The sequence below is a fragment of the Nerophis lumbriciformis genome, linkage group LG19, assembly GCF_033978685.3.
Source record: "Nerophis lumbriciformis linkage group LG19, RoL_Nlum_v2.1, whole genome shotgun sequence".
Classification (NCBI taxonomy): Eukaryota; Metazoa; Chordata; class Actinopteri; order Syngnathiformes; family Syngnathidae; genus Nerophis; species Nerophis lumbriciformis.
Genome location: NC_084566.2, coordinates 6691780 through 6831624, shown reverse-complemented (window position 1 = coordinate 6831624; position 139845 = coordinate 6691780). Strand labels below are relative to the sequence as shown.

Sequence of the window (139845 nt, the reverse complement as noted above, 5' to 3'; positions counted from 1 at the left end):
ACTCAGTGGCCGAGTGGTTAGAGTGTCCGTCCTGAGATCGGTAGGTTGGGAGTTCAAATCCCGGCCGAGTCATACCAAAGACTATAAAAATGGGACCCATTACCTCCCTGCTTGGCACTCAGCATCAAGGGTTGGAATTGAGGGTTGGAATTGGGGGTTAAATCACCAAAATGATTCCCGGGCGCAGCCACCGCTGCTGCCCACTGCTCCCCTCACCTCCCAGGGGGTGATCAAGGGTGATGGGTCAAATGCAGAGAATAATTTCGCCACACCTAGTGTGTGTGTGACAATCATTGGTACTTTAACTTTAACTTTAACTTAGTCAGGTCATCTTGTTGCTTTGACTGAGTTAAGTTGAGTCCACTTCCCTTGTGGATCAATAAAGTTTGTCGAAGTCGAAGACTAACTCATAGTGTCAAGTATTTTACACTTCAAAACATAAGTCGATTCATTTAGATGAACTTGAAAATATTAGTTGAGATACCTTTAAAACAATGGTTCTTAACCTTGTTGGAGGTACCGAACCCCATTAGTTTCATATGCGCATTCACCGAACCCTTCTTTAGTGAAAAATAAAATGTTGTTTTTTTTCAAATTCAAGACAAAGTTATATGTTTTTGGTAACACTTTAGTATGGGGAACATGTTCTAAGTCAGTGGTTCTCAACCTTTTTTCAGTGATGTACCCCCTGTGAATTTTTTTTTAATTCAAGTACCCCCTAATCAGAGCAAAGCATTTTTGGTTGAAAAAAAGAGATAAAGAAGTCAAATACAGCACTATGTCATCAGTTTCTGATTTATTAAATTGTATAACAGTGCAAAATATTGCTCATTTGTAGTGGTCTTTTTGAACTATTTGGAAAAAAAAGATATAAAAATAACTAAAAACTTGTTGAAAAATAAACAAATGATTCAATTATAAATAAAGATTTCTACACATAGAAGTAATCATCAACTTAAAGTGCCCTCTTTGGGGATTGTAATAGAGATCCATCTGGATTCATGAACTTAATTCTAAACATTTCTTCCCAAAAAAAAGAAATCTTTAACATCAATATTTATGGAACATGTCCACAAAAAATCTAGCTGTCAACACTGAATATTGCATTGCTGCATTGTAATGAATGGAATAGCCTACTTGATTTGATTTTCAGTTTATGAACTTACATTCATATTTTGTTGAAGTATTATTCAATAAATATATTTATAAAGGATTTTGGAATTGTTGCTATTTTTAGAATATTAAAAAAAAAATCTCACGTACCCCTTGGCATACCTTCAAGTACCCCCAGGGGTACGCATACCCTCATTTGAGAACCACTGTTCTAAGTAACAAAGACTTAATTTAGAGTTATTTGGACACTAGGGGAACATATAAGTAACAAAGACTTAATTTAGAGTTTGTCATGTCTGTGTGATCATGTTTTGTTTTAGTCATGTTCGGTTTTGTTTTTGGACTTTTTGTGCACTTTTGTTGTTTTGTCACCATAGCAACCATTAGTTTTCACCTGTCACGTCACGCACCTGTTTTACGTTTTGAGTCACGCACCTGCTTTCACTAATCATGTCTACAGTATTTAAGTTCATTGTTTTCAGTTCGTCGTGCTGGCGACATCCCCCATTCATACCCCTGTCACACTCTGTCTACCTCTGCGCACTTCATGCCATGTCCAAGTAAGTTTTTTCTATTAATGCCACAGTTAGTGTTTTTGTTTAATTGTTCACAGTTTTTTGCCCACGTGGAAGTTTTTTTTGTTTCGTTAGTCAAGTTTGTACATCCGCCTTGAGCGCGCTTTTTGTTCCTTTGAGTGTTATAAATAAATATGTATTTACCTTCACGCCATGACCAGTCCAGCTTTACTTGCATCTCGGGAAAACAAACACACCATAGTCCGTCTTGACAGAGTTATTTGGTTAGGGTTAGAGGGTTAGGGTCAGGGTTTGATGATTAGGGTTATAATAAGGCCATGCAGAATAAGGCATTAATAAGTACTTAATAATGACTAGTTAAGAGCCAAAATATGTTACTAATTTGCATGTTAATAAGCAACTAATTAATGGTGAATATGTTCCCCATACTAAAGTGTTACCATGTTTTTTTTACTGGTGCACATTATTATTAGCCTTTATTTAACCAGGTAAAATCCCATTGAGATCAAAGATCTCTTTTCCAAGGGAGACCTGGCCAAGAGGGCAGCAGCAAGGTTACATTAAAAACAGTAAACAAATACATAAAACATCACATTTACAACATTAAAACTTGCTCACATGACACATGTGCATACAGACAAGGTAGACTGCAGTCTTTTCACAGAAGCTTTAAACTCATTCAGCGTAACTAGGGTTTGAAGTTTAATGTTCGATTGTAGGTTATTCCAAGCCTTCGGTGCTGAAAACCTAAATGCTTTCTTGCCCAGTTCAGTTCTTACTTTGGGGACAACAAATTGCAGAACATCCATTGAACGAAGATTGTGACTTCCTTGTTTCTTTGTTAAAAGACAAGACAGATAAGATGGAGTGATACCCAGAATGGTTTTGTAGATGAAAACATACCAATGATTGAGGCGTCGAGCACATAAAGATGTCCAGTTAACCATTGAGTATAACAAACAATGGTGAGTAAGGGGAGCGCAGTTGGTGATTAATCTCAGTGCACCGTGGTACACACTATCCAGCTTGTGGAGACAACCAGCAGTAGCATTCATGTACAACACATCTCCATAGTCAATAACAGGTAAAAAGGTTGTTTCCACCAATTTCTGTTTCACAGTAAAAGAAAAGCAAGACTTGTTTCTATAATAAAATCCCAGTAAAAGTTTCAGTTTTTTTACAACATACTGAATGTGCTCCTTAAAACTCAAGTGGTCATCAATTAAAAATCCTAAATATTTAAAAGCAGATACTAACATAATTTGTTGCCCATTTCTTGTTAAAATGTTCTCACACAGTGATGATCTTACAGTTTTTGATGTGGTAAAGAGCATACACTTTGTTTTCTCTGCATTTAAAACCAGTTGAAGATAGCAAAGTTGTTCTTGTACTCTGTCAAATGCATGTTGTAGATATTTAAAAGCCTCAGCAAGAGTGGGTGCTGTGCAGTATATGACAGTATCATCAGCATAGAAATGGAAAGTTGAGTTCGGAATATTCTGTCCAAGATTATTTATGTAAATAGTGAATAATAAGGGGCCCAACACATAACCTTGAGGGACACCCTTTTTCACTTGCAGTACGTCCGAGGAGGAACCTTCTATCTGAACAGCCTGGGTTCTACTTGTGAGGTAATTTGCAAACCATCCAACTGCTTGCTGAGAAAAACCAATAGCTGAAAGACGTTTGATTAAAATGACATGATCAACAGTATCAAATGCCTTTGAAAAGTCAATAAAGAGGGACAGACAGCACTGCTTCTTGTCAAGAGCTTTAGTTACATCATTTATAAACTTCATAGCAGCAGTAACAGTACTGTGATTTCTACGAAAACCTGACTGAAATGGTGACAGAATAAAATTGGTGTCCAAAAAGTCTTTTATCTGTTCACTGATAAGGGATTCAAGCACTTTTGCCAGAACAGAGAGTTTAGAGATCGGTCTGTAATTATTTAGATTACTAGGGTCACCTCCTTTTAATAGGGGGATTACAAGGGCAAATTTCCAATCCAAAGGGATTTCATTTGAAATTAGAGTAAGGTTAAAAATGTGAGTCAGTGGTTCAGCTATAATTTCAGCTGCCAAATTTAAAAAGAGCGGCTCCAACTTATCAGAGCCAGCTGGCTTTCTAGGTTTAAGTTGTTTTAGAGCCCTCGTGACCTCTGTTGTGGTAAAGGGCGTAAAGTTAAAAACATGGGTATTTTCAACGGTTCTTTCCGGAGTTAGCAGAGCTTCAGTAGAGTTGTCAGAATTGTAGAGAAAACCAGAGGAAATAAAATGATTATTAAAATGACTACCCATTTCTCTTCTGTCACTTACTCTGACACCATCAACAAGTATACTAGGTGGGAGATTGACTGAATTACAGCAGCCGGACAAAGATTTGATGATTTTCCAAAACTTCTTTGGGTGTTTGAGATTTTCAGTTGTTGTGGAGAAATAAAATTCTGATTTGACTTTCCGAAGGAGAGAGGTAAATTGATTTCTTAATTGTCTAAAATTCAACCAATCTGCTTCTAACCCTGACTTGCGTGCCCTGGCCCAAGCAGCATTACGCTCATGCAATAAATCTGACAGGTCCGATGTAAACCACTGATTGTCACGTCCTTTAACCCTACATTTTCTAAAAGGGGCATGTTTGTTCACTATACTCAAGAAGTTTTCGTGAAAATATTTCCAAGCCAGTTCAACATTATCAAAAAGAGCAATTCTATCCCAATTAAAAATATGCAAGTCATGTAAAAAAGCTTGCGTCTCAAATAATTTCATATTACGTTTTTCAACAAGACGAGGCTTGCTTTTAGGAATCCTTGTGTCTCGCACTACTGCAATCACACAATGATCACTCACATCATTAGGGAAAACACCAGATGCAACAAATTTAAAGGGCATATTTGTTAGAATTAAGTCAATGAGTGTAGCTTTTTGAGGGCATTTAGGATTAGGTCTTGTAGCTGAGTTAATTAATTGTGTTAAATTTAGAGATTCACACTGTGCTTTCAAAGAGTCAGACACAGATGTGAGCCAGTCCCAGTTCAAATCACCAACCATCACTATTTCATTGTATTTCAGTTGAGACAGAAGCTTCACAAGAGTAGATAGGGAATTACTAGGGGCAGATGGAGGCCTATAACACCCCACTACCATTATGTGGTGATTTCTAGCTAATTCAATTTCAAGTGCTAACAGTTCAAGTTCTTTACTTACTGATTCAGAGAGCACTAATTTAACATCAAACCTCTGTTTAATATATATGGCCACTCCACCACCTTTTCTTTGTCGGTCAGTACGATAGACATTATAGCCATGAATGTAAATATCTTTATCAAGCACAGATTGTTTAAGCCAAGTTTCAGATAAGACTACAATATCAGCATTTGTTGAGTTTATCCAGATCTTTATCATATCCAGTTTAGGGAGTAAACTCCGAACATTGATATGAATAATCCCAAGACCAGATCTAGTTTTAAAATCCGCAGGTGTAAAACATTGTGTAGGTGTATCAGGGCCTGGATTAGTCTCAACATTTCCTGAGAGCAATAACAATAATATAACTAAACATTTGCGCTTAAAGTTATCATCTTTTGAGTCTGTCTTTAATCTGTGAAAGTAAGTGCTCATAATAGGGGAGGATGCAGTAATGTTGACGTGATCTCTCAAAACAAGGAAACAATAAGAATGAATGGACACTACCATAGTATGCAGCCATTTTGTTTTGTCCAAAGTCACAGAAATCTTCAACTGAGATAAGGCCGAGGTTATTTTGTAGCTGTCACTGTGATGAAATGTCAAATTATCAAAGTTGTCATCTTGAAGTAGCATAGCTTGTGAGGGGGGATTAACAGACCCATTTGGGACACCAGTAAAACCACACAAAAGTATAAAACACAATATAATGATTTGTGACATAGTGAGAGGAGAAGTTCCACTTGTTTTACCACTTTTGAAGATGTTAGCAGACAGGGCTGAAGGCTAGCAACCAAGGCCGATGGGTGGAAGCCCGTAGACGAAACCAATGGCTGGAGGCAAACAGCAGGCCGATTGTGGAGAGCCAGCAGCAGGCAGGCCGATGGTGGAATGGCTAGCAGCAAGCAGGCCGATGTTGGAATATGGCTAGCAGCAAACAGGCCGATGTTGAACAAAATGAACCGTGCATGAACATCACCTTGTTCAAAGAACAAAACCAACACAGTGCATAAACTCACAACAAATGACACACTTGCAAATCAGTTTGACTTCTGCTGTTGCCGTATCCGTAATACGCCGATAGGGAGAAGTTTTTATTTACACGATGAGTCGGGTGTGTTTTGACCTCCGCCGAACCCCTGAGCCCGACTCACCAAACCCCTAGGGTTCGATCGAACCCAGGTTAAGAACCACTGCTTTAAAATATGTTGGTGTAATGTATTTTTTATCAACTTTCTACAAGTGTAAGTCAAGTTGGCTCAACATGGTAAATGGTTTGTATATAGCTGTATTTATATAGAGCGCCACTATACCTGAGTATATGCACACATAAGCCCATTTACCAAATTTCACACACACAGCTCTAACCACCAGCTATCAGGAGCGGGGAACCTCGACATGAGCTTGACCAAGCTGGGATCGAACTAGCAACCCTCCGTTTGCAGCCTGCCCTTCTACGAGACAGCCTTTCTACTAAAATAACTTTTTAGGCACATGCAGTCCAAAAAAACAAAATACTATTCCACGTTTTACTAGACACTGAATGGACAAAGTATTAGGAGCCCAGACCTCAAAACCATCAAACACCATTGCAATGAGGCAGAATAGGCCCTCTGCTCCATCAATGTTGACCTCTGACCTTACAAATGGACTTCCATGACTGGTAGAGTTCCCACAAACACACTTGAACTTCAACTTCCTAGAAAAGTGGAGGGCAAGACATACTTTATTGTATTCTCACTTCCTGTTCTAATGTTCATGTGTCTGTCTATTTATTATGGTGTATATGATATATATCCTATTTAATTTATAACGTTTATATACGAGTGTAACATCTGGAATTGGCTTACATTCCACTGGCAAATGGAGTGGTAGAGAGAGAACTGCTAATGGCGCTTGAAGATCGCTCAACTTCAAACACATTTAAATACTGTCATGTGTTCAGACCGACAAACTAGCTTAGTCGCACTCAATTCAGAAGTCAACCTAATCGCTAAAGCGTATATGATTAGCCTGATGTGTCCCTAATGACATGTACTAAAACCATGATCCCAAATACACTCTTTGTGATGAAGTATCAATAAAAACTCATGATATCAACTGTTTGGCCAGGCATGCGCTCCGATCAATGGTAATACAGGTCGCTGACTATGAAATGATAAATGGAAAATTAAGATGATTTATTGAAGACGAGTCACGTTTTGAGTTTGAGTTTATTTCGAACATTCACGCATACAGCATGATACATCACAATTTCCAGATTCTCTATTCAACATGTTCGAAAAGGAGTAGGAAGAAGCAGAGCTTATTTAATCCTACCCCTTTTCTTTTACATAACAGTTGCTAAAAACTTCTGTTCACTTCCGGTTCTCAATTTATTCACAATATACTCCATAAATAATAACAATAAAAATCAATAAGTAAATAAATAATAATTGGTGAAGTTATATTTCATATGGTGAGATGAGTAAGATTATCTTGAAAATGAATGAATGAATGAAATAAATTCAGAATGTTTATCATGGTTCTTCTTCTTTGTACTTTGTAAATACTTTAAGTTTGAAGAGTTTCTTGAAGTGGATCATATTAGTACATTGTTTGATTGCTTTGCTTAATCCATTCCATCATTTAATTCCACATACTGATATACTGAAGGTCTTAAATGTTGTACGTGCGTACAAATGTTTTAAATCTCATTTTTCCATAAGGTTATATTTTTCCTCTTTTGTTGAGAATAATTGTTGTACATTCTTGGGTAGCAGGTTACAGTTTGCTTTGTGTATAATTTTAGCTGTTTGCAAATTCACTATGTCGTGAAATTTCAGTATTTTTGATTCAATAAATAAAGTGTTTGTATGTTCTTTATATCCAACATTATGTATTATTCTAACTGATCTTTTTTGTAACACCGTTAATGAATGAAGTGTACTTTTGTAGTTATTTCCCCATATTTCTGCACAATAACTCAGATATGGTAACACTAGCGAGCAGTAGAGAATATGAAGTGATTTTTGGTCTAGAACATGTTTTGCTTTATTCATTATTGATGTGTTTATTGCTACTTTATATTTTATATTTTTACATGAGATTTCCAGTTCAATTTATCATCAATCATTATACCTAGAAATTTGGTTTCATTTACCAAATAGCATTATTTTAGTTTTACTGAGATTCAAAGATAGTCTGTTTCTGTCAAACCATCTTTTTAATTTGTTCATTTCCTCTGTTATTATTTGTATTAGCTTCTGTGTGTTCTCTCCTGAACAAAACGCTGTTGTATCATCCGCAAATAACACTAACTTTAAATATTTTGTAACTTTACAAATGTCATTCATACAGAGATTGAACAATTGTGGTCCTAGTATTGATCCCTGAGGTACACCACAGGATATATTTAGCGTTGTAGACGTGTGTTCGCCTAGCTTCACTTATTGTTTATTTTTGTTTGTGAAACTCTCTAATCTGTTATTGAACGGTTTTTCAATGATAACGCTTTAGCCCGAATGAGTGATTTTGAGCATATGCAAAAAACCGGTGCTTTTTCAAAAAAATCAAACGGCATCTCAACTCTCACTTTCTGACCACCTTGAAGGAGATGTTCGGCAGCCTTTACGTGCTTTCCCAGAGGACATGATTAACTTTTCAATGTTTAAAGCATTATGTCCCGACCTCTTCCGGCTTTTAGCACGTGACGATGCACGTACGTAACCCCTTACCCCAGCTAATAATAGCGAGTGGATAGCTGACGCTAAATGTATATTCTATCATAACAACAACGTGACCGCAAATTGTTTGTTGCTTCTCTTGAACTATTTTTGTGTGTATGCACGCACTCCTTGCATGTATCCAAGCAGGCACAAGACATTAAAACAACGTTGAGAACTTGTTGGATTAAGTCTTGACTAGGGTTGTACAGTATACCAGCATTAGTATAGTACTGTGATACTAATGAATCATATACGACAGTGTTTTTCAACCTTTTTTGAGCCAAGGCACATTTTTTGCGTTGAAAAAATCCGGAGGCACACCACCAGCATAAATCGTTAAAAAACTAAACTCAGTTGACAATAATTGTTGGATATGACTTTAAACCATAACCAAGCATGCATCACTATAGCTCTTGTCTCAAAGTAGGTGTACTGTCACCACCTGTCACATCACGCCCTGACTTATTTGGAGTTTTTTGCTGTTTTCCTGTGTGTAGTGTTTTAGTTCTTGTCTTGTGCTCCTATTTTGGTGGCTTTTTCTCTTTTTTTGGTATTCTCCTGTAGCAGTTTCATGTCTTCCTTTGAGCGATATTTCCCGCATCTACTTTGTTTTAGCAATCAAGAATATTTCAGTTGTTTTTATTCTTCTTTGTGGGAACATTGTTGATTGTCATGTCATGTTCGGATGTACAATGTGGACACCGTCTTTGCTCCACAGTAAGTCTTTGCTGTCGTCCAGCATTCTGTTTTTGTTGACTTTGTAGCCAGTTCAGTTTTAGTTTCGTTCTGCATAGCCTTCCCTAAGCTTCAATACCTTTTCTTAGGGGCATTCACCTTTTGTTTATTTTTGGTTTAAGCATTAGACACCTTTTTACCTGCACACTGCCTCCCGCTGTTTCCGACATCTACAAAGCAATTAGCTACCGGCTGCCACCTACTAATATGGAAGAGTATTACACGGTTACTCTGCCGAACTCTAGACAGCACCGACACTCAACAACAACACATCATTTGCAGACTATAATTACTGGTTTGCAAAAAATGTTTTTAACCCAAATAGGTGAAATTAGATCATCTCCCACGGCACACCAGACTGTATCTCACCGCACATGTGCCGTGACACAGTGGTTGAAAAACACTGATATACGGTACTATACCGCCTCTGAAAGGTACTGGATGAATATGACCAATGTATGATCCTGTAACGACTTGGTATCGGATTGATACCCAAATTTGTGGTATCATCCAAAACTAATGTAAAGTATCAAACAACAGAAGAATAAGTGATTATTACATTTTAACATAATTGTAGATATAATATGTTAAAAGAGAAAGTAAGCAGATATTAACAGTAAATGAACAAGTAGATTAATAATTCATTTTCTACCAATTGTCCTTAATAATGTTGACGAAATAATAGAAGGGAAAATGACACAATATGTTACTGCATATGTCAGCAGCTAAATTAGGAGCCTTTGTTTGTTTACTAACTACTAAAAGACAAGTTGTCTAGTATGTTCACTATTTTATTTAAGGACAAACTTGCAATACGAAACATATGTTCAATGTACCCTAAGATTTTTGGTTAAAATAAAGCAATTAAGGCAATTTTTTGTGGTCCTCTTTATTTACAAAAGTACCGAAAAGTATCGAAATAATTTTGGTACCGGTACCAAAATATTGGTATCGGGACAACACAAGTCCTGACATTGAGCAACTCATACATAACGTTGAAACAACATGCTTTTTGACAACGTTTAATCAATGTTATGTCCTGAAGTTGATTAGACCATTGAATTTGGCCATTTTCCTACCAATATTCTACAACACAAATACAATGTTGGAACAACACGCTTTTTGACGACCTTTATCCAGTGTCAGGTTGTGACGTTGACTTGACCTTTACAATGTGGCCATTTTCCAACCAACGACGTGGATCCAACGTTGGACACCAACGCCGAATCAAATTCATCAGGACGACGAGCATGTTTTATTTTGAAAATTGCATTTCCGCTGCAATATAGAGCGTGCGTAGAGGCAGTGGCATCACAATACCACGACAACACAACAAGTGGTGTGTGTTTGGCAGTGAACCACGGAGAGGTTTTTAAAATGTTATTGCTAAAACACACCTGTCAAAAGAGCAATATAAAAAATCATAATGTGCATTTATTAGGGGGGAGTATGGCAAGCAGAAAAATAATTGTTTATTTGAACTATTTTATGTGTGTTCAATTACTCGATTAATCGAACAAACTAATAAATAAGTCACTTACTAAACGCATTGATTAGAGATGTCCGATAAATGCTTTAAAATGTAATATCGGAAATGATCGGTATCATGTTTTTTATTTTCGGCACCGTTTTTTTTTTTTTTTTTTTTTTTAATTAAATCAACATAAAAAACACAAGATACATTTACAATTAGTGCACCAAACCAAAAAAAACTCCCTCCCTCATTCACACTCATTCACACTCATTCGCACAAAAGGGTTGTTTCTTTCTGTTATTAATATTCGGGTTCCTACATTATATATCAATATATATCAACAAAGTCTGCAGGGATACAGTCCGTAAGCACACATGATTGTGCGTGCTGTTGGTCCACTAATAGTACTAACCTTTAACAGTTAATTTTACTCATTTTCATTAATTACTAGTTTCTATGTAACTGTTTTTATATTGTTTTACTTTCTTGTTTATTCAAGAAAATTTTATTAATTTATGTATCTTATTTTATAAATGTTTTAAAAAAGGACCTTATCTTCACCATACCTGCAGGTTGCCCAAATTAGGCATAATAATGTGTTAATTCCACGACTGTATATATCGGTATCGGTTGATATCGGTATCGATAATTAAGAGTTGGACAATATCGGAATATCAAATATCGGCAAAAAAAGGCCACTATTGGACATCCCTAGTATTGATAGATGCAGCCCTAGTACTGTACAGTGGGCGTGTCCTGGGATTGACAGGTCAGCAGTTCCGGGTGCCTCTCGTCCGATGTCACGTGGCTGAACAGCTTGCTCTGATTGGTTGGTCTCTTCTAGTGGCCAACACTGACGTACTATCGATATTTTTTGTACATATAGCCATTTTTATGCTTGCCAAAAAAATAGTAGAATATTCTTAAAAATCTGCAATGTGGTGTCGACTGTATAACTTTGTCACGGGAAGGTCTGCTCTTTCTTTCGACGGAAAGCCGAATGCGTATTTGTAGACATGAACCGCCGTGTTTTGGCCACCAGGTGGTGCGAGTTCAGTTCCAGACGCAGAGGTCCGCTGACTCAGCATTTTGTCAGCACGCACAGGCACGCGCCCGCAAGCACGCGCGTGCACAAACGCACACCCACACGTACAGAAACGCCTTCTTCCTCCCGGCGAATGACGTCATTCATTGACAGAACATGTTTTCAACCCACAAGAGCTCAAACTTGTAATATCTCGACTTAAATGTGTCCTGCTTGCTTGAACTCACTGGGTGCAACAGAGACACATGGGGAACATTTTGGAGTCTTTGTCACGTGACAAGTATGATGAACCTCTTGAACCTTTAAAAAATAGATAATGCTTATCAATGTATTTAATATTTGTTTACTTACTATGGTACATTATGTATTTATCATTTATTTATTCACTGTTCTGTTACAAACAAAGAACAATGAAAAGGGATAAAATTGCTATGGTATGAAAAGGGGTTGCCCTGCTTTTTCCTACTCCTTTTCAGATGTGCTCTAATGAATCAACTGGAAATATATGATGCATTACATTGTATCGTATGCGTGCTCGAAATAAACTGAAACTGAACTGAACCGGTAATGTTCATTACTGGTGTGGCACTGTTTGTCAAAACGTGGACCTTGGGGTGTTGTGTTTTCCCGGAATGCAAAGGAAAGTAGGCGCGGGCACGGCGTGAAGGTAAGTTTATTCAAACACTAACAAACTACAAAAAAAAGGAAGCAAACAAAAGGCGCGCACAATGGCGGAGAACAAACTTGAATAATGAAACAAAAGGCTAGCACAAAGGCAGTTAACTATGAACATGAAACAAAAACACTTACTGTGGCATGGCATGAAGCATGAACTATAAAACAGGAATCTCATGGGTAGCAGAGGTAGTAAGGATAATGTCACCAGGACGATCAACAGAAAAAGACATGTTTAAATAACAGTGGCATAATTAGTGACAGGTGTGTGAGTTCAAATAAATCAGGTGCATGACATGAGGACAGACAAACTAATGGTCGCTATGGTGACAAAACAAACAAGAGTGCACAAAGAGTCCAAAAACCAAACCTGAACATAACCAAAACAAAACATGATCACACAGACATGACAGTTTCCATGTCTTCTTTTTAAAACTTTACATCGTGTGATCTGATCAGTTATTTTTTTCTCTGTTGATGGCTGTACTGAATAGTTTTCAAAGATGTACTGAGACATTTGTATACACTAGCCTTTAAATAGACCCCCCTTTTAGACCAGTTGATCTGCCGTCTCTTTTCTGCTCTGCCCCCCTCTCCTGTGTGGAGAGGTTATTAAGTGACCACAGATGGCACGCTAGCTATTCAAAGTCGGGACCCGGGGTGGACCACTCAACTGTACATCAGTTGGGGACGTCTTTGCAGTGCTGACTTGACTCCCCTGCTGGCCCCACTCTGGACTGGACTCTTACACTATTAACTAGATCCACTCCACGTCCATTGCACCGGTCGCCCAGAGGGGTGGGTCTCACATCTGCGGTCCCCTCCAAGGTTTCTCATTGTCATCCCATTGGGTTGAGTTTTTTCTTGCCCTGATGTGGGATCTGAGTCGAGGATGTCGTTGTGGCTTGTGCAGCCCTTTGAGATAATTGTGATTAAGGGCTATATAAATAAACTTTGATTGATTGGTTCATTGATTGATTGATTGATTGAGACATATCCCCTTAAAACTGACTTTGAAACAACGTTGCAAAATAGTTATTTCTAAATTGAGACAACATTGATGTTGAATGTTGGATTCACGTTGTTGGTTGGGAAATGTTGATGGTCAAATCAACATCACAACAGTGTTGTTTCAACGTTGTGTTTGTGTTGTAAAACATCGGTTGGAAAATGACCAAAATTCAATGGTCAATTCAACGTCAGAACCCAACATTGATTAAACGTCATCAAAAAGCATGTTGTTCCAACGTTAGGTTTGAGTTGCTCAACTTCAGGACCTAATTCAACAAGTTCTCAACGTTGTTCTGATGTCTTGTGCCTGCTGGGATACTATCCATCCATCCATTTTCTACCGCATGCAAAATCAAATTATGTTGTGAACTGTTTCCAAGTGGTTTGTTGTGTCTGATTCAGGAAGTGGGTCAAACAATGGAGAAAACGGCAAACAAGAATAGCAAGAAAAAGCAGTAAGGTAAAAATGTTGTACACTGCTTGGTCCCGCTTTATTTTAATTACATGAAAACAATTGACGTTTATTGAAAAGAAGGCAACTTGACACTTTATTGTGTTTAGAACCATGACTGTTCTTTGAAATGAAGCAAATAACATGTACCATTAAAATTGTGACATTTGTTTATTTTATTTTTCTCTGTTGTGACAACATATGTGAAAGTCACGTCAGACTATCTACCGTGTAATACTCTTCCATATCAGTAGGTGGCAGCAGGGAGCTAATTGCTTTGTAGATGTCGGGAACATTGTTTGTCACAATCACAATATGCAGACGACAGCGGGAGGCAGCGTGCAGGTAAAAAGGTATCTCACGCTTAAACCAAAAATAAACGAAAGGCGAGTGCCGCTAAGAAAAGGCATTGAAGCTTAGGGATGGCCATGCAAAACGAAACTAAAAACTGAATTGGGTGCAAAGTAAACAAAAACAGAATGCTGGACGACAGCAAAGACTTTCAGCGTGTGGAGCAGCAGACGGGGTCCACAAAGTACGTCCGAACATGCCATGACAGTCAACAACAAAATAGGAGCGCAAGACAAGAACTAAAACACTACACACAGGAAAACACCAAAAAAGTCAAAATAAGTCACGGCGTGACGTGACAGGTCGTGACAGTACACCTACTTTGAGACGAGCTATAGTGATGCATGCTTGGTTATGGTTTGAATTTATATCCAACAATTGCGAGAACTACTTTTTACTGTCAATATCGGCTGCTGAGCTTCATTTATTTATGTTTTCCGCTAGTGGTGTGCCTCTGGATTTTTCCAGTGAAAAAAATGTGCCTTGGCTCGAAAAAGGTTGAAAAACACTGATCTATAGCAATAGTTTTGTAGCTTGTTTTTATGAATTCAATAAATAAATATTGTGAGAGAAAAAATGAATTGTAAAAATTGACACCCTATTATACATTACAATTGTTAAATGGCTATGAAATAAGCTTTAATAACAAAAAAGACACTTTTCGAAACTAGCTAGCTTCGAATGCCGTATTGGGGAAGCCATATTCTTGGGTCGCTTACATCTTTCTGCAACGAGATAAAATTATATGGTGGACAAGAACTTCATGCAAAACAATTCAAAAGGTGGCTGACTGACTTTTAAAACTAAAAGAGAATAAGGATGAATTTTATAATTCAATTTTAAATATGTGGGCTCTGTACCGAGGATGTCGTTGTGACTTGTGCAGCCCTTTGAGACACTTGTGATTTAGAGCTATATAAATAAACATTGATTGATTGATTGATTGATTGATAAACAAAGTGGAAGCTGTGTCCCAGATAATAGGCGGATCTACTGCTTATTCAAAAAAGGAATACAATTACTGTGTAATGTAAATATATGAAACATCAGACATATTTCACATCACTAAATCAATCACTAAATCACTAAATCAATCAATCAATGTTTATTTACATGGCCCTTAATCGCAAGTGTCTCAAAGGGCTTCACAAACCCAGCTGGGGTGAAAGAAAAAACCTTGAGAAGGTACTACATATATAGGGCCCCCCTCCAGGGGGATCGGCTGCAATGGATGTTGAGTGGGTATAATTATTGAATTGGTAAATAAATCGATAATGTGTGAGTCGTGTCCATGGGAAGGCCAACAGATAGTCATAGGAGGATCTCCTTCTGGTCTCAGCCAGGTCATCCCACAGCTCTGTGTGGAAGGGCGAGCCACCTCCGGCCACAACTCAGGTCGGCTAGCACGTCATCCAGACTGGTCACTCTCCAGAAATCATCCATGGCCACCTAGTATCCTTTCCATGCAGGAGAGGGGGAGAGAACCGAAAAGCGGCAGATCAGCTGGCCTAAAAAGGGATCTATCTAAAAGCTAGAGTATATAAATGAGTTTTAAAAGGGAAGTGCAATTTTTTTACTTTTTATTTTTACTTCATTCACAATCTTTATGTAAAAGAAGAACGTATATGTATTTCTTTTTTAGTGCATTTTAATTTGCAAAATACAGCAAGTACAAGGTGGCTAACAATGAAGATAATGTGAGTAATCTATTGGGCCCAAAAATCCCTTTTTAAAAACCTTTTAAAAAGTGCCAACAATACACCATTTACATCTCGTAACCTGAATATTAGTATTAGAGATATTGTTATTATAAGCGCTAATTAAGGAACCTTAGCCCTAACCTAAGTAATAAATACAAATCATTTGAGGTGCTCAATATGAGGTTTGTCACACCGCTAACTCTCTATCTGGCTGTGATCTATCTCCCCGCTAGGCCATTATCAGACGTTATAAGCAAATTCTCAGAGTTTGTTGCTGATCTAGTGACGCACACATATAATATCATTATAAAGGGGGATTTTAATACCATATGAATACCCCGTGTGTGGCGCTCCAGACTATAATTGATAGCTGTAGTCTTACACAAATAAGTGAACCCACACATCGCAACGGTAATACGATAGACCTAGTCCTCCAAAGTTATGGTACTCCCATACACTAAAGTAATGTCCGATCACTACCTTGTAACATTTGAAGTTCTGACTCATTGTCAACAATTTACTAATAACCAATGCTTTAGCAGTCGCGACATTAATGCTGTCACAACTACGACTCTTACTGGCCTACTGCCTACAGTAATGGCACCAGTCCCAAATTATGTGGGCTCTCTCGATAACCTCACTAACAACTTTAACGATGTCCTGCGCAACGCCATTGATAGTATAGCACCACTAAAATTAAAAAAATGCCCCTAAAAGGCGTACCTTCTGGTTCACAGAAGAAACCAGAGCTCTTAAACTATCATGTAGAAGGCTGGAACGCAAATGGTGTGTGACTAAACTTGAAGTTTTCCATCAAGCATGGAGTGATAGTTTAATAACTTATAAACATGCGCTTACCTTTGCTAAAACTAATTACTACTCCAATCTCATCCGCATCAATAAAAACGATCATAATATGTGTTTAATACAGTAGCATCGCTAACCCAACAAGGGTCTTCTCCCAGTAGCTCCACCCATTCGGCTGATGACTTTATGAATTTCTTTACTTAGAAAATTGAACTCATTAGAAAGGAGATTAAAGATAACGCATCACAGCTCCAACTTGGTTCTATTAACGCAGATACGAATGTATGTACGACGGATATGGCCCTCCAAAATAATCTCTCTCTCTTTGAAGAAATAACATTAGAGGAACTCCTGCGGCTCGTAAATGGGACAAAACAAACAACATGTTTACTTGACCCACTTCCTGGGAAATGTATCAACGGACGTTTAACAATTTAATCCGTTATCATTGAACTACGTGGCAATTTAATAGAACATACATATACATACATATGTGATGAGATGGCGACTTGTCCAGGGTGTACCCCGCCTTCCGCCCGATTGTAGCTGAGATAGGCTCCAGCGCCCCCCGCGACCCCAAAGGGAATAAGCGGTAGGAAATGGATGGATGGCATACATATACAAACCCCGTTTCCATATGAGTTGGGAAATTGTGTTAGGTGTAAATATAAACGGAATACAATGATTTCCAAATAATTTTCAACCCATATGCAGTTGAATATGCTACAAAGACAACATATTTGATGTTCAAACTGAATTTTTTTTTTTTTTTTTTTTCAAACAATCATTAACTTTAGAATTTGATGCCAGCAACACGTGACAAAGAAGTTGGGAAAGGTGGCAATAAATACTGATAAAGTTGAGGAATGCTCATCAAACACTTATTTGGAACATCCCACAGGTGAACAGGCAAATTGGGAACAGGTGGGTGCTATGATTGGTAAGAAAAGTATATTCCATGAAATGCTCAGTCATTCACAAACAAGGATGGGGCGAGGGTCACCACTTTGTCAACAAATGCGTGAGCAAATTGTTGAACAGTTTAAGAAAAACCTTTCTCAACCAGCTATTGCAAGGAATTTAGGGATTTTTTAGATTTCACCATCTACGGTCCGTAATATCATCAAAGGGTTCAGAGAATCTGGAGAAATCACTGCACATAAACAGCTAAGCCCGTGACCTTCGATCCCTCAGGCTGTACTGCATCAACAAGCGACATCAGTGTGTAAAGGATATCACCACATGGGCTCAGGAACACTTCAGAAACCCACTGTCAGTAACTACAGTTGGTCGCTACATCTGTAAGTGCAAGTTAAAACTCTCCTATGCGAGGCGAAAACCGTTTATCAACAACACTCAGAAACGCCGTCGGCTTCGCTGGGCCTGAGCTCATCTAAGATGGACTGATACAAAGTGGAAAAGTGTTCTATGGTCTGACGAGTCCACATTTCAAATTGTTTTTGGAAACTGTGGACGTAGAGTCCTCCGGACCAAAGAGGAAAAGAACCATCCGGATTGTTATAGGCGTTATACATCTAACACAATTTCCCAACTCATAAGGAAACGGAGTTTGTATGATGTATGCCTCTATCAGTTGATTATTGCTTGATCAGGCACACAAACAGCTGTGTGGCCTCTCTGACGCGTCACAGCTTTACAAACATTTGTACTAAAGACAACTTATCTCAAACAACATCAGGGTGGGTATAATAAGTAAACAACATTTTATCTACACATTATTAATCACATCCAGCCAGGAAGAAGACGCTGTTGTAGAATGCATACACACACGATATCACCATGGCATCACACGTACACGTCACAAGCACTGCCTGGATTGATACGGTCTTTTTCAATTTAAAGTGTTATCTTTTTCATGGATGTCAGTGACATGCACGTGTTAGTAAAACTTCATGTTCTATGATTTTCCACAAAGCCAAGGAAAAAAGTGTCACGCCCAAGTCTGCCCTGTTAGTATTGAGCCTGCCTTCATGCATGACTTAAGCACTTTTGCCTAATTGATGCGGGGTGGGTGTGTCCGCAGGCTGAATGGGAGCAAGCATGTAAAAAAAACAATTGAATGCAAAGGGGGGGAATAGGGCTCTTACTGCAATACGGTGCACAACAGTATACAAAAGCAAGTAACAGACATTCCTTCATATTTCATGTTATTAACTGTACCAGCACAATTGAGAGACACATGGAATGCACTTGACAAAGACTTGGCAGTCGAAGAACAAAGCGCTGATACTAGTTGATAAAAAGAGCGCATTCAGGCCTTATGAAGTGGCCTAAAGGCGTGTTCACTAATGTAGGATGTCCCTCCCCTGAGTCAACACAAAGACACATCACATGATAGTTGTTCACCAAAAAGGAGTGGCGGAGAAGCAATCTAAACATTGTCTGTTTAACGGGAGCACACCTTGCAGGGTGTGTCACCTGAACTTCACTGACTCACTACTCTGCTATGAAAGTGGTTAGTCTGCACTGTGTGTGATTACATGAATGCAGGGTTTAAAGTGGTAGGCTGTACACACTTTGGACGTTCTACTTGGGTCAATGTACGAAATGTGCTTTTTTGGGGGGCTGCAGGTATATTATATTAAAACATTTGCCAACATTGAAAAAACAAATGAAGCAACATGATTTGTCTGGCATAACCTTCCAGTCAGCAGATCTAGAATTTCTGTTGCAACATCACTTTGGAGTTTGCATGTTTCCACCGCGCTGGCGTGGGTGTGCTTTCTCCCACATTCCAGAAATATTCATGTTAGGCATTTGCATACTCTTAATTACCCTGAGGTGTTAATGTGAGTGTGAATGGTTGGTTGTGTATATGTCCTGTGTGCCTGTGAGATATAAGATGACTTTCAGGCGTTTCGCTTCAAAATGGCTATGGAGAGCCTGGAGTGACAATAAAATTTTTTATAAAAATACGCACAATTAGTTTCACTGTTTCAAAGATTTTCAATGCATACAAGTTCTTTGCTTACAGTATTTTTCAGACCATAGGGCGCACTTGATTATAAGGCGCACTGCCAATAAGTGGGTCTATTTTCATACAAAAGGTGCACTGTATTATTAGGTGCTTTAAAGGGGTCGTATGATTTTTTAAATATTTTTTTTTCATATTTAAAGCACTTTCTTTCCTTCATAGTTTTTATTGATTTCACATTCACATTAACAACAAATTCAAACCCTCTTCATCTCTTACCCCTGCTGTCACTCAAAACAAAAACAAAAAACAAAAGTAAGAGTACAAAAGTACCCAGAGTAAAAAATAAATAAATAAATAAATAAAGTTCAATACAAGGCACTTAAGACAAAGTAATTGAAAACTGAAACACAGTGTAGAAGCAGCATGACAAGGCCTGAAACGTCGGCAGTCATATTTAGGTACATATCCAGGGCTCTTCCTGCACTTGTGTAGAGGATTGGTCAAAAAAAGTCAAAAAAGGTCTCCACACTTTAAAAAACTTGTTTTCAGAGCTCCGTAATGTATATCTTATTTTCTCGAGCTTCAGGTTTGCTAGTACGTCCCTTATCCAGTGGGAGACTGAGGGTGGGACAGCCTCCTTCCACTTCAACAATATCAGGCGGCGTGCGAGGAGCGTGGTAAAGGCAACAGGTAGTTCCATCCCTTCAGGAATGATTCCAAATACAGAAATTAAAGGGTTTGGATCGATTTGAATTGTTAAGACCGTGGAGAGTGCTTCGAAGATGGACTTCCAGTACCCCTTTAGCTTCGGACAAAGCCAAAACATGTGTATTAATGTTGCGTTATCTAGTTTACATCTATCGCATAATAGTTAATTTGGGGAAATATTTTTGCTAATTTTGCTTTTGAGAAGTGCACCCGGTATATCACTTTAAATTGGACCAGTGAGTCCAATTTAAAGTTGGAGGTCTTGTTCCCATGCTGTTCTAATTCTTAGCATGGAAGTGCATTCTAATCCTAAAAGTAAATTAAGTATATGTGAGATTGCCATCTTCTTTCTTGGATTTAAAGACATAATTTCATCTGTGGTTGATTTAGAGGGTTTGTTAGGTAACTGCGGAAGAACTGTTTTAACATAATCCCTTATATGGAAATATCTAAATATATGAGAACTGGGTAGATTAAATTTCTTGGACAACTCCGTAAAAGAGGCAAATATATTGTCTATTTAAAGCACTTTCTTGTGGTCTACATAACATGTAATGCTGGTTCTTTGGTCAAAATGGTGCACACGTTTTACAGACCATCTTCAAGCCGCTTTCTGACCATCTCTTCAGGATGCGCCATTTTGTGGGTGCTCTTATTTACATAGCTCCACTTCGACAGCGTCATCTTTGTTGTACTGGTAGTTTTTAGCGCTTCCATAGCGAGTCTACGGACAGATTCAATTAGAATTGCACGCTACTTTGTATTAGAAATGGCAACAGCGGAGGATGAATGCCCCAAACAAGAGGATAGAGAAAAAGAAGGAGCTTATTGCCTACTGCGCGGACTACAATGGCGGACGCGCGTACATTTTCGGGACTTATGCAGAACCCAAATACACATCAGCAGGTAAAAAAAGTTGGTTTTGCATAATATATTGACACAAAATTCCAGATAATACGTCTCATAACAGGTGCTATTTTGGGGTCCTTATACACACACACCAAAATAATACCTGTATGTTGAAGCACAGTACGTCTGACTATGATAGCTGTAATGCGCCGACGATCCATCAAGCGGCGCTACTTTGTAGCTAACCAAAGTCGTTCTAAAATATTTTCACTACTTTTTGAGCGGCGTGTGTAATGTTCTGTATCCTCAATAAAAAACAACAAAGATTTAAGCTCGCTTGCTAACCTGCACTTGCTAGTGTCATTTATTGAACAGAGAGCGTCAACTTGCAGTCCACACGTATCTCATGTCTGACTGCCATCTACGGTTCACACTTATTATCACACCATGTACCAAATAAATAGCTTTGAGATCGCAACAAGTTAATACATACATTAGGCGCACCAGGTTATAAGCCGCACTGTTGACGTTTAAGAAAATTAAATGATTTTAAGTGCGCCTTATAGTCTGAAAAATACAGTACATTTATAGTACCGAAGAACAATATAAGTTATATATATAAGTTTGGTGTGACCCCAGGATGCAGAGATGGAAAGTGGTTGAATTCTTTAAGTAGAATGAAAAAAGGGGCTAGTGCAAGGCACGTAGCCGCAACAAATATGAAACATAACACACGATGGTATACAGGAAACAATGAAACGAGAGGTAGGTATGTAAATCTTCCCGATTGGCAATCAGGGACAGGTGAGGAGAATAGCGCTCAGAAGTAGGGGTAAAGACACTTCCGAACAAACCACAAAACAGAAGGTCAAACTTAAAGTAAACTCCCTAGATAGGAAGAAACACTAAACAAAACAAAAACAACAAAACCCAAAAACAAAAGTTATTCTTAATAATACCATTTAAAATATGTAACATCACACATCTTTGACATTACTTAGTATTTTAGAGAAACCATCAGAAGTGTTTTCTATGTCTTCAATTAGTTTTTTCCACCATTAGTTGATTTTAAGCAGGGATGGGTCTGGGTTCTTACGGGTTGTAAGAAACCTGAATGAACATCACTAAATCAGCATCATTGCCCAGGTATGTTTTCACTGCTGGACTCTAGAAAGAGGTTCCGCAGCCTCCGTAGCAGAACCTCCAGGTTCTGTTACAGCTTCTTCCCTCAGGCCATAAGACTCTTAAAGGCCTACTGAAACCCACTACTACCGACCACGCAGTCTGATAGTTTATATATCAATGATGAAATCTTAACATTGCAACACATGCCAATACGGACGGGTTAGCTTACTAAAGTGCAATTTTAAATTCCGCGCCAAAATATCCTGCTGAAAACGTCTCGGTATGATGACGCCTGCGCGTGACGTCACGGATTGTAGAGGACATTTTGGGACAGCATGGTGGCCAGCTATTAAGTCGTCTGTTTTCATCGCAAAATTCCACAGTATTCTGGACATCTGTGTTAGTGAATCTTTTGCAATTTGTTCAATTGGGGCGGTATAGCTCGGTTGGTAGAGCGGCCGTGCCAGCAACTTGAGGGTTGCAGGTTCGATCCCAGCTTCCGCCATTCTAGTCACTGCCGTTGTGTCCTTGGGCAAGACACTTTACCCACCTGCTCCCAGTGCCACTCACACTGGTCTAAATGTAACTTAGATATTGGGTTTCACAATGTAAAGCGCTTTGAGTCACTTGAGAAAAAGCGCTATATAAATGTAATTCACTTCACTTCACAATGAACAATGGAGACAGCAAAGAAGAAAGCTGTAGGTGGGAAGCGGTGTATTGCGGCTGGCTGCAGCAACACAAACACAGCCGGTGTTTCATTGTTGACATTCCCGAAAGATGACAGTCAAGCTTTACCATTGGCCTGTGGAGAACTGGGACAACAGAGATTCTTACCAGGAGGACTTTGAGTTGGATACGCAGATGCGGTACCGTGAGTACGCAGCTGCGGCTTCCAAACATTTGATCGCTTGCCCGTACGTGCGTGCCGCTATGTGCATGTCACGTACGTAACTTTGGGGACTTTGGGGAAATATATGTGCTGTATGAACTTTGGGGAGGTGAACGGTACTTTGGGATGTGGGATTGAGTGTGTTGTGCAGGTGTTTGAGTTGTATTGGCGGGTTATATGGATGGGAGGGGGGAGGTGTTTGTTATGCGGGATTAATTTGTGGCATATTAAATATAAGCCTGGTTGTGTTGTGGCTAATAGTGTATATATATGTCTTGTGTTTATTTACTGTTTTAGTCATTCCCAGCTGAATATCAGGTCCCACCCGCCTCTCACAGCATCTTCCCTATCTGAATCGCTCCCACTGCCCTCTAGTCCTTCACTCTCACTTTCCTCATCCACGAATCTTTCATCCTCGCTCAAATTAATGGGGAAATAGTCGCTTTCTCGGTCCGAATCGCTCTCGCTGCTGGTGGCCATGATTGTAAACAATGTGCAGATGTGAGGAGCTCCACAACCTGTGACGTCACGCGCATATCGTCTGCTACTTCCGGTACAGGCAAGGCTTTTTTATCAGCGACCAAAAGTTGCGAACTTTATCGTCGATGTTCTCTACTAAATCCTTTCAGCAAAAATATGGCAATATCGCGAAATGATCAAGTATGACACATAGAATGGACCTGCTATCCCCGTTTAAATAAGAAAATCGCATTTCAGTAGGCCTTTAAACGCATCATAATAATCCCCTCAATTCCCCCCCCAAAAACGGATAAACTCGCTGGAATATAAAGACAATATAACATACATCAATAAACGTGGATGCATATGCAAAAGTGCAATATATTTATCTGTACAGTAATCTATTTATTTATATCTGCACCTTATTGCTCTTTTATCCTGCACCACAACGAGCTAATGCAATGACATTTCGTTATTATATGTACTGTAAAGTTCAAATTTGAATGACAATAAAAGGAAGTCTAAGTCTAAGTTAACACACGAGGAATTTGACTTGCTCGACTGTGATCTTTATACAAGGTAAAGAATAAGTATCAACAAATAACTGACATGTGCAGGATAATAGTGCAGTGGTGGGGAATATAGCAAAAGGATGATAAAGTCAACATGAGCTCGGACATTTACAGTGACATGTTGCCAAAGATCACATGATCAACTAGGTCGACACCATCAGCAGAGACACGGGGATAAGCCTTTAATACGCCATCATCATAATGGTGCACTCCTTCATGAGCCAGTGAGCAGGAAGTGCGTTCTTACACCTCACACTGAGTCATCACATAGCATTTAGTAGTGCTCACTGTTGCTCTGTGGCGCTTACTTCCTTTCCCAGGGAGCAGCTTAGTTCTTTGCACAGCTGACTTGTCCCAAACTTTGCTTCCTTGGTTCACACACATGTAACCCTCTTTTATAGCCGGACAATGTTTAATAGCCTCGCCTGTGCAAAATGTGTTCCTTTACATTCAGTACAGATTGTAATTTGGTCAATTTTCATGATTTAGGTTAAAGTTAAAGTACCCATTATTGTCACACACACACTAGGTGTGGCGAAATTATTCTCTGCATTCGACCCATCACCCTTGATCACCCCCTGGGAGGTGAGGGGAGCAGTGAGCAGCAGCGGTGGCTGCGCCCGGGAATCATTTTTGGTGTTTTAACCGGGGAGCAGTGAGCAGCAGTGGTGGCTGCGCCCGGGAATCATTTTTGGTGTTTTAACCCCCAATTCCAACCCTTGACGCTGAGTGCCAAGCAGGGAGGTAATGGGTCCCATTTTTATAGTCTTTGGTATGATAGTTGTATCTCTGGGGTGTATTCCAGGCATGCAGATTAAGTGAGAACCTGCAAAAACCCTGAGATGAGGGAAATTCCTGGGTTTTCCATTCCAAAAAGAGGTAAGTCAAACTCAGAGTCAGTTGGTAACTTACTCCGTGAACCTAACCTGTTCGCTGGCAGGTTTTCTTGAACTGTTTGTTTTTTCACGTCTCCTCCCTCCTGATAAACCTGAAGCAAACTGCCAGACAAGGTCATGTTTATTTGTACACATTAGAAATGAAAAGTAAATTAATTCCAAAAGATTTATGCCGGCAGAGAATTTTGAGGTCATGGTTAGTTAAAATATACTATTATATAATACTGCTAAAATATATATATATTGTCAGTTAATTTAAAAAAAAAATCCTTGATTTTATATATTTAATATTAAATGGATTTGTTTGATTGTAGCTGAGATAGGCTTCAGCGCCCCCCCGCGACCCCGAAGGGAATAAGCGGTAGAAAATGGATGGATGGATGGATAAAAAAACAAAACATAAAGATGTCTCCGTTTGTTTGTTTTTTAATCCAAATAAACATTTAGTTTTTCATTATTGTAAGTAAAATTTAAATATGCGCTATTTCCCATAGTCGCCGATCCCGTGGGTGCTTCGGGGCCCGAGCACCCACGGACTATGCCGAGCACCCACGTGGGATTGATGGCAACGTTCAATCTTTAAAATAATTTTAGAAAAATCAACTTGTTGTAGTTAATTTTGTGGCGAGTTTGGCCCGTTTCACAAAATAATAAAGCCACAAATCATATGGGATATTAACTTCGGTGTAAGTCTATTTTTTTTTAATACACACACACAGAGCACCCACTGGCATAAATGTAGATCGGCGCTTAGTAATTCCTGTTCGCAAAAAATAAGAACTCTTTTTTTTTTTACTTAGATTTCAGATATTTAATCCATCTTGGTCACAATTCAACTTGACATTTTATTTTATTTAATTAAAAAGTAATTTTTGGGGGGGATTTGATCACCTATCCAACTTGTCCAGAGTGTACCCCGCCTGCAGCCCGATTGCAGCTGAGATAGGCTCCAGCGACCCCCTGTGACCCCGAAAGGGATTTGATCATTGTAAATATAATTAATTTGTGAGTAAATTGATCACAATAAGCAAAATTACCTTTCCATATGAGCTGAAATGTTTAATATATCTCAGATTTTAGTACGTGCTATCTATGATCTGCAAAAAAAAGAATGCCTAATTAGAAATATGAAAAATAACCATTCTATAAAAATTACTTTGCAAATGCATTGAATTTACATGTCAAATATAATTTCAACAAATATTTTCAGCTGTCTTCATGTGTTTTATACTGGTGGGATAACACCTAAATTAAAATGAGCTGTTATTCCATAGCAATTCTCCACTTTTTTACCTGTGGGATCATAATACAATGTGATTAACCATTGAACCAATCAATTACTGCATTCAAACTTATGGATTGATTTGGGCAGTAATTATATCTCACTTCAGACTAATAGTACATTACTGTATTCCTTTTCTTTCTAGTAAAAAATTTGTTCATACTCACTATAAATACACATTAACACTTTCACTTCTAGCTGTGTAAAAAAATAACAAAAAAGTGTTTGTTTTCTCAGTACCTGCATTATGATTTCCCTATCAAATGAATAAATAAATATTAAAAAAATAAAATAAATTCTGGACAGTTTTTTTTTTTTTACCGTAAAATCTGATTATTTTTTATTTTTTTACAGCGTACAGAAAAAAGATATGTAATAGTCAAAGGCATGGGCCACATAATTTCATGAAGCAAATACATTTTGGTTGGTAGGGGGATTAATACTTCACTCATTCAAATGCATGTTTAACATTTCTTTTTCCACATTCTCTAAAGCAGGGGTCCCCAAACTACGGCCCGCGGGCCGGATCCGGCCCCCCAGCATCCAAAATCTGGCCCACGGGAAGTCCCAAGTTAAAAAAAAAAGTGTTTTTATTTAGAAAATTTTTTTTGTTTGAATTTTTTTATTTTTTTTTCCTTTCTAATCCATTTTCTACCGCTTGTTACTCTGTGTCTCTTAGCCGCTCCGGCAAATAATATTGTCTAAAAATGAATTTTCCCGTCGATAACGTGACAATGTTAAATGTTGATGAACATCAATGTTAATTGATGTTCAATGACAAAACGGATTATCAAGACAATGTATATATATATATATATATATATATATATATATATATATATATATATACAGCCCAGCCCCCGGCCAAATGTTTTAACCCAATGCGGCCCCCAGAGTCAAAAAGTTTGGGGACCCCTGCTCTAAAGGGGACCTCGTATGGAAAACCAACTTTCCTTACCTATTGGTACCTGTTTTTATGTATTTGAGATCTGCAAAAGTGCAAACATTTTTTTTTATCAAACCATGGAGGCAGGGCGGAAAACACTGTTGCCTTCTATCACACTTCCTCCAAACGAGTCATTTGGAATTTGCCCCATTAGTGACGTTTTTCCCAATTGAGATGTCTGTTGATATCTCCATATATGGTAGAAATGTACCCAAAGTGCTTTGCGCAAGTCCGCCATTGTAGTTTGACTGTGTAGTCAATAAGCTCCATTTTTGCTATCCTCTTGTTGAGGGACAGACTGGCTCATACAAACCCCGTTTCCATATGAGTTGGGAAATTGTGTTAGATGTAAATATAAACAGAATACAATGATTTGCAAATCATTTTCAACCCATATTCAGTTGAATATGCTACAAAGACAACATATTTGATGTTCAAACTGATAAATGTTTTTTTTTTTTGCAAATAATCATTAACTTTAGAATTTGATGCCAGCACCACGTGACAAAGAAGTTGGGAAAGGTGGCAATAAATACTGATAAAGTTGAGGAATGCTCATCAAACACTTATTTGGAACATCCCACAGGTGTGCAGGCTAATTGGGAACAGGTGGGTGCCATGATTCGGTATAAAAACAGCTTCCCAAAAAATGCTCAGTCTTTCACAATAAAGGATGGGGCGAGGTACACCCCTTTGTCCACAACTGCGTGAGCAAATAGTCGACCAGTTTAAGAACAACGTTTCTCAAAGTGCAATTGCAAGAAATGTAGGGATTTCACCATCTACGGTCCATAATATCATCAAAAGGTTCGGAGAATCTGGAGAAATCACTCCACGTAAGCGGCATGGCCGGAAACCAACATTGAATGACCGTGACCAGGGCCGGCCCGTGGCATAGGCCGTATAGGCAAATGCTAAGGGCGCCGTCCATCAGGGGGCGCCACGCCAGTGCCACAAATGTTGGAGAAAAAAAAAAAAAAGAAAGAAAGTTGGTACTATTATTTCTAAATACAAAAAATAATCCCACGTTAATTAAAATGCAAAGTAAAGCCTATTTAATAGAAATATTATTTGTTACAACATTACGCCCCCCCCCCCCCTCTCCCTTACCATATCATGACTCTTTTTGGACGTCACCACATCAAAAAATCAACACAAGATGTCAAAACGGCCAAAACTGTCAGGTGCCCAAGGAAGAAAAAAGAGAAAAGAAGAGGAGTAAAAACGAGAAAAGACAGAGGTAGCAGGTAGGTAACGTTAGCCTACATGAAATTATTTGTCTGTTACAGAATGTGATAGTAACCTGGCTTGTTAGCATTAAGCTAATGTTACATGATTCGGCAATTGCTAATCAATAAATAGCTAGTTCTGTTTTAACGTCGGGTTAATATTGTGGAGGGGGCTGAATTGTTATGGAAAATAATAATGTAACGTTAGGTAATTACTGTACTCCCACCTTACATTCCTCAGGTATTAGATCTTTTAAGCAGGTGTTTTTTGTTTACATTGTTATTGCCTTCTGGTTAGCTAATGTTTGCCCTGCAGGTAATAATCACTTGTCCACCCCTTTATATATTAGGTATAGTTGTAAGTAAAAAAAAAAAAAAAAGGTCAAAGATAAAGCTATTCGGTTTCTTGTGAGGGGGGGGGGGGGGGGGGGGCGCCACCTAAAATCTTGCCTAGGGCGCCAGATTGGTTAGGGCCGGGCCTGACCGTGACCTTCGATCCCTCAGACGGCACTGTATCAAAAACCGACATCAATCTCTAAAGGATATCACCACATGGGCTCAGGAACACTTCAGAAAACCACTGTCACTAAATACAGTTTGTCGCTACATCTGTAAGTGCAAGTTAAAGCTCTACTATGCAAAGCGAAAGCCATTTATCAACAACATCCAGAAACGCCGCCGGCTTCTCTGGGCCCGAGATCATCTAAGATGGACTGATGTAAAGTGGATAAGTGATCTGTGGTCTGACGAGTCCACATTTCAAATTGTTTTTGGAAATATTTGACATCGTGTCATCCGGACCAAAGGGGAAGCGAACCATCCAGACTGTTATCGACGCAAAGTTCAAAAGCCATCAACTGTGATGGTATGGGGGTGCATTAGTAACCAAGGCATGGGTAACTTACACATGTGTAAAGGCACCATTAATGCTGAAAGGTACATACAGGTTTTGGAACAACATATGCTGCCATCTAAGCGCCGTCTTTTTCATGGACGCCCCTGCTTATTTCAGCAAGACAATGCCAAACCACATTCAGCACGTGTTACAAAGCGTGGCTTCGTAAAAAAAGAGTGCGGGTACTTTCCTGGCCTGCCTGCAGTCCAGACCTGTCTCCCATCGAAAATGTGTGGCACATTATGAAGCCTAAAATACGACAGCGGAGACTCCGGACTGAAGCTCTACATAAAACAAGAATGGGAAAGAATTCCACTTTCAAAGCTTCAACAATTAGTTTCCTCAGTTCCCAATCGTTTATTGAGTGTTGTTAAAAGAAAAGGTGATGTAACACAGTGGTGAACATGCCCTTTACCAACTACTTTGGCACGTGTTTATATTTCCCCAACTCATATGGAAACGGGGTTTGTACATGCACATGAATGCTCCGCTGTTGTAATGTCTAATACAAATTAGTGTATAATTCTAACTTATATCTGTCAGTAGGCTCCATAGGGAAGCGCTAAAAACTACAACATGGCTGACAGGGAGAAGACGCAGTCAAAGTAGAGCCATGTAAATAAAACCGCCCACAAATCTTGAAGAGACAGTCAGAAAGCAGCTTGAAGATGGTCTGTAAAACATCATCTATGCAACATTTTCATCAAAGAACCACCATTACATGTTATGTAGACCACAAAGAAGTGTTTTATATGTAAAAAAATAAATAAATCATAATATGACCCCTTTAAAACTTAACATAATTATCAATGGCTCTTTGTAGGGGTTAAAAATGGATCAGGGAATCAAATACTAAATGCTTTCAAGACAACAACAACAGGGCTGGACATGTCTCACACCTTGTCATACCACGAGTCACACCCATTCGTCTGATACTACCCTGAAGCTGAAATGCAGACGTTGGTGCGGTTCACATAGAAGAGTAAAACTAAAAAGAGAAAGAAAAAAACACTTCGAGAGGCACTTGATGAGCTAATATTTACTGCAAAGTAAATGTGTAGTTTATTTTTTCATATTTGTATTCAGGAAGATTTTTATTGCATTTTTATTTTTATTTAACTGCAGTAAAAAAAAATGTAAGTCAAAAGCTTGTGCACACGTTTAATGTGTCTAAATGTTTGATATATGATGCTATTTATACATCAATATAGTCACACAAATAAAGATTGCCTCCTAATAAATGCTCTAGTAGCTTGGTGCCCTCTACAATTAAGAAAACAGTCATTAGTGTTGGTTTAGTGTTGCTGTAAACATGTTCTTGCAGGCAGCAGAGAATAAACTATGCACGGCATGTCTCCATTTGGAAATTTGAGGACTGGCTTCGCAGGTTACACTGGTTTTCTTAGAGTTAGGACTATTTCCAGGAAGACTCTCAGCTGAGGTTTTCTACACCACTTAAGTTATTCCTGAATGGGTTTGACTGAACACTGGCCGAGAGTTGGTGGGCGGGCGAGGGTGTAGTCGGCTCTCTTGGTTGCTTTGTTGGGTCTGCTCCTGTCTCTGGCCATGCTCCCCCCACCCCAGCAGACGATGGCGTGGAACACCGCAGAAGCCACCACAGTGTATATGTTTTATTGGTGTTTTACTTTTGTGGCTCTGTGTACAAACCCCGTTTCCATATGAGTTGGGAAATTGTGTTAAACAGAATACAATGATTTGCAAATCATTTTCAACCCATATTCAGTTGAATATGCTACAAAGACAACATATTTGATGTTCAAACTGATAAACATTTTTTTTTGTGCAAATAATCATTAACTTTAGAATTTGATACCAGCAACACGTGACAAAGAAGTTGGGAAAGGTGGCAATAAATACTGATAAAGTTGAGGAATGCTCATCAAACACTTATTTGGAACATCCCACAGGTGAACAGGCAAATTGGGAACAGGTGGGTGCCATGATTGGGTATAAAAGTAGATTCCATGAAATGCTCAGTCATTCACAAACAAGGATGGGGCGAGGGTCACCACTTTGTCAACAAATGCGTGAGCAAATTGTTGAACAGTTTAAGAAAAACCTTTCTCAACCAGCTATTGCAAGGAATTTAGGGATTTCACCATCTACGGTTCGTAATATCATTAAAGGGTTCAGAGAATATGGAGAAATCACTGCACGTAAACAGCTAAGCCTGTGACCTTCGATCCCTCAGGTTGTACTGCATCAACAAGAGACATCAGTGTGTAAAGGATATCACCACATGGGCTAAGGAACACTTCAGAAACCCACTGTCAGTAACTACAGTTGGTCGCTACATCTGTAAGTGCAAGTTAAAACTCTCCTATGCAAGGCGAAAACTGTTTATCAACAACACCCAGAAACGCCGTCGGCTTTGCTGGGCCTGAGCTCATCTAAGATGGACTGATACAAAGTGGAAAAGTGTTCTGTGGTCTGACGAGTCCACATTTCAAATTGTTTTTGGAAACTGTGGACGTCGTGTCTTCCGGACCAAAAAGGAAAAGAACCATCCGGATTGTTATAGGCGCAAAGTTGAAAAGCCAGCATCTGTGATGGTATGGGGGTGTATTAGTGCCCAAGACATGGGTAACTTACACATCTGTGAAGGTGCCATTAATGCTGAAAGGTACATAAAGGTTTTGGAGCAACATATGTTGCCATCCAAGCAACGTCACCATGGACGCCCCTGCTTATTTCAGCAAGACAATGCCAAGCCACGTGTTACATCAACGTGGCTTCATAGTAAAAGAGTGCGGGTACTAGACTGGCCTGCCTGTAGTCCAGACCTGTCTCCCATTGAAAATGTGTGGCGCATTATGAAGCCTTAAATACCACAACGAAGACCCCCGGACTGTTGAACAACTTAAGCTGTACATCAAGCAAGAATGGGAAAGAATTCCACCTGAAAAGCTTCAAAAATGTGTCTCCTCAGTTCCCAAATGTTTAATGAGTGTTGTTAAAAGGAAAGGCCATGTAACCCAGTGGTGAACGTGCTCTTTCCCAACTACTTTGGCACGTGTTGCAGCCATGAAATTCTAATTATTTGTAAAAAAATAAATAAAGTTTATGAGTTTGAACATCAAATATGTTGTGCATTCAATTGAATATGCGTTGAAAAGGATTTGCAAATCATTGTATTCCGTTTATATTTACATCCAACACAATTTCCCAACTCATATGGAAACGGGGTTTGTAGAAGTGGCTGGTTGCATCAGCTCTGCTCTTTTAATGTCTTGATGTTTCCCCCTTACTCACATTTATGTGTGCTATGGAGGTTTTTTCCCTTGGCCTCAGTCTGGACCCCCTCTCCAGGGGCCCAGCGTTTACTTGTTTCTCACCTTTTTTGTAAGGTGCTCATCAATCACTTATTTGGAACATCCCACAGGTGAACAGGCTAATTGGGAACAGGTGGGTGCCATGATTGGGTATAAAAGCAGCTTCCATTAAATGCTCAGTCATTCACAAACAAGGATGGGGCGAGGGGCACCACTTTGTCAACAAATTTAAGAACATTTCTCAACGGGCTATTGCAAGGAATTTAGGGATTTCACCATCTACGGTCCGTAATATCATCAAAAGGGTCAGAGAATCTGGAGAAATCACTGCACGTAAGCGATGATATTATGGACCTTCAATCCCTCAAGTGGTGATGCATCAAAAAGCGACATCAGTGTGTAAAGGATATCACCACATGGGCTCAGGAAAACTTCAGAAAACCCCTGTCAGTAAATACGGTTTGTCGCTACATCTGTAAGTGCAAGTTAAAACTCTATGGAAAGCAAAAGCCATTTATCAACAACACCCAGAAACGCCGCCGGTTTCGCTGGGCCCGAGCTCATCTAAGAGGGACTGATGCAAAGTGGAAAAGTGTTCTGTGGTCTGACGAGTCCACATTTCAAATTGTTTTTGGAAATTTTGGATGTCGTGTCCTCCGGAACAAAGAGGAAAAGAACCATCCGGACTGTTATAGGCGCAAAGTTCAAAAGCCAGCATCTGTGATGGTATGGGGGTGTATTAGTGCCCAAGACATGGGTAACTTACACATCTGTGAAGGCACCATTAATGCTGAAAGGTACATACAGGTAAAAGCCAGTAAATTAGAATATTTTGAAAAACTTGATTTATTTCAGTAATTGCATTCAAAAGGTGTAACTTGTACATTATATTTATTCATTGCACACAGACTGATGCATTCAAATGTTTATTTCATTTAATTTTGATGATTTGAAGAAAATCCAAAATTCCGTGTGTCACAAAATTAGAATATTACTTAAGGCTAATACAAAAAAGGGATTTTTAGAAATGTTGACCAACTGAAAAGTATGAAAATGAAAAATATGAGCATGTACAATACTCAATACTTGGTTGGAGCTCCTTTTGCCTCAATTACTGCGTTAATGCGGTGTGGCATGGAGTCGATGAGTTTCTGGCACTGCTCAGGTGTTATGAGAGCCCAGGTTGCTCTGATAGTGGCCTTCAACTCTTCTGCGTTTTTGGGTCTGGCATTCTGCATCTTCCTTTTCACAATACCCCACAGATTTTCTATGGGGCTAAGGTCAGGGGAGTTGGCGGGCCAATTTAGAACAGAAATACCATGGTCCGTAAACCAGGCACGGGTAGATTTTGCGCTGTGTGCAGGCGCCAAGTCCTGTTGGAACTTGAAATCTCCATCTCCATAGAGCAGGTCAGCAGCAGGAAGCATGAAGTGCTCTAAAACTTGCTGGTAGACGGCTGCGTTGACCCTGGATCTCAGGAAACAGAGTGGACCGACACCAGCAGATGACATGGCACCCCAAACCATCACTGATGGTGGAAACTTTACACTAGACTTCAGGCAACGTGGATCCTGTGCCTCTCCTGTCTTCCTCCAGACTCTGGGACCTCGATTTCCAAAGGAAATGCAAAATTTGCTTTCGTCAGAAAACATGACTTTGGACCACTCAGCAGCAGTCCAGCTGGTGTCCTGAGATCCAGGGTCAACGCAGCCGTCTACCAGCAAGTTTTAGAGCACTTCATGCTTCCTGCTGCTGACCTGCTCTATGGAGATGGGAGATTTCAAGTTCCAACAGGACTTGGCGCCTGCACACAGCGCAAAATCTACCCGTGCCTGGTTTACGGACCATGGTATTTCTGTTCTGTGTGCAATGAATAAATATAATGTACAAGTTACACCTTTTGAATACAATTACTGAAATAAATCAAGTTTTTCAAAATATTCTAATTTGCTGGCTTTTACCTGTACAGGTCTTGAAGCAACATATGTTGCCATCAAAGTGTTAACATAATCATGGATGATCCTGCTTATTTCAGCAAGACGACAGCATAGCTTCATAGTAAAAGAGTGCGCGTACTAGACTGGCCTGCCTGTAGTCCAGACCTGTCTCCCATTGAAAATGTGTGGTGTAATATGAAGCCTAAAATACGACAACGGAGATCCCGGACTGTTGAACAACTTAAGCTGTACATCAAGCAAGAATGTGAAATAATTCCACCTGAAAAGCTTCATAAATGTGTCTCCTCAGTTCCCAAACGTTTACTGAGTGTTGTTAAAAGGAAAGGCCATGTAACACAGTGGTAAAAATACCCCCGTGCCAACTTTTTTGCAATGTGTTGCTGCCATTAAATTCAAAGTTAATGGTTATTTGCAAAAAATAAAAACATCTCTCAGTTTGAACATTAAATATCTTGTCTTTGCAGTCTATTCAATTGAATATAAGCTGAAAAGGATTTGCAAATCATTGTATTCTGTTTTTATTTATGAATTACACAACGTGCCAACTTCACTGGTTTTGGGTTTTGTAATTAAGATACATTGTGTGAATGCTGATCAGCATTCACAAATTCTAATATACCTGCCTTATGGGTCAGGTCCAAGGCTCTATTCTTGATATGCTTGTAGCTTCTTGAACTTCGAACATGACAGTTTTATTCTTGCACTTTTACATGAAAAACCATCTATTGATACAGCTCTTGTACCTGCTCTTATTACAGTGAGGATGTGTGCCAAATGAATTGGTGAGTGTTCATTCTTCACCCCTCTCAGACAAATCAGCCAACAAACATGTTCCCATCCCAACCTGTTCAACATGTTCCTGGTATGTCACCTACATACTGGCTCTACCACAACCAGCATCCATTTCAAGGAGCTGGGCGGGGTTCCTTCCAACTTTGCTGTCTGAGTACAATAAGTCTATTGTAACGTGCCCTTGGGGTCTAAAAGTCAAGCTTTTCCTGTCTGTCGAATGCCCATTTCTCTATTCCCTTTACACCTGTACATGAACACATTTCCCTTTTACCCTGAGGTCTTCAGTTGCCCCTTAAAGGGGAACTGCACTTTTTTCTAAATTTAAGAGAGACAAGACAATTTTTTTGTTTTTGCCTTTTAACTTGTACTCTGCTTGTTGTAGGTGGCTAGCAATGCAGCTAATGGGAGCAAGCCATTCTGCCTCTAAATCACTTTGAAAATGCATCTAAAAAATCGTCAACAATACTGGTTACGTTTCGTAACCCGTATAATTACCAACCTGTAGCAACATTGTTACTGTTTTGTAGAAACACATCGCTATGCTACAGCGTTAGCCGTAAGCTAGCTAACTATGGCAATTGATTGAAACTTTTATTAGTAGATTGCACAGTACAGTACATATTCCGTACAATTGACCACTAAATGGTAACACCCGAATAAGTTTTTTAACTTGTTTAAGTTGGGGTCCACGTAAATCAATTCATGGCAAGAGGTAAGCGAACAACAGTGTCAATGGCTTTTGAGTTTTTTTAATGCACAACACAATCAATTGGACACCTATCTGTACTGACTGAAAAACAAAATCATATTACAGTATAGTAAAGTGTTATTTCATGTTTTGTTTGTAAACAGCTAGCTCAACAGCATATGTACTGTGGTGTGCGGTTTGTGCTGCATGTATCATGAATAATATTGTGACTCACTGGATGGACAGCTGTCCATTTGGTCAAGCTGGCTGGGGACATTTCTAGTTTATTTGGGTAAGCAATCCATCTAGTTCCGCATAGCTTAGCTCCAAGTTCCACATTTGCAGCGTGACCAAGGCAAGCCGACCTCACTCTCTCGGTTTCCGTCTGCTTCAATGTTTCACCCTTTCTTCGTGCTCACTTCTATAACCAGTAGTTCATCCTCCATATGTTCAGCTTCAAAAAGACAAGGTTGTGAATCCTTATTTGTCCAAACATAGTCATCTTCATTGTCTGTAACCAAGTCTGCTTTGTATTTGTTTCCGGAAGTAGGAAGTGTGCTGCTATAGAAACGGAAATAAATACCCCGGAGAAAGAAGTTCAGTCCGGTATTGCTTCAAATGAGCAAAATCCGGTAAATATTATACATATTGTTATGAACGTGTTTGTTACTACGTTATATATACACACTAGTGTATATATATATAACATAGTAAACCTTCCAAATGTCGGAAGGTCTTCACATCATTTCCTAGGGCTTTGAAAGCTACAACGGTGACTCCTATTAGCTGCATCGTTTTATCTTTAAAAAAAAAAAAAAAAAGACAAATAAATGTGTTTGTCTCTCTAAGAACGGTTGTGAACAAAAGGCACAAGTCGCCTTTAAGAGTGAAAGCAAATTATTTATAGAGTTAATCATTTTATTATATATACATATACTAACTTTTTGCAAAACAATGTGTGGTTTTCTTTCGTACACAGAGCGCCATGGTTGAGCAAACCAAAGAACAAGACACTTCTTTTTAAATCCTTTTCACAACTTATTTTGGTCCGACTTCGCCATTGGTATGTTTCTACTATGAGATAAGCATGGTAAGGATAAGAACAGACATTTTTACACGTGTCATGTAATCATCAAATCTAAAATGTCAGTTACATGTGTGAACAGCTTAAACTTAGCTTGTTGAATTGCTCAGTGTGTCAATTACATTTTTCTGATTTATAAACATGTACAGTGCCTTAGCATGCAAAAACCTGCAATTAAAGTACTTTAGTTTTTAAAAGTCAACTATTCATAGTACTGTGGCAAAGAAATACATTTAGCAAAGGGAGCTTGTTACCGGTCAGACACATTTAGACTATTCATAGGGTTGTGCATTAGGTAGAAAATGATTTGTCCCCATAAGTCTGAGTTGTGTAATGTTTTTATTTGTATTTCTGGAGAAGACCATGGGTTTTACAACAGATTTAATTATAAGTCATAGCTCTAAAGAAAGGGATAGAGCCAGAGTGTCAATCTACTAGACTGTTGCCATCAGCTGCTTATAATGTCAGCAGGAAAACTCCTAACCACCATAGGAAAAACAAAAAAAATGATTCATCAAAAGTTCACCTTTCTGTAAATAACCAGCGTTTTCTCAATCAGCTCTTTAGAAACAAGGTAAGAGTTTTTAGGTTTACATGTTTAAACATTTGCTTGGTAAAGCGGAGTGAAATAAGTGAAGAAAGGGAAGTGATTCTTTGAGATATTCACACAGAGAGAAAAAAAGGCCAAAGCTGACTAGTTTTCAACAAAACTTGTACAAAAAGTCAACAATGAAAAGGAAGACAAGACAGGGATAGATGAAAAGGTATGTCAGGTCTGGGTTGGGGCAAGTGGGTTACAGCTTCCACATCCAAAAGGTCCTCCTATTCCATTCTTTCTTTCAGAGTGTAGAGTTTTATTATATACAATAACAAATATATAGATGTACACACGTGTCTGCTGTGTTATCTATATATTTCCATTACACAGATAGATAGAAGGGGGACACAAACGTTCTCTTTGTCGCTTGTCTAGGAAAGAGCCTTGTTGTTCCTGGTCGCCAACACTTCTGAAGCTATGATCTGGGAAGAGACTACTCAGAAACCTATGGGCACACAGACAAGTGTCATCGTTAGCACAATTCTCACAGAGCAATGGCTGTAGGTCAGAGCAAGATGCACATATTCAGCCAAGTTAGTAACAGAAAAGGAAAAGTGAACTGACAGGACTGGATTTACTCGAGCATTTACAAAAATGCTCTTAGAATTTATATTATCAGGCAATAATGTGTAAGTGTGAATGTGGACTGAATGAAGGAGGGGTTGTCAGTTTTGACTGTAAAGAGCTTTGAGTGTTAAGGAATGTTCCAAATAAATGTAATCCATTATTATTATTGTGTAAATGGTAAAACTACTGTTACCATGTTATTAGTCTGTATATATCACCCTAAATCAGTTTAATTTCTGTTATTAAAATGTCAACTGTTGCAATGCGTTACTGTTTTTCACTTGCACAGACGACGAAGACTTGGTAAAATAATGCATTTGATCGATTATGGCTCGATATCTTTTAAATTTTGCAATATCGATATATCAAGCGCACACTTCTGGCCCCACAAAATCGCTGGCAAAATCTTGTCTGCTTTCGCTAACAGAATAAGACTCCCAGAAGAATAGCTTTCAAATTTAAGGTTATTATTTTGCACTTGAAGAAACAATACCTTAACACAAAGTGCAGTAATAGAATAATACTCCTTTCTTATTCCAAAAAGTGCAATTTAAGACTTTTAAGACATTTAATATTTAGGTGCAGTTGGAATCAAATTTCTCGATTTAGAACCTTATAAATTGAAATTTAATGGATTTGGAAAAAGGGCCATGATACCGAGCTCTACCCATTACGGTGAGCCTGTAGCTAAAACAACAGCTATAAAATTGGTTATACTTCATAGGATGCCGACTCTGCAAACTGCAAGACGTGCTTGAAGGTGGTACTGTATGAAGTATCGTCTGTTAAGTAACTTGCTTATTAATACAGGACTCTTGCAAATAGAATGAACTAGCAAACACTGGTGTACCACTTGTCTAACATCGCAATTGTGCGGAATGTATGCACTTATGTACTCTAATGAAGCAGGATGACACAAGTCAGCCTTTTATTGGTATCCACGAAAAAAGATATATATTTTGAGGGGATAACTCACAAATTTCACCAGACCTCTAACTACTGCGGCTCTCCTCTTCAGCATGGCATTTCCATTCTAGTCAATGTGTCAGTTTCCGCCACCTGTGGACATGCTGCTTCATAACTCTGGAATGGCTGCAGTAGTCCGGAGCCCTCCACTACAGGTACGCAGGACTCGGATATTTGTTGGATGAGGATGAAAAGCCGCATCAATTTCGCAGAGATGAATTTATTCCATATACCAATTGTCGGGCCCAAATGAGCGCCATTTCACCACAATAACTTGTCGGTGATGTCACTCAGGTCCGGAGGAGCCAAAACAGTGTGCATTACAAACACAGCTGGTGAGTATTGGCAGATACATTCCGCAGTGAAGAATAAGACGCATCAGAAGGGTTCTGTGGTGCCAATTTAGCAACATTGTCGCTTTATTCAACAAGGAGAGGTATGCATTAAACACAAAAGAGAGGAGCGTGTCTTGGGTTGTGCATTTTTCTGGTAATACAAGTGGTCATGAAAGGTGAAGATTTCGCAGCGTGAGCAGCGAGCCCAGACAGCCTAGTGTGATATAATAAATCTACAAGTACCAACATACAGAAAGCCTCCAGAAGTAACCCAGCATTTACCACCTCGATTAATGGCAAGAACTTAAAGCTACAGCTTGGAGACATTTTTTACAACACTTTGTACTCTTAGTGAAATAGGTAAACCGGTGGTGTTCAAAGTTTGGCCCAGGGGCCATTTGTGGAACACCGTTTTTTTATGAATTCGCACATTGTAGAAATGAAATAAAACAATGAAAAACTGTAACAAAAAGGCATAATGTAATGAGAAAAAGCTGAAATGTTGATACATGAATAAAGACACACGTGTGTTTAAATATATGTACGTTTCTTTAGCCTTTTTATTAGCCTATTTCACTACATTTCATAACATGACGTAACCTGACAAAACATGTCCCACTCCTGTATTGTCTTCTGTAGTGCTTACCAAAAAAAATTGCGATACACCCTATGTGAAAGTGTGATTATGTTCTAGAGCTGTCCCATGAAAATATAAAATATTTGCAGAAATGTTGAGTGGTAATCAATACCAACACACTACTTGTTTGTCTTATTCAGTCTTATTTATCAGTTTACATATTTCACAGACAAAGCAAAGTCTTCTCACTAAACAGGGACTTAACAGAAAAAGGTCTGCAGGTTTTGGCTTCTTCTTGGCAGGATTACTAGCCTCTTGCTAATCAAATGCTGGGATGCACAGTCTTTGTTTACAAACTACTAACTAGTTACACTTCCTGCCCCCACTTAATGTGTTCCTGTAGGAACTTGGTATGCCTCTGTTCCAAACTGTGTGGTTGGCTTTGGAGCACTTGATAAATGCAATGTGAGAATGAGAGCGAAAGTTTGATGTAAATAAAAAATCTCAGCAAAGTAGCACAGTGTTTTTGTTTTAATTCGTTCTTGTATTTATTTTGTTTATCTTAAATGTCCTTTTTTTCTGTGCACATTGTGAGTGACTTAAGAGTAAATTTATGTATATTTTAGGTATAAGATCCGACTTACACTAGAACTTAACTTATATCACTGTTTAAGAATGGCAACACGTTCGTAACCCAAGGACCACCTGCATTGATGTGGACTTTTCATTCATATGAAGGTAACTCCACAAAGGGTTTTTGCAGTAACAAGTATTGGAAAACAAAATGTTTACCTGCAGTGCATTTTTCTCCTTTTTTCATCTTTTTAAATGGGCAACATGTATTAACATCAATTAAACCACACTCATTTCAGTGGTTCCCATACATTTACTAATTTGTAATGGCCCACCACAAAAAATTGGGGACGCCACACCCTTTTTGTGGGGGCAAAAAGTTTAAAATTTGGCTTACAGGAAGGTAACACTTGGGCTTAAAGTTAAAGTACCGGTACCAATGATTGTCACACACACACTAGGTGTGGCGAAAGTGCTGTCCTCTTCTGGCAATCATGTTCCACATAACACGGACTACTACATTTTAGTGTGTGGGGTTAGACGCAACAGGCTTTCATAGCTACTCAATATGGTTCTCAGCCTTGTTAGTGCATTTTCTGATCCGATGTACCAGTACTGTCAAGTCTATAAAAGCTGTGCCAGTCAAAGTAAAACCTAAAATACTTCATTGACTATAAGGTCCAGATCCATATAAGACGGCGCCTGTGTCCATATAGGATGATGTCTCAATGGGCATCAAAAATGTATTGATTGTGAATCAAAAAATCAGTTTGAATGGAAAAATGAGTTAAATTGAGAATGTATTTTAAATTAAATCACCACTCCAAGAATCTGAATCAAAATGTCTAAAACAATAGATTTTATCTACCTTAAAGATAAAATGTGTTGTCTGAAAGGGGAATTGTGTCATATACATACATATCTATATATGTTTGTATGCATGTATTACATATATTAAGTGCTGTCTAGCGCTACACTTTTTTATTAATTTTGCTCTGTAATTAATCTAATCGTTTTTTAATCTCACCCAAAGAAAAAATGATGAGAAAAGCCCTGGACTTGAGGTATTTTCATTTAAATTCATTACATCATTGTGACAGATAAAAATATTTGTATATAACAAAAAAGTGGCTCTGCAGTCATTTATTGTTTTAACAGGCTTCAGCAGTCTTAGCCTTTCACAAAAAATGCTTTTCTGATGAATGTAAAAATAGTCAAAGTTAACATAAAAAACCCCTGTAAAAACACTTTTTTAAACAATACCAAAACCAATACTGAATATTAAACTTTGTTTTCCTTTTACTGGATGTTGCCATCACTTAAGATTGCTAACTCTATCACCACTGCAGTCTTCTGTTGTTTATCCACCACCACTACGTCAGGCTTGTTCATCACCCTTTTGTCAGTTTGGTCTTTTTGGATTTTAGCAAATGGCTGCAATGAAACAAAGAGTGAAAATTTTAAAGGGGTCTGAATACTTTCCGTAGCCACCGTACATATACACACACATCCATACAAAATATATACATACACATACATATATACATGTGCATGCACTCTTTGATAATGTGATAATGCCTTATTAAAATCTACTTGCTAATTTCCTCTTCTTAGCTGGTTGGGCTCTGCTGTAACGGGGTTCTTATTAGCCTACTGTTGAAGTGTACAAAGCATTTATTCTCTTCTGGTTTCACTACTTCATTTTTAAGATCAACTAAAATCTCCCTTTTTTCCCTTCTTCTTAACCCTCCTCCAGGCTTTAGCATCTAGTGCTATTGCAAAGCGTTGAATATATGCTCCTAGGGATTTGGACGTCGCTCGAGTTTTGCTACGTCATCAACTAGAGATGGGAATTTGTAAGATTTTTCCAGTTCCGATTCAACTTTCGATTCTGCTTAACAATTCAGTTCCTTAACAGTTCTCTTATCTATTCTTGTTTGGGAAAAAAAAATGCATTCGATAGTTACGCCTTTACATGTTGGACTCACGTGTGTTTCTAGACACAAAGCAATAATAAAGGGTGAATGTAACGTACAGACTTCACAAAGATGTACCATGTTACATTACTGACGAGGCAGAAAACAAGAAACGCGGTGTTTAGAAGCAATAACCTACGGTAGCCTCAAACGCGCTGCTGGCTTGTTGTAACGAGCGGCAAAAACATAGAATAAACTATTGAAGACGTGGCTCATGTGGCTGAGCTGTTTATTCTTTCTCCATTGATAAAACAAAAGGTAGAGCTACTTTGGCAAAATATACTGGAACTCAATTGTTTTAAAAAGCGATAAAAAATAAAAAGTAAAAAAATAGGCAATATTTACTTGGAGCAGGAAGGGATGAGCATCTGAACAAAACCACCAGCGTCATTATTATGAAAGTCAATAATTAAGCATATTTGTAGGCTTCTCTTTATTTTCTGCCATTGTTTTTAACAGGCATAGTGTAATGTTGAACATTTCTCCTCTCCCTCAATATCCTAGGGGGGTCTCGGGGCACACTTTATTTAGAGGACTCTGAGGCTTGACCCTTGACACTTGACCCTTTCCCCTTACTTAACGGGGAATTCGGACATCACTTGATAGACCTGTACGTGCATAACCAAGGGGGAAGGGCTAAAACAAGGGGCGAGTGGGAGTATTTGGATTGAACCTTAAACTATTTTAGCGCCACAGAAAGCATTAGCTTGTCTTCACCTCCTCCCTCAGTGTGTGTCCGCACTAACCCAGTGAACGCATTACGTTATGAGAATGTTAGCTAATGGTTTACTCATGCTAAGTTATATAAGCAAACCTAGAACAAATGTTTAAACATTAGCATTAATGCCACATTTTAGAACTCTGTATTAGTTTAACATACGTAACTACCGGTAATCGCTATTTAGTGTCCATCAATTCATGAATTGTCCACGTTCTAATCGTGATGCATTGGAGAATCGATCATTTTCCCACCTCTAGTTCACGGACAAATGTCTTAAATGTTGGACTCATTAAAAAGCCTTTTGATTTTTTTTTTTAAGAGTTTTTAGAGTGATTCAAGTCTTTTGTGACCCATTTTGTCTGTGGAAAGAAAGTTGTTGGAAGACCACACCCTCCCTCATTCCACAAAAACATCATATATATTCTCAGGGCATTTAATCGATCGCAATTGGGCTGTTCAATTTGTTTTAAAATATGTTTTACCTCTCATTCAAGTAGGCTTAATCAGTTCAGCCTGCACCTGGGATCCTGTTTGATTTAGTAAATCTAGGTCTCACTAATCTAAGTCTATGAGCATAAACTTGGATGAGAGGCAAAATGTCTTCAAAGACAAACTGAACATTACAGTTGCCATTTATTGAAAGCCTTGAGAATACAATGACCTGGATGAATGAGAACATTCATAAAGATCACCATGTATGTTTAAATTCATTATATATTTAGGTATATGCAGTAATGAGTTGGAAAATATGCATAAAAACGGTATGCTCATATTACTTAATACTTATGTGTATAATGTACTTGTTTGTGACTCATGAAAAACTCAAGTACTGTTCATCAGTTTTCCTCTGTAAATGCTAATGAGACACCATCTTGTTGCAAGCGTTAATACTGTTGACAGCTAAGTTCAATGGGAAAACAATGTTAAAAAAAGAATAGATACAGGTAAGGACAGTCAAGAGTTAAGTCATCAGAATGAGTTAGTCAATAGTCGCAGAGAAAGAGAGCCCATTGTCCAGCCCCAACAAAGTAACATACTCTCAATGCAACAAAGTTAGTAGTCAAATTCCCCAAGGACGTCTTTGCTATAGCAAGACTGACCAATTGTATCACTATCTCATTCCTTTGACTTTTGGCTCTTTTGTGATTATTCCTTTCTGATTTGTCTAAGGCATAATTTCAAACAGCTTTGTCATTTTTGATTTTAATTTGGTTCTTTTAGAGTTTGTAAGGGCACTGGGGCGTCTTATGTAATAATAGAGGACTTTAGATTTTTCTACATTTCCCACAAGGCATTGCCGTTGGCCATATTAGAAGGCTTTGTTTGTATCACGCTCATTGCTGCTGATCATTCATCAAGTGATATTGATAATACTGACATGTGCGATTGTCAACTGCTACAAACGAGGTGTGAGCGATATTACTAGCTTTTTTAAAATCACATTCTGAAGTGTATTTCTGGACAAACGAAAGCGCTAAAAAATAGTTAACGGCATGGATTGCTGCACTCAACAGAGATGTGACGTGATATGATGACTTTGTGTTTGTTTGATTAATTCCATTTCAGGTAATTAAGAACATTTGGTAAGTAGAAATGAATCTAAAATAAACAATAGCCCCACTTGTCATTATCTGGATGTGCTTGGTCGAAAAAATTTGATAGTTGTATTGATAAAAATAGTACTCACTTCTCTCATCCGGATTGTAGCCTCCACATAAAACAAAAGTGAAGCAACATAAGAACAGCACTCTCCTGATCCTGCCTTATAGTCACCGTGTGCTGAGATGACATTTAATTGGTTATCCGTGACCATCCAGGGTGTCAAACTTGGGTCAGTTCATTTCTGCGGGTGCACGCCTAGCCTGGCTTCGCGACACGATGTACACTGGGTTTTTACAGATAAACAAAGATGTCATGAACCCATCCACAAACAAAGCGGTCATAGCTTTCTATACTCTTAAAATTTCAGAAGTCCTTCAAGGTGTAAAATGGGTTGGGTTGAAAGTAAGTAAATCACAAATTCCAGGTATTGGACATCAGGGAAGATGTTGTGGTCTCAACTCCACTCAGACTTGTCGATCTTGTACGGATCCTTGCATCCAATTACGGCTGTTTTCTCCTTATAACAGTGAAGGGACTTCTTATCCAATGACTCACAGTATTCTCCATCGTATCACAGCCGGTGCAACGTTACCTTTAACTGAATAGTTTGGAAATATTACGTGTACCGCTATCGTGAATGACGACGCGAGCCTTCTAATATGGCTTCTGGCAATGCATTGTGGGATACTTTAGCCAAAAATCTGAAGCCCTCTATAGCTAATGCCTGTTTACAGTACTGAGACTAAGCAATTGGTGTCTATAAAAAAACGTCGCTTGGCTGTTTGCTACTAACCTTTCATGTTAGGCTTGGGTTTGTCAGTTTGCTTGCCTGTGGGGGTTTGTGCCTGTTGGCCCTGGCCCCCGGTGGAAGCCCCCTGCTGCGCTGCTTTCTGTTTCAGCATGGTCCAGTCAAATGTATAGTCATATTGGTGGTTCAAAGTCCTAAAACACAGCAAAGACTTTAGTTAATAAAAAAATAGAAAAATGCCTAAGTTGGAGATAAAAAAAGAACCAAAGTTACACGTTGTTGCCTTTTGAGTAGTACTGGGAAACATTCATACTGTTCTAGAAACAGATTTAGACAGGTTTACCTGAAGAGGATGCGGAAGAGTTGGCGAAGATACATATAATCAGGAGCCTCCTCAAAGCGCAGACCACGGCAATAGTTCAAATACATGGAAAATTCTGCTGGATAACTCTGGAAACATGTTTATTATTATACAGCGAGTTGTTCTGATGTGGAGGAAAATCATGTTAAGAAGTTCCATGGTTGCTTGTCTTTACCTTACAGAGAATCTCCACAGGAGTGGACATCTTTTTCTCCGAGATTTTCTCATATTTCTGCTTCTTTGTGGCAGCCTGACAACATCAATATTCAGTGTCACAGAAGCTTTAAACATGTGCGAGACCGTTTTGTCTTAAAAACTGTACCAGAGCAAATATCTTTTTGGCAAAATTACCACATTAGAATTCAAAACTGTCTGCCATTAACAACAGTTAGCAATACTGTATATTCAGATGCTTACTTATACCGAAAGAACATAAAGAAACAGAAGGTATCAGCCCCATCTCATACCTTCAGTCCTTGCCATGGTAGACTGGTTCTGTTGAAGTACATCAGCACATAGCCTAGTGACTCCATGTCATCACGCCGACTGAAAACAACAATTTCAGTTTAGCATACAAATTATTGTGCCCCTTGGTTTATAGCTTTGGGGGGCTGGAGTGTAGTGATGAACACAGACACAAACAAGTGCACATGTATCTGTAGGTAGCTATATAATGACAAGTGTGTGTGTGTGTATGTGTGTGTAACTTAAGTTAAATCATGTAACTTAAGTTGCTTCACATCACTGACAAATGCAGACTCCTTAAATTGAAGCTACTCAGAAATTACATTGGGCTATGGTTTCAACAGACCTCTGTTCAATGCCCAGGTGTGCATTGATGGAGGCATAACGTGCTGTGCCGGTCAGGTTCTTGTCTTCTCTGTAGGGGATGTGCTGTCGTGTTCGGTTATCTCTGTACTTCTTCGCCAATCCAAAGTCAATAAGGAACAACTGTGTAGAGAGACAGATAATGCATCATTTGTATTTAGACCGTAGGGATAGGAAATGAGCATGAACAACTTTATGTCAACAGTTTTTCTGTTACAATTGTAATCCAAAAGTATACTCTGCTAAACTAATAAGATTAGGGCCTGCGACCAAAGGGATCAGGTTCAATTCCATTCACCGCATAGACAGCAGGGCCTTAAAAACTGCCCACTGTATCACTTAAGGTGAACAAATGCGGTGACCAATGTGATGACTATTACTCTCATGTTAATAATTTGTTGAGTATCCAAGGTTGTGGATGTGCCTGTAGTTTCGCCATGCAGCAGATTTGAACAAATCATATAATCTAGGAGGCAATATGGTTTTAAAAGTATGCCAACATTAATTATGTAATTGGAAGTGATATTGTCAAAAACAAGCAAATCAAATCTTAAAAGCTGTAATGTCTGTGTTGATCGAAACTACAATTTTCATTCATGCAGCCTCATTAAAGTTAAATTTCACAGCCACTAGCTATTGCTGCACAAAGTCCAAAAGACTGTACTTTTCTAGTCAGTCAGCTGCAACCCTAAGCCGGAAGTATAAAAATATTGCAAAAGTCATTTTTTTGCCAAATGACTTTTGCAATATTTTTTTTTACTAAGGTAAAATGACAAATCCCCATAATTCTGTTCTGCAGCAGCTGTCAAAAAAGAACAGTGGTACAGTATGTTCTACCCAGTTGTGAAATGCTAAATATGAATTATATGAATATACCGTTTCCAAATAGCCTTAGTGATAGAATGCTATTGTGACTGGCCCAAAAACTGCATAACAGTATATCCTTCAAATTCCTATTACTCAAACAAGCAGCTTTTAAATGCGTACAAAAAATTATAAAGCCATGCAATAAAACAGAACTGAAAATGATATTTTGTGCTGAACGACAAATTACAATATTATCTGAAACCAAACTACCACATAGAAATTAGAGTGTAGTGTACATTTAACTTTTTCCCAAGATCACGGGAAAAAAAACAGACAAACACATTGCACCTTTCCCCAAATATACTTAACATATCTACACATTGCTCATGCTTTCTGCATCAGTGTTTTTTCCCCCCTTTTGATGTTGCAGTTTTATAGCCCCAGTTGAATTTAAGTGTTTTACTTTGCAATTTAATGTCACCATAAAATATAATACATCTTACTATATTATTAATTTACTTTGCTATCTAAATTTTCAATTACACAATGCCGCCATCAGTGTAGAAAATATCAAATAAAATAAAAACAAAAATAAAAATAAAAATGAAAACATGAAAAACTTTTAAAAAAACCCCCCAAAGTAATAAAGATGCAACATCAAAGGCAAAACAATACTTTTTGGTGGAAGCAAAAGCAGACAGAAAAAGCAACATCCTTTGTACTTACAATATGATCATAACTTCTGATTAAAAATAGTGCTCGACACCTCTGTGAAGAGACTCTGCAGTTCTGTTAATACAGGAATTGTAACGTAAATCAGGCAAAGGTTGCAGTCTTTAGTAACTTGGCTAACCAACTACCTCATTAAAACATGGGATTTGCAAAATTATACTCATTCTATTTTGGGGGTAGGAAAATCGATCAAGTTTGTGATATACTGATTTATTTGTTAAAATACAGCATGGTACAATACTGATTGGTGGAGTTGATGATCAAAATAGCTACATTCAACTGGAAAGTTGTGCAGATGTGTGCGTTTGCCTCTTTCCTTTCCCTCTGCTCCTTACTTTCGTCCCTGCTTATACCGTCCCAATGTGTCTGCGAACAAACGCTCGCTCAGCCCCGGCTAACCACGGTTTTCCACTGGATGCTTAACGGTAGCAGAATGGCGCCGGACTATTTACGTTGTCATTCAAGTAAATGTGTTCAGTTTCCACATCTGCGGAATGGCACCAACATGGAGGTTCCGTATTCTTGAGCTAAATATACGCAGAGCTTCTATATTTGCAGGTCGGCGCAAAACATCCGTTCAATTTAGCTACAATCTGCTTGTGTTGGAAAAGAAGTCATGCACAAACAAAATACATTTTCTGGTTTACTTTCAAAATGAAATCCTCTTAAGGCAGATTGTATTTTACATTTTGAAACATCTCGATGGGCATGAAGTGGACCTTTCATAGGTTTTTAGACGTAATTAGACCTTGTTGACCCAAAAGCTGATTCTGAAAGTCCAAAATTAAAGAATCATATACAGATATATCCCGGGCAGCCATGTGTGTACATGGGGTCCTGTGTCAAATGCCTACTGATATGGGGGCTTGGAAAGTAGATTGTGGTTTGTGGGAGTTAAAAAAGATGTGTGTGTACAGTGCTCGCTAGCGATGAGCTTACTGTTGTTGTTGTTGTTGCTTGCTACAAAAACCCAATAAAGTGGTCAACCTGCAAGGCAAAAGTGTTGTCTTTTCCACTAGTCAATTCAAGTCAGTGCCATCATAGGCGCCCACCTGTGGGTATTGATGGACAGCAAAACATGAGACGTTCCGCAATGTTGCACTTCAGCAGCCATTTTGAATCTCGAATAGCAGGATGAGTATTTGCTTCTGCTCCTCTGGAAGAACAGAATAACCTGTGTTCGCTTTTTCTACAGCCACTTGTCACTCCCATTACACATCCAGTGGAAACTCGGGGTAAGGCTAAAAAAGAAATTTGGTGTGTAAAAAGAAAAAATTGGTTTTATTTTGAGATGATTAGAATGCTGCATTCGAAAGTAAATACAAATAAAAACTCCCCCACATCAGTGGGCAACTTTATTTAATGTTTAAGTATTGGAGAGTTTGCCTTGTTCTGTACTTGCACTTCATCACTCTATTGTTGGAAAGACTGAAAACTTGGCCCAGAGGTTACTTTATTGTTGTGAAGACTGAAAACTTGGCCCAGAGATTAACAGGTTGAATTTTCCTGAAATATCTTTTCCACTTTTTTTTTTAACCAAAAAATAGCTGATAGACAAAAAGGGTGTCTGGTGTGGGATTTCAAAATCACAATCTGCATATTTTTATTCGCTGCATTTAAATAGAAACAAGCAAACTCAAGCCTTAAAGATCAAGCTGGCTTAGCAGCAAACATGCATGTATGTATGCTTGTGTATGTACAGGATATTTTCACTCTCCATTTGTTTAGTCCAGCCTAGCATCACAGTGTGTACTGTGATTGGCCAACAGGTCAGGCACTGCTCATGCAATCATTAGTCATCTATCAACCATCACAGCCCCAACTTTGCTTAGTGAGATATTTCATGCGTATATGATGTTAGGATATATATTTATTTAAGTCTGTCAGGTAGGAAACATGACTATTAACTTTACCAAGAAAAGGTAGAATTGTGAGCAACTATGACATATGGGTGATATTGGCCTGCCCCAAATCAGTTTGATTAAAAACCCATTGCTCAAGGAAAAATGATATCTGGAAATTGTTCTTAAAACTTAAGTTATTTAAACTAGATAATGGTGTAAATTGAGGCATCCACTTTATTTTTTATAACCAGTGACAGTTTATATGTCTATTAGATTGGCTACCCTCCACCAACAATATTTTCTATCACAAGAACATGTAGCTCAAACTCCATCTTTAACATTCATTCCAAACTGTGCTTCTGTCTTTTAAAGGAGAGTTACACTCTCGCACCATGTTGTACATTGGTTTATTAAAAGCCAAGGCGGATTAATTTACTCACACGCCAAACATCACAAAAGAGACTGCCTTTAGGGTAGGTAAGAAGAGCAATCCTCCAACCAATGGGGATATTACTTTCTAGATCATGAACATTTTTACCCTACTCTCCCAATGGAATGAAGTGCACACTAGGTGGTTGGGTATAATAATTGCAAGATGAGCGCTAATGGTCCGATTTCCTCAAAGCCTGTATAGTTAATTATAATTGCAAAGCGACAACTGCTGTTGTGAGGCAGCTGGTGTTGCGGTAAAGGTCACACCTGGTTTAATCCTGAGAAAGATGGGTCCTGAGAAGAGCTAACCGCCAAGCTTCTTTTCCTCTTCCCCACTGATGAGTCTAAACACTAGGGCAGACAGTAGAGGGGCAGGGGTCAAAAATCACAGCCTCTATCGACCTTAATTCACAATTAGCATGAGTACAACAGGCAATTCTAGTTGCACCCACTTAGTTTAATACTAAATACTTCTGTACAACAAAAGTACAAGCACTTCCTTTACATTTAAAATTGGACCTACAAATGTCTTATTTGGGTCTTTTTGCTGTATGTACGTATGAGCAAACTGGCCATCAGTCTGGAAGAATAACAGGTGTGGGTTTCTTCTGTCAGGACAATCAAGAGAAGATCAATGTTGCACAAAAAGAGATATTGCTAGAAAAAAAATGAAACTTCCATATCTTCTCTGAGAGCAAATGAAATAGTCAGGGAAGAATGGCAATGAGATAATATATACTGGATCCAAAATTTGGGGGCATAAAAAAATAGGCCATGTTTACATTTACAGAAAAGAAACTATGCCTTCACATCTACATATAATTTTACTTTGCGTATTCAGCCAGCCAGTTTAAATTACCAAGCTCTATCTGAATATAAACGTTAAAGGGGAACCACACTTTTTTGGGAGAATTTTGCTTATCATTCAAAATCTTCATGTAGGACAAGCACACATTTTTATTTTGTTGATGCATTCTAACTAGTAAATACATGCAATCAAAAGTACGCTTACAATGGAGCCTATGGGAGTCGCTCTATTATTCCTACAAAGCGCTTAAAAAAAACATCCAATAACCTCTATCAAGGTTTTATATTCCCGCTGTAATTATATACAGTGGGGCAAAAAAGTATTTAGTCAGCCACCAATTGTGCAAATTCTCCCACTTAAATTGATGACAGAGGTCTGTAATTTTCATCATAGGTACACTTCAACTGTGAGAGACAGAATGTGAAAAAAAAATCCAGGAATTCACATTGTAGGATTTTTAAAGAATTTATTTGTAAATTATGGTGGAAAATAAGTATTTGGTCAATAACAAAAATTCTACTCAATACTTTGTTATTGCCAACAAAGGTTATATTACAGAGGTCAAACGATTACTATAGGTCTTTACCAGGTTTGCACACACAGTAGCTGGTATTTTGGCCCATTCCTCCATGCAGATCTTCTCGAGAGCAGTGATGTTTTGGGGCTGTCGCCGAGCAACACGGACTTTCAACTCCCTCCACAGATTTTCTATGGGGTTGAGGTCTGGAGACTGGCTAGGCCACTCCAGGACTTTCAAATGCTTCTTACGGAGCCACTCCTTCGTTGCTGGGATCATTGTCATGCTGGAAGACCCAGCCACGTTTCATCTTCAAAGCTCTCACTGATGGAAGGAGGTTTTGGCTCAAAATCTCACGATACACGGCCCCATTCATTCTTTCCTTAACACGGATCAGTCGGCCTGTCCCCTTAGCAGAAAAACAGCCCCAAAGCATGATGTTTCCACCCCCATGCTTCACAGTAGGTATGGTGCTCTTGGGATGCAACTCAGTATTCTTCTTCCTCCAAACACGACGAGTTGAGTTTATACCAAAAAGTTCTATTTTGGTTTCATCTGACCACATGACATTCTCCCAATCCTCTGCTGTATCATCCATGTGCTCTCTGGCAAACTTCAGACGGGCCTGGACATGCACTGGCTTAAGCAGGGGGACATGTCTGGCACTGCAGGATTTGATTCCCTGTCGGCGTAGTGTGTTACTGATGGTAACCTTTGTTACTTTGGTCCCAGCTCTCTGCAGGTCATTCACCAGGTCCCCTCGTGTGGTTCTGGGATTTTTGCTCACCGTTCTCATGATCATTTTGACCCCACGGGATGAGATCTTGCGTGGAGTCCCAGATCAAGGGAGATTATCAGTGGTCTTGTATGTCTTCCATTTTCTGATAATTGCTCCCACAGTTGATTTTTTCACACCAAACTGCTTGCCTATTGTAGATTCACTCTTCACAGTCTGGTGCAGGTCTACAATTCTTTTCCTAGTGTCCTTTGACAGCTCTTTGGTCTTGGCCATAGTGGAGTTTGGAGTCTGACTGTTTGAGGCTGTGGACAGGTGTCTTTTATACAGATAACAAGTTCAAACAGGTGCCTTTTATACAGATAACAAGTGGAGGACAGAAGAGCTTCTTAAAGAAGAAGTTACAGGTCTGTGAGAGCCAGAGATCTTCCTTGTTTGAAGTGACCAAATACTTATTTTCCACCATGATTTACAAATAAATTCTTTAAAATTCCTAAAATGTGAATTCCTGGATTTTTTTTTCACATTCTGTCTCTCACAGTTGAAGTGTACCTATGATGAAAATTACAGACCTCTGTCATCATTTTAAGTGGGAGAACTTGCACAATCGGTGGCTGACTAAATACTTTTTTGCCCCACTGTATGTATGTAGTAACAGGTACATTCATAACATGCAATATTTGCGTATTTTGATCATGTTAAGCATACAGCACATTATTTTCAAAAACGCATCACAACGTTCGCTTTTTCCTTTGACAACATTGCACTGATTAATACTCGCTGCAGACTTCATGAGAGCCAACAAACAAAGCATAACTTCAGGTCTGTACGCTTAGCTTTTTCACAAATAGCACCGTTGCTACCAGATGAAAAAAAAAAGCACAGACATTTTTTTGTAGCACAGAAAATTTTTTGGAGCAATATGAAATGTCTTAAAGATCACAATTTCATTATTTAACACTCAAACGTACACATGTGCACTCATACATATAAACACATCGCCATCATAGGCCTAGTGTAACGCCCAATTAAACACAAAACATCCCTGAACTGTGGAAGCACTGTCGCTTACACGACTGTAGGGCTGGGTAATATGGACCACAACTCATATCCCAATATAGTTTGACCCATAAACTAATCCATAAATGGAAATATCTGTTGATGTAACTAAATATCTCCACCATGCCTTCATTTAAAATTTTCTGGACTGATGGGGATCCAAAATAAACAGTTACCAACAAGTAAGAAAAGTAGGTTTTGCATAATAGGACTCCGACTTAAGAGGTGTTTTGAGATAAGAAAAAAGCCTTGAAAATAATAAGAAAAGTCAAACAATCTTCAATCTTCTATCATCTTTAAACAATGTTTTTTTAGCCAAATGCTATATTCTTCAGCAAACAAAATCAAAAGAAAATATGAAATGAAGTGCCCTGGTTTAAACATTAGCAGCAACATGAACATAATTTACCTTTAACAATAAACATAACTATAGGACATAACAAAGATTTTAGCCAGGAACACAAATCCGCCAACTGTTTCATGATGTGTGACAGGATGTGTTCTGAAAATTACTTCAAAAAAGTATTTCATTCTAGTTACTCGTTACTTTACCAAAAAGTAATTGAATTACTAACGGAATTACTCTTTAATAAATGTAATGAAGTACTAAGAAAAGTAATTAGTGCGTTACTTAAAAAAAGATATGCGTTTCATAAGAGCAGTGTGTGCGTCGGTGTGTGTGCCTCTAAAAGACTATGCCTGTTGCCTAGTGATGTGTAATGTCAGCAAATCCACGCTCAGTTTGAGTCTCACAGGCATTTTAGCTTGAGCTGTTTTTGTTAGCTTAGCAGGCTAGCAGCTGCAGTTTTTCGGCTCTGACAGGAGCTCTTTTGAATCTTTTACTGGTTTGTTACCTCTGCTTAATAATTTAAATGAATGTGCTTCCATGGCTGTATAACCTTGTCAACAAACGGGGTACTGTTTGGATGGCTAGTTTGTCACTTTAGTCATTGATTTATTGTTCAATATTCCCTCCGACCCATGTAATTCTTATCGCGCAGTGCAATTTATATCAAGTTTTCAGGTGGTGAAAAAAACATTTACTGACCAGTTCCTCCAACTAAGACATTGTTTATTCTGTGTTGGAAGACTGAGTGTGTGAGTTAAAAGAGCTTCAGCCCCGCTAACTGCACTGATCAGTGACGTTTACGCATTAATCACCTGTCTATTTTGGTTATGGTTTAAGTTTAGTTCCTACATGCTTGGGAAACAATTTTACTCCAGTTTGACCAAATTTGAATGGATTTATTTAAAGAGCAAAATGCTAAAAAAAGAAAAAAAAAGAAAAAAAAGAAAAAAAAAAGGTCAAAATCTGTATTTGCACATGTGCAATTCTGAAAGCATCCATCCATTTTCTACCGCTTGTCCCTTTCGGGGTCGCAAGGGGGCTGGAGCCTATTCCAGCTGAACTTGGGCGAGAGGCAAGGTACTATGAAAATAATAAAAACTGAAAAAAGCATTGCAACCATAACGGATAAAGGTTGGCTCTTATGCTGCTAGCTTAATGCCAACATATAATGGTCGGCCCCATTGACAGGTTAATGAAAATTAGCATTGTGATCATTTTAAAATTGTACAAACGTTTAACAAATTAGATTTTAACGTAACAAAATTGACACAAATCATTCAATTAATTTGTACTTACAGGCATATAGTCACTAAACTGTGGAAACGAAGGGTGACCATCGAGTTTGTACTTCTTGGCCAGTCTGCTGCTCAACACTGAGTGTGTGAATTAGCCATGTGAGCCTGTTGTTAAATGCTGCTCGAAATATGGCTGCAACTAACGGCTATTTTGATTAGTCAACAATTATCTTAACTATTAGTCTGACAATAAAGCGTACATATATTTAATGGCTCTAATTTTTCCATTGACTTCTAAATACAGTTTAAGTTATTTAGGCTTGTGCTTACTAACAAATATGACCAATTCATTCATAAATATGTATTTTTACTGTAACTGTGCTGCTCATTCAGCTGTTACAAAATTAAAATGACTATTGACCATCAAAGTGCTTAAAAAACAAAACCTTTTTAATGTATAAAAAAACTGCTAAAATAGCAGCAATGAAAACAAAACAAAATCTAACTTCCTCAACAAGAAAAAAGCATTTTGTGATGTTTAAAAAGTCGCACACTGGTATATTGACTATTGATTAACTCTAGGCAGTTTTAGCACTCTAATAGACCTAATGTGTAGAAATGTATATTTGATTAATTCTTAATATGTTGGCTATTTAATAGATTGTATGTTTAAACTTATGATACCTCCGCATTGGTGCCTGTCAGTGTCTGTGTGCCCCCGTTTTAAAAGGCATTGCAAATTGACGCTGCGTTCAAATGTACTCAAATTAATGTACACAAAGTTTAGCTGGCTGACTTTGGCCAAAATGGTAGTTACTTTTCCCACAACTTCGTCTCACACTTGTTAGCTAGCTAGCAAGGCATAAACTAACAGTCATACCGAGGCTGAAACCGCATCCTCCCTTCAGATGTCCAACATCATATCTCTGCTTTAAATGCTCACGTATAACAGGTGTATAGCCATAGAAACAAGGTCCACTTTGCAAAATGAGCAAGGTATTCATGTTTAACAAAAATAAGAGGAAATCTTCTTACACTTTACCTGTTAACACTGGCAATGTTTTTGCGAGTGGTGGTACTGACCCGCTTCCGCACGGAAAAACACGGGTGATGACTATTTTCGACCACAAATTATATTGTAAACGACAAATTATATTGTCGACATATTGTTGCAGCCCTACTCTAAAATTAGGCATTTGTATTACCCATACTCTAGGGCCACGTAGAAAAATAGTCAGCCAAATCAACCAATGATGTCAACATTTCTATATTATACAGTATAGTGTACATGAAAACAGGTGTAGTAGGGCTGGGTATTGACAAGCACTTGAGTCATGACAATACAGTATTGCGATGTATTACAATATTCTACATAGTTCATCAATACATTCAACATGCAGCTTAAAATACAAGTTGTATATATTACAATAGATGCCCATAAGAATTAACTGGACAAACTGAGTCAACAATGCTATTCAAATGATCCACTTCCATTATTGCAATTAAAAAAAAAACCCATAAAAAATATATTGCACTCATGTTTGTTTCAAAATGATTCAACTATTCAATGTCAAAATATAAACAGTACAAATAATGAACAAAATGTCAGCTACTGTAGTCTTCTTCTAAAACACCAATGAAAATAAAATTTAACATTAAGACCAGCTATACTGTAGCAAAAGTCATCACGTCTGCCACAATCGTTTGTTCTTAAATGTGTATTCCACGTCTTCCATGTCGAGAGCAGTTTTGATTTGGGCTTACATGGTAAAAAACTCGAATGTGTTGGGCATTATTTTATCCAGACGCATACATTTGTCCAAATGTGACCAAGTAGATGCATTGTGGGTTTTCTGGACGCCGTCTACATCGCTAAAAGAAAAATCTAAGGAAGAGAATCCCTCTGCAATCTTCCACTAGTTTTTTTAATGTATAAATTGCCCGCTTGAATATTCCCTCTTCTCTTCTTCAACTCTGTCGCCATGTGGGATGTGCGTGTCTGTTGTGATTTCCTTTCCTGGTTCGATGACCCGCCCTATCTTAGACTTAAGACTTCCCTTTATTGTCATTCAAATTTGAACTTTACAGTACAGATAAGAACGGAATTTCGTTGCATTAGCTCATGGTAGTGCAGGATAAAAGAGCAATAAAGTGCAGATATAAATAAATAGATTACTGTACAGATAAATATCTTGCACTTTTGCATACGCATCCACGTTTATGGATGTATGTTATATTGTCTTTATATTCCAGCGAGTTAATTTATTTTTGGGGGGAATTGAGGGGATTATTTTAATGCGTTCAAGAGTCTTACGGCCTGAGGGAAGAAGCTGTTACAGAACCTCGAGGTTCTGCTACGGAACCTCTTTCTAAAGTCCAGCAGTGAAAAGTGATAATCTTGCCTCTGAATGGCCTGTACGTAATGTTTTGCCCTAATCTTAACCAATCTTGACTCATCATAGTAAACCAACCAACCAATCATGGATTTTCTTATATGTAAACCAACCAATTATCATTGATGTTTCCCGTATATTTTGTCCTCTGCCCGTGGAGTTGCTTCGCTACGTAGCTTCAATTTTTAGGGTTAATAATTTTTAATGGAAAACCATAGTTTTTACCACGGGATTATCAAAAACCTTACTCATTACGGGAAAACCGTAGTTGTTGGCAGGTATGGCAAAGAGACAGATCAAGATTTTAACACTGATTGTTGGTCGGAAAAAACGAAGGAAAACGGAAAAAAAATTTTTTTTACATTTTTACAAAGATAAAGAAGGATTTTCGACTATAGACACATGCCTGGGTAGTAGTGCAGCAACAGTTTGTGGAGCAGAGCTGCGGAAGTTGGCCCAAAAAATTACTTATACAAAAAAAGTATATTAAGTGGTGATGTTGCTAGGTATGCATCCTACGTCCCTTACACATTCAAATTTGAAAGGACGCAGTATCTATGCGTCCTAGGGACGCACCTCATTTTCCACATGAACTACGATACATTGATAATGATAAAACAATCATTGTAGACGTTAATTCAATTAGGAATACAAACAATAGCTTGAGGTGTGGGATATAGCTGTTTAAAACATTTGGGAAGCCATTTGTAATTTGAGTTGGATCAGTTTAAAAAACACACAATTCAAATCTCATCACGGTTTTGTGACACGGTTTTGTGTTCAGTATACATTGTCCTTTTTACCACCCCAGAATATCCTAGATCCCAATTATCCACCATTACCATTTCAGTTGTGGTTCACACATAACACATTCCAAACTCATTAGTAACATAAATAAAGAAAAATATGATCTAAATCAGCTGGACAATTATTCAAATTTGAATCACAATTTTGCTGATCATAAAACTATAATCGGAAAAAACAATGGGCTGTGCAGCATGCATGCAAATTCCTAAGCTTGCAATGGTGAAACGGATGAGGATTAAATGGAAAGTGAGTGAAAAAAAAACATGTCTACTAGAAGTTTGGGATGTAACAATGGTAGCTTCTTTTTATTGGACACAGCGCTATTATATCTAACCATAATCAATAATCACCAAATAACAAAAAAAAGTGGAGCATATGATTTCACATTCACGTAACCAGTGGACAAATTCCGCTGTTAAAACGCAGAATATCATGGAAATTGACATAAGTGCGATTGAACTGCTGTCATTGTGAGGAAAAGGAACATTTGTTCGGGAAAATAGTGTCCGGGATCGCTCATTCATCCCAACTGCCCGGTCCTGAACTAAATGTCGAGACAGCCACTTGAAACGACTTAACTACGAAGCTAAAGCAATCCATACACCCACAACAAATCTCATCTGCTTGTGTTGTTGTGAATGACATCATCAATGAAATATCAATGTACAAGCAGGACAGCAATTGCAACTTGAGAGGCTCGCTCTTTTTTGTGGGGGGTCATAATTGTCCATAGATGTATAGCCCCAATACGTGTGAAGATTTTATAATGTAATTACCAATGTATATATGACACAAAAAGCACATACCCAATGATGGTAAAATAAGAATAAAAGAAAAAAAATGAAACAAAAAAATAGGAAAAGTTAATTTTATTTTTTATCTTGCTATTCAAAAGTATTATTGTTACTTTATTCTTACTTGTTTGTGACTAATTTATATGCAGTTGTGTGTGTTGTTGTGAATGACATCCACGTAATATTATTGTACAAACAGTATATCAATTGCACCTTGAGAGGCTAGGTCTTTTTTTTGTTACAGCCTCAAGTTGTTTTTAGACATCAAGCTCAGAACAGCAGCACACTTCCCCCTTTCAAAGTAAAAGCCCTGTGCGCAACATCCAGTCTGACTGCACTAACAAAAAAAGGACTTTAACCAAGCATAATGTACTTAACCTAAAGCATTTCATATATTTTCAATATTATTATGCATGAACTTAAAATACTGGTCAACATTGTCCATAGATTTTTTTTGCACCAATACATGTGATTTTTGCATTTAATTAACAAGCATTTAATATATGACACACAAAGCACATACACTTAATTCTCCCACACTGAGTAAAAGGTAAAAATGGAACAAAAAAAAAAACGTTTTATTTTTTCATATTGCTATTTACATTTATTGTTCCTTTTTTTTTTTTTAACTTGTTCATTTGATATTAATGTATATTCAGTTCTTTGGAAATATATATAAATTTGAATTTTGGGAGTACAATTAATACTCATGTTTTCAGATAATTAATCAGGTCACTAATCGTGATTTCAATATCAAAATAATCATGATTATTATTTTTGCCATAATTTGTAGTTAATTTTATAGTTTCTCATCCAAGTAGGTTCCTCAGTTAATGCTCAGACTTAGATTGGTTAGATGTAGTCTAGAAGTTGGTGGCAAAACCCCAACTATTTATCCTCCAAAACAAGAAAAAAAACAACTGTTGGGATGCAAAAGTGCAGCCTTTCTGTCATTTGCAACAACAAATAAAATGGCAATCACTGTTAGCATTGAAGTATTGTGTTGCAAAATGATTGTTGTGGACGACCAGCCCAAAATCAGTCAGACTGAAATCACCAACGTTAACATTCCATTCACTTTTAGAAATGGCACAAAAGGAGCATCTGGGACCGGAACGTTTCTAACGCTTGTTATTTGATGGAGGCTAAAATATATTGTCTTATAAGAATGGTTGAATAGATAGTGTTGTATGTCTAAATCTATAAGCCTGTTGCAATTGATGAAGCCTACTTGGATGAGAGGCGAAACGTCTAAGACCAACTGAACAGTCCAGTTGCGATTTATTGAATACCCCGAGAATAAATTGACCTGGATAAACCCCATGTCTTATCAAATCGTGTTTTATTTATACATTTTCGAAAGAAAAACTTAAGTGTAAACATAGTTACATAAATAAAAAGTTTGTATGCTGTACATGGAATGCACATTCTATATGACATAAGTAGCAGTAGTATGTAATAATGCAGAAGTAATTAGCTGTAGCTGTTAATGCCATTGAAAGATTGGCGGAGCATGCAAAAGACTACTCTCTACTTGCGTTGCAATGACGGGTTTCACAGACCACAGCACAGACCACATGTTAAAATAATTCAGGAGATGGTGATTACTACAGGTGACTAGATCTTGTGTCACTAGAGTAAAATGTGAGCGTATTTCTCTTTTAAAGAAAAGCTGTTCACGGGCAGAACGCAGTCAGAAGTTGTTGAGCTTTGTTTCCATAGTCAGAAGCATATTTGCCGCCGTTCTTATTTTTGAGTTTCACAGCCAAAGCGCCACGCCATGTTTATGTCCAAGCAGAAGCAAATTGTCAATCATGGACACAAAGACCTGACAAAAAGCACTCAGGACACACTGGATTGTTACCCCCAGCATCAAGATGCCACCACAGCAGCCTGGAGTTAAAATATATACAGCTGATTCATTGATACATTAGCAGGGTTTCCCCCAACTTGAAATCTACATGTGGCGGTGGGGGCGTGGTCAAAGTGACATCATATAATTTGCATATTTGTTGATGATGCAGATATATATTGTAATGCTAAAAATAATTCACATGTAAAAATAAGTGTTTTATTAGTAATACCATTTTTGTTATATCGTTGTGTTCTATTTTTATAATTGTTATTGTACAATGTAACATAGGATGCATACCAGTGGCAGCTGCTGGTCTTTCAAGTAGGGGAAGCTATCAGCTTCTCTTTAAACATATACAGTCTTCAATAACAAATACAATATATAAACATGCTAGATTTTAAATAAAACTTCACTTAAAAAAATAGAAATATCTCCATGACAGCAACAAACCGAATGGAAGTTTACAAAATGCTTTGGCAGTGTTTTATACTTCAAGATTGCTGATTTGCTCATTTTGATGTCAATCAAAAAAGGATATAGCCCAGACAGGTCAATCAATCAATCATGCGGAAGCCCGTCTACCCACTTTAGATCACTCTTATTTATTCGCTCATTGTCTGTGGGCGGGACAAAGTCAAGTATTTATCCAATGATTGTCTCATTTGGCTCCAGCACTGAGACGTTATCACATCAATGAAAAAAGTTGCACCAATTGTCGCCAAAGTAGCTGATTCTAAACAAAAGTTAAACACATTAGTCAATGAAATGCAAACAAAATAATATTTACCACTTTTTTTTCTTTTCTTTTTTTTTTTTTTTACATTTTAGGAAAAGCTGAACTTCCCTAATAGCAATTGCCAGTGCTGTATGTATATCTGGCATATCATGTTAAAACAATGCCGCAAGTAAGAGAAGTCGGCAAGTCAGATCCATAACTTCAGGACAAGAATTGGCTATCATGGCTGGGTGGGTCTTGCTGGAGTGCAAAGCAGGGCTGTGCGCATCCCGCTGCTGGAGAGCCGGCGCCCCATCGCCAGAGCAAAGGTGCGGCAAAGCAGCCGCGCGGGCTGCGCCTCGTCGTACCGCTGACGCTCCAGACACTCGTGTGCGTCTTGCTTACAGATGATCAAAGTTTTTCAGTGGCCACTATTGACATCATTGGTCAATAGTGCTTAAATAATATAGGCTATATATCCATTTATACTATATGCAACTTTAATTTGTATCCATGTAAAACAATCCTCATTTTTAAAGGTGTGACAGCTTCTGATTTAGCCATGGCACCGCACCACAATCAGATACACATAGGGGAAACCCTGTCTTGACAACTGCAAAATCAGAGATGCAGAACACTGCTTCTACAAAAAAATAAATGTATCCTATTTACTTTAACTTTGATATTTTTTAATTTTAGTATTTTATTTTGCAAGTTCAACACTTCAAAAGCTCATACACAAAATGTCATGCATGCGTCGTGCAGCCAAATTAAAAAAATGTTTCCTTGTCTAGTCATATACCTTGTCATAGTAGTTTTCTTAAAAGCAGGGGCACGGTCAGGAATTCTAGGCCAAATAACAGTAAATGGAGTCAATGACAGACAACAACTCAACTCTTTAACCAAAAGCAGCTATCGGTGGCCTACATAGCCTCATCCAGGAAACCACTGCTCCAGAAAAACTTCCTTTGCATTACACCAATGCCATTTATTGTTGAGGTATAGATCTACCTTTTCCAAGTGGCATGTTATGCCAGCAATTTGAAGCGCAGAGATAGAATTGGGAAAGTTAAGACGTGTGACAAAATTTGGGGAGACAACATTTGGGGTGGCTAACTGGAACAAGCAAGCATGTAGGGGAAACTTTCAATTTCATACGAGTCTCTTGACCACCAAAAAAACCCTACGGAAAATTTGCAAATTCTGGGCCAGAAGACCCAGGCCCAAAACAGAATAGTGGAAAAAACTTGCTTGTGAATGTCTTCCCAAGGGCAAACAACCTAAAGTCAAAGGTTAGGTTAATGACCATCAATGTCAAAATACGGTTTATCTTCCCCCACTGGCAGGATTAGGCTTATAATATTTAGGAATGTTGATGCAATTTGGGTCCTCAGGAGAATTCTCTTAGCCACACACATTTCTGCTCAAGTGGGATTGGTCAAACCTGAATCACCCAGCAGGTTAGGGTTGCACAAAATCTACACCAACATGAAAGATGGTGTGTATACCACTGCATTAGAAGAATTCAGTACTGTAAATCGTGATGAAGTATAAAGCTTTTGTAAAATAAAACTGCACTGTCAAGATGTCATCGTAGAATAAACCATTATTCGAGCATATATGGGTTGCTCTCTTGAACAGAAAGCCCAATGTCATTCACTGATGGCCTTGACCAGCCAATTTATAATCATAAGCCCCCTTTTCACCGCATCAACTTACCTGGGATTAAAAAAATTTAAAAAAAACCTCTGAAAAGACAGATGAGGGGAAAAATAATTTCCCAATAACCACAAGTTTCAACAACAACAAAAAAAAAAGTACTTTGTGGGTCTTTTCAGAAACCTACATTCTTTTGAGGGCAGGCTGTGTGCACAGATTGGTGATTGGTGCAACCCACTTGTTTCATTCACACACAATGTTAAAGATGGCGTGCAATTGCAAACGTGTTTGTTTCATCGATTGGAGAATGCAGCAAAATAATAGAAACTATGAGAAGTGCACGGACGACTCTTCAAAGTTGGTGAAAAAGGGGCTAATGTGTACTTTGGCAAGTATTTTTTTGGCTTAAGTCATAGCCATGATTAAAACATCTTTACATTTAGACTGTAAAGTTAATATCAGCTACAGCTGGCGACAGCTTACATACAATCAACTTGTGTTGAAAACTGTTTTTTGCATGTCTTACCTTGTTACAGTGACGGCCGATGCCCATGAGAAAGTTGTCTGGTTTGATATCTCTGTGGATGAAGTTCTTTGTGTGTACATACTCAATTCTGCTGATCATCTAAAATGAAAAGGTCAAATATTTCACTTTTATCTCCCAGACATTTGCAGATTTTGACTATTTGGGTTTATAGTTGTTCCTTCACTTAGATAAACTTGCTGAGCTAAAAACAGCAAGTATGCAATAAAAAAAAGGTGAAATTCAATTATCAGCTTTCTGATAACTTGTTGAACTATGGCCCTTTTTGGACTCATCCACAATCCATACGTTTTTTCCTTTTCTATGCATTTTAGAAATTGCTGGCATGAGGCGGCTAACAATGCAGGTAATGGGGATTCTACTATTTAGTCTATCCAAACCCCCCAAAAAAACAAACTCGCCAACAACGCTCCATTTACATGCAATGATCTGCATATTGTCCAAGGTGTAGCATCATTGTGATTGTAGGAGCTAACAGAGGAACTATTTTTCTGGCGCAGTGATACTGTGCTTTGCTCACAGCGCCCCAGGCAACTATTGAGAGCTCAGAGATAATGCTTTCTACTGGAGTTGATGCTGCAGAATCGCCATTGAGTTTGAAAAAGTTTGACACAAATTCCACACATTACCAGCTAATGATTTGGACTGACTGAATCAGTAGATATTGGCTCTCAAATTAGATTTGATGACATTGTTACAAACAGAGAGCATAAGGCCCCCTTGTTCTAGCGCTTTACACTTGGTTTTACGCGTTCACGTCAATCAAGTGGTATACCAATTCTCCGTCAGGTAACGAGAAAGGGCTAAGAGTTATATTTTGCTAGAAACACCTGTAACATTGTTTTATCAATGTAGAAAGAGAATACACAGTATAGCCACATAAGCAATGTTTTCAATTGTTTATTGAATGTTTTAACAGCTTTTTTCAACAAGCTGGCAACACGGTTGAAGCTATTGTAGGTTGTTTCGGAATACTGTGCTCCTTGTTTTTCTTATCTGCCTCATCAGCGATGTAACATGTTACATGTTTGTGAAAAGTCTGTACATTTACAGTCACCCTTGGCTATTGTCTGGAAACACACGAGAGGCCAACGTATAATGGCATAACTATCGGATATTTTTTTTCCCCACAGGGACACGCGTCAACGGATCCGCTTTAAAAATTACAACAAAAAGGTCTGCCTTTTCTTGATGAAGACAGGTGAAAAAAAAGAGCCCAAGCAAAGCCGAACATCCTGTGCGACGGCATCTTGAAAGTAAACAAGCATCTGTTTTATGTCACTGCCAGCAAAGCAGCGAGGTTTGATGACGTAGCGAGACTCAAGCAATGTCTGAATTCCTAGGAGAGTAATTTCAACACTTTGCCATGGCACTAGATTCTAAGGGCCAAAGGGGAGGGTTAAGACAAAGGGGGAAAGGGTAAGAGGGAGAATTCGGATTAAGCCTAAGTCTTGGGCTAAGAGATACAGCCATCCCATCAGTCGCCATCCCAGCGAGAACAGACACTGACAGTTTTGTCATGTTCTTATTTTGTTGAGGAAACGTTTAGCACTAGTGTTTTTCATTAGCACAGTTTGTCATTACAGCTGGATCTGCTTAACACACAGCTTCTAAAACTTGTAGCTCTCCTCTGTATTTTCAGGCTGAAAAATATAAGGTTCTTGATTGTCATTTGTCCCAAAGTAGTTGTTGGCTTTAATGAAGTCTGCCATGATTAGCAATAGAAAACACAGAACACGCTCTCAATGGTCTTGTTTTTGATGCTATTGTTTTTGCATTTTGAGAAATCAATTCGCCCAGGTAAGATGTTGCGGAAATGCTTAAAATGACCAAAAATACCGTTTTATATGCTACCTAAAGTGCTACTTCGTAATATTTGCCACAGAAAATTATCGTTGGAAAGACTATCACTAAAACAGCACTGCCGAAACCAGGATGTTGGAATGATGTAAGCTAAAAGCATGTGGTTTGCCTGAATTTTGCAGAACAGTCTGCTGGTCATACATCATACATCCACATCATAGAGGCAGCACTGCCTCTATGATGTGGATGTACTTCAATATATCTGAAATAGACCAGCAGACTGTTCTGCAAAACTCAGCAAAATGCTCAATTGCTATTACCGGTAGCTTTTTTACTTCAGGACTATTCTGAATTTACCAGCTCAAGAAGAGTGCAGGTTTTTTGATGAAAGCTACAGCCTTCCATTCAGTCTGCATTCCAGTTAGAGTGGACATTGCGACGGTTTTGTTACAGTTCGTTCTTATTTTGCTGATGAAAAATTTAGGACTAGTGCTACATTATAACACTCCAAAGTTTTAACTGAGTCTGCCGTAAATAATTGTAGGAAAGACAGCAGTTGCTCTCTATGCTGTTGACAACATCACATGTATAGAAAAAGAAAGACAAAAACATTGAAGTATGACGGAAGTAGCCTAAGTGTTCTGCGGTCTGTAAAATCAATCCGGACAGGAATAACTCACATATTTAAGTATTACATGCTATTATGAATGTGCCTGTTTCTACATTACATACTTACAGCTTGAATACAAAACATTATTGGTCGTTTTTTTTAAAAGGCTTTATATGTGGAATAAAGTAATCCCATTTACCTGCTTTGTTAGCCACCTTGTGATAACAGTTTTTACTATCTAGAACACAAATTCTAACATTTGAATCTTGGATAATGGATAAAATAAAAAAGTGCAGTTTTCTTTCAAGCAAAAATAATCAGAGAGCACTGCATTGAAATTTAATGTGTGTTTTGGCTACCTGGTCTGCCAACATAAGGACTGTTTTCATGGTGAAGCGGCGAGAGCAGAAGTTAAATAGGTCCTCGAGGCTGGGGCCAAGCAGGTCCATCACTAGGACGTTGTAATCCTTCTCTTGGCCATACCACCTAAAAAAAAAAGTAATGAGGGTGAGTCTTTGTTGATACTATTCACATGTGTGATTGGCAAAGGACAAAAACTAGGTAAAAAAATGCAGTTTCCCCTACATCTAAATGACTGTGCACCGCCACAGCAAGATAAATAAATGCTGCCACACCTTCAAAATAAGTTGTTTTTTTTTACATGGAAGCATTTTTTTTAACATGTATACAGGTACAAAAGCAAAATAAAGATGACCATAACATCAATCGTGCACCGAGGGACCCTGTATCCGTCCACCTCTCAAAGACTTGCCAAAAATAACGGATATACAATTTTATTTGGCCAGAGACATATGTCCTATGTATACTGTGAGCAGTACAATAAATGTGTTCCTCTGTATGTGCCTTTCATGCATAGTAATATTTTTTCACTTGTTTGCACTTTATGATTGCACTCGGCAATAGCATATTTACTTTAGTTAGCCCTTTGTAAATTCTATTAATAATTTTTATAGTTTAATTTTTAAATGAAGGCAACGTTCACATACTGTTTGTTTGAAAAAGAAAGTGCAATAAAATATGTTTTAATTTGCAGTAAATAATCGTGATTAATATTCTTGATTTCAATATTGATGAAAAATAATTGTCATTATTATTTTGGCCATAATCGTAAAGTCCCAGCGTGGGTTTTCTCTGGGCACTTGAGTTAGCTCCCACATTTTAAAAATATGCATGTTAGCTTCATTGGAGTTTGTAAATTGTCCATAGATAGTATAAATGTGAAATATTGTTCGTCTATACATGTACCCTGGCCAGGTTACTTTGGAGTAACCTGTTTATGAGCTTGTCCATTGTACCTTAGCATCAAGCTAGCGGGATTAGAGCTCAACCTTCATACTACATAACACAGGATTTTCCCTTAATATTGTGGCGCACCGACATTTCCATTACCACCACACCTTGGAAATATATAAAAAAAGTTTAACTTGAAAACAAATTAAAGTAATACAACTTATTTGTAGCCCCCAGAAGATATCAAACAAAGTCCAACGCTATTTTAACTTCCTCATTCTCCGCCAATCATGTTTCAGGCACAGACGTATGTTTGCAAACATGGGAAAAAACTAACATCAAATCCAAGCCACACGAACATAAAACTTAACACCAGCTGGTCGTTACAGTATGAATTCTTATGTATAGCCTATTTGCGCACTATTTACAAGTGATGTACTGAAAACTCAACCACGGAAAAAAAAACTGATTACCAAAAACCATGCCGCCGAAACCGTATGCAAACAAATCGCACGCCATTGTCTGGAGCATTGTCAGCATGTTTGCAATGTTGACGTAATTATAATATATCCCAGATATATCCGTGGACAGCGATCTACAAAATGTGCAAATATTAAGAGGGCAGTGGTGGCTTTTGAAAAGGAAAAGTCCAACTGAAGCAACAGCACAAAGCAAGTGTGACGTGATGCTCGCTGCCGCTCGCCTTTCGTCAGGGACTTTAGAGGGACAGAAGTAGAGTTCTAAACCAGACTACATACTAGATTTGTTGCTTTTTGTTTGTAATAAGAAAAAAAACTCTGGACACTTGAACAAATCTCAACAAAGTACATTGTGCAATAAGCAGCAGCAATATAAAATATGGCAAAATGATAAACAATATGTTAATACTAAGCAATAATGAAAATATTTGTTTTTAAATGTATACATTGATTCTTTTTTAAGGAAACAAATATCATCATAGCAAATTGTGCAAATTACTCAACGTCATGGTGACCACACTCATAACCACGGCCCTGACCACGCCCTCACTGCCAGAGGTTTCTTGGCAGTCTAGGGGAAACTCTGCAACAGTATGTTTTTTTTTCATTTTATTCCAAACTAAATTATTAATGTAACATAATTTCTACATGTATGTGCACTTCATGTGCTTAGTTTTACAATTACTTTGTTGTGGAGAATAGCAACAAAACACCAAGTTATTTTTTTTTAAACTCTAATTCAAAAGACCGTTTACATATTTGGCAAACGAAATTGGAAAATTCAAGGAGTGTAGAATATAGAGTCGCCTGTGTTACCTTTTACAATAAGCAGCAGCAATTAAAATTGCATTGAAAAAAAAAATGCATGCGCACACTAGGGATTTACGGTATACCGGTTTAGTATAGTATCGCGATACTAATGAATCATTTTCGGTACGATACAGTCTCTGAAACGTACCGGTCCCGCATCCCCCCGCGCCCACATTGAAGTCACGTCGTGACATTGCTGGTTTACGAGAAGAGGAGCATGTTCAGCACACACAATCACAGAGTACTACAAGCAGACAGTGTGCAGACAGAAAAGGGAGAACGGACGCATTTTGGCTTAATAACTAACGATAAAGGTGAAGTTATAACACTGAAACGCCCTCAGGAAGAGGTGCTTTAAGACATGGCTAGCTAGCTAGCGGCTAACGGCCATCTGCCGTCGGCAGTGTTTTAGCTACTTCTAAATCACTAATCCTCACCTCCATGGCGACAAATAAAGTACGTTTCTTACAAGTATCATCCCTGCAGGACGAGAAATAGTTAAACATGCTTCACTTCACACCGTAGCTCACCAGCATCAAAATGTAAACAAACCCCATTGGTGGATCGACACCTAACATCCACTGTAATGATATCAAGTACAAGCACGTATCGAGTCGATACTACTATGATTACGTCGGTATTTTTTGGCATCACAACATCTTCTTTTGTTTAAAAAAAAATTTATATTATGTTTATAAACTCAGGAAATATGTCCCTGGACACACGAGGACTTTGAATATGACCAATGTATGATCCTGTAACTACTTGGTATCGGATTGATACCCAAATTTGTGGAATCATCCAAAACTAATGTCAAGTATCAAACAACAGAGGAATAAGTGATTATTACATTTTAACAGAAGTGTAGACATGTTGAAACAGGAAGTAAGCAGATAATAACAGTAAATGAACAAATAGATTAATAAATAATTTTCTACCACTTGTCCTTAATAATGTTGACAAAATAATAGAATATTAGTATCGTTACAACACTAGCGCACACACAGAGTACTTACAAGCAGACACGGTGTGTAGACAGAAAAGGGAAAATAAACTAATTTTGGATTAAAAACTAACGATAAAGGTGAAGCTACAACACTGAAAGGTCGCTCAACAAGAGGTGCTTTAAAACATAGCTAGCGGCTAACATCCTTCTGCAGTCTGCAGTGTTTTAGTGATTTTTACATCACTAATCATCTCTGTGGCAACAAATAAAGTAATAGCTAAAGATGGTTCACTAAACTTTGTTGGAGGGTACAATAGTTCATCGTTAACAAGCCGGTGCTCCTCAGTGTTAAATGCCATGGGCGGATCTACACCTGACATCCTCTGTAATGATACCAAGGAGAAGAGCATATCTAGTCGATGCTACAGTGATTACAATATTATTTATTATCACCAAATCTGTTTTCCTTTTGAAATGTACATTATGTTTTTGAACTCAAGAAATATGTCCCTGGACACATGAGGACTTTAATAAATATGACCAATGTATAACCCTGTAACTACTTGGTATCAAGTCGATACCCAAATTTGTGGTATCATCCAAAACTAATGTAAAGCATCCACACAACAGAAGACAATGTGTTTATTACATTTTAACAGAAGTGTAGATTGAACATGTTAAAACAAAAAATCAGAGTAAATGAGCAAGTAGATCAATAATCCATTTTCCACCGCTCTTCCATCATAATTTTGACAAAATAATAAAATGACAAATGACAATATGTTACTGCATACGTCAGCAACCAAATTATGAGTCTTTGTTTGCTTACTACTAAAAGACAAGTTGTTAGTGTGTTCACAATTTTATTTAAGACCAAAATTGTTCTTTGATCGCAAAAAGAAACAAATGTTAAATGTACCATAATTTTTTGGTTCAAATAAAGCCTATAGTGACATTTTTTATGGTCCCCTTTATTTAGAATAATATCGAAATATATTTTGCTACCGGAACCAAATATTGTTATCGGGACAACCCTAACACATACCGTATTTTTCTGACTATAAGTCGCTCCGGAGTATACGTCGCACCAGCCGAAAATGCACAATAAAGAAGGAAAAAAACATATATACGTCGCACTAGAGTATAAGTCGCATTTTTGGGGGAAATGTATTTGATAAAATCCAACACCAAGAATAGACATTTGGAAAGGCAATTTAAAATAAATAAAGAATAGTGAACAACAGGCTGAATAAGTGTACGCCATATGACGCACAAATAACCAACTGAGAACGTGCCTGGTATGTTAAAGCAACACATCATGGCAAGAGTCATTCAAATAACTATAACATATAGAACATGCTATACGTTTACCAAACAATCTGTCACTCCCGATCGCTAAATCCCATGAAATCTTCCTCTCCGGTGTCGCCTCTGGTATGTCCTTTCTTTCTGCTGCTCGATTGCCGTTCTCTGCTGCATATTTCACTACGTCCAGCTTGTAATCTGCAGTATATGATTTCCTTTTCGGTGCCATTTTTATTCAGTCCTTCTCAGTTTTTATAAGTTACCGCCAATGTTGATGTGATCCATTTTAATAGCTATGGCAGTAGCATATAGCATATAGCATCCCACTACCCACAATGCACTTCTGCCATGACCCTCCCCCGCCGAATTCTTATTGGTTGACGTGTGAGTGACGATTGCTGACGTGTGTGTGACGATTGCTGTCATTTGCTTCATCTCTTACGCAAATGAGATAAATTATATCATTTGATATTTTACGGTAATGTGTTAATAATTTCACACACAAGTCGCTCCGGAGTATACGTCGCACCCACGGCCAAACTATGAAAAAAACTGCGATTTATAATCCGAAAAATACGGTACATATTAGGGGTGTAAAAATGTAACTTAGCCTTTTCTTGGTTTAACTCCTATCTTACTGACAAGATGCAGTGCGTCTCCCATAATGTGAACTCTGCGTATGTTATGGTAACGTGCAGAGTTTTGGTTCTTGGCCCTGCACTCTTCAGCATCTACATGCTGCCGCTAGGTGACCTCATACGCAAACACGGTGTTAGCTTTCACTGTTATGCTGATGACACACAACGCTACATGGCCCTAAAGCTGACCAACACGCCAGATTGTAGTCACCTGGAGGCGTGTCAAAATGAAGTTAAACAATGGATGTCCAGTAACTTTTTGCATTTTAACGCTAAGAAAATGGAAATGCTCATCGGTCCTGCTTGACACCGGCCCCTAATTAATAACACCACTTTAACATTTGACAAGAAAATAATTACACAAAACGACTTGGTAAAGAACATCGGTATTATCTTCGACCCAACTCTCATTTGAATCACACATTAAGAGTGTTACTAAAACAGCCTTCTTTCATCTCCTTAATATCGCTAAAATGTGTCCCATTTTGTCTATCTCTGACGATGAGATCATTATTCATGCATTTATTACGTCTCGATTACTGTAACATTATTTTCAGGTCTCCCTATGTCTAGCATTAAAAGATGCTGCTAGACTTTACCTACTCTGTGGCCTAGTGGTTAGAGTGTCCGCCCTGAGATCGGTAGGTTGTGAGTTCAAACCCTGGTCGAGTCATACCAAAGACTATAAAAATGGGACCCATTACCTCCCTGCTTGGCACTCAGCATCAAGGGTTGGAATTGGGGGTTAAATAACCAAAAATGATTCCCGGGCGCAGCACCGCTGCTGCCCACTGCTCCCCTAACCTCCCAGGGGGTGAACAAGGGGATGGGTCAAATCCAGAGGACAAATTTCACCACACCTGTGTGTGTGACAATCATTGGTACTTTAACTTTAACTTTTTTGACAAGAACAAGAAAGTTTGATCATATTACACCTAGGGGTGTAACGGTACACAAAAATTCGGTTTAGAGGTCACGGTTCAGTTCATTTTTGGTACAGTAAGAAAACAACAAAATATAAATTTTTGGGTTATTTATTTACCAAATTTGCAAAATCTTCCACCAAAAATATTTTTCTTAGTGGAATATTTGATGTGAAGTAATCGGAACCTTGGATAGGTCAATAATTCATAATAACATTGATTTTGATTCAATATTATGTTTTGAGCAATGACAGTTTGAAAGAAAAAAAAACAGCTTTGTTTTATTAGTCAACATTGCAACTTTTTCTAAATTACATTTAACCTTTAAGCTTTTTTATTTCACTTTTGTTATGTTTTTGTTTATTTTAATAGTATTTTTAGAATGTGCCGTGGGCCTTTAAAACATTAGCTGTGGGCCGCAAATGGCCTCCGAGGCACACTTTTGACACCTCTGCTATAGATAATAAAAAATGTAATCTGATAAATCTATGGATAAAAAGCAGAGCCTGGCGACGCATGCGCGTTTATCATAACTCTCTCGCTCTCTGCCCATCCCTCACGAATGCTGCAGCGCGCACAATTTGTTTTGTTTTTAACCCCTTCTTAACCCTGAACGTACATTGAAAATACACGCAACCCTAACTCAAAATGCCCAGACATTTGAGGCATTTAAGAAACTCCGCCCTGACTTCTCCGCAAAAGAGGACATGTCCGGTGAAAAGAGGACGTATGGTCAGTCTATCGTAGCCAGTTAGCTGACAGCATGCCGTGTGTTGTGCCTCGGTGTGTGTTGTGCCTCGGTGTGCATTGTTTACACAACGTACGTTACGCTACTTAATATGTCCGTGTGGAAACTCGTTCGGTGCACCTCCGAACCGTACCGAAACGTTTCAATACAAATACACGTACCGTTACACCCCTAATTACACCTATAGTGGCTCACCTGCACTGGCTTCCTGTGTACTGAAGATGCTACTTTAAGCTTTTACTACTTACGTATAAAATACTAAACGGTCTAAACCCATCACATCTTGCTGATTGTATTGTACCATATGTCCCGGCCAGAAATCTGCATTCAAAGATCTCTGGCTTATTAGTGATTCCCAGAGCCCAAAATTTTTTTAATGACTTGTCTCCATTTAAGATGATCCCCTGCTGGCCTCTCAATGGACTGGACTTTCACATTACGTTGGGACCCGGGGTGGACTACTCCTTATGCATCAGTCAGTGACGTCTCTGCGCCCCGACGTGTCTACATGCAAGAGGATCCCCTGCTGGCCCCACTATGGACTGTACTCTCACATTATTAATCGTATCCACTTTGCATCTATTGCACCTGTCACCCAGGGGGGGTGACAAGTGCCACATCTGTGGTCCCTTCCAAGGTTTCTCGTTGTTCCCATTGGGTTGAGTTTTTTCTTGCCCTGATGTGAGATCTGGGCCAAGGATGTCGATGTGGCTTGTGCAGCCGCAGCCCTTTGAGGCAATTGTGATTAACGGCTATATAAGTAAATTTTGATTGATTGACTTGAAGTACCTCCCTGAAAGCGAAGTGAGCTTGCAGACCTCCCTACACTATGGAGTGTAAGGAGAAAAATTACTAGAAACACAAAAAAAAGCCCCAAATTGTAAGTAATAAGCATAATTAATGATTTCCATAACTACACCTGTGGTTTTTGTCAGGCTTCAAACCTATACTACTGCATGTAAGTATTGGCTTCAAAACACAAATAAACACATTTTACACACCGCAAGCTGACGTGCCAGCACTTGCATATTTCACCCAAAAACGTCTTTGAAACGGTCTTTTTAAGTCAGGTGAAAAAAAAGTGCACAATCAAAGAAAACCAGCAACGCCAGGGTTTCCCGCAGCGCTTAGCTGTTAAGGCGGCCGCCTTAACAACAAAGAGCCACCGCCTAAACTAACGTCTTAACAAGCTGCTCCGCTTACTTCTGCCTCTGCCTCTGTCAGTACGTCTCTGCAGCACCCAGCATTGTCCCACCCACAGAACCATCTGATTGGTTACACGCCGAACGGTAACAGCCAATCAGCAGTGCGTACTCAGAGCGCATGTAACAGCCAATCAGCAGTGCGTATTCAGAGCGCATGGAGTCAGTGCTTCTGCGGTGGGGTTAGCAGATAGGTGTTTAGCAGGTGAGCATAAGGCAGCGGACTCTCCCCAAATTATAATAAACACCTCCCAGTCAACTACTAGTAACATCACTATGAACCCGTTGACGTTCTAGAAACATAAGCGGCAGTTCAGCTCGCTCGCAGTCCTTGAGGTGAAGGCTAATTAGCTTTTAGCGTAACGTTAGCTCATTTTGCGGTGTGTGTGCGTGTGTGTGTGTGTTACGGACAGAAAAGCCCTGTCTGAGAGAAAGACAAGCATTATTGACCTATAGTTAACTAAGTTATTTAATTTTACCTTTTTCTGTGTTGATTGAGCTGTGTTGAAGCAGCAAAAAAGGACATTATGTTAAATGAAGAGTTTCCTGAAGCTGTCTCTGATAGTTGATATAATAATGTAACTGTATCATTAAGCCTACATGAACTCCATGGTGTTCAGGGATGAATAGTCTCTCCTATTGCTATTGTACTATTTTTTTCAGCTATAATTACATTAATCATTAGTAATGTAGCAGCCAATTTTGAATGGCAGGAATATGTTTAACAATTATGCGGCAAAAGCGTTGCTACGAAAAGTAGCACCACTGCTAATGTGTGGTATAGGGCTGGGCGATATGGCTTTTTTAAATATCTCAATATTTTTAGGCCATATCGCGATACACGATATATATCTCGATGTTTTGCCTTAGCCTTGAATGAACACTTGATACATATAATCACAGCAGTATGATGATTCTATGTGTCTACATTAAAACATTCTTGTTCATACTGCATTAATATATGCTCATTTTAAACTTTCATGCAGAGAGGGAAATCACAACTAAGTCAATTTAGCAAAACTGTATTTATTAAACAGTTTTTAAGCAGTGGCACAAACATTCATGTCATTTCCAAAACAGGAAGTGCAAGATTGTCAGAGACATTTTAAAACAAGCTATTAGTGCACTTTTGTGCATGATGTCACTAAGATGACGTTTCAAAACACTAAATTAAAGTGCACTTTTTGTACAGAACTCCACTACAATAGTTTAAAACATGATGTCACACAAGATATTTCAATAAGTGTCACATAAAAATGATCTGCATATCAAATAGTATATGTCCTACGGTGTTGTGGAAATAGTTGCTTCGGCATTTAGTTGGTGTGGCACCGAACGGAGATGTTGACATGTAAAGACATATTCCCGCTTGAAGCCAAACCACCGTCAGATGATGGACCCCGTGCTGTTTTTCTTAATTAATTATTCCTCCATTTGTTACCAGATTCGCACCTTCTTTCTCTCGTATTACCACTCAAACCACACCATTAGCTGTTAGCATCACAGCTAACGTTACCATGTCGCTACCTGTCTGCTCCGCAGGAGCGTATGACGTTGCACACGTGACAGTATGTGACGTATGTAAGAAGGTGCGCTTCTTTTAAGTCTCTGTGAGAAGGAGAGACAAGAAAGAGTGAGAAACGCATGCAGTTTAATGCCCCGCAGCTAAAAGCAACTGCGTGAGAACGTACACTCGAATATCACGATATAGTCATTTTCTATATCGCACAGAGACAAACCCGCGATATATCGAGTATATCGATATATCGCCCAGCCCTAGTGTAGCATCATTTGAAAAGTCACCCGCTAGAGAATGAAGAGTGCTTGTAACTCCACATGTCAACATCTCGGCCGGTGCCACACCCACAAAATGCCCAAGCAACCATTTCCACATCAACACCGTATGAAACAAATAGTCAACAACTGAAGGAGATAACGTCCGCAGGAACCTACCACATAGCGAAGGACATACACTATTTGATTTCCTATTATGCAGCTAATTTTTATTTGACAGTTATTGAAATATATTGTGTGACAACATGCACAAAACTATTGTAGTGGCGTTCTGTACAAAAAGTGCACTTTAATTTAGTGTTGTTTTGACATCATGCGCAAAAATGCACTAATAGCTTGTTTTAAAACAGGGGTTTCAAACGCGTGGCCCGTGGGCCAATTGCGGTCCGCGAGACGTTATTTTGCGCCCCCCCCACCTTAATATGAGTTTAATATTAGTGCGGCCCGTGAGTTTTAAATGAATGGCGCTTGATAGTGTTGTGTGCGGAACTGAAGGAATCTACCAATCACGGTGTGGTGTAAGGCACTCGACAATATCGAGGGTGTGCCGTGATGGCACTGCTCTAGAGACTGCCACCGCATCATCTTTTACTCGATACTAACAGCATGCCGGGCCAGACACATGTTGTATGAGGCTTCTGCTGACACACGCAAGTTATTGCAAGACATACATGTCACACTGAGGGTGGTCATATTTTATTATTTTTTTAAACACTGTTACAAATATGCGCCACACTGTGAACCCACAGCAAACAAGAATGACAAACACATTTCGGGAGAACATCCGCACCTAAACACAACAAACACACCAGAACAAATACCCAGAATCCTTTGCAGCACTAACTCTTCCGGGCTACAAAACACCCCCGCTACCCCCAACCCCGCCCACCTCAACCCCCCAGCCCCCCACACACACACCCCAACCCCCCCCCCCCCCCCCCCCCATCTCCCGAATTCGGAGGTCTCAAGGTTGGCAAGTATGCATCGATGTCACTTGCGTGATCCAAGCAGAGAAACATTTTGCCGCTTTTCCACTACACCCGCACACGCTCTTCCTCCCTCCCTCCCTTGCTCGCCCGCCTGCTCGCTCCCGCCCCCGTTGTAAACAGTCTTGGCGGGGAACACAAGCGGTCCGGTAGCTTCCAAAGCACTCCGCCGAAGGACCGAGCGACAATACAAAACTGTGGTGCACTGGACCCCAGCGCTGATACTCCGACAGAGAGTCGCTGGGCAAATCAGACGTGTAACACGTTAGTCGTGATGTTAGCCCGTTCGGGGCTAATTGTGCTACCATAACTGTAAACTCCACGGCGAGCCCCTCCCACGTTGGCTCCAGACAGACGATTTTTGATGCAATGTTTCTTTATTGAGCACAGGGGCACCCCGACGTGTCTTATTTCATTTCATTTTTATTTATCTCCTTCATTGATGTGCATCTTTGATCGATAGACACTTATACCTCAATTATTCATTTATACATTTACACACCAATGCCTGAGAATCAGCAGGATGAAGAAAAATCTTATATTTTTCTGCCCCCTTCAACACAATACGTAGTCTTACTTAATTATATCATATACAACAATTACATCCAAATATAACGAAAACAAACAAAAAAACACAAGTGCAAAACTTCATGATGTACAAACCGAACAAAAAACAAAACAAAAGTAGTAATATACACCTCACGAGATGATACAAAACAAATACAAAACCAGGCAAAAAATAAGTAAAATAATAAATATAAAGCAAAATGTAAACACTTATGGCTGTCCATATGATCTTATTGTTCTGTCTTTATATATTTTTTCAATTGGAATATATTTTTACAATCTTTTATCTCATTGTTAAGAGAATTCCATAGTTTAACACCCACCACTGATATGCACATTTGTTTTAAAGTTGTCCTTGAATACTGATGTTGGAAATGACCTTTTCTTCTATGCTCTTCATTCTCAGAAGTGATGACAAACATTTTTTGTAAATTTGCTGGTAATGTTTTACTTTTAGCCTTAAACATGACACATAATGTATGTAACTTTACTAGCTCCTGTAATTTCAATAAACCCGAATTAATAAATGTTAGTGTGTTCTAAGTAATCTACTTTATGAATAATCCTTATAGCTCTTTTCTGTAGTTGATACAGAGAAAGTTGCGGTGCACAAGGAATACAATTTGAAATGTCATTATACAACTAGACATGCTGAGGAGTATGCAAAATACCAGGAAGATGAGAGAGTGAACCGGGTTGCAAATTTTAAAACCAGTCTACTGAGGCAACAAGACTTCGTCAACAAAGCAAGCAAAAAGAGCTATGCAGCAGTCAAAGCTAGCTACATGTTGAGTGAGATGGTTGCTAGGGCGGGAAAGCCATTCAAAGAAGGTGAATTCATTAAAAAGTGCATGTTAGATTTTGTTTTAAGAAATCTAATCTTTCCTGTGATAAAATGGCAACCAAGGTAATCAAAAAGGTCAACCAACGAACGAGATTTCTCTACAGAATCTCTTCTCTGGTCAACAAAAGCACCGTGAAGATTCTCCAAAGTGGGCTGGCTCAGGGTGGAGGACAGAGTAAAACAACTTGCACTGAGCCTAGTCTATAAAATCTGCTACACCTCCATGATACCGAAGTACAATGTCAAACTACTTCCTTAACGTAAATGACCGCCATAACCACAACACCAGGGGGAGCTCCACTAACCACGTTAAACCCAGATTCTGATCTAACAAAGGTCTTAACTCATTCTCCTTCTATGCCCCATCAATATGGAATGCACTCCCAACAGGTGTAAAAGAAAGTGCATCTCTATCCTCCTTCAAAACCGCACTAAAAGAACACCCCCAGGCAACTTCAACCCTAGACTAACACCCTCCCCCACCACATCCCACCTCAACCCTAGACTAACACCCTCCCCCCTCCACATCACACCTCCCCGGATTGTAAATAATCAAATGTATATACTTTTTCTTATGCTTTCTGAACTCACTATGTTCACTGCTCGCTGTACATATCCTACGAAGTCAGACCTACACTGTTTCAATGTCCATTTCTCAGATGATGCAATTGTTGATGACTGAAGTGCTGATATCAACCAAACCTATGGTACGCTGATCAGCTGTTAGCATATTTCCTCAATCAAACATGGCGAAAGTCACCGCAGTAGCAAACAGTAGGAAAGCAATGATGCTTGGTATAATCCTGCACGGAACAATCCACCTTTATTGATCGTGATCCTGAGTGTGTGTCTGTGAATGTGTGTGAGATTTTGTACGTTTGCGTGTGCTTGTGTCCGTGACAACCATCTCCTTCCACCGTCTCAAAAGTCAGTCTCCTCACAATGTAATTAATGTTCAATCGCATTGTGCCTCGTCCCCTCACACAGCTGGAAGTGCAGCCCAGAAGAACAAAATAGATATGACTAACCGTAGCATATAAATTGAAACATTTGGAAGGAGCACCGATTTTGTTTTCACTCTCTTCTGCAGCTCACTGGTAATCCTGCCCTGAATGAGGACTTGCAAGCACGCAGAGAACGTCTGTATTGGTCAGGACTTGGAGAATCAACATACCCAGTAATTTAATCGGAAAATGCTTTTTTATATTGCAATATTTTTTTAAACAGACTGTGTCTAAAAAGATTCCACTCCTTTGATCTAACATGTACTAAAAAAACCTGCAGACACGTTGAGTTACATGTTTGTGGATACATTTTCTTCCTGATAATCATTAAACTTGTTTTGTGGTGATAAACATTTTACAGTGCCTCAAATTTAAACTGCACTTTAATGTATTTTCATTCAAAATAAGATACTGAATTTGAGTTTAAAAAACTACACTATTTGGGTCACCGCTTGCTTGCAGTTTGCTAAGCACTGATAAATACAAGTAATTAAAGAATACAAATTTGTCTTTTAAAAGTGATGTTTAGTAAATGTTGACCTGAAATAAAAGTCTTATAGTATTCATTACAGCAATTATACGGTTAACTGCAGATTGTTTGTGATGACAAGCAAAAAAAACAAAATAACGAAAAAGCAAAACTGTAGCCCTAAAACCGAGGTACGGACCGTAGCGTGGGTTACATGTACGTTGCACCTTTAGTAAACACAAATATAAATATGAACAACATGACAGTTGTCAGCTGTTTGCATATATTACCTCAATCAAACATGGTGGAAATGTTTGTTACAAGATATAGTAAACTAGGGATGTGGCACTTGGTATAGTCCTGCACGAAACAATTCGCTGTACAAATAATAAAAAAATGTGTGATATTCATCGAAATCTGATAGGTATGAAAAAAACGTCTTTTACTGACCAGTTCCTTCAATGAAGATCTAGTTTCATTCATGTCGGATTGAGTGCGTGACCTAGGAGGAGCAGCCTTGCTCCCCTCTGTGCATGGTGCAGGTGGGATAGGGTGGGATGGGGGGGAATACACACTGCTCTCAGCACGAGTGATCCATCATTTGGTTAAGGTTTAAAATGTATTTCAAACATGCTATACAGATGGGCGAAAATTTTACTCTAGTTTTATCAAATTTGGGTGGATTTATTTTAGGAACAAAATGCGATAGAAGGGTTAAAATCCCTTTTCGCACAAAAGGTCTATTTTTAGTCACATTTGCAAGTAAATTGGTCACAGACTCCATTTGATAAATGTGAAAAAAAAGGAGGCAGCACACGAGTGGAACAAAGGTAAACATCAAATATTATTTATTTACTTTATTACATGTAGTAAAAGTAGTCAGTGACACTCCATTTGTGTAGTTATTAGCCTCAACCGAGTGAACAGAATGCTTTAGCCGATGTGTTCGTGTTGTCGGTGTGAGATAAACAGTGACATTTTTATTTATATATTGTTATTTACAGCCGAAATGGACAATAAGAAATCGCCTGACCCTCCTGAATTCTTCATTTACAGACTTTGTATTTAAATTACTTAATTTTTAGTAAAAGAACTGTGACCTAATATTGTCTATTACCATGATATCAGTATAGAAATATACTAAACCACTCGTACATACGTCAGCCTGATTTGTATAAACTACCCTGAACTGTGAAATGCGGTGAAAACAACAAACCGCACTTCTATAGGAACCTATAGATCGAAGAATCAGAGGTTCCAGGAACCAAAGGCTCCTGAACCTTCGATGGAAAAGGGCCTAATGGTTACTTAAGTGCTTAAATTTGGTCTCAAAATAAAGCTGACAATAATATTTATCGGTAATAATTTGTGCAACAATATATCGTCCAGCCTAGATCTAGTAAGTCCTTCAGTTTATTTTTTTCTACATATTGGTAGGGATGATGTTTATTAAGAAATTATCGAGTTCGAGCCCATTATCGAATCCTCTTATCGAATCCAGATAGGTCGTTGTGTGTGCACTGAGTTCCAAAAGCCATATACTGTATGTTATATGACTGGGCCGGCACGCTGTTTATATGGAGGAAAAGTGGACGTGACTGAGGACAGCATGCGGCCGTTATAGGGTGAAGGTTTCAGGTGAGAGAGGACGCTAAAGGCACGCCCCCAGTGAGCATATAGTGCTGCTCTGTGCGTTGTAAATAAAATAATTGCCTACAAACACATCACCAACATGGACGAGGTGCAGTTCACTTTCGACATCCCGGTGAAGCACACTGTGGAGAAGAATGGGACCAGCACGGTAGAGAATCGATACACACAACGGGGCAAGAGAAGTCGGCTTTTACTGTTGTGCTGGCTTGCTATGCTATTGGACAACGAGACTGACTTTGAAAATGAGGAGAGGGAATCTGGTGTGTTTGATGGAGAACTTACCCAGCTGTTCATTTCGGACACAGAAGATGAGGACTTTGATCGATTTGTGGATGAGGATTGATCAAAAAAATAATGTGAGTACATTGATAAATACTTCAATAAAGTACAACCGAACTCAGCTTTGTTCCTGCTGCCTTTTTAAAACATCGTCCATGCATGATTATGTATGTTTAACCATACCTGCGCCCAAAAATACGCTGCGCCTTATTTATGCGTTAAATACAGAAATAGCACCCGTAACTGACATGTTCTCGTTTGCAAAACTGGCAAAGATTCTCGAATCGATTCCTGTGGATGACGACAATAGGTATGGGCGATATGTCCTAGAAACTATATAACAATATATATCCCAGCCTCTGGCGATAACGACATATCACCTTATATTTGGCATATTAATTTTCAATAGCCTGTTAACGAGCTGGTCCATTGTACTTTAGCATTAAGCTAGCGGCATTACAGCAAACCATCATTCTGTATAATTGTTAGAGGTGGGGGCTTTTAATGGCTGTTTAGTAGAGGAGACATGGACATCAACGTGGATCTACGAGTACTTTATTTTTCAACTCACATGTAAGCAAATACACCACAGCGTAAATTCCATTCCTTTAACAATCGATATTTCTTCGAAATTAAAATGTATATTCATATATTACGTATAGCCTATTAATTACATATAGCCTATTATTTGCGCACTATTGACTTAAAATAGATTTTGCTAACCGAAACATCAAAATGCATTATCACAAGACGACGATAGTATTAAAAACTTTATCACCGGCCAAATTTATATCATTCATATCACGCATTAGCTCAGTAGATCACAGCACAGGATTTCCCCCAGGTGGCCAAGGTACCTGTGGTGGTGGGAGGCGTGGCTAGAGGCATGGTCAACATGACACAATCATATAATTTGCACAACAATATATCTAGGATATATTACAGTACGTCTCCATCAATCCTGTTTGTATTGCTTATGTCATAACAACATCGGGTTTCGGAAGCCCATTTTTTTTTACTACCGTACATTTAAAAACAAATATGTGTTAATTAGTTAACATTTTTTCGTTTCGTTCTATTTTGTAATTGTTGCTGCTTATTTTACAATGTACTTTGTAAGATTTTCAAGTTTCTAGAGAATTCTCCAATTCTTTGTGACTTTTTCTTGATTAAAAACAACAAGCAACAAATCTAACATATTTTTCTGGTGTTATCGAAGACTGAACTTGTGTTTAGAGACTCTTTACTTCTGTCGCTCCTGGAATGCGACAAACAGCCAGAGCTGCACCGAGGCTGACGTCTGACTTGCTTCGCACTGCAGTGAGCTTTTCTCTCTTTAAATGCTGCCAGTCTTAATATTTGCACATTCTGTAGATCTCAGACATGTGATATGAACTTAATGAAAAAGACTACAAATAAAAATAAGCCGGGGATCTGGGGGCCGCAGGTGGGGGGACAAGGGGAGAAAACCCCCGATGCTCCTGGTTTTTCAGCAATTGAACATGCAAAAATTTGCAAAAAGAAGCACCATTTAAAGGTTGTTCAGTGTTTAAAGAATTGAAAACTTATGAAAAGAGTTACATAAATACATACCCCATTTATCCAAATTAATCACTATGTATGTTTCAGTCACTATGTTATTTAGTAAGTACAGTAATTACAACTTGTGTTCACATCTACAGGAACCACATGGGTTATCCTACTCTATACAGTATTTACAACCTTACTAAGATTCACTTCACAGCCACAGATGGTTCATTTAGTTATTTACATTTACACATTACTTTGGTTCATTCACACATTACTTTGGCAGTTTTGCTTTATTGGCTCTGACATGAGCCTACCTGGCCAATTTCTGAGCAGCTTGCATTTTCTTTTGTTTCTGCTTTAGTGGATTCTGCCTTGGATTTTATAGCCAATTTCTGTCTCTTCGACTCCCTCTCCACTTCTAACTGCTCCAAATGCAAAAATCATAAAGAATACAAACATTGTGTATTCTATTAGCTTACTTTCTTAATATGAATAGCCATTTTTGATTTTAAAGCATGAAATAACAAATATCTTGCAGTCATGCTGTTTGTTTCAAAATGATTCAACTATTCAATGTCAAAATATAAACAGTAGAAATAATTAACAAAATGTCAGCTACTGTCTTGTTCTAAGACACCAATGAAAATTAAATTTAGCATTTAGACAGGCTATACTGTAGCAAAAGTCATCACATCCATCCATTTTCTACCGCGTGTCCCTTTCAGGGTCGCGGGGGGTGCTATAGCCTATCTCAGCTGCATTCGGGCGGTAGGCGGGGTACACCCTGGACAAGTCACCACCTCATCGCTTCACCTCATCAGTTTTTTTATATATAATACGCCCGCTTGAATATTCCCTCTTCTCTTCTCCAACTCTCTCGTCGTCATTTGGGATGTGCGTGTCCGTTGGGATTTCCCTTCCCGGTTCGATGACCCGCTCTATCTTGCCTCTGATTGGCCTGTCCGTAATGTTTTGCCCTAATTTTAACCAATCGTGACTCATCATAGTAAAGTAGCTTCGATTTCTAAGTTAATCATTTTAAATGGAAAACCGTAGTTTTGACCACTGGATTATCAAAAACCGTACTCATTACGGGAAAATCGTAGCTGTTGGCAGGTATGGCAAAGAGACGGATCAATATTTTAACACACTCGTAGGTTGGAAAAAACAAAGAAAAACAGAAAATATGTTTTTATATTTTTACAGGGAGGTAAAAAAAAAGACGGATTTCCGTCTATCGACAGAAAAATCACATGCCTGAGATCTATGTCCTCTGGTATATATCTAGGATATATTACAGTACGTCTACATTGCAGACATGCTGTCTCCACTCCTGGACAATCCCGTGCGTCTTAATCATATCATCGACGGTCAATTTTTTGGGGAGAGGTGAGCCCCGCTCCTCATAGTTTACACATTCACATTGACTCAGCCTTCCCATCACGGAAGAAACAAGGTATTAGTTGGGGGAACTGGTCAGTAAAAAAAAAAAAAAGTTCACCACCTTGACAAACTGCACTGCGCGCTAGTACCTACAAAAGGTCGGAGGGAAAATTTAACAAGTCAATGATGGAAGTGACAAACTTTCCATTCAAATAATACCCTTTTTGTTGGCAAGAACATACAGCCATTGAAGCACAGTCAATCTATTAAGCAGAGGTAACAAACGAGTGCAAGATAAAAAAAAACTGCTATCAGAGCCGACAAACAACCGCTGCTAGCCTGCTAAGCTAACAAAACAGCTCAAATTCAGACTCGCTGACGTCACACGTCACTAGGCAACAGTAAAAGGCGCACACACACAATGCTCTCATATGAGACTTATCTCAACTGCATTATGCCAGATATTTGATTTTTTTTTTTTAAGTAACTTAATTACTTTCCCTAGTAATTTATTCAATTTATTAAAGATTAATTCCATTAGTAATTCATATACTTGTTTGTTTAATCAACATTGTCGACAATAAAATTTGACGCCGCCAATTATATTTGTCGACAATAGTCATGACGTCATCACTCGTGTTTTTTTCTGGGTGAAAGTGGGTCGCACGCAAAAACAACGCCGGTGATAACATGTAAAGTTTGAGGAGATTCCCTCTTTTTCTTGTTTAAAAACAAGAATACCCTGATAATTTTGCAAAGTGGACCTTGTTTTTATGGCAGTACATCTGTGATATGCGAGCATTTAAAGTGGGGGCATAATGTCGGACATTTGGAGGGAAGATGCGGTTTCAACTTTGGTAATAAGAGTGTTAGCTTCTACCTTGCTAACCAGCTAGCAATAATGAGACGAAGTTGTGTGAAAAATAACTATTATTTTAGCCAAAGTCAGCCAGCTAAACTTTGTCTACATCAATTCAAGTATGTTTTAATGCAGTGTCAATTTGCATTGCCGAAAACAAAGGCACTTTAACAAACACGAACCGCGCGGGCACAACCGCTCACAAACACACAAAGAGAGACAGACAGGCACCAATGCAGAGGTATCATAAGAGTAAACATACAATCCATTAAATAGCCAACATTTTAAGAATTATTCAAAAACAATTCTACACATTGAGTCTATTAGAGTGCAAAAACTGCCAAGAGTTTTATTAATCAGTCAATATACCACTGTGCAGCTTTTTAAACATCACAAAATGCTTTTCTTTTTGAGGAAGTTAGATTTTGTGTTTTTCTGTTTGTTTTCCATCTATCCACCCATTTTCTAACGCTTGTCCTTTTCGGGGTCGTAAAGTAGACAATATTTTAGTCGTTTTCATTTGTGTGACAGCTGAATGAGCAGCACAGTAACAATATAATTATTTATGAATGAATTAATCATATTTGTTGTTTGTAAGCACCATGCCTCAACATACTTAAGCTGCATTTAAAAGTTCATGGAAAAATTAGAGCCAATAAATACATGTACTCTTTATTAGCTGATTAGTCAACTAATCATTAGGATAATTGCTGACTAATCGACTATCAAAATAATCGCTAGTAACAAGTAACCATAATACATTACGTTTAAAAGTAATTTTCAGAACACAGCTTGTCACACAGCATCATGAAGCAATTGGCAGGTTGGTGTTCCTGGGTTAAATATTTGTGTGTATGTCCAGGGGCGCCGAAAAGGGGGGGTAAAGGAGACGGATTCTAGGGGCCCATGATGGAGGGGGGCCCAGAGAGGCCCCTAATGATGATGAAATTATAATACAGAAAAAATAATGACACTGTGTTGGGGGCCCTGTAAAGATTCTTTTCATGGGGCCCAAAATCCCTAACGGCGCCCCTGTGTATGTCCTATAATAATGTTTACCTATAAAAACACCATTGTTAAAAGTCAATTATTTTTATGTTGCTGCTAACGTTTAAACATGTCCTCTTAAACCAGGGCACTTTATTTTACATTTTGTTCTTTTATGTTTTTTTTAAAAGAAGATTGGAGATTATATTTGACTTTTCTTATATTATTTTCAAGGCTTTTTTTCTTTCTTATCTCAAAACGCCTCTTAAATGGGGATCCTATTATGCAAAACCTACTTTTTTACTTGTTGGTAATCGTTTTTGTGTATTTGGGATCCCTATCAGTCCCCAAAATTTTAAGTCAGGGCATGTCATGGTCAACGGATATTTCCATTTATGGGTTAGTTTATGGGCCAAACTATATCAGATATGAGTTTGGATCCGTATCACCCAGCCCACGTTCGCAACAGCGCTAGCAGTTAAGGGATGTTTTCTGTGTTTGAGCGTTACAGTAGGCCTTATGATGGCATTGTGTCTGTATGTATGAATGCACATGTGTACCTTGTTTGAGTGTCAATATTGAAATTGTGATATTTAAAAAATTTCATATTGCTACTAAATGTTTCTGTGCTACATGTCGCTTGAAAATTATCTTTTCTCTTCTGCGACTCTCATCGTCATTTGGGATGTCTGTTGTGTTCTCCCTTCCTGGTTCCATGCCCCGCCCTATCTTGCCTCTGTTTGACCTGTCCCTAATGTTTTGCCCCACTTTTAAACAAATCGTGACTCATCATAGTAAACCAACCAATCATGGATGTTCTTATACGTAAACCAACCAATCATTGATCTTTCCCGTATATGTTGTCCCCTGCCCGGTCCGTATATGTTGTCCCCTGTCCTGCTGTGACAACCCGCCACAGCATTTTTATTACCGCCACACCTTGAAAATAAGTCTTTTTTTTCACGTGAAAACAAATTAAAGTAATATAGTATATATATATTGTAGCCCCCAAATGTCTGACACTATTTTTTACTTTTATTACCAATCTTATGATAACAAATGGTACAATTCCAACAGGTTTTATCACCCGTGTATACACTTTTGTCTCCGTGAATATGCGCGCTTCCCCGTCGGACACACATGGTGGCAATGTTCGTGACAACAGCCAATCAGAGTCAACCTTTTCCTGATCCACTTCCGGTTATAAGAAGTAAACAGAATGAGCGTGAGCTTGAAGCTAAACACGCAGTTAAGGGCAGTGAAATAAATGTCAGCTGTGACTTGGAGTTCTTTAATAAAGTTAACTGAACATTTGTTGTGCGTCGGTGCCCTGAGGTTGAAAAATGTGATGTGGAAGATATGTTTAAGGACCTGTAAAAGTACTACCTAGGGCTGGGGGATTCACAGAAAAAAAAGTTAAACCAAATTTTAGACCTTTTAACAGACGGGAAACTGCTACGTAGATTATTATATTTTCCTCCCCTTGTAATTCTCTCTCTAATACACCATTCCCTTCAAATACAGGACTGATTGTGTAGTTGCATGACAGGAAGCCAGGTGTTGCAAAGCATGAAGGCCACCAAAAACCATGGCCGTAGAAGAAGTAGCAGCCAAGCAACACTGTTCCATCCAGTTCGCTACACAGAAGCGTCTTGAAGAAAAACTTAAACACCGAGCCAACAGTACAACGTGAGGTGAGCAGTTTGTACCTAGAATGAATTCTGTGCACCCTTGGCTACAATAAGGATGACGTTAACCAAAGAGTAGAGTCGTAGTTGAGCCATAGTACCACCAAAGTAAATATATGGAGAGCGTGTAAATGCTTTCTGCTGCTGCCAGCATTCACAGCATTAGCAGTTTAGCTGTTACGGTGCAGCCAACCTGCCTTGTTATTAAATACGATACACATTTACAAGTAGCAATGACATGAAGAGCATATGCCTCCTAAAAATTGGAAAATTGTTGTTTACCTTTCAAAATGTCTTCATTATCTCCAAAATAAACACTGCACAACACTCAGAAGTGTAACAATACTTCACTGTGTTATTTGTTCTATGTTGAGTAAAAAGTTTAAATATTTTTCTGTGTTCTTATATTGTTTAATTTGCAGCATTTAATCAGTATGTTATTAAAAACAAATCTATAGTTTTGGTTTTTAGTACAGATGCTTTAAAACTGGCAGGGTAAAAACAAAGTAATTCTTCAAAATCAGTGATATGAAAATAATATTTAATAATGTTTTGCCACATTGCCCAGCCCTATGTCACACCAATATATCTGATGACATTAAAAATGATCTGATAACCATAAGAATATATACAATGCTCCAATGAAGTGAGATTACCACTGTGCTGTTGGTGGGTTACGGTAAGGAAAGCGCACATCTTCTCCTACATGCCTGTCGTAAACCTGCCACAAGCTCATTGTAAACAAACATGGTGTCAAGCGAGTGGGACTTTCACTGTTTTAGAGGAAGACTTTGCGTGCTATTTGCGCCAAATGTTCTTTAAACATTCCACGAGGAGGGAAAAAAACATTGAGCTTCAAAACATTTCAACTTCACCAGATATCTGAAACACGAGCATTGCTACAACGGGGTTTTGAAAGTCTACAAAGCTGCCCTAAAGGCGCGACGTTTGAATAGTGCAAAAAGTTTGCTAGAGACGATCCTAAAGGGTTCTGTGATTTCATCGTGGAAATGATGGTGCTGGACGACCAGCCCTTTGCCATACTTGAAGATACTGCTGCTGGTATATCATTATAATTGTGATCACGGGTTATCACATGCTCAGAAAATACTTCTCCACACACTGAAATCTTTTAACCAACCTTTTTTCTTAATGAGTAAACCAAAGCAGGTGCGCTCAGTTGCTCACACAGCAATGTGTTTGTACAAGTTTAGCTAGCTAGCCACCAGCGCTGCTAATGGCGAGCAAGCAATCAGCACGGTAGCTTGCTTCTTCAGGAAATAGAAATGTGAATCACAATTTTATGATAATTAAAATTTGAAACGATAACACTGACCGTGCAGAGTTTTACCATGGTTTGATCATCAATACCGGTAATTGTTACATACCTAGTCATGACAAATCTACAGGTACAGTTTGTCAAATATACCTTTATTTATTAAGTATTTTACATAAACGTGTACACAATCTTATATTTAAATCTGATCTGAATCTAAATGTTAAAGATATTAGACGCAGTCAACAATTGAGACGTCAAAATCGATTAAGGCAGTGGTCCTGGCCCGCACAGAAACATTAAATAATTTGTAAATGACTAGATTTTCTCTGACATAAATTTCGCCTGTCCCACTAGACACACCAATAAGCTTGTTTAAAGATGTATAATAAAACTCCTCATAGTAAGTTGCCAATTGTTATAACTTTGTGACATGATACAATGCACATTAATGAACACCTATTCATCCATTTCTACCGCTTGTCCCTCTTGGGTTCATGGGGAGTGCTGGAGCCTATCTCAGCAGCATTCGGGTGGAAGGCAAGGTACACTCTAGATAAGTCGCCACATTAATGAACATATAAAATATAAATCTTCTTGCCCAGAAAAGGGTGGAGTGCCATCTCCGGGTTGGGGAGGAGACCCTGCCCCAAGTAGCGGAGTTCAAGTACCTCAAAGTCTAGTTCACGAGTTAGGGAAGAGTGGTTTGTGATATCGACAGACGGATCGGTGCGGCGTCTTCAGTAATGCAGACGCTGTATCGATCAGCTTTGGGTTATGACCGAAAGGACAAGATCACAGGTACAAGCGGACGAAATTAGTTTCCTCTGCCGGGTGGCGGGGCTCTCCCTTTGAGCTAGGGTGAGAAGCTCTATCATCCGGGAGGAGCTCAAAGTAAAGCCGCTGCTCTTCCACATCGAGAGGAGCCAGATGAGATGGTTTGGGCATCTGGTCAGGATACCACCCGAACGCCTCCCAAGGGAGGTGTTTAGGGCATGTCCGACCGGTAGGAGGCCACGGGGAAGACTCAAGACACGTTGGGAAGACTATGTCTCCCGGCTGACCTGGGAACCCCTCGGGAAGAGCTGGAAGAAGTAGCTGGGGACAGGGAAGTCTGGGCTTCCCTGCTTAGGCTGCTGCCCCCTCGACCCGACCTCGGATAAGCGGAAGAAGATGGATGGATAAAATATAAATGTGAGAGATTGTAGCCAAAGGCTGATTTCCCTCTGCAGTCCCCAGCAGGTTGATCTCATTGCACAGAAACAAGCCCAGGGCTCCCACTAATTCAGTGTTATAGTGAGTTTTATTTTTCATGCACTTATTTTTGCTGTATTTATCTGGGACAAGTGGAGAGCCGGTCCCTGAAAATAATGCCTATATTAAACCGGTCCGTGGTGCAAAAAAAGGTTGGGGACCACTGGATTAAGGCAACATTCAATGCTTTCTAGGAGATTAAATCACACTGACGTTTTTATAAGAGGTTCTGCACACAATATCACACACTATAGTGTACTTCACTCATGGACTCATTAAAGTCTAGTACTAACCTCCAAGAATATGTACTTAATACAAGCTCAAATGATGTTAGCAACAAGAAGTCATTTCAACTTTAAAAATGTCCCTGAAACTAACAACTTGCGCACCGTTAATCAAGTGTGAATTCAACAGTTTGCATCATCCATCTAAAATGAAAAACAAAAACAAATCGGCTCATTCTGGCGCAGTTAAACCACTCCACGACAGGCTCAAGTTCTTATTTTCCCCTACAGTGCTTGGCCGCCATTTTCTACTCCGAGCCGTGGAAGACATGTTGAGAATACAACAAAAGAGGAGCGGCCATTTGCACACAGAGCAACCTTTTCCTCACCCGCAACAACTGTCGTTGACGATAAATGAACACAATATGAGTGCGGAACATTAGTAACAGAACTCCGAACGACAACGAGATGTATATTGTGAAGTAACACGGTGGTATTGGAAGCGACATTGTTAGCACAGTTGATTAGCCTTAAGGTGATCTTACGACAGCCTAATACAACTACAGTTCATGTATACTATAGACAAAGTACACGCAATAATCGACTTTAACAGTACAATGACAATACAAGGTAACAAGAAGGCCCTTACCGTATATGTGGAATGCCGACACCACCTTGTAGTATTTTATACAGCTTACTTTCGTATAACAACTGTGGATGCCTGGCTTTCTGGGACTCCAGTTTGACTGCTACCTCCTAAACATAACACACCAAACAGGTGACAGTTACATGTCTGATCATTACATGTCATACGTTAAAGCGTTCGTTTTATACAGCAAGGTTCATGCGTAGGATAATCAAAATACAAACGCAGGACTGAGTAAAGTAACCTTAAAGAATACATGTGTTTGTTAAAATCAACTGTGTTGACAAATAGGGATGGACAAATATTAAGAATATTACCTCTCCATTTGTGACGTTGATGGCCAAATATATGTCACCGAAAGACCCCGATCCAATTTTTCGGACAAGCTTGTATTTCCCACCGACGATAAATTCGGCTTTAGAGCCGCTGCTGCTCGCCATAATATCCACCAGATGACAATCGCCGCAAGATTCACTTCAGGGAATTGTGTTTTATGGGCAGCGGCGAAACATAAAGGTGGCCCCGAGTCAGCTGGCGTTGGTGGCTATCGACCACTGTTAGCTACTTAAAAAAAAAAAAAAACTACGGCTAACGTAATGCGCCGGATGGAAAAAAATATCAGTGCGTTGACTTTTTTTACGCTACCATTCCCAAAAGATGTTCGTTGAAACACGAATTCCTTTAAGAAATACTGTATGACGTGGCAGTAACGACATACAATTCGATGTAAATCTGAAAGATGTTGCGGCCTTGTACGACCAGCCAGTTACAGCTAAATGCTATCGCGAGGATCGTCGCGGGGAGAAACGACCTAAAAAAAACGTATGGCTGAAACGCCAATATAATTACGTTCCTGGCGATATCGCTTTTCTATCCAAACATTTCGGTCCTAAATATCCAATGGACTATCTTCGAGGGTCGCAACCGCTTGCCACAGCGCAACCCATTCACTCCGCCATTTTGTCTTCTCTACCCTTTCTCTCAGCTGTTTACGGTTGGAGACGAATTGCTATGGTGTGATAGCGCATGGGCCCTTCAGGGACTGTCGGAAATATGGACTTTTATCTCACGGTGGCTGTCAATTAGAGTTACTGTAGTTTGTGCACGCATTTTTTAAGATGTATAATTATTTTTGTATTCAAGCATAATTATGCACGACTATAAGGATTGGAATGTTTATATTAACGCAGACGAATGAAATGTGAAGGGAACTTTGCATTGATATTGTACAACTAATCGTGGACATCCACGAATTAAAACTTCAGACTGTAAAAAACAACCATTTAAAAAAATAATATTTACATTACACATATGCGGTTTCAATACAAAAACGAACGCTCACGAATAGTTCAAGTGTTATAGTGTCTGGTTGAATAGTATTTACTAGGCAAATGTTACCACCTAGTGTTCATATACTGTTACTACAATCATGAACACAACGACCACTAATTGTTATATCCTGGATAGCAGGGTTTTTAACCTTTTTGAACTCGGGGCCTAACTTTTTCACTACAAAAGGGCCTGGGACCAACTTTAACACTGAATTCGTAATATTACTCTTGATTTTAATCGTATTAATAATTATATCAAACCTACTTACAGTTTACAACTTTGTCGAACGATATGAAACCCTGTGTTAATCACAATTGATTATTGTCAAGGCTTAGATCAGGCTGGTTAAAAAAATAAACACTAATCAAATATAAAGGTGAAACTCAAAATAAAAGGATGTGGAGCAAAGTTTTGTTTATACCAGCAATTAGATTTACAAGGGACAACTAACATATAACATAGGCTTACAATATGCAACTGAAGATTCCATCCATCCATTTTCTACCGCGGGGGGCGGTAGAAATTTGCAATCAAATCTTGTTGACAGTTTATTTAAGAAACATATATATTATTGTTATTTTATTAATTTAAGCTCCGCATAATTATGCATTTATTTTTCATCATCCATCCATCCATTTTCTACCGCTTATTCCCTTTTGGGGTCACGGGGGGCGCTGGAGCCTATCTCAGCTACAATCGGGCGGAAGGCGGGGTACACCCTGGACAAGTCGCCATCTCATCGCAGGGCCAACACAGATAGACAGACAACATTCACACTCACATTCACACACTAGGGCCAATTTTGTGTTGCCAATCAACCTATCCCCAGGTGCATGTCTTTGGAGGTGGGAGAAAGCCGGAGTACCGCGATCATCAAAATTGTAACAAATAAAAGCTTGACATATTTTTACTTTGTAGGCAATGCATTTATATCACACATTAGTTTCACATTTGAAGTTGAATTGCTGAAATTAATGGACTTTCATCTGAGTTTCACCTGTACTGCAAAAGAAAGGATTCATAAAAACTGATGAAAAATAAGGGCAGCACGGTGGAGGAGGGGTTAGTGCGTCTGCCTCACAATACGAAGTTGCTGAGTAGTCTGGGGTTCAATCCCAGGCTCCGGATCTTTCTGTGTGGAGTTTGCATGTTCTCCCCGTGACTGCGTGGGTTCCCTCCGGGTACTCTGGCTTCCTCCCACCTCCAAAGACATGCACCTGGGGATAGGTTGATTGGCAACACTAAATTGGCCCTAGTGTGTGAATGTGAGTGTGAATGTTGTCTGTCTATCTGTGTTGGCCCTGCGATGAGGTGGCGACTTGTCCAGGGTGTACCCCGCCTTCCGCCCGATTGTAGCTGAGATAGGCTCCAGCGCCCCCCGTGACCCCAAAAGGGAATAAGCAGTAGAAAATGGATGGATGGATGATGAAAAATAAATGCATAATTATGCGGAGCTTAAATTAATAAAATAACAATAATATATATGTTTCTTAAATAAACTGTCAACAAGATTTGATTGCAAATGAAAATTCAGTGTCACCACTTTAGTCATAATTTTTGTGCTTCAGAAACTTTTCTATGACTTTAGCTTCAGACTTCTTCTGTTTGTTTGATAAGTGGAGAATTGTATTCCAACTGAGTACTGCTGCGGCCAGTACAGACCATAAACATCATATATCCATCCATTTGCTACCGCTTGTCCCTTTCGGTGTCGGGGGTTGGGGTGCTGGAGCCTGTCTCAGCTGCATTCGGGCGGAAGGCGGTGTACACCCCGGAAAAGTCGCCACCTCATCACAGGGCCAACACAGACAGACAGACAGACAGACAACATTCACACTCACATTCACACACTAGGGCCAATTTAGTGTTGCCAATCAACCTATCCCCAGGTGCATGTCTTTGGAGGTGGGAGGAAGCCAGAGTACCCGGAGGGAACCCACGCAGTCACGGGGAGAACATGCAAACTCCACGTATTGTCAGGCACATGCACTAACCCCTGTTTCACTGTGCTGCCCAACATCATATATATATATATATACATATATATATATATATATATATATATAGACATGATATATATTGATGCCGCATTGAGTGCTGGGACGCAGGAAATTCGGCCAACATCTTGAAACTGTCTTCTATTCTTCTTTGAGCAGCAGAAAAAACTAGGAAGAACACGATGCAGGGCAATGTGCTGCATATTTTTGCACAAAGCGGCAGACCGTGGAAAATAGGTCACAGGGGATTACTTTCCAAAAGTAAGAGTGAACATGACTATTGGTTATATTTTGTGAATCGAAGATTATTGTACTGTATTTATGCCCACCAGCCACCACCACCATGTTGCCAGCTAGCTATACGCTTAGCAGTGGTGTGCCGTCAGGGCCAATAAGGCCTTCTCTGCTGGCCTAACATAACCAGAAATCATGATCATAATTAAATATAAAAGTAATTTTTAAGTTACTATCCCTAAACATCTAAAAGTATTCATATTCTCTTCATGTCATATTATGCTATTTCCTGTGCTGTTGTTTTTAGGTTAGAGTTTGTAGCCAATCAGAATTCAGCTAGCTCAGGGGTCGGCAACCCGCGGCTCTAGAGCCGCATGCGGCTCTTTAGCGCCGCCCTAGTGGCTCTCCGGAGCTTTTTCAAAAATGTATGAAAAATGGAAAAAGATGAGGGAAACATTTTTTTGTTTTGTTTTAATATGGTTTCTGTAGGAGGACAAACATGACACAAACCTCCCTAATTGTTATAAAGCACACTGTTTATATCAAACATGCTTCACTGATTCGAGTATTTGGCGAGCGCCGTTTTGTCCTACTAATTTTGGCGGTCCTTGAACTCACCGTAGTGTACAACTTTCTCTGACTTTCTAGGACGTGTTTTATGCCACTTCTTTTTCTGTCTCATTTTGTCCACCAAACTTTTAACCAGTGACGTGCGGTCACTAGGCCTCACCTGCCATCATGGAAAGAAAAAAAATGTAAAAAGAAAAAAAAAAAATTAAATTGTTATATGTATCCAGTGATTAAGTTATTTTCCATTTAACTTCACCAGTTTTAGATTATTTTTATTCAAAATCGCTGAATTTTCACATTTGCCGTTCAAATACTGAGAAGAGATATATATATATATATGTATATATATATATATATATATTAGAGATGCGCGGTTTGCGGGCACAATCGCGGAGTCCGCGGATTATCCGCGGATCGGGCGGATGAAATTTAAAAAAATTAGATTTTATCCGCGGGTCGGGTCGGGTCGGGTGGTTAAAAAAAAATTAGATTTTAAATAGATTCAGGCGGGTGGCAGTTAAACCAATTCGGAAATATATATACATAGTTAAATGTTGTTACCCACATACCAAAAACGAGCAGGCACCTGCAGCATATGCCACAACAGAAGAAAAAAAAGAAAAAGAGATGGACACTTTTACGGAGCGGAGAAGGGACGCCTCGCCGGGGTCCGGGACCGAGGCCCCTTCCCCCGAGAGGGCCCCACCGGGAGCCGTAGCTGAGGCGATCCGCGAGAAGGGCCCGACGCACGTCCAGGGTCACCACCCCGCCCACCGCACCGACACCCCGCCTCGTCCGCCTTCGCCGCGGCCGGCGTCACGCGCAGCAGGTAAGCAGCTTACCTGCCCGCCACCCCCGTGGCCGGGGGCTCATAACAGGGGTCACTCCACGCGCTCCGCCCGCGCAGCTTACCTGCCCGCCACCCCTGTTGCCGGGGGCGCGTAACAGGGGTCACTCCGCGCGCAGTGCGCTCACGAAAGGGGTGGGGCTCACCCTGGTTGATATAGACAGCAGCTAGGACGGTGGCCATGGAAGTTGGAACCCGCTAAGGAGTGTGTAACAACCCACCTGCCGAATCAACTAGCCCTGAAAATGGATGGCGCTGGAGCGTCGGGCCCATATACCCGGCCGTCGCCTGCAGCGAGACGCGCTTGGAGGTGCGCTCAGCGCGGCTCCCATATGATTGCGCACTGGTGTGCGTCTGGGTCGTGACAGCGTGGCACGCGGATGTCTGTGCTGCATTGGATCAGTCTCCTTTCTTTAACAGGCAAAAGCTTTATAACCTCACTAATGCCTTGCATCGTCTATATTAGATATATAACAACGGGCGGATGCGGGCGGATGCGGTTCTGATCAAATGTTAGATCGGGTGGATTGCGGATGGTTGACCACTTTCTGATGCGGTTGCGGATGAAATAATTGCCTATCCGCGCATCTCTAATATATATATATCAGTGACGTGCGGTGAGGTTCATGACTGGTGAGGCACTGACTTCATCACAGTCAGATTTACAAACATATGAACCCAAGAGTATCTTATTCACCATTTGATTGGCAGCAGTTAACGGGTTATGTTTAAAAGCTCATACCAGCATTCTTCCCTGCTTGGCACTCAGCATCAAGGGTTGGAATTGGAGGTTAAATCACCAATAATTATTTCCAGGCCCGGCGCCGCTGCTGCCCACTGCTCCCCTCACATCCCAGGGGGTGATCAAGGGATGGGTCAAATGCAGAGGACACATTTCACCACACCTAGTGTGTGTGTGACAATCATTGGTACTTTAACTTAACTTTAACTTTACACATACAAACTGTATCACACAAAAAAGCACATTTAATAAAAAAAACGTTATTATGGTCTTACCTTTACTTATAAGTGCGGGAACAGTGGTGTTGGTGTTGGAGGAGTTGTGAATGAATGAAATATGAAATCCGTGCTGCAGTCTGCAGGTGTACCTAATGTTGTGTCCCTGCAGTCGTTCACGGCTCCTCCGGCGCGAGCAATGTTGTTTTTGCACTTTTTGGCTTCTTGTTAAGTGACTTTTTTTGGGTGGATTCGGTCTTGCACGTGGAGGGTTTGGGTGTGGGCTTTAGTTGGTGTGGCGCTCCCGTCGGGGGGGTGCAGTCTGCGGCGGAGGTGCAATAACCGGCACCAGGAGGCGGGGTTACGCGAGCCTCAGCCAGTGCGTCTTCGCAGCAGTTTTATGATTGCTCAGCACAAGAAATACTTTACACACATACAGTTGTTGACAAAATACACTGTACATTATATACCTCAGCTAACTAAACTATGGAAATGTATAATATAATTCATATAGCAATACGGTCTCACTGCACAGCAGGCCAGCAGTTAGTCGAGTCCACAATCCATGGTGAGGCACAATTGAGTGACGTGCCTCAACTGGCTGCTGATCACCGCACCGTCTCTTCTCAGTATTTGAACGGCAAATGTGAAAATTCAGCGATTTTGAATAAAAATAATCTAAAACTGGTGAAGTTAAACGGAAAATAATTTTATAGTATAATCACTGGATACATATAACAATTTAATACAAATGTTTTCTTTTTACATTTTTTTCTTTCCATGATGGCAGATGAGGCCCCGCCTCACCTGCCTCTAGTGACCGCACGTCACTGATATATATATATACTGTATACATATATATATATATATATATATATATATATATATATATATATATATATATATATATATATGTGTGTGTGTGTGTGTGTGTGTGTGTGTGTGTGTGTATATATATACATATACTGTATAGCCTGGCCCCCAGCCACATGTTATTAACCCAATGTGGCCCATGGGTGAAACATTTGGGGACCCCTGGTATTGAGTGCAGACTGTAATCATCATTATAATTACCGGTATATCTATCTATCTATGATAACATTTAAAAAAAAACTTTGTTTTGCTTTGTGCCCCCAAACCAATGGGGCCCAAATTGTTCGCCTTTAGTAAAAAACGTCTCTGATTTTGATTATGATCTAAATACCTTGTCGGGCCTAGCAGTAACAAATAAGTGTGGCGTAACATTCTCTGTTGGTAAACACAAAACTGCTCATTTGTACCCAATCACATTGCCATGCAATGGGGAATAGCCCTTAATCACAAGTGCCTCAAAGGGCTGCACAAACCACCACAACACCAAGGCTTTTGACAGCGGGTATGGTGCGAAAGTCTGTTGAAATAAAAATTGTTTCTCGCCTTCCTGTCAGTCGTTTTTTTTTCTCAATACTGAGCTCGCAGCAGCCATCGACATCTCACAAGATCTTTGGGTGCCATAAATGTCAATCAAGTGACAAAAGTGACGTCATAGTGAAGATTGATGATCGCTAATTTTAAGGACTATTTTTTCAATGCCTGGCTGCCGATTGACTGACACACCTTCCGCGATCTCCCGGTAGCTCACGATCGACCTAATGGGCACCCTTGTTCCAGACTATTGGGGGCAAAAAAATGTTTGTAGTATAAATAAAGATTTTTATTTTTATTTTATTTCAGGAAAATTGATGCACATCAAATATTTTCTGTTGCAAACTAAAACAATGGTAATAAAATGATTATTTGTTGTATGTTGATCTATATTTCTTTCTTTTTTGTCATACCAAAGACTATATTACCTCCCTGCTTGGCACTCAGCATCAAGGGTTGGAATTGGGGGTAAAATCAGCAAAATGATTCCTGAGCGTGGCCACCGCTGCTGCTCACTGCTCCCCTCACCTCCCAGGGGTTGGAACAAGGGGATGGGTCAAATGCAGAGGGTAATTCCACCACACCTAGTGAGTGTGTGACTATCAGTGGTACTTTAACTTTAACTTAACTTTTATTTAATGTCAATAAGATACAATTTTAGAGGGGGGCGGGGGCTGGTTATGAATCATAATTCGTTAATAAAATTACAATAGACCCACATTTTTTTCCAGCACAAACGTATGGAAGTAGACTTGTCTCACATCAACATATATGTATCAATATGATATTAATACATATGCATATATTAATAAATGTACAAATACAAATACAAATGTGGTATACAAATAAATAAATAATTTGAATAAAAAACGCGTATTTGTAAATATATTTTTGAGATTTGAAAATATATACCAATACAATTTATAAATATAAAAATGTGACATACAAATAAATCAGGAATTTGTATAAATAAATGTGTATTTGGAAATATATTTTTGAGATTTCAATATAAATATGCTTGATTTTGTATTTGTATTTGTATTGAATTTGCATATGTGGATCGCTTGTTTGCTTTTGTGTCGATGAGACATTCCTACCACAAACCAGATGCACAAATAAATGTGACCTACACACTCCCCTGAACAACCAGCAGAGGGCACTGCAGCCAGAGCGGTCTGGGTCACAGATAATTATATGCATTGTATGCAAAATGCCCGGAGTTTTCTGCACAAAAACAATCCACGTCATTACAGAGAGAACGCACAACGGGCCTGAGCTAGCTAACGTTGGTGTTGTATTAGCTAATGCTAATTCATCCAGTTAATCTGAAAGACCGTGCTAGCTGCTTATTTTATTGTATCAATGCCGTTTAATGACCTTGTCCCCTTGTTGATACTGATCTCTTATCAGTGCAATGTGTGTCAAATCATCCCAAAAGTCATGACGTAATATGACCCTCCCTAGTGTGCCTCTGATTGGCTCGCCAGTGTCTGACCATGTCTGTGACCCAGACCACTCTGGCTGCAGTGCCCTCTGCTGGTTGTTCAGAGGAGTGTGTAGGTCACATTTATTTGTGCAACTGGTTTGTGGTAGGAATGTCTCATCGACACAAAAGCAAAAAAGCGATCCACATATGCAAATTCAATACAAATACAAAATCAAGCATATTTATATTCCATCCATCCATCCATCCATCCATTTTCTACCGCTTGTCTCTTATTCAAATCTCAAAAATATTTTTACAAATACCTGTTTATTTATACAAATTCTTGATTTATTTGTATGTCACATTTTTATCCATCCATCCATTTTCTACCGCTTATTCCCTACGGGGTCGCGGGGGGCGCTGGAGCCTATCTCAGCTACAATCGGGCGGAAGGCGAGGTACATCCTGGACAAGTCGCCACCTTATCACAGGGCCAACACAGATAGACAGACAACATTCACACTCACATTCACAGACGAGGGCCGATTTAGTGTTGCCAATCAACCAATCCCCAGGTGCATGTCTTTGGAGGTGGGAGGAATCCGGAGTACCCGGAGGGAACCCACGCAGTCACGGGGAAAACATGCAAACTCCACACAGAAAGATCCAGAGCCCGGGATTGAACCCAGGACTACTCAGGACCTTCGTATTGTAAGGCACATGCACTAACCCCTGTTCCACTGTGCTGCCTGTCACATTTTTATATTTATACATTTTATTTGTATATATTTTCCATCCATCCATCCATCGTTTTTTCTACCACTTGTCCCTTTTGGGGTCGCGGGGGGTGCTGGAGCCTATCTCAGCTGCATTCGGGCGGATTTCAAATCTCAAAAATATATTTACAAATATATTTATTTATAATATATTTATTACAAATATATTTATAAATAAATATTTATAAATATAATTATAAATATATTTATTTATAACGTTTATTTATACAAATTATTTATTTGTATAATATTTTTATTTTTATTATATTATATTTTTACTAATATATGCATATGTATTAATATCATATATATATATATATATATATATATATAAGATATATATATATATATATATATATATATATATATATATATATATATATATATATATATATATATATATATACATACATATATAAGTTGATGTGAGACAATTCTTCTTCCATACAAATGAAGCACAAATGAAATATATATATATATATATATATATAAATATATATATATATATACATACATACATATATAAGTTGATGTGAGACAATTCTTCTTCCATACAAACGAAGCACAAATGAATGGAACATGTATTTATACCATGAATTGATTAACGTGAACCCCAACTTCATACATGCACATAGAAGATAATCGAAAAATATCGATATCGATCGGTCCAATACTGCTACTATCATTGGTATCGATATTATGGCTCTCTGTATCCGCCCGCCCCTAGTATTACCTGGATGAAGACCCACACACCTCAACCTTGTCCTTGTCCGTCCAAGACTCATAGCAGGCACCAAGGAGGATTTATTCACCCGGAGAAAAGCTTCTCACCTTCGCATGGCAAAGGGGAAAAAGAGCACCGGCGTCCCGCAAGACTTGACGCTGCCTGGCAACGAGAAAAAGGAGGGGGTGCATCTGTCTGATGCTGCGTTAGCATCCGGCTAGCTGCGCTCCTGTTGTAACGACCTGTTTTTATACCGAGAATCACGAATGTCAACTCGTAGTTCAGGCGGATTGTTTTTGACATCACTTTTTAGTAACTACTCCACCCACTTAATGTTAGAAAAGTCACGTGTGAAGAGGACGGGCGGGTTTGGCGTGAGGCTGGAGGAAGATAACGGGAGCTAGCCTGCTAGCTCGACGCTAAAGGGCTTGTGGGCAATGCGGCTACCGTGCATGCTAGCTGTTAGCTACACCCCCCGCTAGCAAACATGGACTTCTTCTTGCCCGCTGAGCTCGATGCCGTAGGACACCGCTAAATGCAATGAGAACACTCGCTCGGCGAACATGGAGTCGTTCCTTCAAATCGCCCCCCACTCGCTGGCCATAGTGCTGTCCAGGGTCGAGGCGGTGGGGGCGGCCGGGGTATCGGAGAGCGACGAGCTGCCGAGGCACCACACTGGTTACGAGATATTTGCTGACTTCAAAGCTGAAAACACTCAGCATCACGTATGGAACCAACGGATTACCGAGGCGGTGTCTGAGACTTTCTTCCTGGGATGGATAGACGAGCATGTGCTGCTCATACAGGGCAAAGAGGACCACCTGGAGGTGTTGAGGGAGGGATGGATGCGGAGATCCCTCAACCCGCCCAGAGGATTCAGTATCAAATATCTGGGTAAGGCTTGTTGTGTGATGGCAATGTTGTCCATTTTTACACCTCTCTGGACTAAAAAGCTACTTTTCGGTTATTTGTAGTGCTGGGAAAATCACTTATGATTAAACCTACCCTTGTGTGATGTTTGGGTCTGTGAGACCCGTTTTAATTATTTATTAAAAGAAAAATGATACAATTACCGTATTTTCCGCACTATAAGGCGCACCGGATTATAATGCGCACCTTCAATGAATGGCCTATTTTAAAACCGCATTATAAGGCGCATAGAATAGACACTTCAGTAGAGGCTGGGGTTACGTTATGCATCCATTAGATAGAGCTGCTCTAAAGGGAATGTCAACAAAACAAATAGTGAGTGCACTGACACTTGTACTTGCTGCTCTCTGCTCAACAACCCACTGTTCCAGTTTGTCCTCCAACTGTAGCCATCTCGCTTTGTTCCCTCGGAAACTCTGTTTAGCCTTCTTTACTTGGCGCAGGTCATCATGTTGCTTCCTCCAGTTCCGCACCATTGATTCGTTAATGTTAAATTCTCTCGCTGCTGCTCTATTCCCGTGTTCTACTGCGTGACTGATCACCTTGAGTTTAAACTCTGGGTCGAAAGCGTGTCTCTTAATAAGGGGCCTTTTTTGGGTCTTTACATAAAGTTTAGGTCTCGCAGCCGCCGACTTCATTTTCCCCCGTAGAAGAAGAAGTTCTTCTTGTATGGAGAAGAAGTTCTTCTTCTACGGTAAGCAGCCGATGACTTCATTTTCCCCCGTAGAAGAAGAAGCTCTTCTTCTTCTACGGTAAGCAGCCGTAGAAGGGGGGAAATTAAGTCGGCGTAGTTACCGTAGTTGCGAGACCTGTTGTGGCTCAATATTGGTCCATATAGAAGGCACACCGGATTATAAGGCGCAATGTCGGCTTTTTAAGAAATTGGAGGTTTTTAGGTGCGCCTTATAGTGCGGAAAATACGGTAATTAATTTTTCAAACTGAGACTCACTGACTGGCTCATTTTCTGTGAAGAACATATATCAGAATACATATTTAATGACCGCACACCATACACCCCCCCTACACATTTCTATTACATATTACATATAAGATGTCCGGGTCCACTGGACCGGGGGCTAATAGAAGTGTGGAAATTGATGTTCTGTGTAACACACACACACACACACACACACACACACACACACACACACACACACACACACACACACACACACACACACACACACACACACACACACACACACACAGCAGGCCTAGACAGGAGGAGGACAGAGTGTAGGTACCATACTTGCCAACCCTCCCGATTTTCCCGGGAGACTCCCGAATTTCAGTGCCCCTCCCGAAAATCTCCCGGGGCAACCATTCTCCCGAATTTCTCCCAATTTCCACCCGGACAACAATATTGGGGGCGTGCCTTAAAGGCACTGCCTTTAGCGTCCTCTACAACCTATCGTCACGTCCGCTTTTCCTCCATACAAACAGCGTGCCGGCCCAGTCACATAATATATTTGGCTTTTACACACACATAAACGAATGCAAAGCATACTTGATCAACAGCCATACAGGTCACACTGCGGGTGGCAGTATAAACAAGTTTAACACTGTTACAAATATGCGCCACACTGTAAACCCACACCAAACAAGAATGACAAACACATTTTGGGAGAACATCCGCACCGTAACACAACATAAACACAACAGAACAATTACCCAGAACCCCTTGCAGCACTAACTCTTCCGGGACGCTACAATATACACCCCTGCTACCACCAAAATCAACCCTTTTTTGTTTGTTTTCAAATCTGCCATATATAATAAAAATCGAAAGACAGCCCTAACTTTGTTTTTTGATTTGCGTTTCAGAATTGGAAATAGAATGAACGGAAGGTACACGCACCAGATAGGATTTTTCCAATTCACATTCTATTTTTGATTATGCTTAATGGTCCGTGTACCTTCCGTTCATTCTATTTCCAATTCTGAAATGCAAATCAAAAAATAAAATTAGGGCCGTTTTTCGATTTTTATTATACAGTATATGGCAGATTTGAAAACAAACAAAAAGGGGTTGATTTTCATTAAAATATTGCCATAAAATTGGATTTTGTGCTGTTTTCCTTTTATGGATTTACATTTTTCCAGATAAACACTAAAATAAAATAAAACTTTCATCCAAAATTATCCGTGTACCTTCCGTTCATCCATCCATCCATCCATCCATCCATCTTCTTCCGCTTATCCAAGATCGGGTCGCGGGGGCAGCAGCCTAAGCAGGGAAGCCCAGACTTCCCTCTCCCCAGCCACTTCGTCCAGCTCTTCCCGGGTTATCCCGAGGCGTTTCCAGGCCAGCCGGGAGAGATAGTCTTCCCAACGTGTCCTGGGTCTTCCCTGTGGCCTCCTACCGGTCGGACGTGCCCGAAACACTTCCCTAGGGAGGCGTTCGGGTGGCATCCTGACCAGATGCCTGAACCACCTCATCTGGCTCCTCTCGATGTGGAAAAGCAGCGGCTTAACTTTGAGCTCCTCCCGGATGACAGAGCTTCTCACCCTATCTCTAAGGGAGAGCCCCGCCACCCGGCGGAGGAAACTCATTTAGGCCGCTTGTACCTGTGATCTTGTCCTTTTGGTCATAACCCAAAGCTCATGACCATAGGTGAGGATGGGAACGTAGATCGACCGGTAAATTGAGAGCTTTGCCTTCCGGCTCAGCTCCTTCTTCACCACAACGGATCGATACAGCGTCCGCATTACTGAAGACGCCGCACCGATCCGCTAGGCGATATCACGATCCACTCTTCCTTCACTTGTGAACAACACTCTGAGGTACTTGAATTCCTCCACTTGGGGCAAGATCTCCTTTCGTTTATTCTATTTCCAATTCTTAAATGCAAATCAAAACACAAATTTTGGGCCAATTTTTTCTATTTTCATTTCTGAAACAAAAGTTGGACCACTATTTAATGACACTTTTTTTAAAACGACAATGTGACTCCTGCTGAACAAAGATGATCTGTGTACCTTCCTACAAATTGGGAAAACCATCAGCGGATCATCCATATATGGTAGAAATGTACACAGTGTCTTGCACGCGTGCGCCATTTTAGTCCGACGTTGTAATTAATAAGCTCCTTCTTTTTCTCTGTTCTCTTGTTGTGGGGTAGACTGGCTCGTACATGCACATGCATCCTCTCTGTTCCCGTTTCTAATACAAAGAAGCGTATAGTTCTAACTTATATATGTCAGTAGACTCCATATGGAAGCACTAAAAATTACAACAAAGTGGGGCAGGGAGAAGATGCAGTCGAAGTGGAGGCACGTAAATAAGACTGCCCACAAAGCGGCACATCCTGAAGAAACAAAGAAAGCAGCTCAAAAACAGTCTGGAAAATATAATGCATGCAACATTTTGACCAAAGAACCACCATGACATTTTATGTAGACCGCAAGGAAGTGTTTTAAATGTAAACAGAAATCATGATATGACCCCTTTAACCAACTATTCTTACCTGTTGGTATACAGCATCCGGAAAGTATTCACAGCGCATCACCTTTCCCCCCATTTTGTTATGTTACAGCCATATTCCAAAATGGAATTAATACATTTTTCTCCTGAAAAATTCTACAGACAATACCCCATGATGACAATGTAAAACTTTTTATTTTATTTTTCAAATGTATTAAATATAAAAAACTTAAACAAAAAAATCACATGTAGTATGTATACATGTAGTATGTATGTAGTAAATAAGTATTCACAGCCTTTGCTCAATACTTTGTTGCTGCACCTTTGGCAGCAATTACAGCCTCAAGTTTTTATGAATACGATGCCACAACATGGCACACTTTTCTTTGGGCAGTTTCGCCCATTCCTCTTTGCAGCTAGGCCTGGGCCGATATTCGTAAGTCACTTAACTGCTGATAAATGAAAATAAAGTCGGTAAGTTTTCTAGCGTCGATAAATCGCCATGTATATTCTTCAAAATAATTCACGCTTTTCATCGGTTTCAGCAGCTGCACGTGTTTGTGTTTTAGTGTAATGTGAAGAAGGGGGTAAATCATCTTGTCCTTCATTAATTTTCTTTGACTCTTTGTGAGGCGAGTTGGGGCTGCTGGCCCACTAGCATCACCTACAGCTGCTGAGCCGCATGTTGCTCTTCGCCCGGTTTCATGCGGCTCTTGCGTTCATATTGAAGTTTGTGTTTGTTTTTGTAATGTGCGTGTTCGGCAAGCGAGACAGTCTGCTGGAGCCGTCACTCTTGCATCGGTTTCTAGCTCGCCAAGATTAAAGTATGATTAAACCTACCAGAAGCACATTTCTGCTTTGGTTGCCCACTCCAAAACTCCCAAGAGGCAAACTATTGCTGGTGTAACTGTAAGCATTTGAGGAAAGCTGTGATTTGAGGCAAGTTTCATTGGATGAAGAATCTTCAAGACACTCTCTTAATATCTCTCTTGTGCGCAAATATCAGGCTATATATACATTCATACTGTAACAACCTGCTGGTGGTTTGATTGATTGAAACTTTTATTAGTAGATTGCACAGTACAGTACATATTCCGTACAATTGACCACTAAACCACGTTAATCAATTCATGGTACAAATATATACTATCAGCATAATACAGTCATCACACAAGTTAATCATCAGAGTATATACATTGAATTATTTACATTATTTACAATACGGGGGGTGGAATGTGGAGGGGGTTGGGGCGGGTGGTTAGGTTTGGTTGCTATCAGCACTTCAGTCATCAAAAATTATATCATCTGAGAAATGGACATTATAACAGTGTAGGTCTGACGTCGTAGGATATGTACAGCAAGCAGTGAACATAGTGAGCTCAGAAAGCATAAGAACAAGTATATACATTTGATTATTTACATTTGATTATTAACAATCCGGGCAGGTGGGATGTGGTAGGGGGCGGGGGTTAGGCTAGGGTTGTAGTTGACTGGAGGTGTTCTTTTAGTGCGGTTTTGAAGGAGGATAGAGATGCACTTTCTTTTACACCTGTTGGGAGTGCATTCCATATTGATGTGGCATAGAAGGAGAATGAGTTAAGACCTTTGTTAGATCGGAATCTGGGTTAAACCTGGTTTGTAGAGCTCCCCCTGGTGTTGTGATTATGGCGGTCATTTACGTTATGGAAGTAGTTTGACATGTACTTCGGTATCAGGGAGGTGTAGCGAATTTTATAGACTAGGCTCAGTGCAAGTTGTTTTACCCTGTCCTCCACCCTGAGCCAACGCACTTTGGAGAAGTGGGTAGGAGTGAGGTGTGATCTGGGGTGGAGGTCTAGAAGTAACCTGACTAGCTTGTTTTGGGATGTTTGGAGTCTAGATTTGAGGGTTTTGGAGGTGCTGGGGTACCAGGAGGTGCATGCGTAATCGAAAAAGGGTTGAATGTTTTATGTTTGTGTGGTTTTGATTTGACATGTGATTTTTTTCCCCATGATCACAAACATAACGTCCGTGCCTGAAAGGGTATTGGCGGAGAGCGAGGAAGTGTTGTTGTGTGTCTGGGGAAGCACAGAGACGATAGTGTTTGCACGGGAGGTAAAACCTGTTGGAGTTGTGATCTTTGTTATCATTAGATTGGCATTTATTGTTAAAAATAACGTCAGACTTTGTGTGACTTTAATTTGTTTTCACCTAAAACAACAACAATCTTATTTTCAAGGTGTGGCGGCAATGAAAATGCTGTGGCGGTGCACCACAATCAATTGTATTAAGGAAAATCCCTGGCTTTATAAAAATGTGTTTTTGTGTTTACTTCAGTTACTTGCTATAAAACATTTTCAGTTCTATAATCCATTGTCAAAGGATTGGATCGGCCAAAAAATCTGATTCGGATCGGAGGCCAAAAATGTTGATCGAGAGATCCCTCGTAACAACATTTATATGCAAAAAAAAAGAAGAAGAGGAAAATCATCATAGGTTCTTTTTGATTATTAATAATATGTACGAGAGGGACAAGCGGTAGAAAATGGATGGGTGTATATTAGGCATCTTCTTTGGCTGTTGACATATGGGGTAACGTATTGCGTCAGTTCTGGTTTTCAGGTGTGATCGGGCGTAGTATGTACTGTATATATAAATTTCAATGAAATTATAAAAAAGCGTATTCAGTTTGTAATGATGTTGCTGCAGGTGTTTGCGTGTGTGTGTTAAGTTTTCTGTCCCAGTTACCAATCCAAAAGGAGAAAGGCAGCAGTGACATGAATAAAGGAGCTATTCTTCCCACGACCACGGGCATGTACTCGTATGTTTACACTCGTGCTGGGAAGATAACGTAAACTGTAACAATACAACTAGTTCTGCCACTAAAGGCTCGTTTTTCAACAAATAATCTTTCAACAATTTTTTTATGTAGTAGATGAAATCAAAGCTTGGTATTTCCTTCTCTCTGACTAATAAAGCAATGAAAGCAGGGAGTTATGCACCTATGGTGCTTGTGTAACATTTACACTTGGTTAAAAAGTATTACTACCGATATGGCCTAAAATCCCTCCTGCAATTACGGATGCAACCTTATAAACATTTCATATTAGTTATTAGACACAGTTATTCCAATCACAGTATTGTTGGATGCGCCTAAAAAGTTCCTTATACACACACTTGGGCCTGGGCCAAATGATAATCGAACAATAAATTAAAATGAACTTGATAACTTTGTTGACATTGATAAATTGCAATGTCCGTGTTTGTTTTCTTTGCCTGTCGCTTTTAATCAGAGTGCGAGAGAGTTTATCCTTATCGTCGCTTTCAGCATCTGAGTGCATTTATTCAATCGTAAAATTAAAAAAACAAAGTGAACTCTCTTGTCAGTCACCCACAATCTTTGTCTTGATGGGCGGAGGCGGGACTGCTGACTGACACATATAGGATGCACGGACAAACGGCCTCACTAGTCGCGACTCGTTAATAAGAAGCACTGCAAAGTAACACAAATTAGGACGAAAAAAGATGTTTGCAAAGCCAAATCTCCCTGTGTGGGAATGTTTCGGCCTCAAACTGAATGAGCAACATGAGACCATCAACACGGACTAAGGAGCTTGTGTGCTAAATTTGTTGGAAAGTGATGGCAATAAAAAAAAAGACAACAGAACAAACCAACTGACCTAGTTATTCCAGCTGGGGAAATATGCACTTCAAGATGTTCAATATTTATTGAAGTGCAATTTTAGAAAAAAGCATCAATTTAATTTTTTGCTTCGATGATTTGTTTAATAAAAAATTATAAAATCCAAACAGCATGGAGTCCCCGGCACTTAAAGTAAACCATATCCAATTGTATTTCCAATCTGCAATGTAGGTGAAAATACCATCTAAACATCACAAAATGCCACAATTTCAGATGACTATTTGGAATATTCCGCCCGGAATGTCTTTGAAAGACGTCACGGTTAGAGCGCTTCTGCACTCTGGCCATATTAGCAGATCAGTCATGCTGGAAGTATGCAAACATTAGGAAGAGATGTGCTGTCTGAAAGACATAACCCCCATATGTTTTTCTTTTTTAAAACGTCAGCTACCAATTGAGTCAATGGGGACTCTCTATATACAAAAACCTCTGATTAACCATCCAAAACCCGCCAACTATACTGTTTACTATAGGTGGGGAAAATAATCGTTTCGTAAATGCATCACAATTTGGACATGGACGTTTATAAAATCGATTTTCAAACTTTAATAATCGATTTATTTATTGTAAATAAAGCTATTCAGACAGTTCTAAAATGTGGCTGACTTCAGCGAGCCACCTCACCAAGAGATCCGACCAGCTCCTATATTTTAGGGCATTTATGTTCCAGTTTTGCAAACATTTCCATTAACCTAACAAATGTGTGAATTAATTTACGTGTTTCTTTTTACAAATGCACTTTTTTTTTAAATGGCAAGTGATAAACGCTTATTTAGTGAAACGAAAAGAAATGTAAAACTGCATCAATATACATAGTTTAAACAAGCATCAAAAATCGATTTAAAAAAAAATCGTAGCTCCTGAATCGTAATCGAATTGTGATGTGCCCAAAGATTCCCACCTCTACTGTTTACATATTGTGACCTGAATATTTACCATATAAGCGCTTACATAGACAAACTATTTTTAGCGGTGCATTATTAACAAAGCGCTAACTATAGCTTATGCTGCTGTACTGTGAGCTGGCCAATTGTTCTGCTGCTGCTGCTGCTGCATCGCGTTTCGGCTCGTCGGGGTTATTCTAGATGATAAATCATGCCTCTCATCTGGATAATTGGAGAATTTAGCCATGAATCTCGAAGATGTTCATCTGTGACATTGAATTTATATCCGGAGATAGAGACAAAGACACCACAAACGAAGACTGTGTCTGCAGGCAGCAATTTTTCTTTTTAACCCTTCTTGTGCATTATGATTAATTCTTCATCGAAACGAGAAGATATGAACAGTGTTGGGTTGGTTACTAAAAACCAGTAACTAGTTACAGTTACTAGTTACTTTATTTAAAAAGTAACTCAGTTACTTACACCAAAAAGTAATGCGTTACTGTGAAAAGTAACTACTTAGTTACTTCTTTTTTTCTTTTCTTTTTTAAGGCTCCCATTAATGCCCATTTAGCCTTCATTTCAGTACTTTTATTGCACTGGAGAATAATACAATCTGTTGATCAACTTGACATGCATTTGCATCACTGAACTCTGCTAAGCAATGTGGTCTACATACAACACACAAAGACAAAGGGCCAATGTTTCAAAGGGCCAATTTATTTTGGGCCAGAACAAATTGACAAAATTATTTTAAATAGCTGCAACATAACATACATAAGTAACAAACCGCATAATAACAACATGTCACAACATGTCACAACATAGCTGTAAACCTGGCTTCACCCAAGGAAGGCACACATGACATGATTATATGTCATGTCACTATATACAGCACACATACTGCCAGTGTTTCCCACACATTCATTTATTTGTGGCGGCCCGCCACGAAAGAATTATGTCCGCCACAAATGGATTTTTCGGCTTTTGACTCGCTCGACCGCTCATAAAAGCAATGGGACTGTCTGTGAATGTTGCTTGTTGTTACACCTCCGGTGCAGTAGGTGGCGGTATGCATTGTAACTCCGCCAATAGCACTTAATTCACCTGGTGGGCCAGAAGAAGAAGAAGAAGAGGGACGGACGGACGGTACCAAAATACTCGCCGACTACTTTTCATAATGATGGCGCTTCCTACGTTTCTACCTCAAACGTCCAAAAGCTGCTGAAAGCCTTGATCCAGGATGCCATAGGGAAAAAAACTTAAATGGTGCCTTTTGGCGATAGTTAGCAGCTTGGTGGCTCATAGCCGGCTAGCTAACGCTTGCTAGCGTGGTAGCATTGCTTCATTTTTACAGGTGTTATAGGTAGATAGGTTATAGCTGCATCGCTCGCGGCTCGTCATATATTTAATGTTAATCCGCGATTTCACCGAGCGTTTCACTGACGGTTTCGCCTGACGCTGCTTCATTAACACCGCCGCTGTTTGACTCGGTCACCTGTTTTCATACCGACGAGCTAACGTGTCCAGGTTATAACCCTGTTGTCAATAAACACACATGGACTGAAGCTAAATTGTCCACTGTCCACTGCAGCATGTGAATGCAATGAAAAGAATAAAATCTGAGCCAACCAGCTGTTAAAATGTTGTCCAGGTTAATGTTTTATTAAAGGCCCTTCATTTCAAGATTTCAACTGTGATTGGGCTTTAAACAGGTGGATGACCTGTTCAGATGGGTGTAACTGCTACTGGTCAAATAATGTGAAATAGCATTTAATTTTACATGTATGCAATGCCATTTAAATGTAATTATAGGTAATAATAATAATAATAAATACTGTGTAGTGTTGTAAATAGTCAACGGGAAGGATTCTAGTAAGATATAAGCCATGAGCACTACACAGCCAGAAAAAAACCTAGGCAGGACAAGTAAAAATATTGGGGCAAGTAGATTTGAGAAGTCGGGCAAGTAGAAAAAAACCTTAACGTTGAACCCTGCATGTGTTGAGCTGCTGGTTAGACGGCACTGTACATAGAGCGCTTCTGCTCGTTAGTAATAAATTCTAATGTTGGATGTTCACTCCTTCACACAGATGAGTATAGAAAAATATTTTCAACGGCCGAAAAGGGCTGGACTTGGAGAGGAGGTAGGCCTACAGTCCGGACCACAGGTGCGACCTGTTCAGCAGGAGGAGGAGGAGGAGGTTGACTGACTGTGGCAGGACACCTCTGCCTCTGTTTCACTTCATGTTGCTGGTAAATAATATGGTTGTAGTAGTAGGCTAAAGTTAAATTATTTAGTATTCACTAATTAAAGGGGCAGAGCTTTAAGAGACATTTTAGCTTTTATATTTTATAAGATATATTTTTTGTAAGAACCACAATTAATAAATATATTTCAGTGAATCACTAATTGTTCAAATCTGTATATAAATATGTACATAAAATGTTGTAATTATATTCCAACTCCGCGTTCTTCTTGGTCATCGCCGCTGACCGTAACTGATATTAAGGGTATTAGTATACATTTTCAGGCAAAAAGTGAGTCTAGTATGTCATGTCCAAGTCACAATGGAAACTTGGTCAGGAAAAAAAGAATGATAATAGAATAGAATAGAAGATATCCTACGAGTCGGTGGTGGCAGGCGCCTTCTTGTACGCCGTGGCCTGCTGGGGCAGCGGGCTGAGCGCGAGGGACGCAAACAGACTGGACAAGTTGGTAGAGAAGGCCAGTAACGTGGTGGGAGTGGAGCTAGACTCTCTGGCGGTGGTGTCAGAGAGGAGAAGTCTAGCATCTTGACAGATGAGAGCAAAGGGATGTATAAGAGCATGGGCAACCTACATGAATGCAAGGCAAGGAATGGCTGTGTCCAAAGGTCCCATGGTGCAGTCTGTAATGCTTTAAAATGTCACTCTTGGTTGGTACAACAGTGCTGCACAACTTACAGGGCCACCCCATCTGTCATTGGAGAGAGAGAACAAAAAAGACAAGTTATGGTTCATGTCTAACCTCTTGGATATATAAGCCTGATGAGAGCCCTTTATATCTGTTTTTTTACACCCTAATATACTCATTTGCAGTATTTCCTCTAGATTTTTTGTAGCCACGGTGGTCTAAGTTGGTAACTTAGCAACAGTAGGGGGGTCCGGGGGCATGCCCCCACGGAAGAAAAATTTGAAAATTTACCCTTTAAATGGTGACTACTGGTGAGATTTTTTTGGGGGGGGAATGTTGAGATTGAGACGTACACAATGAGTGTTATTCTTACAAGAGTAGCGTTTTGCCTAGGAGTGTGCATGGACAGTTTTGCCTAGGAGTGTGCATGGACAGTTTTGCCTAGGAGTGTGAATGGACAGTTTTGCCTAGGAGTGTGCATGGACAGTTTTGCCTAGGAGTGTGAATGGACAGTTTTGCCTAGGAGTGTGCATGGATAGCAGGTCTGAGGGGGCTTCAGATAGCTCTGTCAAGTGTACCTTGCTAGCTGCTAGCAACTTTTAATGCAAGCTAGTTAAGCAGCTTTAATGTGGCTGCCTATAAACTGAAGAATAAAATATTAAACTACCACGCAAAGAAAACGCTAATTATAAACTGCACAGCTATAAACAATGTTTGGTTGAAGTTAATGAGCTGTTGGAGGTAAGAGCACATTCGAAATGGCGGTCGGCGGGAAAAGTAGTAAACTAAATATAACATTGAACCATGCTTTTGAAAATGTATACATTTAAATCCTGGCAAATACTGACTTTTAACAATATAAATTGTTACTTACATGAGTTCGGTAAAGTGTTTTCCTTGGGCTCCGTGAAGAAACATGTCTGGGCTTGTTCTTCCACAGCTGCATGCAGGTGGGCGGGTCCTGACGTTTTAGGTCTGATATAAACCTTTGAACTGAGTTTTGCTAAATCAATTTATGTTGGAATCCAATAAAATTAATTTTATCACATAAAAAAGTAAGTTACGAAAATATTCACACTTTTTACTTATAGATAACTCAAAAACTCTAAAAATAAAAATAAATTGATTTATTGGAATAAATATACTTTTAAAAATAAAGTAGAATGGACAATACCACTGAAAGAGTTTTTACAGTGGAGTTTGTACTTCTTTTTATAACTACGTTGTCTCTGGGCGCTGACATCGCACTTCAATTGGCAACAGGCAACCCCTTTTTAATGGCACACACTAACATGCACACCACCCCAGACTTACAAGTGAGGATCTGGTTAATGTTATCAAGTATCAAAAGTTTACCAACTTCTCGGTTCATTGTTCGATCCTTCTGCTATACAGGTGAGAGGCATGATTTATAACATAACCTTTCACCAACTCTGTGGCGATGCAGAAGCTCACGACTCAATATGTCAATACAGCAGCACAAGCTAGGTAGCTCTATGTGATCACGGCATGGCTAAAAATTGTTTATAATTTATGCATCACAGTGACAAAAACCCCTTTTCCACACAAATTCTGAAACAGCATTTCTTTAAAGGGGAATTTCACTTTTTTTTGCAATTTTGCTCATCATTCACAATTCTTATGTAAGACAAGAACAAATGTTTTTCTATTTCTTATGCATTCTAACTCTTAAATAAACATGAGCAAAAGTCGGCTAACAATGGAGTCAATTGGAGTCACTCTAAAAAACCTCCATCAAAGTTTTATACACACACTGTAAGTGTATATATGTAATGTAGTAACAGGCACCACATTCATAATAACATGTAATATTTACGTATAATTTTAAGCATATTTCACAGACGCATCACAACGTTCGCTTTCCCCTTCAACAACAAAAACAACTACTATTACTACTACTCATGCAGACTTCATGAAAAACAACAATTACTTTGAGACAAATGATGATCCAGAACCTTATCTTTTTGACCTTGAATATAAGGAGGGTGAGCTAAAAGTTTTAGAAGCTGTGTGCTAAACAGATCTAGCTTTAGTGAAACACTAGCATCATGTAGCACCATTGCTAAGTGCTAAACAAGAAGTACAAACTACAAACATAATAAAACAATCACTTAGTTTACAATTTCTTGTCCCGACTCATTGGATGTTTATATCTTTCAGTTTAGATAAAGAATTAATAATAATTCTTAAGAAGGATTAAAAAAAATAGGTGGCCACAAGAGTTTTTCGTGTCTTTTTTGCCATCTCTGGATTGGAGTTGATTGTCAAAGTTTACCAACTTCTCGGTTCATGGCTAAATCCTTCTGCAATACAGGTGAGAGACATGATTCATAACATAGAATTAAAGCTGGGCAATATATCGAATATACTCTATATATCGAATATACTTGATATATCGCGGGTTTGTCTCGTGCGATATTGAAAATGACTATATCGGGATATTCGAGTATACGTTCTCACGCAGTTGCTTTTAGCTGCGGGCATTACACTTCAGGCGTTTCTCATTCTTTCCTGTCTCTCCTTCTCACAGAGTGGTAAAACAAGTGCACCTTGTTACATACGTCACATACTGTCGTGCGTGCAATGTCATACGCCCTCGCGGAGCAAAGAGGTAGCGGCATGGTAACGTTAGCTGTGATGCTAGCGGAATGTTGCGAGTGGTAACACGAGAGAAAGAAGGTGCGAATCTAGTAACAAATGAAGGAAGAAGAATTAATTCCCTAGAAAAACAGAAAATACGGGGTCCATCGTCTGGCGGTGGTTTGGCTTCAAACGGGAATATGTTAAACACACAATCGTAATTTGTCAAGTATGCGGGAAAAGCGTTGCTACAAAAAGTAGCAGCTCTACTAATGTAGCATCATTTGAAAAGTCACCCGCTAGAGAATGAAGAGTGCTTGAAACTCCGCATGTCAACATCTCCGCTTGGTGCCACACCCACAAAATGCCCAAGCAACCATTTCCACATCAACGCCGTATGAAAAAAATAGTCTAAAACAGAAGGAGATAACGTCCGCAGGAACCTACCACATAGCGAAGGACATACACTATTTGATTTCCTATTATGCAGCTCATTTTTATTTGACAGTTAATGAAATATCTTGTGTGACATCATGCACAAAAGTGCACTTTATTTGTGTTTAAACTATTGTAGCGGCGTTCTGTACAAAAAGTGCACTTTAATTTAGTGTTGTTTTGATATGTCATCTTAGTGACATCATGCACAAAAGTGCACTCATAGCTTGTTTTAAAATGTCTCTGACAATCTTCCACTTTCTGTTTTGAAATTACATGAATGTTTGTGCCACTGCTTAATAACTGTTTAATACATACAGTTTTGATACATTGATTTAGTTGTGATTTCCCTCTCTGCATGAAAGTTTAAAATGAGCATATATTAATGCAGTATGAACAAGAAAGTTTTAATGTAGACACATAGAATCATCATACTGGTGTGATTATATGCATCAAGTGTTCATTCAAGGCTAAGGCAAAATATCGAGATATATATCGTGTATCGTGACGTGGCCTAAAAATATCGAGATAGTAATAAAAGGCCATATCGCCCAGCCCTACATAGAATTACCTTTCACCAACTCTGTGGCGATGCAGGAGCTCACGACTCAATATGTCAATACAGCAGCACAAGCTAGTTAGCTCTCTGTGATCACGGCACGCCTAAAAATTGTTTGACTGCGCTAGCAATTACTATAACAATATCGCTAATACTTGGTTAATATTCAGGCCACGAGATGTAAAGTATTGTTGGTGGTCTTTGGATGTTTTTTAGAGGATTTTAGAGACAGAATAGTGGAGTACACTATTAGCTGCATCTTAGCCACCACGTAAGTGCTGTAGTTTACGACTTAGAATGCATTAAAAAAACAAACATATGTGTTCTGTCTTACATAGGGATTGTGAATGGTCGGCAACATTCCAAAAAAGAACAGTTCCCTTTTAAACTTAAATGTTCTTGTGGCCCATTTTCACAGGATTGAGTTTCCAGAAACCTCAAAATAAATCCGTCTGAATACGTTGTAGAAGCAATGTAGAAGCGTTGTAGACCGCATGCATTACCCCTTCCACAAACAATCAAAACAACTTTAAATAAGATAGGAAACCACAGTAATACAGCGGTATAAACTTGACGGCTCAAGCAAACGAGCTGAAGCACGCACACACTCACACACGCACACACACACACACACACACACACACACACATGCACGCACACACACACACATACACACACACACACACACACACACACACACACACACACACACACACACACACACACACACACACACACACACATTTTTGCACAGACACATCAGATCATCTTTAGTGTGTGTGGGTTTTCTATGAATGGACAGCAGCTCCCAGCTTTTGCAACATGGAGAAACAAGGGGGTAGCTGACAAGAATCCTGCTTCCCTCTCTCGGCCCCTCCTCTCTATGCTCCTTTCACAACACTGAGCATAGGCATAGGCGGAGAGAGAGGAGTGAAGGGAAGACAAAGGAGAAGTCGAGACAGCTTTCGCTCTAGTCTGGATTTACCACACATTGTTGATTTGTATTTTGCAGATTTTTCTCTGTAGTCGGGTCACGTACCAACATATTTTCTTCCCAGTGGTTAAAAGCTGTGTTTGTCAACAGAATCCTGGAGCAAAGTGGATGGATAAATGTTGAAGCAAGGAGTTTATCTGGTTTTCCCATGGATATTTTGTTGTCTCTCTTCACTGGCTGTCTTTTGTATGAGCCCACCCTCCCGCCTCCCCTTCTTCCTTCACTTGGCTGCACAGGCTTTTCTGTGAATCAGTGGATCTCCCATCCCAGAAACCTTTGACACACACGAACAGTGTCTTACCCCGACTTTGTCTTACCACTTGGGAATGATTTTACAAACCGGACGTAAAGCCCAATGACAATTTTTTTTTGATGCTAAGGTTTTGTTTTTAATATTTGTGATAGCAAAGACATTGGCTGTCCAATGATCATCAGGCTGCGTCATCAATAATTTTTTTGTGACCAGAAAAGTAACGAAGACACTCTGGATATACCTGCTCCTTCAACATGCCTTCCTGAATCTATGATTATTTTGGTTGTGTCAACAATGACACGATAACGGCTGGCAAAACATGGAATGTTAACAATTTTTTTTCCACAACACGGTGCTTGGTTTATTTTTCACTCGTTGATTTAAGCTGCTAGCGCTGCAGAATGGAATTCACGTGATATGTTGCAGACGGGAAGGGAGCCTTGGATCTGTTATTTGGCTCAGATGCATTTGTAAACGATAGACTTGCTTTTTTTAAACTGAGCCTCGGAGATAAAATTACCGCTGTTTATCTGCCATCCAGTGTGGTGAGGATGAAAAAGAGCCACAGCAACACACTGAGGCGGGCATGGCCCAGCTCTGACCTGTCAGAGTGGCTATTGCCACCAGGAGTCTGTGTAGAGCCTCACAGGAGCCGACGTTCTCACAGTGAGAAGGACTACAGAATTCGCAAACACAGAAAGAAGAACCACTATCCTGCATCGTATCTGTGTCAGACTCCGCCTGCTTATATTCACACAGGTACTGTCCACACATCACCAGGGAGATTTGTATTTGTCTTCACACAGTGATATGTATGTATAGAGTATAAACTTACAAGCTCAATTGGTTTTATGACCGAGCCCCAAACTCAAAAACATGTATATCTCAAATCATACGTGCCCATAACAGCTTCTCCATATTTTCATGGATACATGTCCGCCGTTTAGTTATTTAGGATTCTTGGCTGGCACAAAAGCTGCCTCCTGCTTCTATTGCTTGTATTCCGTCATGTGACTTCTTCTCGGGAGTGAAAACAAGTGGTGGTGAAGTGAAGTGATTTATATTTATATAGCGCTTTTCTCTAGTTACTCAAAGCACTTTACATAGTGAAACCCATTATCGAAATTACATTTAAACCAGTGTGGGTGGGAGCAGGTGGGTAAAGTATCTTGCCAGAGGATACAATGGCAGTGACTAGGATGGCGGAAGCGGTGATCAAACCTGCAACCCTTACGTTCCTGGTATGGCCGCACTGCCAACCGAGCCACTCCACCCCACTAGATTGACCCCACTGGTGGTCAACCAAGCGAAGATGGCTGTGAACTATCTGAGTAAAATATTTGGCTTAAATCTCCCTGCAAAAAGCAGATGCAAGCAAAAAATCAAACTATGCAGTGGAATAAATCCATCCATCCATCCATTTTCTACCGCTTATTCCCTTTGGGGTCGCGGGGGACGCTGGAGCATATCTTAGCTACAATCGGGCGGAAGGCGGGGTACACCCTGGACAAGTCCCCACCTCATCGCAGGGCCAACACAGATAGACAGACAACATTCACAATCACATTCACACACTAGGGCCAATTTAGTGTTGCCAATCAACCTATCCCCAGGTGCATGTCTTTGGAAGTGGGAGGAACTTGGAGTACCCGGAGGGAACCCACGCAGTCACGGGGAGGACATGCAAACTCCACACAGAAAGATCCCGAGCCCGGGATTGAACCCAAGACTACTCAGATCCTTGTACTTTAAATTTAATCTAAGGTTTGTCGAGTGATATCAAGGATTACGTCGGTCGTGTTCCCAGACCTTTTGAACTATTATGCTCCAGACGCCATTCTACTCGACAAAACAGATGGAAACTTAGAAAAACATGGAGGTCTACAACTTATTTGTGTGTGACTGGGTCAAGGAAACTGGTATCAAGACTCTCCCGGATAAATATGCCTCGTTTTTGCCTGGGTAAGGTATCATTTCATGATTTAACTTTGCGTCTACCGCCATGTTTGTTGGTGTTACACGCACCGTTAAAGAGTAGCGTGTTTTTCCCCATCTTTATCAAAGTATAACTATAGATGTCTACATTGTGCATGTGGTGAAAGCTTTATTTATGATTGTTGCCTTTGATAAAACTTAACTCTTCTAGGTTTTGCTCACATTTGATTTCTTTTATTTAGATACGCTGAGGAGTTGGTCCTTTTGGAAACACTTTAGCAAACATGTGTTTAAGAAATACAAATAATATCAAGATAATAATTAAAAATGGGAAATAATAAATATTAAAATGTTAACACACAAACCTTAAACAAAGTGGGCACTGCAAACTCATGCATTCTTTGACTGTGCTCCTTTGTACTGGAGTGTGTGCTACTTTTCTCATTGTCGTTTCATAAAATCTTGCGCTCTTCCGCCCTTTTTAATAACATCTTAAGGAACTCTGAATAAACGTTTATCCTTTTTGCGATTTTAACGATTCGTACAGCCGAAAAAAACACAAGTATAGGGCATTTATTCCTCGAGAAAGGCTAAATGGCACCCAGTACGCATTGAGAACAGAGCTAGCCTGACCACCATGCATATTTAATGTATGGGACGTGAGCCGGACGTTACGTCAGTAAAATCTAAGCAATAAAGTGCCAACCAGCACTGCTACGCTTAAACTGCCTTGACAAGTTGCCAACAGGGTCAGTCATGTTTTTATATTTTTGTAATTCAATGAATATCATCCGCTTTTTTTTAAGATCACTGAATTCCACACTCATTTTCACTATTCCGACGTTTGGAAAACAAAGATGTGTCAATATCTAGGGATGCAACAATCATAGATCTTGACTGTATCATTATAGCCCTAGTAATAATCACAATATCACAATTATTATCTATTGATTAATTTCAGCACAAAGAATTTATAAAATCACATAGTTATACTTTTTTTTTATAGCACTTTTCTACCTTCAAGGTAAGGCTGGGTGATATATCGAGTTTGTAAGATATATCGATATATTTTTAAACAAGATATGAATTAAGAAAATATCGTAATATCGATATAATTTATTTCACGTTAAAATGACCAAACGCCGCTTATTTGTTGTACTCCTTGATTCTCCCCCGCTACCCACTCCCTCTCATGGGCTACTAAACCCCTGTCCTTCCTCCTTTCAAGACGTGCTTGCACGTATAAGAACATCCATGATTGGTTAGTTGTTTACTATGATGAGTCACGATTGGTTGATATTAGGGCAAAACATTAGGAGAAGGCCAATCAGAAGCAAGATTGGGCGGGTCATCAAACCAGGGAAATCACAACAGACATCCAAAATGACGACGAGAGAGTCGTAGAAGTAAAGAGGGAGTATTCAAGCGGGCGATTTATATATTTAAAAAACTAGTGGAAGATGGCAGAGCTAAAGTTTCTTTGAGCGTCCAGGAAACCCACAATGCATCAACTTGGCCACATTTGGACAAATGTATGCGTCCGGATAAAATATTCATTTCAATTGTTTACCATGTAAGCCCAAATCAAAACTGTTCTCAAATTGCCAAGCCGGGCATATTTCACATGAGAAATGCTGCCAAAAAAGTATGTCGAAGTGAGGAAGATCATAGCCGCACAATTAAGTCAAGTCACTTACTTGGCGTACGTTTGTGACAATCCATTACATCGTCGACTGGGAATTAAAAGTGTCTTCCTCAAGGACACAACGGGCATGACTAGGATGGCAGAAGCTGGGGATCGAACCAGAAACCCTCAAGTTTCTGGCACGGCTGCTCTACCAACCGAGCCACGCATTAGGCTACTTTGAGTGAAGTTTTTTTTACTTTTCTTTTATCCCGCCGCGTAAGCCTTACTTTGATTCATATTGTCAGGGAGAGACATATACTGTATTTGTATAATGTCCCGCTGGACAGCAACTTGAAAAAAGTATTTCTTGGAATTGTCGTAAACGCAGCGCGCTGGGACAAATGTTTGCGTGTGCCCAATAGAAACGAGGCAGCCAGCACGCGCGTAAGAAAACTCTTCATAATAACACTGCTGTAACTTTCACTCATTGAGAAATGTTTCTCTGCTTGCATCAAGCCCGGTTGATGTCCCGCACCGAAAGCCATATACACCACCGTGATTGGTAGGTTCGTTCAAGCCACACTAACCTTAATGTTTCATACTAAGGTGGTGGCCACAAAAATCAATAGCTTCTATCCCGTGGGCCGTGAGTTTGAGACCCCTGGTTTATAGCGAGTGAGAAGGACCAAAACAGACGGTGTGGTGAAGCCTTTGCGATTAAATAACCGTGCCGTTTTTAATCACGGTTAATAATAAGACCGGTTAATTGTTTCATCCCTATATCTACTGTACCTATAGGCTCAAGTTAGCATGTAAAATATGAGGTTTCTGGGCAGCTGTTAAAGAGGTTTGTTTATTCAGTCCTTTAAAGCAAAGTGTGTTGCTAATGCTATATTTGATGGCTGTGATTCCAACAGCCCTTAAAGGGGACATATTATGATTTTTTTTGGGTCTACATAACATGTAATGGTGGTTCTTTGGTCAAACGTATGCATTGATTTTATGTTTTGCTGACTGTCTCTTCAGGATTTGTCGTTTTGTGGGCGGTCTTGTTTACGTGCCTTCACTTTGACAGCGTCTTCTCCCCAGCCATCTTTCTTGTAGTTTCGAGTGCTTCCTTTGAGCCTACTGACAAATATAAGTTAGAACACTACACTTCTTTTAATTAGAAATGGCAACAGCGGAGGATGCTTGTGCATTTACGAGCCAGTCTGCCCTAAAACAAGAGGATAGAGAAAAATAATGAACTTATTGATTACAGTGTCGGACTACAATGGCAGACTGGCGCAAAGACCTTTGGGTAAATGTCATATATGGATAATCCGCTGACGTCACCTATGAAAAAAACGTCAATAATAGAGAAAAATCCAAACGGATCGTTAAGCAAAAGTATGAAGGAAGGCAAAATTGTTTTTTAAATATCTTTGCTATGTCTTCATGGTTTGAGTTCAAATTTTCCGGGCTCATGCAGATCCCCAAACACACAACAGCAGGTACCAATAGGTATAAAAAGTTGATTTTACATAATAGGGCCCCTTTTAAAAACATTAACAAGCTCCTCCCTTGTAATTCTGGACTGGTCCCTCACCTTTCTCACAATCATCCCCTTACACCATGAGGTAAAATCTTGCAAAGCAAGGCTGATTGAATGTTATCTTGCATTATTTTCATTTATCAATTATTGCACCCGTGATGGTCCCTTTCTCACTAGAGACCATTTCTGTAGCCCATTCCAGTCTTATGCAAGTCTACAATATTGTCTTGGTGGTCATTTGACAGCTCTTTGGTGTTTCTGGAGAGATCTGAATGGAAGAGACTGTTGTTGGTGTGACAGATGTCACATGAGTTGACCCCACATGAGATTCTGAGTTTTCCTAAAGGGACAGGACTAGTGTGTGTGTTCCATGGACATATAACCAGTCTGTGGCAGTCAGAATGTTTGCTGGTTGTTCGGGGAACAATAACTGATCATTACTAATTTTGTTCAATAAAATACAAATGTATTTTGTGGAAAAAAAAATGTCAACATTTTGTCTTACATTTACAACAAACATATTATGGACTTCATATATTTGAAACAATTTGACTGTATGCTTACCTAAGGGGACAGGACCAAACTTGTGTGCTTGAGAGGGTTGGTGGTAGATCGTATTTCTCCTTCTTAGCAGGTAGGGATGGGAATCAAATAACGGTTCTTGTTCAGAACCAGTTCCCGGTGTATTCCTTGGAATCACTTGCCATTTTTTTCTTTCATCGATTCTTCTGATTGGGGATGACGTCATTACTCAACGTACATAGTGACGACAGATCGCAACAAACGCTTACTAGAAAATATTGCAACAGCGCTACTTGTAATAATTATAAGGCTAGTTCATCAAGAGGAGAACATACGAGTAATATGCTGAAACATTTGAACACACAGCATGCAATAATTATAAATGAAAGTCGCGTTTTTACCGCTCCTATCTAATCCCAGCAGCAGTAATGCTAGCACGTCATCTGAACACAACAGGTACTAACACCGTCCATCATGTTAGCGCTATTATTTGTCAAATTGAAATGAATGCCTTCTCATTTAGATGAGCATGACGAGAGACAGATTCTGACTAGCTCAAGGCAAGCAGCTCCAGTTCACGTCTGCCGCTAGACGAATGTCACTGAGCAGCGACTAAGTTTGTGGTCAGAAGTTTGCATTTTTGGTAGGTGAATGTTCAATTTTAGTCAGGTAAAAGTTGCATGTTTTCCTGCAACCAGATTTTCTCTCAGTAATTTTATTATACAGCTTTTGACACTCATAAAATTAATGACACTCATAACATTTAACCTCAAATGTGAAACTAATCTTTGATAATAACTCATTACATTCAAAGCGAAATATGTCAAGCCTTTATTTGTTATAATTTTGATCACCGTGGGTTACAGTTTTTGAAACCTTACATTTTCTGTGATTTCAATTCAAAGTTTTCCTAAACAGTAAGCCATAATCATCACAAATATAAACAAAAAAGGCTCGACATATCGCACTTTAATTTTTTATTTGATTTGACTTTTAGTAAGGATCCCCATTAGCTGGTTGCCTCAACAACCCACTTGTCTTCCTGGGGTCCACAATTCAATACAATTACAAGTAAAAGCATATAATTATAACTACACAATACAGAAAAAAAATAAAAGCATCAATACTTTGCATATAATTAGTTAATATAAAATGTTACTAAATGTTACATTCTTGTGTAATTTGCACATGATTAAATTCTACAGAAGAATATACATTTTTTATGTTTAAAATTGTATTCTTCTATGCTCCGTATGTGCCTCTTGAGACCTCACTGTGGGCTTTGTAATGTTTACTCTAAACTAAACTAAATTGATGCCAATCCACCCTTTTTTCTTTTTTTTTCCAAATAAGAATTTATAAGTAGAATCGAAAGTGGAACGGGAACCGGAAAAATCTGATCAATTCTCATCCATTCTAGCAGACCACTATATGCCTTCACAAGAATGGTTTCGCTGTATTGTGGTGCAAAATGACAGTTGTTAGGATACAATGGGATGAGGCCTTTTCCAGCACAACAACAGTCGTTAGAATGGAATCACCCTCATTAATATTTATTCAGTTGTAGGCACACCTGAGCAAAAGCGGCTCTGTCATTTTTGTAATTTTTTAAAAGCTAAATAATAACATTTCTTAGGAAGAGATGAAAGGACAGCATTGTATGTGTGGCATAGACGGTTTCACAGACACCAGATACATATGGAATTACAATGTTATTGTGCCTGTCACAATTTTCCTACTTTATCCGCCTTACGCTTATTATTTTTGGAAGTAAAAACACTTTTGCTTGCTTGCACCTTTTTTTTTTTACCTTAATCAAATATTTAATTTATAACTTTTAGAACTGTTTAATTTCTGTTTTTTTGTTCGACCACAGAAAACCTACCTCATTCATACACCAGTTTTGTTGTACTTAAGGATGTAACGATATGAGAATTTCATATCACGGTTATTGTCACAGTTATCATTATTATCACGTGCTCAACAGGTACTCATACACACTTATAACCATGTTAAATAAATAAAAAATACAATTAAAAAAATAGCCATACAACATACTGTACTTTGATGGCAGAAGAAATATGCTATATAACAACATTGTTCTGGCTTTTTTGTTTTTTCAGTATTTAAACATGTTTATCATCTTCTGTTTTAATTTGTAAAAGTTCAAGTGTTTTTTTAATGAGAAAGAAAAAAAAAAGTGTGTTCAGTACATCACGTCCGGTTTATCTGACATCACGCAAATTCACTTCCTGTTGTCATAAAGCTTTGAGTAATGTGCACAATTAAATATCTTGGTTACTCAGACAATAATGTGTTTATACAAGTTTAGATTGATAAATATTTTTTTTAAATGGAGAAAAACTTTGAAGGGGAACTGAACTTTTTACAAATTTTGCTTTCATTCACAATCTTTATGAAAGACGAAAACATATGTTTTTTTATGCTTTCTGAATAATAAATAAATGTAATCAAAAGTCAGCTTACAGTGGAGCCGATGGTAGTTAATCTATTCTGCCTATAAAAGCTTGGCCCTGCGATGAGGTGGCGACTTGTCCAGGGTGTACCCCGCCTTCCGCCCGATTGTAGCTGAGATAGGCTCCAGCGCCCCCCGCGACCCCAAAGGGAATAAGCGGTAGAAAATGGATGGATGGATGGATGCCTATAACAGCCCTTTAAAACATCCAAACGCCTCCATTAAGGTTGTTTATACATGCTGTAAGTATATAAGTAATATAGTAATGTGCACATTAATACTATTTAATATTTATGTATTTTGATCATTCTAAGCATATGCGGCGCATTAATTTCAAAAACACATCACAGCGTTCACTTTTTTTTTTCATTAACATCACTGATTATTTCTCACTGCAGACTTCATAAAGATAACAAACATAATCCCAGGGCATTCAATCAATCGCAACTGGACTGTTTGGTTTGTCTGGGAATTGGGGGTTAAATCACCAAAGATTATTCCCGGGCGCGGCCACCGCTGCTGCCCACCGCTGCTGCCCACCGCTGCTGCCCACCGCTGCTGCCCACCGCTGCTGCCCACCGCTGCTGCCCACCGCTGCTGCCCACTGTTCCCCTCACCTCCCAGGGGGTGATCAAGGGTGATGGGTCAATTGCAGAGAATAATTTCGCCACACCTAGTGTGCGTGTGACAATCATTGGTACTTTGAACTTGAACTTGAACGTTTCGTCTCTCATTCGAGTAGGCTTCATCAATTCATAGACTTAGATAGGTCAGATCTAGTCTTAGACTTAGATTGGTCAGATCTAGTCTAGCGGCTGGTGCCAATACCCCAGTAGGCTTCATCAGTTCATGCTCATAGATTTAGATTGGTCAGATCTAGTCTAGCGGCTGGTGCCAAAACCGCAAATATCTATACTTCAAAACCAGGAGGGTGTGCCTGGGCATGGATGGTTTTGCCCTATCGTAGTGAGAAAATCAACTGTTTTTTTTAGTCCAAAATAGTCGGAATCACCCACATTAACATTCCATTCAGTTGTAAACAAATGGCATAAATGGCATTCTGGTCCCCTTCTATTTGATAACTCCTGTTATAGGCTAAATTTCAGAGTCTTTTAGGAATGGTTGAAAGGACAGTGTTGTATGTAAGAGACAGGTGGTGTCGCAGACCACCTCCTCTGTTCAGGGATGTTTTTTCAACCTTGACATAGATGGCTTCCTTCATTCCTCTTATGTACCATCCGTCCTCCCTGTCCAGAATCGTTTTTGTTCTCAAAGGAGTGCTGTTTCTCCCTGAGGTGCAGGTAGACAGCTGAGTCTTGGCCTGTAGAGTTTTGCCATAGATTTGACAATAAAAATCCTTAGTTGAAGACGTCCTTGGTTTCAGGTAGTTTGTGTTATGTCTAGAGTTGCTATGTTTGCTTTCTTCTGCAGTGAGTTACTTAAAGGGGAACATTATCACAATTTCAGAAGGGTTAAAACCATTAAAAATCAGTTCCCAGTGGCTTATTTTATTTTTTCGAAGTTTTTTTCAAAATTTTACCCATCACGCAATATCCCTAAAAAAAGCTTCAAAGTGCCTGATTTTAACCATCGTTATATACACCCGTCCATTTTCCTGTGACGTCACATAGTGATGCCAACACAAACAAACATGGCGCATAGAACAGCAAGCTATAGCGACATTAGCTCGGATTCGGACTCTGATTTCAGCGGCTTAAGCGATTCAACAGATTACGCATGTATTGAAACGGATGGTTCTTGTGTGGAGGCAGGTAGCGAAAACGAAATTGAAGAAGAAACTGAAGCTATTGAGCCATATCGGTTTGAACCGTATGCAAGCGAAACCGACGAAAACGACACGACAGCCAGCGACACGGGAGAAAGCCAGGACAAATTCGGCGATCGCCTTCTAACCAACGATTGGTATGTGTTTGTTTGGCATTAAAGGAAACTAACAACTATGAACTAGGTTTACAGCATATGAAATACATTTGGAAACAACATGCACTTTGAGAGTGCAGACAGCCCAATTTTCATCAATTAATATATTCTGTAGACATACCCTCATCCGCCATCTTTCCTGAAAGCTGATCCGTCCAGTTTTGGAGTTGATGTCAGCAGGCCAGGGAAGCTAGGGTCTATATTCTTCTCTTGATCATCTTCGGTGGCATAAGGGACGGTGTGAACCAAGACATCCAGGGGGTTTAGCTCGCTCGTCTGCGGGAACAAACTGCCGCCATTGCTTGCCGTGCTACCGAGGTCTTTTGTCCCTGAATTGCTCACACACTCCGGCAGATTCAATGGGGGTCTGGCGGCAGATTTCTTTGACTTTATCGTTGGAAATGCATCTGCATTGAGTGTCGCAGGATATCCACACATTCTTGCCATCTCTGTCGTAGCATAGTTTTTGTCGGTCAAGTGTGCGGAACAAACGTCCAATTTCTTGCCACTTTCGCATCTTTGGGCCACTGGTGCAACTTGAATCTGTCCCTGTTCGTGTTGTTACACCCTCCGACAACACACCGACGAGGCATGATGTCTCCAAGGTACGGAAAACAGTCGAAAAAACAGAAAACAACAGAGCTGATTTGACTCGGTGTTTGAGAAAATGGCGGATTGCTTATCGCTCCGAGAGCGAATAATAGAAAGGCGTTTAATTCGCCAAAATTCACCCATTTAGAGTTCGGAAATGGGTTAAAAAATATATGGTCTTTTTTCTGCAACATCAAGGTATATATTGACGCTTACATAGGTCTGGTGATAATGTTCCCCTTTAATCACCTGATTTAAAAGAGGTGATGCTGCGTTTCGCGGTTGTAATGCTGTTTGCATTCAACTTTTAATTAGCAAGTTAACGTTTTATGGCCATAGGTTTAAAATAAAGTCAAACAATAAAAAGCAAAGCTGTAAATCTTGGGGAAACAACAGGTCAGTACTGTGGTATTCTGCCTAATAAGTACTAAACAGCTAACATTGTGCATGTATGACTTAAGACTATAACAACGTGTGTATTGTGTGCAGACAAACAGAGCAGAAGGGCTCTAGACTGTGCTCTGACTTTACACCCTCTGCTTCTACACACAAATACAATGGTCTTCTCTTCACTAGCATTTCAATATTGTATGTCTATTACAACCGAAATGAAGTTGTTTGGAGTAGACACATTGCGGAAATTTGATGGGATCAACCCAGAGTAACCATAGCATTGAAGGTTCTGTCCCCAAAAGCCTACAGTTAGACGTAATATATGCAGACCAGACCTCTCTGTTGGATGCAGGATCTTGGAAGAGATATAAGTATGGAATATGCCCTCGAGAGACTGGTGGCCTGGGGAAAGGACATATTTAGAGATGAGGAACATTATTTATGGACACAGTGCTTGGAAGCTTTATATTGTACCTTTTGTCCAGTCCACTTTTCAGTGCTGATTGTGGAGGCTCCCATGCAACTCATCATCATCATCATCATATCATTCAGTATGTGTTCATGCACTAAAATGAGTCCAATTTCTAAAATTGTTAGCCTCGAAATAAACATCCTACAACCCATGGAAATACTTTAATCCGATCTTGTTCGGTTTTTGAAAAGTCGAAATAACACACCTGGATTGAAAACCTGATCTTACGCATGGGTTTGTGCCACCGGAGGGGACCCTTCGTATTTCGCATGCCTGAACAGTCATTTCCTTCGGATTTAAAACTCCTATCAATTTACAGAGCCTTATGAATGAACTCCGAAACATTCAAAAGTTTTGTTTCCATGTTCAGGGTATCCACGGGGTCTTACAAGTCTTAAAGTACCAGAAGAGTGAAAAACAAGTTGACTATATTTGCTTAAATGGTTCATTGTGTCAATTAAACCATATCCAATCGTATTTACAATCCGCAAAGTATGTAAAAACACTGTTTAAACATCACAGAAATTCAGTCAGCCGTTTTGAATATTACGAATACCTTCGGCTATTTCCGGAGATTGACGTCACTGGAATAACACTTCTGTACTCGGACCATATCAGATCAGTCATATTGTAAATATGCAAAAATTTGACAGAAATCTGCTGTCTATCAATCACCATCCTTATACAGTATAAGACATGAACACAAATGTTCTTCTTTTTTTATGTCTTCTAAGTCGTAAATAAATAAATACATAAAAAGTCCGCTAACAATGTAATCAAGTGGGGCACTCTATTTCGCCCACAAAACCCTCTAAATAACCATCCAAAAAACCCCAACAATACTCTTTATACATATCTTGACCTGATTATTAGCCAAATATTAGCAATGTTGTTATTATAAGCGCTAACGCAGACACACTATTTTTTAAGCGGCACAATGATACAGACAGCTCAGTAGACCTCAGCTGCTTTTACTGTGAGCCGGCAGCGATGTCCTACTGCTCCTGCATCATCTCGGCTGGTCAAAGTTTTTCTGGATTATAAATCATGCCCCTCATCTGGATGATAGGAAGATTTAGCCATGAATCTGGAAGTTGTTCATCTGTGACATTCAATTCATACCCAAAGATGGAGACAAACACACCAAAGATGGAGACAAACACACCACAACTGTTAGCCCTTCGCGTTTATCATTTTACCGTTTACCGTTACATCCTTACACTCTACAGGTACTTGAAAAAGTCTTAAATCCAACAATTTGGACTTAAGGCCTTAAAATGTCTAAACTTTTCCTAATATCTCATAAATACAATTTCGAAATGTCTTAAAAATCTGTTTACGTTACTTTTATTTACAACATGCACTTCATTCTTCCTTTAATTGTTTAGATTTTTGAGGGAGTTATAACGGAACTACAAAATTGAACTGAAGTAGGCTACTTGTAACCTGACTCTTGCCAGACCCTTGTAGTTCGCTGAGCTCCACACAAGGCTCAGGACTCAAAGGCAATGCAAACTCCTTCAAGATAGCAAAAAATAATGAACCAATCAGGATCGACATGAAATGGTTCTAAATTATATTCACTATGGTTTTAAAAAAGTCTTAAATTTGCCCTACACTGTTTTCTCTTTACATGTTACCTTTATGCATAATCAAAATTGTTCCACTTGTTTTTACTTTATGATCGCACTCTGCAATGGCATATTTATTTGTAGTTAGCCCTTTTTTTTGGTAAATTGTATTTAATTACATATTATTAATTTTTATTTTAAGTTTAGTTTTGAAATGAAAGCCAAGTTCACATACAGTTTGTTTAAAATAGAAAGTGCAATAAAAATGTTTTTCATAAAATAATGATAAATGATGAATGGGTTATACTTGTATAGCGCTTTTTTACCTTCAAGGTACTCAAAGCGCTTTGACAGTATTTCCACATTCACACATTCACACACTGATGGCGGGAGCTGCCATGCAAGGCGCTAACCAGCAGCCATCAGGAGCAAGGGTGAAGTGTCTTGCCCAAGGACACAACGGACGTGACGAGGATGGTAGAAGGTGGGGATTGAACCCCAGTAACCAGCAACACTCCGATTGCTGGCACGGCCACTCTACCAACTTTGCCACGCCGTGAATAATAGTGAATAATCGTTATTTCAATATTGATAAAAAATATTCGAAATTATTATTTTGGCCATAATAGTGCAGTCCTACTTCAAGGTACTCAAATCACTTTTAAACTACGACCACATTCACCTACTGATGACGCTGTATCAGGAGCAACTGGGGGTTCACTATCTTGCTCAAGGATACTTCGACGTGATCACAGAGCAACCATCTGGTTAGGGTCGTGCCTGGGCAAGGATGGTTTTGTCCTATCGTAGTGAGAAAAACAACTGTTTTAAAGGAAACGAGCAATCTTAACTGTCAAAGCAAACGACCGTCGTTGAAGTGTATTTGCCCCTTGTTAGCATTGAGGTATTGTGTGACAAAACGATTGCTGTGGATCGACGACTACCAGTCCACAATAGTCGGAATCCCCGGCCTAAACATTCCATTCAGTTGTAAAACAATTGGCACAATTGGCATTCTGGTCACAGAAGGTGACCAGAATGTTTCTAACTCCTGTTATTTGTTGGAGGCTACATTGCAGAGTCTTAGGAATTGTTGAAAGAACAGTTTTGTATGTGGACAGGTGGTGTCGCAGACCACCTCCTTTGTTCAGGGATGGTTTTTCAACCTTGACATAGATGCTTCCCTCATTCTTCTTTTGTACCATCCGTCGTCCCTGTCCAGAATGTGTACATTTTTGTTCTCAAAGGAGTACTGTCTCCTACTGAGGTGCAGGTAGACAGCTGAGTCTTGGCCTGAACAGTTTGCCAGTCTATACTGTGCCATGCGTCAGCTTAGTGGTTGTTTTGTTTCCCCAATATATGAGTCAGTGCATTCATCATTACACTGGATAGCATACACCAGATTTGTTTTACACCTGATATGTATTCCATATGTATCAGGTCTATCTGAGAAACTCAGAATGATTTTTAACAAACACAACATCCAGGTCAAACCAGGCAACACCTTGAGACACGGACTGGTGCACACAATTGAGTCAACAGATCGAGGGTCCTCTGTTGCGCTCATACTCTCTCTAAAAACACCCAAAAAGCGCTAACATGCTCCATTTACATGTCATGACCTGAAACTTAACCAAATATGAGTGATTTTGTTATTAGCGCCAATGCAGACAAACTATTTTAGCGGCATATTGATAGTAGAGAAGAGAGATAATGTTAGCTAACGCTGCTATTGTTGACACACTGAGCCAACGACTGCTTCTACTTCTTCTCAAACTTGCCAAAATAAAATTATTGAATAAAATTCATGAATCTCTCACCTAGTAGTAAACAAATGTGGACATGGACCAACAGGATGGTCGACTTTCATGTCCCCGAGATTGGCAATAGACCTCAAAAGATGCTACTTGCATTAATTTTTTTTTTAAACCCTTCAGTTCATAAATCAAAGTTTCACAGTATTACCAGGTATCGTTACATCCCTAATCAGTAGTAGATAAATATTTTCATAATTTTATGATTGTTTTATTCTTTAAAGAATAAATATTAATTTGTGCAATTTAGTGAAATCACCTGTCCCTGGTTGCCAATCAGGTTGCTTCTTATGCCTTTTTTTCTGGACTGAGCAGGAGAATTTTAGATTTTTGCTTTTTTACCTCCATGCTGCATAGCTTTCCCTAATTTACCCCATGCACTCCCCTGCTGCACTATTTTTGTTTCGTCATCATATATTCTTTTTATCGGCACTTTGCCTGCCCTTGCTGCATCATGGGGTCACGACCAACACAAACCCCGACACAAAACGTGACAGTTAGTACAAAGTCATAACCATGAAGGCAATGGTAATAATAATAATAAGCATAATAAATGATTTAGGTTTTCGTTTTAGGTCAATAATTTGTATTTAATTTCAAATCCAATGTGGTGTTAAGACAAAATAATTAACACTGTCACTGCCCAAATACTTCTACTTCTGGGTCCTCTAGGAACTATAACTAACCAAGAATCCTGCCAGCTAAAGTCTGGGTTGCAACAAATTTGTTTACAAGTACAGTAGACGCTTGTTGCGAGGCACACTTCATGTCTGTCACGTTTGATGTACACCTTGTGGAAAATTGGTAAGCCGTACTGAAAAATCGGATTATAAAGGCATTTACCATCCGGCGAGTAATTATTATGAATTACTTTAAAGAAAAATTATTAGAGATGTCCGATAATATCGGACTGCCGATATTATCAGCCAACAAATGCTTTAAAATGTAATATCGGAAATTATCGGTATCGGTTTCAAAAGTAAAATTTATGACTTTTTAAAACGCCACTGTACGGAGTGGTAGACGGACGTAGGGAGAAGTACAGAGCGCCATTAAACCTTAAAGCCACTGCAGTATGTGCCGGCCAAATCACATAATATCTACGGCTTTTCACACACACAAGTGAATGCAAGGCGTACTTGGTCAACAGCCATACAGGTCACACTGAGGGTGGCCGTATAAACAACTTTAACACTGTTACAAATATGCGCCACACTGTGAACCCACACCAAACAAGAATGACAAACACATTTCGGGAGAACATCCGCACCGTAACACAACAGAAACACAACAGAACAAATGCCCAGAACCCCTTGCAGCACTAACTCTTCCGGGACGCTACAATATACGCCCCCCCCGCTACCCCCTACTCTCCCCACCTCAACCCCGCCCCCCAACCCCGCCCATCTCAACCTCCTCATGCTCTCTCAGGAAGAGCATGTCCCAAATTCCAAGCTGCTGTTTTGAGGCTTGTTAAAAAAAAAAAAAAGCACTTTGTGACTTCAATAATAAATATGGCAGTGCCATGTTGGCATTTTTTTTCCATAACTTGACTTGATTTATTTTGGAAAACCTTGTTACATTGTTTAATGCATCCAGCGGGGCATCACAACAAAATTAGGCATAATGATGTGTTAATTCCACGACTGTATATATGGGTATCGGTTGATATCGGAATCGGTGATTAAGAGTTGGACAATATCGGAATATCGGATATCGGTAAAAAAGCCACTAAAAATGATCAACAATCATTATAACTGTACGTCTTAATGATTATACACTCACATGATCCACCATCAATACCTCTAATAAAACCATATTGATAAATTCACAATTTATACAAGCATCCCTTTTAAAGCCCATTTGTGTGTGTCCTACATGCGGCAGTTTTAGTGTTCAAACTGGGTCACACCAAAATCCAGCTGCGGTTCTGCAACAACGGCTTCCCCAGAGCTTGTGCCGATATACACACAGTGACACACCACATCAGAGCACATGCTTCTTAAAAGGGAAAATACCGACTCTGCCTGTATGACTGTGTGTGAGAACATATGAGTGATGGCGAGAAAGAGCATCTTGGGATGAATTGTCATGGCAACCTTCTCAGCAGCCCGCCCACAAGCTTGTATGTCAGTGAGCATTACACTGTGAGAGAAGGGGAGGGGTTTGGGGGGGGCGCAGATGCAGAGTGAGGCAGTATGTGATTGGTCACACCCCCTTGTCTTTGTTGGCGCAAAGGATTGTGGGTAGCCCTCCAGTGAATGCTCATTTGTGTGTGTGTGTGTGTGTGTGTGTGTGTGTGTGTGTGTGTGTGTGTGTGTGTGTGTGTGTGTGCGTGTGGGAAAAGAGGGGAGGGGACGAGCAAAGCAAGTGTGTGTGTGTGTGTGTGTGTTAGAACAGTGAAGGACGTAACAAGTCTGTGTGTGTGTGTGTGTGTGTTTGCTCGGGGCGGGTGAGGAGCAGAGAGTGAGTGAGTGTGTGTGTGTGTGTGTGAGTGTGTGTGTGAGTGTGTGTCAGAAAGCAGCATGATCCAGTGTGTGTGTATGTGAGAGAGCTGTGCTACCATCAGAAGCCACATTAAGAAAAAAAAATGGGAATTCAAATTTTGGTGTAGAAGGTGGACCAGGAATACCAAGGTATGGATCTTGCCTGTGTGTTGCACTCTTTCATTGTTAGTTAGCATGTTAGCATGTTAGCAGCTGCTACTTAGCATGGCAGCTATACAGAGCGAGCAGGACGGAGGCAGGAAAATACGAGTGACAGGAGGACGGGTGAGCACATAAAATAGATGCACAATAGGTGTTGCTGCAAAAGCTGGAGAAATTGCAAGATGGATAATGATATAAATGAATGGTAAGAGAAGGAGGGAGAGCATGACAAAAGGAGGGGGTGTGGTTTAGTAGTGTGGACAAAGGAGGCCGGCTGATTGTTTACTACCACTGCAGTGAGGGAGACATGGATGATCAATGCTTCCTACCTTTCTCATTCCTTATTAGTTCCACTTTCCCACACATACAGTACGCCTTCCTTTTTACTCGTCACCTTTCATACCAATACATATTTTATTTGTGTTTTATGTTCTGGGGTTATTTATTTCATTAAGCCTTTCTCCTCCTCTCTGTTTTTTTTTTGGAGGGGGGTAGCACTGTAGTAAAAATGGAGAGCGCAAAGGGTGCAAGCTAACAGCTGCTCTACCAAAATGGCTCTGTCTTCTCTGGCATCTCTGTGATTTTAGCGGCATGTCTGGATGAGACTGTTGGTATAAATCTAGGAAAATACTAAATGAACCCAACTGTATTTGGTTACTGCGCTGATTATGTAGCTGTTGCATGTCCATTGGAGCTAGCAATCTGTAATGTAACTCTCAGAAATAGTTCTTCTTATTGTCCAGTTGTAGACCCTGGTGTTTGACGGATCGTTGAGAATTCTCAGCAGAAAACATCCAATATGAAAAAGCTTTGCCAGCTACATGGGAGGTCGTATGACAAGTTGTTTCAATGCGACTTATACACAAAATGAAAATAGCTAAGCACCTTGTGCAACAGTTACCAACTTGGTAGGGCTGACTTCAAATAGTTGAACATTCGACAATTCGATTAGGAGGAGTCTGATTCAACTATCAACCTTGCAGTCAAATTGTCTGATATTAAACACCCTTCTGTATTCCGTGGAAGGAAGGTGAGTTTAGTACCTGCTGAGGCTAACTGCGTACAGCAGGTTTGTTGGGAGGATATATCAAGTGTATTCATCATGTGTTCTTCAAATATGTGTGCAGAAAACTAGTTTTGAGAGAGGAAGAGATCATTCATATCTGCTTACAACAAAGCGATCGCTGCTTCCAGCCGCTGCTTCTTGGTGTGACGTCACGTAATCAGCTGGTGTGTTTTAGTAGCTCACATCTATTTTTATACAAAATATATTTGTCTGCACACAATGATAATTTACTAATAGTGTTCGGAGGATGTTTGTAAATGGGGAACGTGATCAAGGCTCACACATGAAGCTTGTCGTGCCATTGCACGCCTCGTCCCGGAGGTGTAGCACATCCATTGCAAAAGTATGTGTCCAGTGTAGGGCTGGGCGATATGGCCTTTTTTTAATATCGCAATAATTTAAGGCCATATCGCGATACACGATATATATCTCGATATTTTGCATTAGCCTTGAATGAACACTTGATGCATATAATCACAGCAGTATGATGATTCTATTTGTCTACATTAAAACATTCTTCTTCATACTGCATTAATATATGCTGCTTTTAAACTTTCATGCAGAGAAGGAAATCACAACTAAAAAATCAATAATTTTTTCATACGGTGTTGATCTGGAAATGTTTGCCTCTGCATTTTGATGGTGTGGACGTGTGGCACCAAACAGAGATGTTGACGTGCGGAGTGAGCACTATTTATTCTCTAGCAGGTGACTTTTCAAATGATGCTACATATTAGCAGTGTAGCCAAGTGTCCTGGGTTTGCCAATACAGTGTACTTATCTAAAAAAAATAAAATAAACGGGAGACATTAGAGCAGGTTCGGTAGCCACCGCTTCTTTAATGTCAACATCACACACCTCCTTCCACAACCACGCACACCTTACGTCAAAGCCCTACGGCAACTCTGGAGGGACAAAACTCCTCCTCCTTACTAACACACTCCGGTAACTTGGGACACCCTGAACTGTTTGTTACAGCAGTAATGCTACTTTTTATAGCAACGCTTTTGCCCCACACTTGACAAATTACGGTTGTCTGTTCGATATATTCCCACTTGAAGCCAAACCACCACCAGAGGATGGACCCTCTGCTGTTTTTTGGGGGAATTAATTCTTCCTCCATTTGTTACCAGATTCGCACCTTCTTTCTCTCGTTTTACCACTAGCACCACTCCGCTAGCATCACAGCTAACGTTACCCATGCCGCTACCTCTCTGCTCGGGGAGGGCGTATACGTATGTGACGTATGACGTGACAGTATGTGACATATGTAAGAAAGTGCGCTTGCTGTCTGTGTGAAGGAGACACAAGAAGAAGTGGAAAGAGCCTCTGGTGTAATGCCAGGAGCTGAAATCAACTGCATGAGAACGTATACTCGATATCACGATATAGTCATTTTCTATATCGCACAGAGACAAACCCGCGATATATCGCGTATATCGATATATCGCCCAGCCCTAGTCCAATGGTTCACATACGGATAATTTGTTACGTTTACTTCTTCTTTTTAGTCAAGTTTGATGTCCTTGGTGCTGCTTCAGGGCCCAGAACCTCACAAACAGTGATTTAGGCTATGTCTACACTAAGCCGTATAACCCCTTAAACAAATAATTATTTAGCCTAAGCCCCGTTTCAGC

General features: G+C 39.4%; 2 protein-coding genes across 7 annotated transcripts in view; one reads left to right on the top strand and one right to left on the bottom strand.

Annotated features, from left to right (window-relative positions):
• Window positions 1-37716: 37716 nt before the first annotated feature.
• Window positions 37717-93723, bottom strand: csnk1a1 (casein kinase 1, alpha 1). Of its 5 annotated transcripts, none has more exons than XM_061979643.2 (11): window positions 93010-93723; window positions 92696-92802; window positions 67307-67433; window positions 64517-64615; window positions 51331-51414; window positions 47232-47371; window positions 46888-46966; window positions 46596-46670; window positions 46403-46509; window positions 46141-46253; window positions 37717-38439 (listed from the first exon to the last, which is right to left on the bottom strand). In XM_061979643.2, exons 1-11 carry the CDS (start codon window positions 93130-93132, stop codon window positions 38432-38434), a joined length of 1062 nt encoding a protein of 353 aa, XP_061835627.1. In that variant the 5' UTR covers window positions 93133-93723; the 3' UTR covers window positions 37717-38431. The 5 variants fall into 5 exon arrangements, with proteins under 5 accessions (XP_061835627.1, XP_061835625.1, XP_061835624.1 ...); XM_061979641.2 differs by having other exon boundaries at window positions 46105-46253; window positions 93010-93721; XM_061979640.2 differs by lacking the exon at window positions 37717-38439 and adding an exon at window positions 38467-42446 and having other exon boundaries at window positions 46105-46253.
• Window positions 93724-102966: 9243 nt separating this feature from the next.
• LOC133618865 (storkhead-box protein 2-like) overlaps window positions 102967-139845 on the top strand; it is a 77667-nt gene continuing 40788 nt past the window's right edge. Inside the window, exon 1 of one of the 2 annotated variants that reach the window (XM_061979637.2) lies at window positions 102967-103853. In XM_061979637.2, the coding sequence (XP_061835621.1) occupies window positions 103523-103853 (331 nt within the window). In that variant the 5' untranslated portion in view covers window positions 102967-103522. Of the gene's footprint in view, window positions 103854-136860; window positions 137131-139845 lie in introns of those variants that run through there. The other variant, XM_061979639.2, reaches the window with a different exon arrangement.

Coding starts and splice junctions, on each gene's coding strand:
- csnk1a1 (XM_061979640.2), bottom strand. CDS start 93,132: ATGGCGAGCAGCAGCGGCTCTAAAGCCGAATTTATCGTCGGTGGGAAA. Junction 47,372..51,330: donor CTTTCTCAGGATTAAACCAG/GTGTGACCTTTA, acceptor CTCTCTACACAG/TTGTTCCTTATTGACTTTGG. Junction 46,510..46,595: donor CTGTGGAGATTCTCTGTAAG/GTAAAGACAAGC, acceptor ACATGTTTCCAG/AGTTATCCAGCAGAATTTTC.